Source organism: Corylus avellana, chromosome 3, assembly GCF_965113065.1.
Source record: "Corylus avellana chromosome 3, dhCorAvel1.hap1.2, whole genome shotgun sequence".
Classification (NCBI taxonomy): domain Eukaryota; kingdom Viridiplantae; phylum Streptophyta; class Magnoliopsida; order Fagales; family Betulaceae; genus Corylus; species Corylus avellana.
The window spans coordinates 10466405-10572266 of NC_142492.1; the positions used below are offsets into that span (position 1 = coordinate 10466405).

At 35.1% G+C, this 105862-nt stretch overlaps 10 protein-coding genes, 1 long non-coding RNA gene and 1 pseudogene across 17 annotated transcripts; 9 read left to right on the forward strand and 3 right to left on the reverse strand.

Moving 5' to 3' along the window:
* Nucleotides 1-1078: 1078 nt before the first annotated feature.
* LOC132173756 (short-chain dehydrogenase/reductase 1-like) lies at nucleotides 1079-4151 on the forward strand. The gene is made up of 5 exons (XM_088514554.1): nucleotides 1079-1145; nucleotides 1275-1518; nucleotides 2397-2471; nucleotides 3296-3478; nucleotides 3716-4151. Exons 1-5 carry the CDS (start codon nucleotides 1135-1137, stop codon nucleotides 4091-4093), a joined length of 891 nt encoding a protein of 296 aa, XP_088370680.1. The 5' UTR covers nucleotides 1079-1134; the 3' UTR covers nucleotides 4094-4151.
* An 11127-nt stretch (nucleotides 4152-15278) lies between these two features.
* Nucleotides 15279-18730, forward strand: LOC148586773 (uncharacterized). Its single transcript, XM_088514323.1, has 3 exons — nucleotides 15279-17120; nucleotides 17534-17694; nucleotides 18682-18730. Exons 1-3 carry the CDS (start codon nucleotides 15294-15296, stop codon nucleotides 18728-18730), a joined length of 2037 nt encoding a protein of 678 aa, XP_088370449.1. The 5' UTR covers nucleotides 15279-15293.
* A 674-nt stretch (nucleotides 18731-19404) lies between these two features.
* On the forward strand, nucleotides 19405-19847 carry LOC148586774 (uncharacterized). The gene is made up of 3 exons (XR_015911677.1): nucleotides 19405-19506; nucleotides 19615-19707; nucleotides 19784-19847. It is a non-coding gene; the product is annotated as an uncharacterized LOC148586774 (long non-coding RNA).
* A 7062-nt stretch (nucleotides 19848-26909) lies between these two features.
* LOC132190459 (short-chain dehydrogenase/reductase 1) lies at nucleotides 26910-30000 on the forward strand. Its single transcript, XM_059605448.1, has 5 exons — nucleotides 26910-26978; nucleotides 27108-27351; nucleotides 28228-28302; nucleotides 29145-29327; nucleotides 29565-30000. Exons 1-5 carry the CDS (start codon nucleotides 26968-26970, stop codon nucleotides 29940-29942), a joined length of 891 nt encoding a protein of 296 aa, XP_059461431.1. The 5' UTR covers nucleotides 26910-26967; the 3' UTR covers nucleotides 29943-30000.
* A 3697-nt stretch (nucleotides 30001-33697) lies between these two features.
* On the reverse strand, nucleotides 33698-36830 carry LOC132190939 (uncharacterized). Its single transcript, XM_059605966.2, has 4 exons — nucleotides 36792-36830; nucleotides 34763-35014; nucleotides 34212-34343; nucleotides 33698-34069 (listed from the first exon to the last, which is right to left on the reverse strand). Exons 1-4 carry the CDS (start codon nucleotides 36828-36830, stop codon nucleotides 33806-33808), a joined length of 687 nt encoding a protein of 228 aa, XP_059461949.2. The 3' UTR covers nucleotides 33698-33805.
* Nucleotides 36831-38367: 1537 nt separating this feature from the next.
* On the forward strand, nucleotides 38368-42560 carry LOC132190940 (short-chain dehydrogenase/reductase 1-like). The gene is made up of 5 exons (XM_059605967.1): nucleotides 38368-38378; nucleotides 38515-38758; nucleotides 40856-40930; nucleotides 41765-41947; nucleotides 42183-42560. The coding sequence occupies exons 1-5, from the start codon at nucleotides 38368-38370 to the stop codon at nucleotides 42558-42560; spliced, it is 891 nt and encodes a 296-aa protein (XP_059461950.1).
* Nucleotides 42561-55407: 12847 nt separating this feature from the next.
* On the forward strand, nucleotides 55408-57405 carry LOC148586775 (short-chain dehydrogenase/reductase 1-like; annotated as a pseudogene).
* Nucleotides 57406-61612: 4207 nt separating this feature from the next.
* LOC132174350 (short-chain dehydrogenase/reductase 1-like) lies at nucleotides 61613-64514 on the forward strand. Its single transcript, XM_088514571.1, has 5 exons — nucleotides 61613-61623; nucleotides 61752-61995; nucleotides 62887-62961; nucleotides 63741-63923; nucleotides 64137-64514. The coding sequence occupies exons 1-5, from the start codon at nucleotides 61613-61615 to the stop codon at nucleotides 64512-64514; spliced, it is 891 nt and encodes a 296-aa protein (XP_088370697.1).
* Nucleotides 64515-71076: 6562 nt separating this feature from the next.
* On the forward strand, nucleotides 71077-72910 carry LOC132175268 (short-chain dehydrogenase/reductase 1). The gene is made up of 4 exons (XM_088514634.1): nucleotides 71077-71128; nucleotides 71239-71482; nucleotides 71987-72181; nucleotides 72348-72910. Exons 1-4 carry the CDS (start codon nucleotides 71091-71093, stop codon nucleotides 72723-72725), a joined length of 855 nt encoding a protein of 284 aa, XP_088370760.1. The 5' UTR covers nucleotides 71077-71090; the 3' UTR covers nucleotides 72726-72910.
* A 2498-nt stretch (nucleotides 72911-75408) lies between these two features.
* Nucleotides 75409-79415, reverse strand: TET10 (tetraspanin10). Of its 6 annotated transcripts, none has more exons than XM_059587153.2 (12): nucleotides 79355-79415; nucleotides 79124-79221; nucleotides 78577-78689; nucleotides 78414-78468; nucleotides 78275-78330; nucleotides 76839-76886; nucleotides 76594-76642; nucleotides 76423-76506; nucleotides 76239-76306; nucleotides 75915-76040; nucleotides 75753-75828; nucleotides 75409-75677 (listed from the first exon to the last, which is right to left on the reverse strand). In XM_059587153.2, exons 2-12 carry the CDS (start codon nucleotides 79175-79177, stop codon nucleotides 75594-75596), a joined length of 813 nt encoding a protein of 270 aa, XP_059443136.2. In that variant the 5' UTR covers nucleotides 79178-79221; nucleotides 79355-79415; the 3' UTR covers nucleotides 75409-75593. The 6 variants fall into 6 exon arrangements, 5 of the variants coding, with proteins under 5 accessions (XP_059443136.2, XP_059443135.2, XP_059443133.2 ...); XM_059587152.2 differs by having other exon boundaries at nucleotides 79124-79216; nucleotides 79355-79406; XM_059587150.2 differs by lacking the exon at nucleotides 79355-79415 and having other exon boundaries at nucleotides 79124-79348.
* Nucleotides 79416-82856: 3441 nt separating this feature from the next.
* Nucleotides 82857-89655, reverse strand: LOC132175091 (Nucleic acid-binding, OB-fold-like protein). 2 transcript variants are annotated; one of them, XM_059586908.2, is made up of 14 exons: nucleotides 89308-89655; nucleotides 87976-88740; nucleotides 87725-87852; nucleotides 87523-87643; nucleotides 87335-87433; nucleotides 86903-87202; nucleotides 86719-86826; nucleotides 86188-86259; nucleotides 85849-85935; nucleotides 85599-85670; nucleotides 85414-85503; nucleotides 84968-85075; nucleotides 83507-83575; nucleotides 82857-83363 (listed from the first exon to the last, which is right to left on the reverse strand). In XM_059586908.2, exons 1-14 carry the CDS (start codon nucleotides 89545-89547, stop codon nucleotides 83289-83291), a joined length of 2334 nt encoding a protein of 777 aa, XP_059442891.1. In that variant the 5' UTR covers nucleotides 89548-89655; the 3' UTR covers nucleotides 82857-83288. The 2 variants fall into 2 exon arrangements, with proteins under 2 accessions (XP_059442891.1, XP_059442893.1); XM_059586910.2 differs by lacking the exon at nucleotides 84968-85075.
* A 1117-nt stretch (nucleotides 89656-90772) lies between these two features.
* LOC132175720 (LIM domain-containing protein WLIM2b-like) lies at nucleotides 90773-93725 on the forward strand. Its single transcript, XM_059587743.2, has 5 exons — nucleotides 90773-90994; nucleotides 91944-92043; nucleotides 92164-92186; nucleotides 92362-92451; nucleotides 93187-93725. The coding sequence occupies exons 1-5, from the start codon at nucleotides 90860-90862 to the stop codon at nucleotides 93451-93453; spliced, it is 615 nt and encodes a 204-aa protein (XP_059443726.1). The 5' UTR covers nucleotides 90773-90859; the 3' UTR covers nucleotides 93454-93725.
* The last annotated feature ends 12137 nt before the right edge of the window (nucleotides 93726-105862 follow it).

Sequence of the window (105862 nt, forward strand, 5' to 3'; positions counted from 1 at the left end):
CTGTGCTTCTCGTCGATTAGAGAGAGAGAGATTGGGTATGTGATTTGGGTGGGTAGAGGTGGATTGGGTTGAAAATGAAAACCCAAGCCACTAAATTGTTAATTAATAGACGTCACAGAATACGTAATAAGTCTTAAAGCTAGCTTGCTCAAAAAAAAAAGAAGAAAAGTCTGAAAACAAGCTTTATAGACGTCACAGCATACGTAACATATCGAAAAATCTTGATCAGACCGTCTTGGTTGATACACATGGCAATAATTAGGGTTGATCATTCGTGTTCGCGTATCTCATTAATGCATGCAGAGCTCATAGTCTTCTTTATTATGCTTGCCGAACCATATCCTATTCAAAAAATACAAAAATCAATCCATTTTTTTTTTCCAAATTCAAGCTTCAACCTTGAATTTTAGAGAAAATGTTAGAACTATATCCCATTCCATCAGGGACGGAGTCAGGAAATTTTATGGGAGGGGGCCAACCAAATTTTTTTTTTTTTTTTTTTTTGGTTCTTTAGAATTTTTTTTATCAAAAACAATTATTTTAGTTGTTTTTTTATAAACTAAAGACTACCGTAAGGGCAAAAAAAAAATAAACATTTGAAAGTAAAGGCCAAAAATAAAAAAACTTAGTGAATATGGGCCAACAAAATTAAGCCAATTTTTTTTTTTTTAGGGGGCCAAATAACTAAAATTAAAACTTTAACTTTACTTTTTTTATTAGTTTTTTTTCTTATTTTGGGGAGACCATGGCCCACCCGGGTCCCCCCGTCTCCGCATTCCATGTCTGTTTCTTTGGCTTGCTCACAAAAGTTAATAGACGTCACAGTATACGTAACAAAGCAAGATAGCAAGTGGGAATATGTCACTTCATGCGTAGAAAACACCCCGGTCCCCCCCCCCCCGCCGTCTCTGCATTCCATGTCTGTTTCTTTGGCTTGCTCACAAAAGTTAATAGACGTCACAGTATACGTAACAAAGCAAGATAGCAAGTGGCAATATGTCACTGCATGCGTAGAAAACCCAGAGATGAGCAACTATAAATACCCCACAACCTTACCTTAAACCATCCAAACAACAAAAAAACCATTAACTTCCACAAATAAGCGTCAACGAATTGCAGAAAAAGTCAACAAACATGACGAAGAGGTAATTTCATCTTTAACAACGTGTTTTAATATGAACCTCAGATGTATATAATTATATATCCTAGTAAGTGGTGAAACATCGATCCTCAATTTCTTTGTTTTTGCATTTGTTTCAAACTTTTTTCTTCAGGATTGCAGTTGTTACGGGGGCCAGCAAAGGGATAGGATTTGAAATATGTAAGCAGCTAGCTTCAAATGGGGTGGAGGTGATATTAACTGCTAGAGATGTGAAGAGGGGAAATGAAGCTGTTGAAAAACTCAATGCTGCTGGATACTCCGATGTGATTTTTCATCAACTTGATGTGGGGGACAAGGCTAGCATTTCTTCTTTTGCAAATTTCATCAAAACTCAATTTGGGAAGCTTGACATATTGGTACGTAATCCAACTCTCCGATACTTGTGATCGGGTGTAATTAGTTGTCCGTATTGCATGCATGGGTGGCTAACGTGACCGGATACCGTAGGTAAGCCTTGTACTGATTTGTATAGTCTAGACACCCGCTTATGTAGGTAAGGGAACACCTATCCTCTTATATTAACTGCCCGTATTGTATGTTCTGATCCTCGGTAAGACCCTTGATTTTTATGGAGAATATGACTTTGACTTGTAGATGGGAGTATCAAAATTCATAGGGATGTGTATTTCCTATTGCCTGGCTAGGCTGCTTTCCCAACCTGTTCATAGTATGGAAAAGAAAAACGAAAAAGGACAAGTATGGATGAGCCCTTATCCAATAGTCTAAGGAAGATTAATTATATAGATACCTTTCTAATCAGTCTATACTTTTGAATTAAGATGAAATCATGTAATCTTTTTTAGATGAAAATAAAGTCATTTAGTTTACCATTAATGGTAGTGGTTCAGTGGTCTCAATAAAATTTTTCAAATGGTTTTAGATATGTAGTAAGGTAAGAGTTTAACTCCTGAAATAAGAATCATCAATTCTATTGGTATTAGCTGTTTTGGGTCCTACTGATTTCTTGATGGAATTAAGTCAGGTTATGATTTAGTCGGACTTAAGAGACAGTATGCTGTTCCCATCGTCTTAATCCCTCCCTGTACAGCTCTCAGCGAGTAGAGACTACTATGGTCATAGATAAAATAGCCATAAGTGATCTCTTCTGCGGGCTTTTTTAAATAGAAAAAAAGAGAGTCATTTGCTTGGTGAAAAATAAAGACCAATAACTACACAAAGTCTTGTTCTTATCCCCCATTTAGTAGTCTAATATGGAAATTATTTGAAATTGCAGATAAACAATGCAGGGATTGTTGGATCCATAGTCAACACAGAAGATCAAGAGGGCTTAAAACAAGGGTATGATGAAGTAAGTTTCCCAATGTAATATAATCTCTGTCAGCATTTTAAATTTAGAGTATAATCCAGAAAATATATATGTAGACTATAATATATATATATATATATATATATATATATAGTTTAATGTTTTCCTTCCCACACTGTAGGAAAGAAAGTCTCATAAATGCAAAAAATAAAAATAAATAAAATTACAATTTTTTTACTTCAAACAGGAATGAAGGAAATTCCTCAAATACAATTAATTTATTAAATTAACATATGTCTTTAGAGTATATTATTCTTACATGCATTTTCACATGCACTAAGGACAGATACCACATGCTTGGTTGATTTTATGCGAAAATTACAAAATTGGTCATTGTGGTTTACCTGATTTGCAATTAACTTCTAGTGGTATCAAAATGAATTCAGGGATTCATAATGTGTACCAAAAAGACAATTTACTCCTTACAGCCAAATTTTATCAACTAATTTAACAGATTTTGATAATGTAAATACGTTAGAACCAATAAAATTGTGACACGTGTCATATTTAAGTCAATGTAACACTAACGGAATCTGTTAAGTCAGCGAACGAGTAAATTATTTTTTTAGTATATCTCAGGGACCTCTGAGTTCATTTTGATACCACAAAGAGCTAATTTGCAAATCAGGTAAACTACAAAGACTAAGTTTGCATTTTTCCCTAATTTTATTAAAATTGTGAACAAATCAATTTTAGTTTAGATTGGGTTGATCCGAAAGAAAACTTTGTCCAAAATAAAACAGTATTCAAATGATTTCAAACATATATATATGCTACATCATTTACCACTGCATACGATGATACAGGTTATAGGTGGAAATCGTCGATCCTTGGAGAAAGTTTTCAAGCAAACATTCGAAACTGCCACGGACTGTATAAGAACAAATTATTATGGGATAAAGCTAGTGAGCAAAGAACTAATTCCACTTCTTCAATTATCCAATTCTGCAAGAATAATAAATGTCTCCGCCTCCTTCGGACAGCTAAAGGTACACTATTATTATATCCTTAGGAGTGCATTTAAAAAAATTGCGGTGCGTTTTTGAAATCGTGGGTAAAATGGTTCATTTTTTAGAATGCATTATTTTCAAATTGAACGTTTTCAAATTATTATTTTTTAATTGTACTTTTTGAAGTCGCAAACTCAAACGAACTCTATATATCAGAAAATAGACACTTTTAGCTATGTCATAGGTGCTAAATTGCTAATAACAATGGAATTTCAGCATATCCCAAATGAGAATGCAAGGAAGGAGCTTGGAGATGTACATGGCCTCACAGAAGAGAAAGTGGACAAGGTGGTGGAAGGGTTCCTAGAAGACGTCAAGGAGAATTTGATACAAGTCAAAGGCTGGCCGACAAATTTTTCTGCTTATGCTGTCTCCAAGGCAGCTGTGAATGCTTTTGCAAGGGTTCTTGCTAAGAAGTATCCCAACATTGCCATTAACTCAGTTTGTCCTGGCTATGTCAAGACAGATTTGAATACCAACACTGGGGTCTTGACTGTTGAAGAAGGAGCTAAAAGTCCTGTCATGCTGGCTTTGATGCCTGAAGGTGGACCTTCTGGCCTATTCTTTGATAGGAATGAAGTGTCAACCTTTTAAGTGATAATTGGTGCAATACGATGCATTTGCTCATTTTTATGTAACATTTTGTAGTACTTTTTCCGATACTTGTACTTGTTTATCACTTACATTGAATAAAAGTTTTCTGTATTGCATGTTCAGAAAGGGATCAACATCATTTCCATTTTAAGTGAAATGGGTTATTTATTTTGTGTTATATATATACAAATTAAAACAAAGAGAACGCAAAGTCCATATTTATTTATTATTATTTTTCTTAGCCATATTTCTTTTTTTTGACATGTCCGCATAAGAGGGGGGAGGGGGATTCGAACTAGTGACCTCCACTTCATTAAGTGTGGTCCCAGCCGATTCAAAAAAAAAAAAAAAAAACTAAGAGAACACCAAGCATTTCCATATATATGTTGATAGTCATTAATTTAGGGTGGGCAAAACAAGTACCATTACACCCCAAAAGTTCACAATAATAATGGAATTCATATTCCATTTGAATATGAAGTGGACGCTATTGGGCACCAATTCTTTTATTTTTTAGTTTTTATTTTTTATTTTTCTACATAATCTTTAGGGTCCACTCTAATGTTTTAGTATTAGCGTCCACGTTGTAAGTGGATGCGAATACGCTAATGGGCAGCAATTTTATTTTATTTTTTTTATTTTTCTACCTAATCTTTAGAGTCCAGTAAAGTGGACCCTAATGCTTAAGTATTAGCGTCCACTTTCAAAGTGGACGCGAATAATGGGTCTTCAGCGTGGACGCTATTGGGCAGCAATTTTATTTTATTTATTTATTTATTTTTATTTTTCTACCTAATCTTTAGAGTCCACTAAAGTGGACCATAATGCTTAAGTATTAGCGTCCACTTTGAAACTGGACACTAATAATGGGTCTTCCGCGTCCATTTGGCAGCGTCCAAATGGAACTCCTAACCAAATGACAAATATATACAAATTAAAATCTTTCTTTAATAGGATGGAATTGAAATAGAAGAATTTTTCCTTTTTTTTTAAAAAAAAATACACACACACACACACACACACACACACACATATATATATATATATATATATATTGAAACACCTGTACATATGGAATAAGTGAAAAGGAGAGCTTTTACTTTACTGTTAAAATTTAATTTTGTTATATTTAACGGTGCATATTGTGTCACTTTATTTGAAAATTTTAAATAATGCAGTGATATATACACAAGTGAATGTGTAAAATTTGATTTAGAGTACTATAAAATGAATCCTGATTTAACTGGTCACATTGTTCAAGAAAATCCATAAAAGAAGATTATTGGGAATAGTTATTAATCCAAAGACTTCGGAGTAGCGTGAATGAAAATGCACGTTAAAACTTTCAACTTTTTCGCCATATTTAATTTCGTCCATCATATATATATACACTACAAGAAATTGAGTCATCAGGGGCGACTTATTAGGGGCGCCTCTATAGTCGCCCCTAATACTCAACTATTAGGGGCGACTTTTGAAAGTCGCCCCTAATAGTTATGTATTAGCGTCCACATCCAAGTGGATGCTAATAGCCGACCTAAAAGATGAATAATAGCGTCCACTCTACAGTGGACGCTAATAACTAGACCTTAATATACTCGGGGGAAATATTAAAGAGGCGGAAAAAAGATCATTAGGGTCGACTTTCAAAGTCGACCCTAATGCTTACGTATTAGGGTCGACAAAGTCGACCCTAAAGAGGAATTAAAATTTTTTTAAAAAAAAATAATAAAAATAATTTGAATCACCAATAGCGTCCACTAAAGTGGACGCTGAAGAGTGATCATTAGGGTCGACTCTGAAAGTCAACCCTAATGCCTAGGTATTAGGGTCGACAAAGTTGACCCTAAAGAGTGTGTGGAGGAATTAAAAAAAAATGATAATAATAATATTAATCACCAATAGCGTCCACTAAAAGTGGACGCTGAAGAGTGATCATTAGGGTCGACTCTAAAAGTCGACCCTAATGCCAAAGTCGACCCTAAAGAGTGTGTGGAGGAATTAAAAAATAATAATAATAATAATATTAATCACCAATATCGTCCACTAAAAGTGGACGCTGAAGAGAGATCATTAGGGTCGACTCTGAAAGTCGACCCTAATGCCTAAGTATTAGGGTCGACAAAGTCGACCCTAAAGAGTGTGTAGAGGAATTAAAAAAAATAAAAACAAATAATATCAATCACCAATAGCGTCCACTACAGTGGACGCTGAAGAGTGATCATTAGGGTCGACTTTCAAAGTCGACCCTAATGCTTACGTATTAGGGTCGACTAAAGAGGAATTAAAAAAATTAAAAAAAATAATAAAAATAATTTGAATCACCAATAGCGTCCACTAAAAGTGGACGCTGAAGAGTGATCATTAGGGTCGACTCTGAAAGTCGACCCTAATGCCTAAGTATTAGAAAGTCGACCCTAAAGAGTGTGTGGAGGAATTAAAAAAAATAAAAACAAATAATATTAATCACCAATAGCGTCCACTATAGTGGACGCTGAAGAGTAATCATTAGGGTCGACTTTGGAAGTCGACCCTAATACTTAAGCATTAGGGTCGACTTTGTCGACCCTAAAGAGTAGGCAGGAAAATTAAAAAAAAAATTAAAAAAAAAAAAAAAATGTTGATGCTCAATAGCATCCACTAAAATTTTGTATATATCACTGCATTGTTTAAAATTTTCAAATAAAGTGACACAATATGCACCGTTAAATATAACAAAATAAAATTTTAACCGTAAAAGTAGAGCTCTCCCTTTCACTTAATATTCCATATGTACAGTTGTTTCAATATATATATATATATATATATATATATATATATATATATGTTTTTTTTTAAAAAAAAAAAGGAAAAATTCTTCTATTTCAATTCCATCCTCCTAAAAAAAGATTTTAATTTGTATATATTTGCCATTTGGTTAGGAGTTTCATTTGGAAGATAAAGTTTTCATTCGGACTAATTTGAAGACTTCAGTTTTAAGTGGATTCCCCAAATGATTCCTAACCAAATGGGATTTAATTCCCCGAATGAAAACTTAATTCTTAATTCTTAATTCCCATTTCATAATTCATATTAAATTTTACATATCTAATAGTGTATATATATGATATGATGAATATATTGAAACAAAACTAAAGACAAATAAAAAGAAACAAAACTAAAGACAAATAAAAAGATTAACTTAAAACATACTAAACAAAATAAAAAGGGTAAACTAGGGGGTGCCTCCCATGAGCGTTAAGTTTAAAAACTAAAGACAAATAAAAAGAAACAAAACTAAAGACAAATAAAAAGATTAACTTAAAACATACTAAACAAAATAAAAAGGGTAAACTAGGGGGTGCCTCCCATGAGCGCTAAGTTTAACGTCTTCAGCCAGACGGTGGTCCCTGCTCACTGCTGTCCAGAAGATGATGCTCCTGCAGATGGCGGTGGCAACCGGGTGAGAATGGACTGCATCAATTCTTCTAAGGTGCCTAGGCGTTTGTCCATCAATTTGAAAGTTTTGGATGCCTCCTTTCTTTGGCCAGCCAACTCTCTCCGAAGGCCCGCTATTTCTTCAATAAGTGAGCGGTTTTGTTCCTCCTCCTCAGATGCCTCTGGCTCAACTTCAGGTTCATCTTCGGCCATCGGCTCGGCCTCACTCTCTTCCGCACCAGGTGCTGGTCCCCGGGGCATGTGGGACAAGCTCTTATTCCATTGGCGAATGCCAAATATGGGAGTAGTAGTGACTGGCTCATCAGCTGCGGTACCCTTGATGCCTTTCTTCCGGAGGATGTACGAGATTAAGTATGGGAAAGGCAACCCCCATGAATGTGTGGACTCCGCTCCTCCAACGTGCACCCCATTCCAAAATTTCTGAATTTGCTTCAAAATTATGTCAGGAATTGAGTACCAAGCATCTTTATGGAAGGCGTAGAGTGTTTGAAGAAATTGATCCCGCCTCTGAGATTTGTGCCCCAAGGGAAAAGCATTATGGTGTAATATGGAGTCCACAAACCAAAGCCGTTGAGGTAGCTTCGATCGGCTGCCGGCATTATGATGGGAATCAGCATATTGACCATCGCACATGTCCTCAATGATTTCCGCCACGTAGAATTTGGCCGGTTGCTCAGCAAGTTGTGCGGCTTCTAGAGGGTGCTCATGATTGCATTGAAGGGCAGCAGCAATGTCGGCCCGTGTTACGTCAATAGCTTTGCCTTTCACTTTGGAAGAGAGGGCCGCCACGTTGTTGCAGTCATGCGACAGGTTGGCATAGAACTCGATTACCAATTTTCTGTAGGCAGTGGTGGTGACTGGCTTGAAAAGCTTGTTGAGCCCCCGTCGCTTGAACTCGGCGACCGCCCATTGAGTCGCCTCAAGATTTTGAAAGTCTTCGCGAATGGCGAAGGTGGTCTCAAATAGCAGCTCCTGCTCCTCAAAAGTGGGTGGGGGACAAATGGCTCGGGTATCGGACCCTCGGGAGGACGAAGCTCGAGCTCTTGGCATGATGAGGTTGATTGGGGACTTTTGACAAACACTTGGTGTGCACTAGAGATAGCCAAAATTGAAGAACAAACCAACTCCGCTCAAAACCCCCTGCAAAAACAACAAAATCCAACCACAACAAAGCAATGTGGGTGGATGAACACCCACAATTGTAGAAATATGAGAAAAAAGAAAATGTTGGGGAAGTAATTGGGGTTGGGGTGTTGATGGGAATGGGGAATGGGGTGTAAATTAGAGGTGGTGAAAAATACCTGGAATGGTTGCCGGAGAAGAGAACCGTGAGGTGGCTGTGTGGTAGAGGTGGTGAAAAACGGTGGAGGAGTGGAGGAGTGGTGAAAAACGGTGGAGGAGTGCCGGAGGTGGGTGCTGGTTGGAGAAGAAAAATATGTGGGTGTGGGGGGAAAGTGACCTAAAATAGGTCACGTGATGTGCTGGCCGAGTGCGATCGATTGCACAAATGGTGCGATCGATCGCACTCGGCCAGCATATGGGCGTGTTGTTTCTGTTACGGCGATCGATCGCACCTTGGGTGCGATCGATCGCAGTCACAGAATGTACAAACATGTACATTCTGTGACTGCGATCGATCGCACCCAAGGTGCGATAGATCGCAGTAACAGAATGTATAAACGTGTACTTTTTGTGACTGCGATCGATCGCACCTTGGGTGCGATCGATCTCAGTAACAGAATGTACAAACGTGTACATTCTGTGACTGCGATCGATCGCACCCAAGATGCGATCGATCGTAGTCACAGAATGTTAAAAGAGAGGCAGAATGTAATGTTTTTTATATTTTAATTTTATTTTAATTTTTATTGCATAATGTACAACAACTTTGATAGTGATACAATGAAATGATAGGATCAAGTGACAATCAAAATTGAAACAATTGAAATTAAAGGTTCATTCAAACATCCAGTTGATCATAGTACATTTGTTCAATTGATCATGATAGGATCAAATGATCGATGAAACTTGAAACAATTAAATTGAAGGTTTGATCGAATATCCGATCAATCATAATGAATTAGTTCGATTGATCGTGATAAGATCAAATGATTGAAACAATTGAAATTGAAGGTTTGATCGAATATCCGATCAATCATAATGAATTAGTTCGATTGATTGTGATAAGATCAAATGATTGAAACAATTGAAATTGAAGGTTTGATCGAATATCCGATCAATCATAATGAATTAGTTCGATTGATCGTGATAAGATCAAATGATTGAAAGAATTGAAATTGAAGGTTTGATCAAATATCCGATTGGTCCTACCTAGTGCATTCGATCGATCGATCATGATAAGATCAAATGATCGAACAAAATTCAAACAAATTAAATGTTCGATCGAACATTGAATTGAAGTCTAAGCATTTTATATTATATTAGTGCATTACTTAAATTGATCGGGATACAATCAATACAACTTGACATGATTGAAGGCTCAATCAAACATTTGATAAAATCAATTCTGATCGATACTATTACATATTAGTCTGATAGATCGTAATGGGATCAAATGTTTGATCAAACATCCGATTGATCATAATGAATTAGTTCGATTGATCGTGATATGATTAAATGATCAATCAAACATCCGCTCGATCCTAATAGATTAGTTCGATTGATCGCGATAGGATCAATCGTTCGATCAAATATCTGATCGATCGTAATGAATTAGTTCGATTGATCATAATAGAATCAAATGTCCGATCGATCGTACTGAATTAGTTCGATTGATCGTGATAGGATTAAATGTTCAATTAAACATCTGAGCGATCCTAATGAATTAGTTCCATTGACTGTGGTATGATCAATTGATAGATCAAACTAGATACAATTGAAGGTTCAATCGAACATTCAATTGAAGGTTCAATCCAACATTCAATTGAACTATTAGCTTTTTATATTATCTTAGTGCCTTAGTTATATTGATCTTATATTATCTTTGGATTTTGTATTATTTTATAACTAATTATAAGAGAAATATCAACTTAATGATCTTTATCATAAAAATTTTATGAACGGAAATTTTTAGTTAATATTATAATAGTAAAAACATATTATAAGAGAAAAATTACAAATAAATAAATAAATAAATAAAAATTAAAAAATTGGTAGTATAATTTTTTTTTTGGAAAATTATAAAAAGATACTAAAGTAACCTCCCGAACAACCAAATTGTATAAAAATGCCACTTATTTTTAATATTCATATAATACCCCTATCATTTTAACAAATAAATAATAAAATAATTGAAAAAAAAAACGAAATTTTTTTCAAAAAATAAATTACAACTTGCTTCATGTTTTTTTATATTTTTCTCATTTATTTTGGAGCTTTTTTTTTTTTTTTTTATATTTTTCTCAATTTTTTTTATTTTTAAGAACAATGCCCCAAATAGCCACTAATTGAGCTACACCAAATAATTTGCCGCCATCTGGTAAAAACTGGCGGGTGCTCAAATTTTCGGAGGAAATACATGAGATACCCTAAACGTACATATTGAGCTGCAGCACTCTCACTCTCACTCTCACTCAATTCATATTTTCGGAGGAAATACAGGATTCAACACTCTCACTCTCACTCTCACTCTCTCTCTCTCGATCGCTCTCTCTCACTCAGTTCTCCGACGCAAGGTTCTCTCTCCGGCAGCTCTCTTTCCGGCGCACCTCTCTCTGCCAGCTCTCACTCCGGCGCACTTAACGCTCTCCTGCAGCTTTCTCTCCGGTATGAGTTTTTCCTAACCCTTGAAAACCTTAAATGAGTTTCTCCTCTCTTCTTCTCTTTCTATTGGGCAGCATCAATGTTCATGGGTTGCAGTTTTGCAATTAAAATGGTTGATTTTTGTGGTTTCTATACTGTTTCCTGTGATTTTTAGTATTGGGATATTTTCAAACATAGTAGGAGGCTAATATTTGATCATTTCAAGCTTGTGTTGGGTGTAAATTTATTCAATTTTGCTCTTCATTTTGTTGTCAATACTGTCTCTGGAGAAAATCCAATTGATTTCTTGATGGCAAATTTACTAACCTGTAGAGTATAGCCCTTTATTGGTACAGAATACAAATAAGAGTAAAAAGGCTAACTTAAAATGTGAGATACAGAAAAATAAAGAAAAAAATATTCATATTTATCAATAGTTTAGAGGAATAAGAATTAGCAAAAACTGTCTCAAGCATGCATATACAAAACTCAAAAAAAATTGGAGAGTTTTTTTATTAATTTGTTTTTTTTTTTCTTTTTCACAAACCATTCCATCAAAAGATAGAAACTACACATAACCGAAGCTGAAATGAGAGTAAGGTACTAGGTGAAACACAGAACAATATGATTTTAAATTGTTTCTAAAAGTGCTAACCCCATGCCAAAACAACCCAACTAGTACAACTTATATATCCCATCATTCTTTTCGGCATCAATTCTAATCTATCAAAGGGTCCAAACAGAATTTTTCCTAGTATCATGAATCAATGAACCTGCATCACAATTAAGTCACTATATTAAAGGACAAACAACGTGAACATGCAGTAAATTATGTGGCACCAACGTTTTTTTCTAGTGTAATGGTTGCTATTTATGTGTTGCAAATCAGTGATTTTTGTTCAAGGGATCACACATTAACTAATCTAAACAAGGTAGAGGAGAAACATAAGTATATTTAAGCATGTACTAGATGAAACTTACTCTAAACCAAGAGATAACAATTAAATAGAGGACCATTAATATAACTATGTATTTCATTGAACAAACAGATATACTACAAAACTTTTGTTTTTCTTTTCCTTCTTAGAGATTGTTAAACTTCAAACCCAAAACATTAACAATGTAGGAAGAGAAGAGAGAAATTGATCATTCTTGAACAAAGTGTGTAGTATGCAAGACAAGCAATAAGAAAAATACACATCTAAAACTTTGTTTATTATCCCCATTCATAAAGTTCATTCATTTATGACACGACCTGCAAACCCGACACAAACTCAACATGGATTTAGCGAGTTATAATTAAAAAGTCTAATTCGTTTAATTAAATGTGTAAACTTAGCGTTGATCCGTATAGTCTTATACGCATACCTTGACACAACCCGAACTCGAAACACAAGAAGTTGCCACTCCTAGCTATTCATGGCCAGGGTAATTAATAGTACTGCAAATTGGGGAGGATATATGAAAAATAAAATTTATGACATTACCTATAAATTAACATTCTAGAGCCATGTTGTATTATTTGATTAGTTTGATGTAACATATGGTTAATTAATTGGATGACATATTGACAGAGAGACATTTAAAAGTAGATAAAAAAATTAAAGATTTAATTGTCAAAATTGAAATCGCACGAAAACCCTAATAACTTAATTAGAAAAACAAAAGGGGAAGCTAGTAAGATTTGCTATAGTCATGTTGAGGCCTTAGTCTTTGTGGCTATGGTTTTATTCTCTAGCAAATCATCAGAACTGAAAATGAGAATAAAAACAGGTTATTGGCTGGGATAGCTTTTAAGTTGTGGGCGCTCTTTGGAGTGGGAGTGTGGAAATATATAAGGAGGAGATGATAATTTTTTCTCTAGATTTGAGGTGGAAGATGGGTCCAAGGTGAGGTTTTGGCATGACTTCTAGTGTGGGGGGGAGCAACCCTTGGAGATTTCCTATCCGGATTTGTTTAGTATTGCACATTGTAAGGATGCGTGGGTGGTGGATTATATACAATTCCGAAAAAGAAATGTACATTGGAACATATACTTTTCCGTAACATATGGAACTCAAATACTCTTTCTTTGAGCTGGTGTATTCTAATAGAGTGAGCAAGGAGGAGAGGATGGAATTTGTTGGATCACCACCAAAAGGTGAAAGTTTGAACTGAAGTCATTCTATCATGTGTTATCCATTCTTGTGAGTTCTCATTTCTCTCCGGAAGAGTATTTGAGTATGTTGAGGGTCCTTTAAAAGTGACATTCTTTGTGTGGAGAATGTCACTTCTTTTTGGGGTAGAAAATATAGAGGGTCTTGTAATAAGAGCTATATTACCCTTTGCAGCACTTTTAGCGTAGAAAATATAGAGGGTCTTAATCTCAACAAGTGTTGGCTTCAGATTGTTGGATAGTGGTAGAAGGAAAAATGTATGTATAGAAGTAAATGTTTGATTAGTGGTTTTTACATGTTTTTATGTGTATGTATTCATATGCACGGGTGGGTGGGTGCACACACGGTCATGTATAGCCATGTCATTAATTGTTTACTTGTATAAATGTGGGGTTTGTAGAGATATGTGTTGATTGGAGTAAAGCATAAACTAACTTGTTTGTGGGATAGCTGATAGTGCGATCGATCGCACTCACTACAAGTAAAACCTCTCTGGTGGTGCGATCGATCGCACTACGTGCTGAAGCCCCTGATAGTGCGATCGATCGCACCACCTACAAGTAAAACCTCTCTGGTGGTGCGATCGATCGCACTATCAAGGGCTTCAGCTCGTAGTGCGATCGATCGCACCACCTACAAGTAAAACCTCTCTGGTGGTGCGATCGATCGCACTACGTGCTGAAGCCCCTGATAGTGCGATCGATCACACCACCTACAAGTAAAACCTCTCTGGTTGTGCGATCGATCGCACATGTGATCGTCTGAAAACTTGTATTCCCACTGCATCTCTCCTTTCTTCTCTTATGGTTGCATTAAACCTCTCTTCTTCTCTTGTAACCTATTAAACCTTGCTTCTTCTCTTATTATTACTTGTTTATTAGTATTAAGTCTTATTCTTATATTAGGATTATGTTATTAATTTTCTAGTTCACATCAACTTATGTTATCAAAGTTGGTATAGTACATGATTGTATTGTCTTTTCCATTTAAGTTCAATAAGAAAGCAGCACAGTAAACTTGAAGCAAGACAACATTCTATAATAAATATCAAAGCTAACAACAATGGTAAAAAATGTAAAACTGTCACTGAGCTAAACAAGTAAATAAATTACAAATAGAAATTTGTTCTAAACTACTAACCCACTTCTAGAATATTATGTTAGGTAACATGACATTGAGCTAGCATCAATATTTGAGAACAGACCTCCCATTTAATTCTATTAATTCTTAAGAATCTGATCTTCTAATTCCCTTGTGTGCGTACATGTACGCAACGAATAACCTATAATAGGGACATCAATATGGATAGAAGTTGGATGCGGGAAAGTACTCGATGTTCAGAGCGATTTCAAAAAGGTGTGGAAGAATTCATGGGAATGGCAGTTAAATCAGTTGATTCACGTGATATGACAAAGTGTCCATGCCGTGATTGTGCAAATCGATATTATTCTCATATTAGCGAGGTGAAGGGTCACTTGTATATGAATGGATTTACTCCGGCATACACTCAATGGATATTTCACGGGGAAGAAGATCATTTTAGGGTAAACACTTCTACAAACATGCACACACATACAACTGAAATGATGGAGGAGGTTGATGCAGTTGAAGAATTGTTAGACGATGTATGTATGGGGACATTTGTTGATGCTAACATCGGAGAATCCTCTACTTCACAGGGCCCCACAACTGATGATCACGAACAAACAAGCTCCTTCTACCGATTTTGGGAAGATAGTTTACGAGAACTTTATCCAGGCTGCAAGAAATTTACACAAATTGCTTTTGTACTGAAGATGCTTCATATAAAGGCGTTCTGCAACATGAGTAACAAGGCGTTTGATATGATGATTGACTTGATAAAGATGGCCCTCCCAGATGGAGAGACATTGCCACGCTCGTATAAAGAAGCAATACAGTTTAGGCGACACGTGGGATTCGGTTACGATAAGATACACGCATGCAAGAATGGTTGTGTGCTTTTTTGGAAAGAACATGCAGACAAAGTGGTATGCCCAAAGTGCAACAATTCAAGATGGATTGATGGCAAAGGCAAAAAAAGTAATATTCCTCAAAAGGTCTTACGGTATTTCCCAATAAAATCAAGGTTACAACGGTTGTTTATGACAAAAAAAATGGCCAAGGAAATGCGGTGGCACAAAGAAGGTCGAGAAGATGATGGCAATACTCTCAGACACCTTGCCGATTCTATTGTATGGAAAGAGTTTGATAAAAGACATGAGTGGTTTGCAAGTGATTCCCGCAATGTGCGGCTTGGTTTAGTAAGTGATGGTTTCAACCCATATGGTAATATGAGTACAACATATAGCATATGGGCAGTAATGTTAACGGTGTACAATCTCCCTCCGTGGATGTGTATGAAGAGTCCAAATTTGATGTTGTCCCTTATTATCCCTGGGCCTTCAGATCCCGGAAAGAATCTTGATGTATATTTGCGCCCATTGGTTGATGACTTGAAAGATTTATGGAATGAAGGCATACGCGTGTACGATGCATCAAAGAAAGAGACATTTCAATTGCATGCGACATTACTATGGACTATAAATGATTTTCCCGCATATGAAAAATTATCTGGGTGGTCTACAAATGGAAATCTTGCATGTCCAGTATGTAATAAGGATACATCGTTCAGGTATTTGAAGTATGGGCATAAGGTGTGCTTCATGTGTCATCGTCGGTGGCTTCCTCAAGAGCATCCATGGCGCAAAAGTGGAGATTTGTTCGATGGTACAGAGGAGCATAGATTGGAACTTGAAGAATTGTCTGCAAGTCAATTGTTGAAACAGCTAAGGGATGCTGAGGGTTTACAATTTCGAAAAACAAGCGGGAGAAAGAGAAAGTACACAGATGTTGTGTTGAATTGGAAGAAGAGAAGTATTTTCTTTGAGTTGCCTTACTGGTCAAGTTTGAAAGTACGTCACAATTTAGATGTAATGCATATTGAGAAGAACATATGTGAAAGTATCTTAGGTACGTTGATGAATATTGATGGGAAGACCAAGGACACAGTCAAGGCACGAAGAGATTTACAGTTGATGGGTATACGTAAAGAATTGCATGTGCAGCCAAATGGTGAAACTTATAGGATGCCACTTGCAAAGTACACATTGACAAGAGATGAGAAGAAGAGTTTATGTGAGTGGTTGTCAGGTGTTAAATTTCCTGACGGGTATGCGTCTAACATTGGTCGATGTGTGAACAAGCTTCCTGGTAAAATTTCGGGTATGAAAAGCCACGATTGTCATGTCTTCTTACAGCGCTTGCTTCCCGTTGCAATTCAAAATTTCTCTACGTCTGAAATACGAACAACATTGACCGAGTTGAGTACCTTTTTTACGCAGTTATGTGCACGGACGTTGAAAGTTGATATCTTAAAACAAATGAAAGTCGATATTGTAATAATTTTATGCAAAATGGAAAAAATATTTTCGCCAGCTTTTTTTGATGTTATGATCCATCTAGCACTTCATTTACCTCGGGAGGCCGAGCTTGCCGATCCTGTACAAAACCGTTGGATGTATCCGTTCGAAAGAGAACTTGGAAGATATAAGAAGTGGACGCGTAACAAAGCGCGTCCAGAGGGGTCTATTGCCGAGTGTTACCTAGCTGAGGAGAGCTTGACCTTCTGTTCCAGGTATCTTCGGGGAATTGAGACAAGATGGAACCGTGAACGGAGAAATGTTGACGTTGAGGAAGTAGAAATGAGCCAGCGCTTGGATGTGTTCTCCCAACGAGTTCGGCCGTTAGGAGCAGCTAAATTAGTAATACTGAATGCTAATGATTTTGGTAGGGCACGATGGTATGTGCTTACCAACTGTAACGAAACGGCCTCATATTTAGAGTAAGTTTAGTAATGGTCTTTGTGTTTTACCTGTTACGACATGTTATAATTGTAGCGTTGATGATCATTTACGAATACGTTTATTTTTCATGCAGTGAACATTATAATATGATCAAAAGAGAAGGCGGCCGTGACATTGATAAAAAGCATGAAGCTAACTTTGAATGTTGGTTCCATAAACGTTTATACAATAGTGGGTGTACTGCAGACAATGGCTCAAAACAATTATATGATCTTGCATGCGGACCTGATCGTCATGTTAGATCATACAGAGGTTGCATCGTGAATGGGGTTAGGTACCACACGAAAGAATGTGCAGAAACTCGTACTACCCAGAACAGTGGTGTTTCTGTTTCAGGTGAGGACGAAACCTCAATAACTGAGTATTATGGTGAGTTAAAAAATATTCTAGAGTTACGTTACCCTGGTCAAAATCTCGTGTACTTGTTTGAGTGCGATTGGTGGGACACTGGGAGTGCAACAGGAGTACAAATGGACCAAGGCTTCACGATTGTGAATACTTCTCGTACATGGTGTGAATCCGACCCGTTCATCTTAGCATGTCAAGCTTTGCAAGTGTTTTACTTGGATGATCCCAAATTAGGTGGTAATTGGAAAGTGGCGCAGAAGTGGATCAATAGGGACATCTATGATATTCCAACTGTACAAAAGGGAGATAATACAGAAGATGACGAAAAACTCAGTGATGACGTATACCAGGAAGGTGAATGTGTTGGGGGTAATATGGTCTTTGTTGATGAAGCAAATGTTGAAGCCTCCACTCAATTACGTAGAGATGATGCGAGAATAGTAATTGATGAATTATATATTTAACTTGATGCAAGCATGTTTGCCAACGATAACTTGCCGAACGAGGACTATGATACAAACTTTGATGAGGAAGAGGAGTTATGTAGCGACAACGATATAGACTCTGAACACGAAGAGGACTCTGAACACGAACAATTATCTTCAAGTAACAGTGATACAGATTCTGAATATGAATCTGATGATGATATGTGTTGAACATAAGCTCACATTTGGTGTAAGTACAAAGTGTATTAGCATATTTAATGAAGTTGATGCTCTCTCTCTCTCTCTCTATATATATATACATGTATTGTGGTGTTTTTTTTTTTTTTTACTAGCATAATTATTGTATGTTTGTCAAAAATATTGAACATACTATATGGTTATAATTTGACTAATATAATTTTTTCGTTTTTGAGTTGTTTGCAGATTGATCATAACTATGACAACAACAGGACGTAAACGTGTTCCAGCAGCACGAGGCCGAGGCCAAGGTCAAGGTCGGGGCCTTATTGACGAGCATGAGAGTCCGACTCCCAATTCTGGGTTTGGTGATACAGATATGCAAATGGCGCCCTTGCCCCCCCTCCTCCTCGAGTCAGTGGATAGGCATCCTTCGCACGAGTCTAATGATCCTATTCACTCAGTGGCAGGATTGGATTCACAGGGAGGCGCCCCTACTGCATCTTGTAAGTTCATGAATTATATGTTTATGAAATGTTATTTTTGTATTATTTTGGTTTGTTATAGACATTTGACAATATAACTTACTACGTTACCATGTTTTGCGTAACAGCTACCACGTCTGTCAGAAGTGTAAGGGGTAAGGCCAAGTGTAAGAAGTTGAGTGAGCACGTACTTAAGAATGGTCCCTTAGTGCTAAACATCCCAAATAGACACCGGGCACCTGTAGGCGATAATGCATCATGGTTTGCAAGCAAGATTAGGGAGATTATTCGTAACATGTGCGAACTCCATCACAGTGAATGGAAAAAGGTCCCAGTTGAGGAAAAGAGCAAGTTATTATTTCATGTTCAGGTATGAATATCAATGTAATGTTTATGAATATGTTTTGTATGAAAAAATAATGTGACACATTTTTTACCATTGTTTTCTTATCTATTATGTATCAGTCAAATTTCGCACTGAATATGGAACGATACGAGCACGTCAAAGCTGTTGAAAATAAATTGGGTCGTGCATATGATAGGATTCGTTCGAACTTGTATAGAGACCACTACAAAAAATATTTTGAAGGCATTGATAAAGACGATGATGAGGGGATTGCCAAGGCTAAGGCTATTGGGAGGGAAAACGTGCCAGCAGGATATGGTCCTGAACAGTGGAACCTAATATGCGACTCATTTGATGACGATAAATGGAAGGTAAATATATATTATTATACTAATTAGAAAATTCAGATTGATATAATTTGCATGCACTTGAGGACATTTTATGAATAATTGTGTTTTTTTTTTCTCCAAATTTTATAGAAAAAGTCTGCACGAAATATAAAAAACAGAAGCAAATTGGAAACAAATCACACAGCTGGCACTTGTTCATTTGTTAACGTCATTTACAAAAAGGTAAGTATCTCTTTTTTATAATTTAATTAAAGTAACATTATTTAGTGTAAACTTTGATTATATGTATTATGTGTAGGAACAAGAAACAAAAGTGAAGCCCAATCCTGTTGAACTATATGAGGCTACCCATACAAGAAAAAATGATAAAGAGTTTGTGAACGACAAATGCAAAAGTCTATATGTAAGTAAATGTTTACGCTCCGATCATTAAGTTGATTAGTGAAGTACATGAATAGTAAACTTGCATGAAGTATATATTAAACTAAGGTCAACTATGACTTGTGCAGCTTCAGATGCAAGAATTAACAACCAGTGAGGCCTTAGAGGAAGGCAGTGTGGAGGGGACAAGTGTCGCGGACCGAATGCAAGAAATAGTCACACAAGTGCTAGGGGGCCGACGATCTGCTCACGTTAGAGGAATGGGATGCGGTCTTATTCCTACCCCTTTAAGTACTTCATCTCAAGCGTTCACCCACTTCGACAACCATGACGAGTGTAGGAAAAGACAAGAAGATACTCAAAGCGAGCTTCAACAGACTAGAATCGAACTTCATCAGTATAGGGAGAATTTGCAAGCCAACGTTGAGGAAACCAACAAATTGAAAGCCACTGTTGAGTTCTTAATGTCACATATTGGAGGGTTAGTGAAACTATATCTATGCATTAATTTTACAAAAACACACATACTAAGTAATCGTTAAAAAGCTTATTAATCATTATATGAAATTCTATTCTTCTTAGGTCTGGAGGGAGCTTGCTTGGAGGTGCATCAAGTGAAGCCAACAATTGAGGGAGCTTTGGAATAACCATTTATTTAGGATGTACTTTTTGATACCATCTATTTCAGATATATTTTTTTGATACTATGTATTTGGATAGTTGTTGGTACTTTCTATTTGCTATTGTGTATTTGAGTATTTGTTGATCGTGATTTGTTTGGTAATGTATATTTGTTGGTACTTTTTATTTGGTTTATATTATGTTAAGATATTCGCAAAATTTTTGGTTCACGAACTTTTGAGTTAGTAAATCTCCCTTGACATGTTTATCAAGGTTAAAGAGCTTTGAGTAAACAATGCAAGGGAGTAATAATATCTTTCTAAATTTTATTTTTAAGTGTATGCAGGATGATAAGAGTACAAGAAAGTTAAACCACCCAAGCAGGTTCTTACTTTAATATGTTTCATGAACAAACACATTTTTAGTATTTCTTTCTCTATCATGTTGGGTTTCATTCTTATTGTCTTTGATATCATATATTGGTTCCTTGTGGTAGATTACTCAAATTGCTTATGAGGATGAATTGGCAAGGAAGAGGATGCAGATAAGTATTTTATTTTGGGTTTTGGAATTTTCTTGGCCATAGATTGTAAAACATATATTTAATAGTTTTCTCCCTTGGCAGGTTTGGTTCATGGGGCAGTTCTCACATATTTTTGATGATTTTGATGAGGTTAGTCATTTTGAGTTACGTTGCTTGTGAGCATTTAGATTAGTTTGAAGATTGTTGTCTGATGTGGTGAAGTAGTGTTAATGCATAGTACTCTTCTCTAAAATGTGTTAAACTTTTAAACTTTGCCAATATTTGTGGTTTTCGGCTTCTGTTTCCAATGATAGGTGTCGTTTTGTAGTTTTAAGCCATTATTCATGATATGTTTGCCCTTTATATTATATCATTTTCATAATTATAGGATAAAGAGGTATAAGAAGTGTTAGTTGTGGTGAATGAATGGGAGAGAGTGGTTGATGGGTTTGTTTTGTTTTGGTGATTGATAGCGTCGAGAAGGAACGAAGCGGCGGGGTGGCTGAGGAAGATGGTGGGAGTAGTGGGGGGCGAAGGATTTGCCGGCGGAGCCGTTGGAGCAGGAGTTCAGGCTAGGATTGAGAGGTGGGATCATTCTCTGCAATGTGCTCAACAAGGTTTACTCTGGAGCTGTGCCCAAGGTTAGCCTTTTCCTCATCCTTATCTTCATTTAAATTCTGTGTCTTTTTTGTTTTTTCAATTTGGGATGTTTAAGCAGTAGTTTGATTTCTTTTTAGGTGGTGGAAAGTCCATGTGATTCTGCTTTGGTTCTTGATGGGGCCGCATTGTCCGCATTTCAGTACTTTGAGAATGTGAGGAATTTCCTGGTGGCTGTGCAGGAAATGGGAATTCCTACGTTTGAGGCGTCTGATCTGGAACAAGTATGTATTCAGGGATCAGGATTCTCAAAGAATTAGGGACTTTAGTATCTCTGTTTTTCATTAAAATAGAAATTTCTGTTACTTTTAGCCCATTTTTCACATACATCAGATGCTGAGGATAGAACATATATGGTTTACGGATAGAAATTTGTATAGTAATTCAAAATAAATTTGTTAAATTTCATTTGGAGGGAAATCTGGTTGAATCTGTGCTAAGTAAGGTTGTGGAGGAGTTTGAGCATTGCATTTCAAGCCAATTTGAGCTGGTATGTTAGCTTTGGTTATCCAAAACAATCATTTTTCTTTCATTATTTTTCAGCAGAAGGAAACAATTTGGGCAGAGAGATCCTTTTTCAATATGGATTAGGTGATCAAATATGCTTTGACATTCAACTTAGGACTAGGAATTGATGCACATTCCAAATCAATAAACATGTTTTCTCGGATCCTAAACAAGTTTTTTTTTCCTCTACTTTTCCTATAACTTAATTAATACCTATCTGACTCGTTATTTGTTCATTTATTTGTAACCATTATTCTTCTTTGTTGTGCTTTGACTCTCTATGTCTTGGTTTGGTTACACTTGTTAACCAAGTTTAATAAACCTTTGTTGGTCAGTTTTTATGGAGGGTAGAATGTAGTGTGGGCCTTTTATGAAATTTTGAAGTATCTGATAGGAACTTCAAAATGATGGCCTCTAGCTTGTATTGGACACAGTCAATCTTTGTGTCAATAGAAAGGATAATTTCAGATAGGATAGAACAACAAAATATATAGGATCATCAATTGAGCCTCTTGTTTGCATGGGAATGTATTTATGTGGGCAAACATAATTTGTTATTGAGGTCCATAAACCAACCCAGTATACAGAGATTAAGGCTTAGTTGAGTTGACTTTAAAGCTTCAAAGTGTGGATATTTTTTTTAAAAAATATTTTGGCTGCTGTATTTTATGCACAGAAAAGGAAATATTCTGATAAGTTAGGACCTCAATGGAGCAAGGAGGAGCTTGAGCATTTTTATCAAGCCTATCGGAAATATGGAAAAGACTGGAAGAAGGTATGCCTTTATTTGACGTTGTGTTTTATTTACTCTTTTGGGATTTACTTAATTAGCCATAATTGGTTGTCTTTCATTATATAAGCAGCTTCTAATTTTTGTGGTGTAACTTGATATCTAATTTGGTTATGCATACATATGCAAACATTTTTCATGCTTTCTCCCTGTAATACTGTTTACAATAAAATTTTCTGTTCTAATGAGACAATTTATAACGTGCTCCAGTTTTGTTTTTGGTCTCTTTTCTATTGTTGACTTCTGTGCATATCCAGGTGGCTGCTGTAGTACATAACGGATCCGTTGAGATGGTGGAGGCTCTCTACATTACAAACTGGGTTGGTAGCGTCCATTACTGTTAGATTGATTTATAACTAGAATCCGTAAAAAACAAAGCTTTCTGCAATTTCGGAGTATTATGGCAATTATACCAACAGTTCTGGATGTGACTCTACCTTTTCCTTTCCTTGCATAAGCAGTGAATATTCTTCTTTTCATGCAAGCTAATTTTTAAAATTAAGCACTATTTTCACCTTTCTTGTATAATCTATTGCGCTTTATTTTAATGTAATTGATTTGCATGAACTAATGATCAGGGTATGACCTGGTTTAATATTTCTTTTGTGTTTTTTCTTAATACTTGTCACTTCTTTGTCTTGAACGCGTTCTTGTAGATTTGAATAAGGGTCATAGTGCTCATTTACTTCTATTAATTGCAAGCTGGAGGATTGAATCTACTAAACCTCTTGGCAGAAAATAGTTTCTTTTGCATCCCAGTTATTAGATAGTTTGGAGCGGGTTTGTCATTCAGTTAATAATTTCTTCTAGTTTCAGTAGTTAGTTATGGTGAGATTCTTGATAACTAAAGTTAATAAATTTGTATGAAATTTGATCTTAAATTCAAAAATGAAACTGGTTTGCATATGTAAGTAATTTGGTTCCCTGGGTCTGGGTCTGCGATCGATCGCACACGATTGTGCGATCGATCGCAACATCTCAAACACCTTCTGGTACTGCGATCGATCGCAGATTATTTTTTTTTAAAATTTTTTAGGACCATTAGGGTCCACTTTGTGGACGCTAATGGTTAACTATTAGCGTCCACTTTAAGTCGACGCTAATGGTTAACCATTACCGTCGACTATGGCTTCCTTTTACATCACCTTTAGGGTCAAAAAATTGTGACTTTTAGGGTCCATAAAGTGGACGCTAAAAGTTATCAATAGGGTCGACCCTAAGCCGACGCTGATAGATAATTTTTTATTTTTATTTTTTTAGGACCATTAGGGTCCACTTTGTGGACGCTAATGGTTAACTAATCAGCGTCCACTTTTATTTGGACGCTGATAGTTAATTTTTTTTTAATTTTTTTTTAGGACCATTAGGGTCCACTTTGTGGACGCTAATAGTTAACTATTAGGGTCCACTTTGTGGACGCTAATAGTTAACTATTAGCGTCCACTTTAAGTCGACGCTAATGGTTAACCATTAGCGTCGACTATGACTTTCTTTTACATCACTTTTAGGGTCAAAAAATGTGACTTTTAGGGTCGATAAAGTGGACGCTAAAAGTCATCATTAGGGTCGACTTGAAGTGGACGCTGATGATCACACGTATGAGCATTAGGGTCGGACTATTAGCGTCGACACCTTTAGGGTCCAAAAGTCGACGATGTTGGCAACAGCGTCCACTTTAGGACTTTTAGGGTCGACTTAGAGTCGCCCCTAAAGACATAAATTCTTGTAGTGATATCTATATACGTAAAAGTCAATAACCTGAAAAAGATGATCAAAATAAAGGAGATTTGCTCACATACAAAAAATATCTTGTAATTAAAGGTAGGTAATGTCAATATTAATCAACATTGTAATGCTGTCAATCATGGGGACATATTTGAAGTCCCCAGTTTTCTAATTTCAAGCTAAATTATTATGTACGAAGACTACTCTGAGTTTCATTTTCGTCGAGATAAATAGTACCTCTATTACAAACAAATTGTTGTTTAAGAAAAGTTATCTGATACCATAATAATAAATTATTAATTATTTTGAAAGTTTAAATTAGGGGAAACTTCACTTACCCCCCCTATACTTTCGCGCTTTTTGCAGACACCCCCCTATTGTTCAAAACCTCTCACTTTGGTGTATCAAACTTTCGTTTCCTTTCAAATACCGCCCTACCGTTAACTTTTGACCTTTCTACCCCTAATTTTTTTTTTAAAAAAAATTATTTTTTAATAAAAAATAAGGGCACGATTGTAATTTTCCACCATTTCCGTTAGGATTTAACAGAAAATCCTAACGGAATGGGCAAAGTGAATGGAAACGAAAGTTTGATACACCAAAGTGAGAGGTTTTGAACAATGGGGGGGTGTCTGCAAAAAGCGCGAAAGTATAGGGGGGGTAAGTGAAGTTCCCCCTTTAAATTAATAAAAAAAAAGTATTGATTTTACATGAGAATTCCAGCAATTTTTTCTGAAGGGAAGCCAAACTCCATTTTTTTAATTTTTTTTTAAAATTTTTTTTTATAGTTTTTCTACCTAATCTTTAGGGTCCACTCTAATACTTAAGTATTAGAAAGTGGACGCTAATAATGGGTCTTCAGCGTCCACTTTTAGTGGACGCTATTGGGCATCAATTTTATTTTTTTATTTTTCTACCTAATCTTTAGGGTCTACTTTGCCCAAGTATTAGAAAGTGGACGCTAATAATGGGTCTTCAGAAGTGGACGCTATTGGGCATCAATTTTTTTATTTTTTATTTTTTATTTTTCTATATAATCTTTAGGGTCCACTCTAATGCTTAAGTATTAGCGTCCAGTTTGAAAGTGGACGCGAATACGCTATTGGGCAGCAATTTTATTTTATTTTTTTATTTTAATACCTAATCTTTAGAGTCTAGTAAAGTGGACCCTAATGCTTAAGTATTAGCGTCCACTAAAAGTGGACGCTATTGGGCAACAATTTTATTTTTTTTATTTATTTTTTTTAGTTTTCTACCTAATCTTTAGAGTCCACTACAGTGGACTATAATGCTTAAGTTTTAGATCCGAAGCGAACTTACCTCGGTGTCTCTGAGAGCTGTGTTTCTCGTCGATTGGAGAGAGAGAGATTGGGTATGTGATTTGGGTGGGTAGAGGTGGATTGGGTTGAAAATGAAAACCCAAGCCACTAAATTGTTAATTAATAGACGTCACAGAATACGTAATAAGTCTTAAAGCTAGCTTGCTCAAAAAACAAAAGAAAAGTCTGAAAACAAGCCTTATAGACGTCACAGTATACGTAACATATCGAAAAATCTTGATCAGACCGTCTTGGTTGATACACATGGCAATAATTAGGGTTGATCATTCGTGTTGGCGTATCTCATTAATGCATGTAGAGCTCATAGTCTTCTTTATTAATTATTATGCTTGCAGGACCATATCCTGTTCAAAAAAAAACAAAAATCAATCCATTTTTTTTCCAAATTCAAGCTTCAACCTTGTTAATTAATAGACGTCACAGAATACGTAATAAGTCTTAAAGCTAGCTTGCTCAAAAAACAAAAGAAAAGTCTGAAAACAAGCTTTATAGACGTCACAGTATACGTAACATATCGAAAAATCTTGATCAGACCGTCTTGGTTGATCATTCGTGTTCGCGTATCTCATTAATGCATGTAGAGCTCATAGTCTTCTTTATTAATTATTATGCTTGCCTAACCATATCCTGTTCAAAAAAAACAAAAATCAATCCATTTTTTTTCCAAATTCAAGCTTCAACCTTGAATTTGAGAGAAAATGTTAGAACTATATCCCATTCCATGTCTGTTTCTTTGGCTTGCTCACAAAAGCTAATAGACGTCACAGTATACGTAAGCAAGCAAGATAGCAAGTAGGAATATGTCACTGCATGCGTAGAAAACCCAGAGATGAGCAACTATAAATACCCCACAACCTTACCTTAAACCATCCAAACAACAGAAAAACCATACAGTTCCACAAATAAGCGTCAACGAATTGCAGAAAAAGTAAACAAACATGACGAAGAGGTAATTTCATCTTTAACAACGTGTTTTAATATGAACCTCAGATGTATATAATTATATATCCTAGTAAGTAGTGAAACATCGATCCTCAATTTCTTTGTTTTTGCATGTGTTTCAAACTTTTTTCTTCAGGATTGCAGTTGTTACGGGGGCCAGCAAAGGGATAGGATTTGAAATATGTAAGCAGCTAGCTTCAAATGGGGTGGAGGTGATATTAACTGCTAGAGATGTGAAGAGGGGAAATGAAGCTGTTGAAAAACTCAATGCTGCTGGATACTCCGATGTGATTTTTCATCAACTTGATGTGGGGGACAAGGCTAGCATTTCTTCTTTTGCAAATTTCATCAAAACTCAATTTGGGAAGCTTGACATATTGGTACGTAATCCAACTCTCCGATACTTGTGATCGGGTGTAATTAGTTGTCCGTATTGCATGCATGGGTGGCTAACGTGACCGGATTCCGTAGGTAAGCCTTGTATTGATTTGTATAGTCTAGACACCCGCTTATGTAGGTAAGGGAACACCTATCCTCTTATATTAACTGCCCGTATTGTATGTTCTGATCCTCGGTAAGACCCTTGATTTTTATGGAGAATATGACTTTGACTTGTAGATGGGAGTATCAAAATTCATAGGGATGTGTATTTCCTATTGCCTGGCTAGGCTGCTTTCCCAACCTGTTCATAGTATGGAAAAGAAAAACGAAAAAGGACAAGTATGGATGAGCCCTTATCCAATAGTCTAAGGAAGATTAATTATATAGATACCTTTCTAATCAGTCTATACTTTTGAATTAAGATGAAATCATGTAATCTTTTTTAGATGAAAATAAAGTCATTTAGTTTACCATTAATGGTAGTGGTTCAGTGGTCTCAATAAAATTTTTCAAATGGTTTTAGATATGTAGTAAGGTAAGAGTTTAACTCCTGAAATAAGAATCATCAATTCTATTGGTATTAGCTGTTTTGGGTCCTACTGATTTCTTGATGGAATTAAGTCAGGTTATGATTTAGTCGGACTTAAGAGACAGTATGCGGTTCCCATCGTCTTAATCCCTCCCTGTACAGCTCTCAGCGAGTAGAGACTACTATGGTCAATGATAAAATAGCCATAAGTGATCTCTTTTGCGGGCTTTTTTGAATAGAAAAAAAGAGTCATTTGCTTGGTGAAAAATAAAGACCAATAACTACACAAAGTCTTGTTCTTATCCCCCATTTAGTAGTCTAATATGGAAATTATTTGAAATTGCAGATAAACAATGCAGGGATTGTTGGATCCATAGTCAACACAGAAGATCAAGAGGGCTTAAAACAAGGGTATGATGAAGTAAGTTTCCCAATGTAATATAATCTCTGTCAGCATTTTAAATTTAGAGTATAATCCAGAAAATATATATATATGTAGACTATAATATATATATATATATATATATATATATATATATATATATATATAGTTTAATGTTTTCCTTCCCACACTGTAGGAAAGAAAGTCTCATAAATGCAAAAAATAAAAATAAATAAAATTACAATTTTTTTACTTCAAACAGGAATGAAGGAAATTCCTCAAATACAATTAATTTATTAAATTAACATATGTCTTTAGAGTATATTATTCTTACATGCATTTTCACATGCACTAAGGACAGATACCACATGCTTGGTTAATTTTATGCGAAAATTACAAAATTGGTCATTGTGGTTTACCTGATTTGCAATTAACTTCTAGTGGTATCAAAATGAATTCAGGGATTCATAATGTGTACCAAAAAGACAATTTACTCCTTACAGCCAAATTTTATCAACTAATTTAACAGATTTTGATAATGTAAATACGTTAGAACCAATAAAATTGTGACACGTGTCATATTTAAGTCAATGTTACACTAACGGAATCTGTTAAGTCAGCGAACGAGTAAATTATTCTTTTAGTATATCTCAGGGACCTCTGAGTTCATTTTGATACCACAAAGAGCTAATTTGCAAATCAGGTAAACTACAAAGACTAAGTTTGCATTTTTCCCTAATTTTATTAAAATTGTGAACAAATCAATTTTAGTTTAGATTGGGTTGATCCGAAAGAAAACTTTGTCCAAAATAAAACAGTATTCAAATGATTTCAAACATATATATATGCTACATCATTTACCACTGCATACGATGATACAGGTTATAGGTGGAAATCGTCGATCCTTGGAGAAAGTTTTCAAGCAAACATTCGAAACTGCCACGGACTGTATAAGAACAAATTATTATGGGATAAAGCTAGTGAGCAAAGAACTAATTCCACTTCTTCAATTATCCAATTCTGCAAGAATAATAAATGTCTCCTCCTCCTTCGGACAGCTAAAGGTACACTATTATTATATCCTTAGGAGTGCATTTAAAAAAATTGCGGTGCGTTTTTGAAATCGTGGGTAAAATGGTTCATTTTTTAGAATGCATTATTTTCAAATTGAACGTTTTCAAATTATTATTTTTTAATTGTACTTTTTGAAGTCGCAAACTCAAACGAACTCTATATATCAGAAAATAGACACTTTTAGCTATGTCATAGGTGCTAAATTGCTAATAACAATGGAATTTCAGCATATCCCAAATGAGAATGCAAGGAAGGAGCTTGGAGATGTACATGGCCTCACAGAAGAGAAAGTGGACAAGGTGGTGGAAGGGTTCCTAGAAGACGTCAAGGAGAATTTGATACAAGTCAAAGGCTGGCCGACAAATTTTTCTGCTTATGTTGTCTCCAAGGCAGCTGTGAATGCTTTTGCAAGGGTTCTTGCTAAGAAGTATCCCAACATTGCCATTAACTCAGTTTGTCCTGGCTATGTCAAGACAGATTTGAATCACAACACTGGGGTCTTGACTGTTGAAGAAGGAGCTAAAAGTCCTGTCATGCTGGCTTTGATGCCTGAAGGTGGACCTTCTGGCCTATTCTTTGATAGGAATGAAGTGTCAACCTTTTAAGTGATAATTGGTGCAATACGATGCATTTGCTCATTTTTATGTAACATTTTGTAGTACTTTTTCCGATTCTTGTACTTGTTTAATTATCACTTACATTGAATAAAAGTTTTCTGTATTGCATGTTCAGAAAGGGATCAACATCATTTCCATTTTAAGTGAAATGGGTTATTTATTTTGTGTTATATATATACAAATTAAAACAAAGAGAACGCAAAGTCCATATTTATTTATTATTATTTTTCTTAGCCATATTTTTTTTTTTTGACATGTCCGCATAAGAGGGGGGAGGGGGATTCGAACTAGTGACCTCCACTTCATTAAGTGTGGTCCCAGCCGATTCAAAAAAAAAAAAAAAAAAAAAAAAACTAAGAGAACACCAAGCATTTCCATATATATGTTGATAGTCATTAATTTAGGGCGGGCAAAACAAGTACCTGCCATGACCTATTTACGACCCATTTATCCTATGCATATTTTTTTATAATAAGGTTCATTTAGGCATTATAAAGAATAGTTACATGCATAGGATAAACAGGTACTTGTTTATTTGCTAGGTACTTGTTTTGCCAGCCCTAGTCATTATAATGACTATCACATATATTTTGAATTTTTGTAGTGCCAATATATATATATTTTAAAATATATATGTTGATTAATATTTTGTGTGAAACACATAATAATTAATATACATTGACATATTCTTTTGACAAATACTTAATAAGTAATAATATACATTGACTATATGTTAATGTTAATTTGGTGTAATATTCTTATTGTGCTATCATTTCCAAATTTGGTGTAATATTCTTATTGTTCATATATATTAAACTATTCCTTTTACATTTGTAAAAAACTTAGGGCCAAGCTATTACGTAGTTGGGAATTCCTAGGGTTGTAATAAACGTGTTCTATAAACGTGTTCTATACGTTGTAATTTGTAAACCTTAGGGGCACCCTAAGCAAGTTGATGTTTTAGCCGGCCGTATAGCTTTCTAATTTTTTAGAATGTCATAAGAAGATGATGATGATCTAGGGTTGAGCTCGTAGGTAATATATATATATATATATATATATATATATATAAGCTATTCTAATTTTCTTTTTTATTACAAAAATAAAAAAATATTGTCGCACGTTAAACAAGCTTTTGCCGAGTTTTATTAGGGTATGTATCGATCGAGAATAAGTATTACATGAACCAATTTATATTAAATTTAGTATATAAATATATGGAATGGATCCATATATATAACTACTATATAATTATTTATTAAGTATATATTTGGAATTTGGATTTACTAATTAAGTAACAGTAAGCACATGGTACTTATTGTTACTTAATTATAATTAAGTAAATACTTAAAAAATTATTAATCAGATTCTTAATAATGGGTAAACATATCATAAGTTCCTGAGTCAACGCGCCAAAATTAAATAGTCACTAAGTTTTTTTTTTTTTTTTTTTTTTTTTTCAAAAATTTTTCTCTTGGGTCAATCAAAATGCAAGAAAAATCTCTGTCATCAGAATTTTGTAAATGCCGTTAGTCCCTTCTAAACGTTGCGTTTTTGGAATGCTCGATTAGGCAAAAATATTGATCCTACGTGTCCAAGTGTACTCGTAGGATCAAAACTCACCGTTTTGGGTGTTCCCAAAACGGTGAGTTTTGGAAACTTGGTGGTTTTATTTTGAAACCCCCAAGTCATATTTCTTCTCCGACGAAAAAAAACGGACAAGAGAATCCCAGCCATACCCACCGATCGACGCAGAGGTTGAACGGAGACTCATTGACGCACCCATCGACAGCTGAACGGACACCCACCAACGCACCCATCGATAGCTAAACGGAGACCCACTGGCGCGACAGAACCACCGTCGAGCCTAGCGGTTCGGCGTCCAACCTGAATTGCGCGTCCACCCATTTCTGCCCTAGAACCGAGACCCATCGACCAGCAACCCATCCAAGGTATTTCTCATAATTTTTTTGTGGTTTGTGTTGGTCTAACAAACCTTACCACCCCTTAGGGTTGTAATTACTCTCAACCCTCTCTATGACCCACAATCAAATGTCAAAGGACAAAACACGACAAACATAAGTTATTATGGACAAAGCCATTACACCCCAAAAGTTTACAAAAATAATGGAATTCATATTCCATTTGAACCACAACCAATATGGACCACACCCGCTGCCAACAATGCAATAAAGTATGTTTTGTAAGATTCCAACACAGATTATATTGTATATATAAATCCAACATAGATTCGACAAAAATTTTGGGGATGGGGGTTTCGACAAAAATCTTCCAATACAGCAAAAGCTTCCTAAAACTATAAGAAAATGCTTCCACACTGTTAGACCAACACAAACCACAAAACCATTATGGGAAATTACCTTGGATGGGTTGCTGATCGATGGGTCTAAGCTCTAGGGCAGAAATGGGTGGACGCCAAATTCAGGTTGGACGCCGGACCGCTAGGCTCGGCGGTGGATTCGGTCGCGCCGGTGGGTCTCCGTTTAGCCGCTCCATGGGTCAATGGGTATGCCTGGGATTCTCTCGTCCGTTTGTTTCATCAGGATGAAATATGACTTGGGGGTTTCAAAATAAAACCCCCAACTTTCCAAAACTCACCGTTTTGGATGTTCCCAAAACGGTGAGTTTTAATCCCACGTGTACACTTCGACACATAGAACCAACATTTTCGCCTGATCTGACATTACAAAACTGCACTGTTTAGAAGGGACTAACGGCAGTTACAAAATTCTAACGATAGGAATTTTACTCGCATTTTGATTGACCTAGAGAGTAAATTTTTGAAAAAGAAAACTTATGGACTATTTAATTTTAGCACGTTGACTCAGAGACTTATGATATATTTACCCCTTAATAAATAATATAGAATACCAAAATTATTAATGTATAGTACTTAATTATAAGTATGTATATATATTACTAGAACTTGTTATTATGTGTATATACAGTAAATTATATATATTAGTCGCGCTAATATTATTTGCGAACGTTAAACGATCGAGTGTAGTTTTATACTGGTATGTTAAACGAATGTTCAACTTGTTCTATTGCATGAATGCAATACATATGCAAGCTTTAATAATTTCTAATTTTCGTAATTTTGTTCTTAGCTCGTGTTAGTATTCGCACGAACGTTAAACGAGCGAGCGGAGTTTTATTAAACGATCATTTTATGTATTGATCGTTCAATAATTGAGTTAATTAATTAAATATTTACAAAATGGTGACGTGTCGATGCATATTACATGCCATTCTTTAGTAATGTGTCAATTTGACACCTTACCATTTGGTAACGTGTTAAGGTAACATGTTACACTTTTGGTAACGTGTCATAATGAAAATCAACTTTTTGAAAAAGCTAATCAATGCATCCAAAGCCAGAAAAACTTTAGCAGATACAACTATATCACACAATTTGCTCCTTTTAATGATAACTATTCAAAACCTTGGATCTTTTTGTTTATCATTCTGAGAAAAGAAGTTCCCACCCGACACCAAAAGGTCAAGGGAAGGCAGGCTTCCAGGCCTTTCCAAGTCCCACCAACACACAGTCACCCGTCACCTCTGAACTATGCTCGGCAAGTTGTACACAGAGAGATAATCAAATCCATAGAATTCAAAGGTTCGTCCAGTTTTCTTACCAAATGCTTTTAGTTATCAAAAAAAAAAAAAAACAGTTCGTTCAGTGGCCTTCAATGCAAGATGAACTTTTTCTAGCAACCTTTTGTTTTTTTTTTGGTCAATCAGTTTTTTTATAGGCCACGTGATAATGGATAATCTTTGCCCTCCCCAATCCAACTGCACCCATGGATTAAACCCAAGACTACACCTTACAGAAAGAGGGAGGCATGCACAAGGCCAAAAGGCCTAGCAGTTTTTTCCAGAGACTTCTCTGAACAAAATTCTGGTTCTATTATGAAATCATGAATATCATGATGTAAAAGTTCATCAAACAAAATGGGGAAATCAAATATTACATGTACCTGCAAGTCATCCATCACAGTTGGGTATGCATCCTTAAGATCAATGACAGCAATGCCCTCTGGTTTTTTCCTTATTAAGTAAAGAAGCTGACTCTTTCCCTTTAGATCATGCTTAGACAGTAGACCAAGTGACAAGTCAAAATGTTACCCACCATGAAAGAGGTATAAGGAAAAAACTAAATACAACTTAATTACTAAATCGAAAAAGTTTATTAGTCCATGAAGTTCTGCGGCTACGTAAGTTTAATGTTACCTTGTAAGAGAAACGCTTCCCATCATAGTGCACTTTCGGGTTATTCCTCAAACTGTCAAAGACAGCTTTGTTGGCATTCGCGTCAACATAACATGATTCATTTATTTGCTCCAGTGTGAAGGCTTGCCTTGTCTGCAAATACAAACAACATTCAACTGGTGATAATTAACATTAACCTGGTCCAACCAGGGCAATGTAACTCATGTTGACTTCTATTGATTTGATATACCCCGTTATTACAGTAAATAAAACTACAATACAAATTGCCCACAAACATCTATAATTTATAATTACCTTCAATTCAAAGTACAGCTGTCTATCAAGTATTATCAGTTTCCCCTTAAAATCATGCCATATAAACAAGGTTTTGAGTTTCCCCAATTAATTGCATAAAAAAAAAGGTCCCAGTTTGATGAATGTGGATAACTATAACTATTTCTTTTGCAGTAAACACACAACTTTTAAATCATTTCAGCAATGAGCATTGCGAATAACTAGAGCATTAGGCAATACGTATGTATAGATAAAGGCAGGAAGAATTCGGTTTAAACCTCCAGTAGCAGATCTACAACACGCTTGATCTGAGCTCCTACAGGGCTTTCCAAATGCTGTTGATGTGTTGGAAGTCTCTCTGTATCATTTGAAAATTTAACGGCAGGAGCAGGGGTTCTTGCATTGGCTGAGAGTGCTGCAGCTACAGGTGTGGATTTCTGAATTGTGGACTTATTAGCTGCTGCAATGCTCGTTGACTGGCACTTCTCTTGCTGCTTCTTGAATTTATCTAGGGGAAACCCATGAACTATCTATCAATTTGCACTTTTAATCCCAATGTTTAAAAAGTGACACTTAATTTATCCCCCCAAACTTCCAAATTGTTGCAATTTGACAATTCTGACTTTTTTTTTTCCCTCCCAAAATGCCCCCATCCCAAGTTAATAATACTAATAATAATAATAATAAACTAAAAATAAATAAAACTTAAAAAAAAAAAAAAAAAAAATTAAGGGGTGGTGCCACCCCAGACCGGCCACCCCTTAATTTTAATTTTTTAATTTTTTAATTTTTTTAAACTTTGGATGGGGGCATTTTGGGAAAAAAAAAAGTTAAAATGGTCGAATTGCAACAATTTGAAAGTTTGGGAGGGTAAAGTGTCACTTTTTAAACATTGGGGTTAAAAGTGCAAATAAGTGGATAGTTCAAAGGGGTAAAGTATATTTTTTTCCATTTATCTAACTTTTCTTGTAATGCCATCTAGACAAGAAAATGTTAGCTTTTTTAGTAAGAGCTACTCATACCCACCATTAATATTTAAGAATATAACAAAATATGGGATTTCAAGTACAAGATGGTAAAAGATAAGAATTAAATTGAAATCACTGAATGGCCAAAATTGACTACAAAACATAAATACTCATGTCATAATTCAGGAAGAATTAACAGCTAATAATCAAGAGATTACCATAATTTACTACGAAAACTGCATGCTCACACAAGCATATGTCTACTAGACACACAAGTAACTCTGAAAACTCTCAATTTGTGCGTAACATAAATTTCATGAAAGAAGTAGAAATAACAAGCCCACTGAAAATCTATACGCAATAAACATTCCAATAGTTCTCCCTACATTAATCTCTAGCCTGTAAACGGCTTACTGCAGAACATGTGCAATAATTTCACCACCATGTACAGTGCACAAAGGACAAAATGTAACTAAGAGAATGAGTATCCAATTTCGATTATACAGAGCAATTAGTGATCAGACAAAACGCTTTACTCATTGATCAATCCTTAATCTAGTATGAAGAAAAAAAAAATTCAAATCTTTCCTAAAATTCATCACTAATGTCAAAAATCAATCCGAATTATTTGTTACAGTTGGGGCTAAACCGTTCTCTTTGATAACATTTTACATAATTGCAAGTCTGCTAACACTAGCCTGAATATTATTCAAATATAACAAACCAGTCCACATTGATATTTAGAGTCTCCTACACAGGTTCCCAATTCTAATGACTCAGCAGAGCCCCATAAACAATAGACATACTTTATTTATTTATTTTTTATTTTTATGTTTTATTATTAATTTTTTTTATAAGTAATGAAGAATTGAAGATATCATTAAAAGCCTAAGGTTGCCCAAGTACACTAGAAGTATACATTTGAAAATACCTAACTAGAAGCAACGGACGTACTTGAAGACACCTAAAAGAACTTCCAAGAATTGACCAAAAAGGAAACAAAATAGATGATAGTTCCAGTTAAAAGAAGTTCACTTAAAATTCAACATCCCAAAATAGACATTGAAAGAATTTACATGATATCAGTTTGAGTGAGCCAACTTCAACCATTTTTCACCAACGAAGCACAAAAATCTTACATAACATTCAAACCCAAGTTTTTCAAACAAAGAAAAACGCATTTGATTCCCTCTGAATCTTGAATTAAACCTAATTTAAACGGACAAAAACCTTAGCTTCACTAGTAATGCAAGTAATAAGTCATTGGGCTGCGAGTCATCCATAGCACCTGTCCCACCAGTCATGTCTTCCGAGGGCTGTGTCTCACTGTCATCCGTACCTGCTCTAGGTTAGCCGTATAGCCGCTCCACATGGCCATGAGAACTCAGCCCTAACTCACTGCACGTCAGCCAGCGAGTTGGATGAAAAGATGCATCTATGTCATAATACTTTAGTGCGTCACCTTTAGCGGCTTCTTGGTTCACAATTTCTTCACCCCCTTGAACTACGACCTGAGGCAATTGTCTTCCCTGATTTCGTGCATGCCGAATAAATCACACAACATTGCGTGCATGTCTCCATCCTGATTTGCGCTTGCACCGGCATCTGCGGCCGGGCGATTCGAATTAGAGCCTATACCAGGACCCTGTACATGCTTTTCACCGTGATAGTACTAGAGTGTGTATTCCGACATTATTCCTTTACCCCCTGTCAAGTGGTTGAATACGAAACCTGGTGGGTAGCGCTGGTTATTTCGACAAATCTTATAAGGGCAATAGACGAATCCATTAGGGGGCTCTATAGTTACTAACTGCAAACTCCACGAACAATCTACACCCGTCTCTGTATTTCCTTGTACCCCTAGACTTTGTCATCCAACTCTTGTCCATTTTTTCTCTACGTACATTAGGAACAAATATATAAGACTTAAAAAATATAAACATAATTTCAAGCACATGCATATATATAAACCTAATTTCAACCACATAAAAAATATAAACCTATACAATTAATTAACAAATATAATAAATATTCATGGATATTTATGCATTTGTTATATATGGGGAGCCTAAATAAAATAAAAGTAGGTTAGTTATTTAATTAACAAATATATCCAGTATTCATGGATATGCATTTGTTATATATGGGGATAGTACCAAAGTGTGTATTTTTAACATTTACCTAATCTAATTAATCTAGAAAAACCAAAAATAAAATAAAATAAAATAAAATACTCAATCCAAATTTAAATGCATTTTTGGTGGAGACCCTAAACAAAATAATTCTAACTAGCTGTAGTAGTGTGAGGATCATCTTTCAATAAACCCTCCTCCAATTAGTATTAATTGTAGTTTTAATTAATTTCATATATATATAGTCAATTCACATAAGTTTGTGTCTCTGAATATTTTATTGTGTTGCCAACTCATATTTCTACTTAAAAAACACTTAAGAAAAGAGTATCTCTAAAGCATATTAGAATTGTCCTAAACCTTTTCTACTCCCTTGTCTGACAAAAGGGTGTATGCACATCTACAGAAGAAGCTTTAACATGAGACAACCAAATAGATTACTTTGAGCATAGAGATTAATCTTGGCATGTGGAGGTAACAACTACCATATGTTGACTTTAGCAAATATTATGTATATCATTAATGATTTTGTTGATAGGTGCAGGAATTATTAATTATCCGATCCAACTTGTGTATATATGCACCAATATGGAATTAGTCTGTCTACATAACATCCAGTGCAAATATATATATATATATATAAGATGTCACTGCATGCGTAGAAAACCCAGAGATGAGCAACTATAAATACCCCACAACCTTACCTTAAACCATCCAAACAACAGAAAAACCACAAACTTCCATAAATAAGCATCAACGAATTGCAGAAACAAGTCAACAAACATGACGAAGAGGTAATTTCATCTTTAACAACATGTTTTAATATGAACCTCAGAAGTCAGATGTATATGATTATATATCGTAGTAAGTAGTGAAACATCGATCCTTAATTTCTTTGTTTTTGCATTTGTTTCAAACTTTTTTCTTTAGGATTGCAGTTGTTACGGGGGCCAACAAAGGGATAGGATTTGAAATATGTAAGCAGCTAGCTTCAAATGGGGTGGAGGTGATATTAACTGCTAGAGATGTGAAGAGGGGAAATGAAGCTGTTGAAAAACTCAAGGCTGCTGGATACTCCGATGTGATTTTTCATCAACTTGATGTGGGGGACAAGGCTAGCATTTCTTCTTTTGCAAATTTCATCAAAACTCAATTTGGGAAGCTTGACATATTGGTACGTAATCCAACTCTCCGATACTTGTGATCAGGTGTACATGTAATTAGTTGTCTGTATTGCATGCATGGGTGGCTAACGTGACCGGATACCGTAGATAAGCCTTGTACTGATTTGTATACAGGGCCGGCCCAACCGCTAGGCGAGTTAGGCCGGCGCCTAGAGCCCCAATTTCATAAGCTCAAAAAAAAAAAATTTCTAAGGCCCAAAAAAAAAAAAAAAAAAAAAAAAAAATTGCATAAAAATTTAAGACCCTCAACATGCTTAAAAAAAATATTATTACTTGTTTATAATATCAAGGCCCTCAACATGCTTTCTTAAGGCCTTCAACGTGCTTTAAAAAAAATAATATTATTTTTTTTATAATATGGAGGTCCTAGCATGCTTTCTGCAGAACGGCCACAAGGCCCTCAACATGTTTAAAAAAATATATATGTTATTTGTTTATAATAATGAGGCCCTCAACATGCTTTAAAAAAATAATTTTATTTTTTTTATAATATTGAGGCCCTCAGCATGCTTTTGCTGCACAACGACCACAACTCACAAGGCCCACAACATGCTTCCTTAGCTGTACAGTAAAAAATAGAACAATAAAACCACAGCTCAGTTTTATTGTTATATATACATATATATCGTGTTTGTTTAATTTTTTTTAATATTTTTAATCAAATATTTCTACCAAAAAATATGTATCTGGATATGAAAAACTTAAAAAAAAAAAAAAAAAAAAGTAGTAGAAAAGCTGACAAAGAGGAGCTCTAAATAAATTTGTTATTAGCAATAAACAAAATATAGATGATAATTTAGGTGAAAAACTTGTAAATAAACAAGAAATTCATCAAAAAGAACTAGAAGATAATGAAAATACTATTGACATATCTAAGTCTATTGGTACAAATATTTGAATAGTATCTAACTCTATCCCTTTCCTCATTTGAATAGGGAAAAAAAACTCTATTGATACAAATATTTATGACCCAGGCCAATAGAAAAATATTGATGCAAAATTAAGGGATTTATTAGTAGAAAATGCCAATAAGATAGTAATATAGATTTTCCTTAAGATGAGAACTCTAAGCATTTTTTTAGTACATATTATATACGGAAATTATCAAATGGGGAGATGCATAATAGAAAATGACTAGTTTATTCAAAAGATTTAGATAGAGTATTTTGGGGAGAATAATCATTTTTAAATAAAAATATAATAACAATAATATTAAAATAAATATTATTTAATTAATATTTAAATATTTTAAAAATAAAGCTTCATTTAAAAGTTTCGCCTAAGGCCCAAAAAATCATTGGGCCGGCCCTGTTTGTATAGTCTAGACACCTTCTTAAGTAGGTAAGGGAACACCTATCCTCTTATATTAACTTCCCGTATTGTATGTTCTGATCCTTGGTAAGACACTTGATTTTTATGGAGAATATGACTTTGACTTGTAGATGGGAATATTAAAATTCATTGGGATGTGTATTTCCTATTGCTTGACTAGGCTGCTTTTCCAAACTGTTCATAGTATGGAAAAGAAAAAACGAAAAAGGATAAGTATGGATGAGCCCTTATATATCCAATAGTCTAAGGAAGATTAATTATATAGATACCTTTCTAATCAGTCTATACTTTTGAATTAAGATGAAATCATGTAATCTTTTTTAGATGAAAATAAAGTCATGTAGTTTACCATTAATGGTAGTGGTTCAGTGGTCTCAATAAGATTCTCCAAATGGTTTTAGATATGTACTAAGGTAAGACTAACTCCTGAAAAAAGAATCATCAATCCTATTAGTATTAGCTGCTTTTGGTCCCACTAATTTTTTGATGGAACTGAGTCAGGTTATGATTCAGTCGGACTTAAGAGATAATATGCGGTTCCCATTGTCTTGGTCCCTCCATGTACGGCTCTCAGCGAGTAGCGACTACTATAGTCATACTTAGATAGAATAGCCATAAGTGATCTCCTCCACCGGCTTTTCTGAAAAGGAAAAAAAAGTCATTTGCTTGGTGAAAAATACAGACCAATAACTATGCGAAGTCTTGTTCTTATCCCCCATTTAGTACTCTAATATTGAAATTATTTTAAATTGCAGATAAACAATGCAGGGATTGCTGGATCCGTAATCAACGCAGAAGATCAAGAGGGCTTAATACAAGGGTATTATGAAGTAAGTTTCCCAATGTAATATAATCTCTATCAGCATTTTAAATTTAGAGTATAATCCAGAAATTTGAAATACTTAATTACTGCAAGATAATGTGTTTAAGTGGAAATGTAGACTATAATATATAGTTTAATGGTTTCCTTCCCACACTGTAGGAAAGAAAGTCTCATTAATGCAAAAAATAAAAATAAATAAAAGGACAAAGTTTTACTTCAAAACAAGAATGAAGGAAATTCCTCAAATACAATTTATTAAATTAACATATGTCTCTTAGATCGAGTACAATATTCTTATATGCGTTTTCACATGCACTAAGGACAAATACCACATACTTGGTTAATTTTTTGAGAAAATTACAAAATTAGTCATTGTGGTTTACCTGATTTGCAATTAACCTCCAGTGGTATCAAAATGAATTTAGGGATCCCTAAGGCGTACCAAAAAGACAATTTACTCATTACAGTCAAATTTCATCAACTAATTTAACAGATTTTGATAATGTAAATACGTCAGAACCAATAAAATTGTGACACGTGTTATATTTAAGTTAATGTCACACTAACGAAATCTGTTAAGTCAGTGAACGAGTAAATTATTTTTTTGGCATATGTCAGGGATCTCTGAGTTCATTTTGATACCAAAGAGAGCTAATTTGCAAATCAGGTAAACTACAAAGACTAAGTTTGCATTTTTCCCTAATTTTATTAAAAATGTGAACAAATCAATTTTAGTTTAGATTGGGTTAATCCGAAAGAAAACTTTGTCCAAAATAAAATAGTATTCAAATGATTTCAAACATATATGCTACATCATTTACCACTGCATACGATGATACAGGTTGCAGGTGGAAATCGTGGATCCTTGGAGAAAGTTTTCAAGCAAACATTCGAAACTGCCACGGATTGTATAAGAACAAATTATTATGGGATGAAGCTAGTGAGCAAAGAACTAATTCCACTTCTTCAATCATCCAATTCTGCAAGAATAATAAATGTCTCCTCCTCCTTGGGACAGTTAAAGGTACAACATTATTATATCGTTAGAGAGCGCGTTTTAAAAAATTGCGGTGTGTTTTCAAATCGTGGGTAAAATGGTGCATTTTTTTTTGAACGCATTATTTTCAAATTGAACATTTTAAAATCATTATTTTTTAATTGTACCTTTTGAAATTGCAAACTCAAACGAACTTTATATATCAGAAAGTAGAGACTTTTAGTTATGTCATAGGTGCTAATTAACAACAATGGAATTGCAGCATATCCCAAATGAGAATACAAGGAAGGAGCTAGGAGATGTAGATGGCCTCACAGAAGGAAAAGTGGACAAGGTGGTGGAAGGGTTCCTAGAAGACGTCAAGGAGAATTTGATACAAGTCAAAGGCTGGCCGACAAATTTGTCTGCTTATCTTGTCTCCAAGGCAGCTGTGAATGCTTTTACAAGGGTTCTTGCTATGAAGTATCCCAACATTGCCATTAACTCAGTTTGTCCGGGCTATGTCAAGACAGATATTAATCACAACACCGGAGTCTTGACTGTTGAAGAAGGAGCTAAAAGTCCTGTCACACTAGCTTTGATGCCTGAAGGTGGACCTTCCGGCCTATTCTTTTCTCAGACGGAAGTGTCAACCTTTTAAGTGATAATTGGTGCAATACGATGCAGTTGTTCATTTTCATGTCACATTTTATAGTCGTAGTTTCTCCGGTTCTTGCAGTTGTTTTACTTTTCAGTACTTACATTGATTAAGAGTTTTCTATATATGTTACGTCCAGTGAATGAGCATTGAATAAAAGTTTTCTGGTTCTTGCAGTTGCTGTATCCTTCTCTTGCATGCACGCACCACGTACAGCTCCCGCTGTAAAAATAAATTAAAGGGAAACAAAATAGTGATGATAATTAAGTAGATGCTTCATATTCATTAATTTATTCAAAAAGTTTGATATTTTTGTTTGGTTCATCTGCAACTTTGTTCAATCGGAGTTTGTGGACAATTGCTTCTACTTGCAAAATTAGTCCAAACTGAAAGACTCATCTACAACCTCATTCGAATGGGGTTTACAGAAACGGGGTTCTGTCTGTTTGTTTGCAACCTCATTTGAATGAGCTTTGCAGACAAGTGGTCCTATACAAGAAAGAGAAGGAAAAATATTTCATTTTATACTTCCATTACTTGAACCCCAAATTAATTGGGGTTTGCTGTCCTACATCACCCTTATTGGTTTCCAACTTGTTAGCAATCCGAGCACCTAAGTGCATGAAATCCTCATTCTATAATAAACAAATATGCCAATCGATTCTTAACTGACATATCTTCTCATTTGAGCTTAAACTGCAATCATAAAATTAACATTGACCTGAAATAAATATATTAGCTAGGGAAGTGGCTAGGTAGAGCATATAGATATTAACATATTTGTTAACTAATTACTATTTATCCCGAAAAATTAAATTAATAACAAAAATAATAAATTTAATTATTTAACTAATATTTAACACTCCCATGAAGTGTGGGCCTTAACACCTCCTTAATACATTTATGGTACACACCCATCTTCTCCCTCGATCAAGGGATGACCCCTCTCTCTCTCTCTGTCTATCGCCCCTCAAGCCAAAGTCGACACTGACTTAAGCTTTAGAGTATCTTCGATATCTTAAATGAAAGCTTAATTACTGAAATTGACGCCTTGGATCCCAGCTTTGCAGGTGATCATCATCAACCCAGTCCGTAAGTGCATAATTTGGGATCTAACAGATTTCTTTGTACAGATTCAAATTCCTCTGTTATGAGGATTACCATATCTAGTAATTGTATAAATATATGATGTCTACAACAAAGGCTGGTTTTTGTTACTTTAAACATCACGGACAAGTCTCCGATTTCAGCCACTTCCTCTTCTCCATACATTAGAGAGATGAGTGGAAATAAGGGACAAAAACATCAAACCCACTAACACAATTTATAATACATTTATGATCTGAAAAGGAACGTGCCTTGACATTGGCCACAAAACTTTGGGTTATTTTAAATAATATAAATTATTAATTAGTTTAATCATGATATCAACTTGTGCTGGAAAATATTTTGTAGCGATATCCTATAAAATTCTAACTCTAATTTGATTAACTTTGTACTAAACACATTATTAAATTACAAAATTACTTAAAATTTTGAGTCACGCCCATTATTAACTTACAAATAAAATTGATAACCTAAATCAAACTACTAATCTAAATCAAACTAACAGACTCAATTCTTTATTCTTTACAAATAAAATTGAATAAAAGTTTTCTATGCTATGTATTGTGAATGAATAATGCTACATATTGCATCTTTATCCAGCTATGTATCTCACTAAGCTGATGTGGCTTGAAACACTAGTGTACCCTATGCTCATTTCTCGTTTTTCATTTGACAATTCATATGTCATATTGAACTCCAAAGAGAGGGAGTAGCAGATGAACCTCACAGCCCCGACTCTACGAGCGTGTCTAATTTGCTAGTAATTCGAGCACCTAAATGCAAGATATGCTCATTATATAATGAAAATTCTATATACGACTCCAAATGACACCTATTCTTAATGTATAGGTGTTTCACACAATATTATGCGGAAATAGATCTGACCTAACAAAATAATAATTAATCAAAAACATATATGCAATGAACAGTAAAGAACACAGATATTTTGGTTACGAAGAGGAATCCAATTAGAGAACTCTCTAATTGTAAAACCTCTCTGGGGCAGCCATACCCAGGAAATCAACTAACTCAATAAAAGAATAAAGGATTACAAGACGTTCACACTTACAAAACCTTTGCAATTAACACGATCTTGTATAAGACAAGCGACCCACTTGCCTTCTACCGCAATAGCCCTTTCCAGCTGGCACAATCCTTCTACGTGATCTCCCTTCACCGGAACTCCGGTTGACTTCACTTCCACAATCAACAAGTAAACACAAACGATCACTCTAAGAGAGAGAATAGACTCTACTCTCTTAGCACATAAAGGCGAATTCTAGATGCAGAAATTCGTCCCTCTTTCTTCCTATAGAGGTGTATTTATAATAGTCCCATCATCCCTAGACCTAGGAAAGAGTTTATATTCATTTAAAATTGTTACAGGTACGCAGCGTCCGGACGGGAACATGTGCCGTCCGGACAGGACAACAAAACACAGCCAGAAAGTGTTTTTAACACATGGCCGTCTGCAATCTCGTCCGGACGAGATTGCAGACGAGCCATTCTGCCCAGCTTCGTAGTCTTCTCTTTATGACCCGTTTTAACCTAGTAAAAATTGGAATTAGCTAAACCTCGTGAAACATGACTTTGTAGATCCTTGAGTTAGCTTTCCAACGCCGCAAAGATTGATCCAATCAGAGGTCTAAAACTCAGCATATGACATTTTTTGTAAAAGTCATCTGGACGGGGTCCAGACGAGACTGCAGACGAGGCTCTCGGGAATTCTTGTTTATCGAGCTCGTCCGGACGGGATTGCAAACGAGATTGCAGACAAGGCTCTCGGGAAAAATAGAATTCTTCGAGCGTCCGAACGACACTTCTTCTTGTCCGAACGGTAATTGAATGGATGATGAATCTTGGCACTTTTGGTCACCATTTTGCTTACCGAATTAAGCCAACAAGAACTTACATGTAACAAACAATAAAATTGACTAGAAGTGTTTATGCACCAAAACTCAACGAATTTATGATTTATAATTGAAGGCAGTCAAAGATGCCAATACATTTTACCCCACTGAACTATTCATTTCTTTGCACTTTGACCTCTAATGTTTTAAAAGTGACACTTGACCCCTCCCCCCCAAACTTCCAAATTGTTGCAATTCGACCATTCTGGCTTTTTTTTTCTTCCCAAAATGCCCCAATCCGAAGTTTAAAAAAAAATTAAAATTAAAATTAAAAATTAAGGTGTGGGAGGCCACCCCAGGCCTAACTAGGGTGGCCGGCCACCCCTTAATTTTTATTTTTAATTTTATTTATTATTATTATTATTATTTTTAACTTAGGATGAGGACATATTGGGAAAAAAAAGTCAGAATGGTCAAATTGTAACAATTTGGAAGTTTTGGGGGGTTCAAGTGTCATTTTTTAAATATTGAAGGTCAAACTACAAATTGATGGATAGTTCAGGCGAGTAAAATGTATTTTCCCCAAATTATTAACATCGAGCAGAAATAAATATATTAGCAAATTAATATATTAGCAGAGAATATATATATATATATATATATATATATATATATATATATATAGAGCAAGATAGCAAGCGGGAAGATGTCACTGAATGCGTAGAAAACCCCCATAGATGAGCAACTATAATTAATACCCGACAACCTTACCTTAAAACGATTTCTTTCTTTTTTTGAAACGGAATTTTTTATTTAAAAAAAAAAAAAAAAAAAAAAACGATTTCTTTTTTAAAATTATTTTTTTAAAAAAGAAAACTTTTAATTTTTTTAAACACAAATTTATATTTTAAACACAAATTCTAAAACAAATTTTTTTAAAAAAAAAAAAAAAAAAAAACCGAAAATTTTCAATTTTTATAAAAAAAATTCTTATAAAAAGAATTTTTTTATTTTTAAATTTGGCCATATTTTATATTTTCTTTTTTAGTTTTAAATTTTTTATTTTACTAAGGGTAGTTTCGTCATTGGGGAGGGGGGGGGGGGGCGGGACATTGACAAGTTTTGATAGGTTGAGGGAGGGACATTGTCAATTGGGTGGTAGTTTGAGGGAAGTAGGTAGACTTTACCTTTTTTTTTTCTTTTTTTCTTTTTTTTTTCTTTTTCGGGGTAGGTGAACTTATAGTCCATTTAAAAAAAAAATGAAATTATATATAAAATCCTTAGGTAAACGCGCTTTTATTAAAAACTCTCTGGGTATTTTTTTTCGAAAATTTAGTCCCTAGGTCACTCGAAACTATTAGAAAACTCCCTACCGTTAATTTTTGTTAACTACCGTTATTTGAGTTAAACGAACCGTTTCACTTAAGTCTACCTCAGTGAAATTTTGTATCCTACGTGCTCATATTGGACACGTAGGATATAAAACTCACCGTTTTGGACTATCCAAAACGGTGAGTTTGGCTTAAACTTGAGGGCTTCTTTTTTGAAACCACAAGTTTCATATGGTCAAAAAAACAAACCACCCGATACACCTCAAGCGGCAACCCACCGACGCAGACCCCGCCGGCGACAGAACCCACCGGTAAATCACTCATTCCGGCGTCACTTTTTCGGCTAGGTTTCCGTCAAATCACAGTATTTTGAATCGGAAAAATTTGGTTTCGATGAAGGTATTTTCCGAAATTTATTTGTGGGTTTTGTTGATTGACTGAAATGGAAGCCTTTAATAGTTGTTTTTTGAATTTTTTTGTTGTGTTGGAACCTTTTGGTCGAAACCCCATCCCCAACCTTTTTTTTGTCCTACATCTGTCGAATATTGCACTTTTGAGCCAATATTATTGTTGATTGGCAGTGGGTGTGGTCCACCTTGGTTGTGGTCCTGGAATGAGACAGTTGTTTTTTCGTGTGCACTGGCAAGTTGGTCTATTATTGTTTTGTCGTGTTAGGCAGAAGGCATTCTATCAATTTTTTTTTTTGTGGGGCTTAATTTCCTTCATTTAATGTACAACTCAACTTGCTCAATATACTGTTAAAAAAAAAAAAAAACTTGCTCAATATACAACTCACCGTCCTCATTCTAGAAGGGTATGGATGTTCTGAATTTGGAGAACAAATTTGGTGTTTAATTTATCTGTTATTTTAATTTGAGTGTGGCTTTCCCTATATAATACCAGTGTATAATAAACACAAAATGAGATCCCCATTTGGTGTTAATTAAATGTATCCATCTCAACACAAAATGAGATCCCCATAATCCAAAATAATAAATCTATCCCAAATGAACGACTTGGGTTGATGCTTGTGTAATGTCTATACAAAGATCCATAGAATGTTTTGACTATAAACATACTCTCTTTTGGAAATGTAATTTTTGTGTAATAATTTCATTGGACATATTTATTAGTGTATTGTATGCATTTGTTGATCTTTCCACATATAACAATGGGCGAAAAGTGCACTTTGCACCTATAACATGCATGTGCAAAAGTATATGTTTATTATTACTATTATGTTTTGTCCTTTTTTCCCAAATGAATGGTTGTCAACTATGTCAACCTAACATCCAAAATCAGCTTAAGTTGGACATCTTGAGTCCAAAACATGCACGTATAATTCTTAGTCTGAATATATATATATATATATATATATATATATATATATATATAATATATATATATATATTAAATCATTTCATTTCATGCAATAGATAGATATTATTGTTTTTTGTGTTTTCTTGTATGGACAAATATTTTTTTCTTACACTCTTTTATATGTTTACAGATATGGTTGTCAATATAATCATGCACCACAGTGGGACAATGACCCATACCCCATTTAAATACGTTGGTGGCGACGTCCATGAAGTGAAAGCCTATGATGTTGACTATTTTAGTATGTGGGAAGTCAAAGAGTTGGTTCGTGACTTAGGATACATGAGCGACGTTAGATGTTGGTATAACGTCGGTGATAGTCCACATAATAAAGTGATATCTTTAAATAGTGATGCAGACGTTGTAGATTTTGTAAATATTATGGCTGATTACAGATCACAAGATGTTCATTTATATGTTGAACATATGGTCCACAGTGCTATAGTGGTAGAGGAGCATTTATTTCTTGAAGCTGTTGAAGGACAACATGGAGAAGGTGGTGGCGGGGTGGGTGAGATGCCTAGTACTACCCGGCATGATGGAGATGGAGAAGGTGGTGGCGGGGTGGGTGAGATACCTAGGGCTCCCCGTCATGATGGAGATGGAGAAGGTGGTGGCGGGGTGGGTGAGATACCTAGGGCTCCCTGTCATGATGGAGATCCAGAAGGTGGTGGCGGGGTGGGTGAGATACCTAGGGCTCCCCTTCATGATGGAGATGGAGAAGGTGACGAGGTGGATGAAATACCTAGAGCTGAAGGTAATATACTTATTTCTTACTTGTTAACTTAATTTTTTTTTTTTCAAATAATATACCATGAGAGCACTTAGCCTTCTCTCCCCGAATGACTAACAACAAATTTGATTGTTTATTTTAGGGATGGAGGACATACCTAATGCTGCACGTGAAGATGGAGATGTACAAGGACAAGGTGGAGAAGGTCGAAATTCTCAATCAAAACATTTCAAAAGCCCACGAGTTAAAACTAAGGCTGCCCGTTCTGTTACGCCATCCAAGAAAGCAAGCGGGCAACCGACCACCAGCCGAGGAGGTACGTACAAATTGCAATTGAGTTGGACTCTTATTAGTTTTTTTTTTTTTTTTTAGAAATAATATTCACCAGCAACTAACTTTATGTTGTCACAATTATTTATGGTTTTTTATTAGTTGATCCTTTTGTTTTTGGTTTTTTATTTTAATTTTTGTATATATTTTTTTCAGTACGCAGAAGAAGAAGAAGACGGGTTGCTCAACCGGTTTTGCAAGACGAGAAAGACACTCTTAATGTTGGTGCGCACACCGTGCCCAAAACTGGTACAAAAAAAAATGGACATGGTGGTAGGCCAGGGAAGAAGAAAGTGGAAGAGGATATTGATGAAGTTATCAAAGAGCTGTTGACTGACTTCGAAGCAACTGATGGCGAGGATGAGGACCTTTTCTATGGTGCTGCTGAGGTCAATAAAGAGAAGGATGGGACGTCCAAATGGTGGGAAAAAGTTGACATTAACATAGGTGATAAAGGAGCCGATTTTGGGGATGAGGAATCTGATGATGAAAGTGATGGTCTTGCAAGTTTGCAAGAAAGTGATGCTGGCGAGGTTGGAAAAAAAAGGAAGCGGTATAGACAGTTCAATCTGAAACATGACTTGAAGATTCCAGTGACGTTTGAGCTTGGGGATCAATTTGCAGATTCACATTCCTTCAAGATGGCACTGAAGACTCATGTTGTGCAGAAAGGGTTTGATTACAACTACAAGCACAATGACATGAGTAGGGTGAGTGCAGTCTGTAAATTAGAGCATTGCTCATGGAGGATTCATGCCTCTACTGATGCTACCAGGACTTGTTTTCAAATTAAGACGTACTACCCGGTTCATATTTGTGGTAATCAGTACGAAAACTCCAGATGCGATGTTGAGTATCTTGTTCGTACTTATAAGAGGGACTTCAAGGATGATCCCACATGGACACCATATGCATTGAAACAGAGGGTGGAGAGAGACCTTAACGTCGATGTTCCTATTGATCGTTGCTATAGAGTGAAGAGGGAGGCATTGCATCAACTTTTTGGTAGGCACTCTAAGCAATATCGCCTCACACGGAGATACGCAATGGCAATACTCAGCACTAACCCTGGTAGTAGTGCTTTTGTACATAGAGATAGAGCATTCTTTCAGATGATGTATATTTGTCTTGATGCATGCAAGAAGGGGTTCAGACATGGTTGTCGGCCCATAATTTGTTTAGATGCTTGTCATCTGAAGGGGGAATATGGGGGACAATTGTTGTGTGCCATAGGCAAGGATGGCAACGACGACATGTTCCCCATTGCAATTGCTGTGGCCGAGGCAGAGACAAGAGATTCATGGCAGTGGTTTATTGCCATTTTATTGGAGGACTTATGCGGGCCAGAAGGCGGACTTGGTTGGACTATAATGTCTGACAGACAGAAGGTATTTGATGTAATATACTATTTATGTTCTTATTGTGTTATTTTATTTCTTTATGTTATTACATATAATTTAACATAAATTTATGTGTGTAGGGGCTTGAAATTGCAGTTGAGGCTGTGTTGCCACATGCTGAGCATTGCTTTTGTGTTCGACACCTACATGCGAACCTCAAAGCGAAAGGCTACACATGGAAAGCTATGAAGGATGAGTTGTGGGGGGTTGCACGTGCAGCCAATGTTTATGCGTTTGACCATCACATGCAGAATATATTGTCAATAGAGAAAGGTGCACACGATTACCTTAGTGGTGTACCTAAGGCATCATGGTCCAGACATGCTTTCAACTGCCAAACCAAAAGTGATATGTTATTAAACAACTTGGCTGAGAGCTTTAACGCGTGGATTAGGGAAGCTAGGATTAAGCCTATACTGACTATGCTTGAAGAAATTCGTCTGCAAATAATGGCACGCTTCCAGCAAAAAATGAATGGAATCCAGTCGAAGCACTATACAATATGCCCAAAGATCCAGAAAAAATTGGAGGGTCAAAAAGTGATGCAAGGAATTGTATTAGTCGGTGGCAGAATGAGTTGGAGTTTGAGATCGAGCACATATACGAGCCACAGCGTTTAGTCCGGTTAGATCATCGGACATGCACATGTGGAAGATGGCAGGTGAGTGGGATCCATTGCTCACATGCTTGTGCTGCAATTTACATGCATAAACAAAAACCAGAAGATTATTTGGATGATTATTACAAGATGGACAAGGATATGCAAGGATATGCAGCTCGAGTTTATGGCATGGAAGGTCCACAGACATGGCCAGCTGATGATCCATGCGATGAAATCATGCCACCTATCATTAGAAGGGCTCATGGTCGACCAAAGATTAGTAGGCAAAAAGTTGTAGATGAGCCGACTAACCCCTACAAGCTAACCCGTAGTGGATATATCGTTAAATGTGGAAATTGTGGGGATTTAGGGCATAATTATAAAGGTTGTCATTTACCTTTGAACTCAGACCGGAAGAGGTAGAAACCGAAGAAATATAAGCCGAAAAAAGATGCTGCTCAAGCACAGGTAAAACAAAGACATTTTACAACATAAGGTTCATATTCCAAAATTTGTTAACTTAATTATTATTGTACAAGTAATATAATAATTATTGTTGGTATTTGTCTTAATGTTTGGTTAAATTATTGTAGGGATCACAAGCTCAACCCCACCCAGAAGCAGAAGCCCACGGGTCATCACAGCCAAGTGTACGTACACGTAGCCTACTCAGTCACAGGTAAAATTCAAGTTTTTTTTTTATTAAGAAAACTCTTATTTCCCGATGATTCCATAGCTGCCCACTAATATCTTAAAGCTTGGTGAAATTGGTGTTGTAATTTAGTAAATTAGTCTGCGGTTTAGCATTACTGCTTGCTGACTTGTCATCTAGATACTTTAAGGAGCTACTAAAAATACTGTGGACCTTGTTGAATCTTCATATTTATGCTAAAAAAGTTACACTGAAAGTAGTGGAATTTTAATTACTCTTGGAAGGGTATGTTGCGACATTTAATTTGAAAATATTTATTGAGATGTGATTTTGTCTTTGCTTATGTAATGGATGAACTCAGTAGATCTATTTAGGATAAGGTCCGATGGTGTATGCATTTTTGCAGAAAACATTGATGATACTATAATGGAAGCTAACTCTACGTATCAAACAAATAAAATCAATAAATAATGGGAGCTAACTCTAAGCTGGAAGTTTGGGAGGGTGTTTTAAGTTTAAGGTTAAGGAGGATTAAAATCTAGTATATGCAATGCAAGTTCAGTGTTGCACAGGTTATTTGGAAATACTTCATAATCTTTGTCCTCTATTAGAAAATTTTCTATTTATAGAAGTGTTTGTACAACTAATATAATAATTATTTAGAAATGCTTTATAATCTTTCCCCTTTTTTTTTTCTTTTTTTTTTAATGCATTTTTTGGATCCCAACATGAACCACAGGCAGAGGCAGAAGCCCACAGGTCATCACAGCCAAGTGTACGTACACGTAGGGCTACTAAGTCACAGGTAAAATCCAAGTTTTTTTGTGATTAAGAAAACTCTTATTTCACGATGATTCCCTTTTTCTTTTTCTTTTTTTTTTACCGCATTTTTTGGATCCCAACATAAACCACAAGCAGAGGCAAAAGCCCACAGGTCATCACAGCCAAGTGTACGTACACGTAGGGCTACTCAATCACAGGTAAAATTCAAGTTTTTTTGTACTTAAAAAAACTCATATACATGTGCTTAATTCGTAATATTCACAATGATTTCCGGTTTTTTTTTTTTTTTTTTTTGGTATTTGTCGTAATTATTATTTTTGTTAACGCATTCTTTGGATCCCAACATGAACCACAGGCGGAAGCAGCAGCGGAATCATCACATCATGGTAGTACACGTAGGGCTACACGTGTACTAAGAAGCCGAGGAAGTGGTGCCACGCAATGATCACATTTATCACTTACCAGATCTCTTCATTTTGCCTTTTTCCCGCATACCCATTTCATAATCAAGTGATATGTCGGCTTTTTTTGTTTTATGTTTGTAATATAAAAACAATTTGGGGATTCATTTTGGGACTTTATGTGCTTGTTAGCTTGAATGTTGTTCATGAAGCATTAAACGTGCACTGTTAGTTATTGAATTACATTTTGGAATTTCGTCATGGCAATTACCAATTCCAGATCGTATTAGTGGACAGATAAAATTAATTCTGCCTGCAAATTCTACTGTACGGTTCAATATTTCAGACTTAAGAGCAACATACAAATAATCATAAATTGCCGCATACGAATAAAACTAATGCATGGAAATAGTTGTTCCATAAAAGTAATCAGCCAACCTTCAATGCATGAAAATAATTGCTACATATAAGCCATAACCATATATCCACGTGGACAACATAACTCATTAAACAATATCCTTGACAACAACAAAATAGATAGTTTATTCCACTCATAATAATCTAATTGCCTCCTTCCCATGCCTCAATGCCCCATCAACTTTAGACAAATCAACATTACACAAATCACCAACAAAAAAACCAACAAATATGTTTGGATCTTTAGTTTGCCCCTAAGTAATGACACTTCACCTTTCAGGGAATGAACTTGTTTATACAGCCCAGGTAGGACCTCCCTTCCGCGAGCACAGGTTTGTTCGCCATACCATTGGAAAAAACGACATTGGCCAACTTTCTGTAATTACGCAAAAAAATCTGATAATTACGAACAAGCACGAAGTAATAACTATTTCTTAAAACCAAATTCTCCAAATTCAAATACTTTTTTACGGTCATACATAGCACACCCATAGAATCGCCTCCCAGGATTTTTTATAGTAGTGGATGTTATAATTGGGCTTGTAAGTCCGCACCTACACTACACAGGTTCCATATCCTCTTTGACCGATGATATTATAGATGCTGATGACATAGACTGTTCATTCTACAGTGAAACCCATAATTATTATAAGTAATCACAGTTCCCTAATTGGTTTCACTAAATAAAATTCACAAACCTTTTTCATCTTCCCATCGTAGAATTCGCTTTCATTGTCTCCTATCCCAAAATCTTTCTTCCTCCGGTTCATCTTATAATATGAACCTAACAATATATAACTGACATGTGAGAGAATAATCAAGCTCATAAAAGAAAAATAAAATCAAGCTTGCCAAAAAATTATTCTCACTTCAATTTGTAATCTAAACAATACTGGGAAAAAAAATGTACCATAAACCCTAAACAAAAGATAATCACATTGTTTAAAATGTGATTCCCCTGCAGAAATAGTACTGCTCAATTTGTAATCTAAACAATACTAAGTTGTTAGTGTAGTAGCTAGAGATGGTATATGAGCATAGGCGGCTCCCTACAAACATGCAAATATGCAGTGTAATCAAACATGCAATAAGAAGAAATTAGCCGTAACATCCAACCACGTATATAATACTGCTCAATTGTAGAATGATGAAACTTCCCTAAAAAAATTTACAAAGTTATCAAAACCCAACCAACCACAATCTATCATATCCCAACAATAATACCACTTTTTCCTCCATTGAAAAATACTTTTCTTTCAAATGTTAATACTAATATGATTAACATTTCTTTCAGTAATTGAACTTTCTTCTCATCAACTAAAAAGGTGGCAAAAATATTGGAGGACCTAAAAACAAAGACATGCATAGAAAAGTATGGCATGAACTATGACGTAAAAAAAAAAAAAAAAAAAAAAATTAAAAAAAATACTGCTCAATTCTAGAATGATGAAACTGGCGTAAACTATGCACAAAGAATTCCTATTTTCATGTCCTCGGCAATCCACCATTTGAGTAGAGAAGCAAAAAAATAAAATAAATAGTTATACAGATGAAAAAATCCCCCTTGACCAACTTGCCAGTGCACACGAAAAAACAACTGTCTCATTCGAGGACCACAACCAAGGTGGACCACACTTATTGCCAATCAACAATAATGTTGGACAAAAAAAAGGTTGGGGATGGGGTTTCGACCAAAAGGTTCCAAGACAACAAAAAAATTCAAAAAACAACTATTAAAGGCTTCCATTTCAGTCAATCAACAAAACCCACAAAGAAATTCCGGAAAATACCTTCGTCGAAACCAGATTTTTCCGATTCAAAATATTGTGATTTGACGGAAACCTAGCCGAAAAAGTCACGCCGGAATGAGTGATTTAACCGGTGGGTACTGTCACCGGTGGCCTCTGTCGCCGGTGGGTTCGGTCTCTGGTGGTTCTGTCGCTGGCGGGGTCTGCGTCGGTGGGTTGCCGCTTGAGGTGTATCGGGTGGTTTGTTTTTTTGACCATATGAAACTTGAGGGTTTCAAAAAAGATGCCCTCAAGTTTAAGCCAAACTCACCGTTTTGGATAGTCCAAAACGGTGAGTTTTATATCCTACGTGTCTAATGTGAACACGTAGGATACGAAAATTCCACTGAGGTGGACTTAAGTGAAACGGTTCGTTTAACTCCAATAACGGCAGTTAACAAAAATTAACGGTAGGGAGTTTCTAGTAGTTTCGAGTGACACAGGGACTAAATTTCAAAAAAAAAAAAATACCCAAGGAGTTTTTAATAAAAGTGCGTTGACCTAAGGATTTTATATATGATTTCCCTTAAAAAAATAATGACCAATTTGATAAAGTAGATGAAGTCATGCATGCATGTTCTTAATTATATTGAAATTGTTCAAATTGCAGGTAAATAATGCAGGAGTTAGTGGATCCACAATTGACATGGAGGGTCAAAAGGACTTAAACTAGGACTTAATGCAGTAAGTCTCTCAATGTAACATAATCTCTCTGTCTCTGTTTCAAATTGAGGTCATAATCCAGGAATTTTAAGCAGTTACTACAAGATAAAGCGTTAAATTAAATGAAAAGGTAAACCTAATATATAGTTTAATGTTTTCTTTCCCACATTGTAGAAAAGGAAGTTTCATAATATATAGTAAAATAGTCTTCAAATGATTTATATATATATATATATATATATATATATATATATATATATATATGCTACATCATTAACCAAGGCATACCGTGTTAAAGATAACAGGTGCAAATGCTGGATCCTCGAAGAAATTTTTGAAGCAAACTTATGAAACTGCAGCAAATTGTCTAAGAACAAATTATTATGGGATCAAGCTAGCTAGTGAGCAAAGAATTTATTCCTCTTCGTCAATTATCCAATTCAGCTAGATTAATAAATGTCTCCTCCACTTTGGGACAGCTGAAGGTACAAAACTATTAATCCAAAAGCAGGCACATTTAGTTATGCCACACATTTAGTTATGCACAATTCCTCTCAACAATAATTAATCAAATCACCTTGTGACATTTCAAAACACTTGGGAACTTTATGGTCTTTTGTCGACGATATAGATCAAGTGCAACTTGGGTTCGTTTGTGTTTGCAATTTAAATTAAATAGCAATTTTTAAAAACACAGTTACACGTTTATTAAAATTGCATTTTAGTATTTAAAATCGTACTTCTATAAAAAGGCACCTTTTTGCATTTGATTTGAAGACTAGATTTTTCTACATTTTCAAATCGCAATTTTTTTTAAAAAAAAACACACACACCCAAATGATATATTTTCTGAAATTTTATTTAAAATCCCACTTTTGGTCTGGGAAATCACAGTGCCAAACTTACTCTTAGTTTCAAGAATTGCCATCTGCATGTTGGGATTTGTGCCTTGACAATTGCACTAAATTTTTGGTGCTAGAAATTGTTTGACCATGTTGGAAAGATTTATAGGTTGTCAATTGTCAATGTATTCCAGTTTATTTCAAATGAGAATGCAAGGAAGGAGCTAGGAAATGTAGATGGCCTAAAAGAAGAGAAAGTGGACAAGGTGATGGAAGGGTTCTTAGAAGATGTGAAGGCGAATTTGATAGAAGACAAGGGCTGGCCTACAATTTTTCTGCTTATTTTGTCTCCAAGGCAGCTCTGAATGCTTACACGAGGATTCTGGCTAACAAATATTCCAACATTGCCATTAACGCAGTTAATCCTGGCTATACCAATACAGAATTGAATGGAAACACTGGAGTCTTGACTGTTGAAGAAGGAGCTATAGGCCCTGTCATGGTGGCTTTGATGCCTGAAGGTGGACCTTCCGGCCTCTTCTTTGATCAAACAAAAGTCTCAACCTTTTAACCGATAATTAATGTAATACAATGCAGTTGCTGATCATTGTTCATGTCAAACGTTTTGTAGAAACTTCCTTGCTTCTTGTAGTTGGCTTATTTTATAGTTATATTGAATAAAAGCTTTCTATGTTATATGTTGTGAAACGTTCTTTTAGCTTTGACTATTTGCAAATTTCTATTTTTACATGGGATTCCTCTTTTTTATTATTAAGGCAGTTGCCCGATGTAATAACCTGAAAATTAATATAATTAACTTTCATATAATTAACCGTCGCGATTTATGAATCACTTATTTTTCAGTAAAATATAAAAGGGATTCCAACAAATGTTATAGATTAAATTTCCTTAAAACTCCCGGCACTTTGCATTTTCGGGACAATGATATTGTACTACAAGTCTTTTGGGACAATGCCAACTTTACTAAGAAAGACTTAAAGACTTGAATAGACTATTTGGAGAAAAGTTATAATTAATGTTAATTAATTATATATATTGTGCACGATTTCTTTTTTCTTTTTTGAAAAATCAATCTTGATATTCTTTCATAAAATGGATCATTGACAGAGCAACTGCTTTGTCAATATAATATCTCTGATACAAGATGGACACTCCTCATTCCATTCAGTATCATTGACCTGTTGAAGGGCCAGTCGTGCTAAGCCATGAGCCACCCTATTCCCCTCACGATGTACATGCTTAACTTGCCACCTAGAAAATTTATTTAAATTTAGCTTGACATCATCAATCAGGTCTCCCACCTTACTAGTGTTCAGCCCCTTCTCGTGGATAGCATCAGTAATTTGCTTTGCATCACCTTTGATAATAATATGCTGCACTCCTTTCTCTCTCCCAAATACAGTCCCATGGTAGAATGCCAAAGCCTCAGCCACAACTGGATCCCATAAGCCCCTTTTTCTGATGCATTTTGCAGCTAAGAATATTCCTTCTTGATCACGCATGGCTAGACCGAAGCCCATCACTCCTTCTTTTTTATTCAAAGCTGCATCCACATTTACTTTAATCCACCCTGTTTCCGGTTTGGTCCACCGAACTTGACTTTGCGTATTGGGCACATTTTGCTGGTGTTCAAGCTGATTTGCTTGCTCAGAATCATGCACTGCCTGTTCAGCGTTTCTAACCACAGAATCTGGGTGGAGGAAAGTGCCCTAAAAAATCATAGCATTTCGTCTTTGCCAAATGCTTCTCGATATCACTGAGAACAAACACAGAATTTCTATCCCCCCCTTTGCATACAAATCCCCTGCTACCTGGAGAAAATCTGGCCCTGTAGAGCTACTCTTCTGGAAGACCTTGTGGCTAGCTCCCCATACATCTCTCGACGCCGGACATTCCCACAAAGCATGGGACGTAGTTTCAGCCTCCAAACTGCAAATGGGACATATGGGGTCCTCAATAACCCTTTTCCACAATAGATTATCTTTAGTCGGTAAAAGGTTTTGACATGCCCGCCACATAAAATTTTTAACCACATTTGGAGCCTGCATTTTCTAGATTCCCTGCCATAAATCTTTTTGCCCCTTTCTACTTGAGCTCTCAGGTTGTAGTCCACTCTCTTGCTCTTTTAACATATGATAAGCACTTCTTACCGAGAATTTTCCATTTTGAGTCCCTCTCCATACCAACTTATCCGGCTTATTTAGGCAACTAAATGGGACCACTTGTATGGCCAACTGATCCTCTACATTGAATAATTCTCTTAGCAAAATTAAATTCCAGATCTGTCCCTCATAGTCAATAAGCTCTTTCACTTTTGCTTCCGAATCCAACAATTTTGGCGGTGACTTCACCATAAAAGTGGATGGATTGCGAATCCATTTATCACCCCATATCCGAACTTTGGAACCGTCCCCAATTCTCCATATCAACCCATCATTTATTACTTTGCATGCCCCTTGTATGCTTCGCCAAGCGAAGGAAGGTTTATGCCCCAATTGCGCCTCCAATATTGTACAATCGGAATAGTACTTTGCTTTTAATATTTGTGCCGTCAAGCTATCTGGATTTATCCATAGCCGCCAACATTGCTTTGCCAAGAGAGCTTGATTGAAAAAAATGAGATCCCGGAACCCCATACCACCGTGTGATTTAGCCACTCCTAGCTTCTCCCAACTCATCCAATGGATGCGTTTCTCATTTGATTTGTTACCCCACCAAAACTTCTTCATCATAGAATTTATATGATTTCTCTGCTATAACAAATTCAATAATTCGTGGCAGTCAAATATGCCGATCGATTCTTGATTGACATATCATCTCATTTGAGCTTAAACTGCCATCATAAAACTAAAATCAAGCCGAAATAAATATATTAGCATATTAATAAATATTTAATTTCCATGGGAAGTAGCTAGGTAGGGAATAGGGATAGTAGGATAACGATAGATGTTACTTTTGTGTCCACTCAAAATGAATATGTGTTCAGCGATGGGAGATGTAGTATGTTCCAAGGGAACTCAACCAGGGGGCCCACGTTCTTGCAAGAATGGCTACGGCTAAGGAGATGAATAATGTTTGGTTCAATGAACCACTAGAGTGTATTAGATTGATAGTAATGGCAGAGCAATCTGTTCTGATTCCATCGAATTGATTTAATGAGAATGAAAGCTTTTGAGCCAAAAAAAAAATTAATGTGTCTTTTTTTATATCAAAATTTAATAATGATTTATCACAAATTCAATGGTAATTTTAAAAGTCACACTAACTTTAAGTAGATATAAAAGAGACGCAAAGATAACGTTTATCATAACTTAGAGATAGTAATATATTAATATCGTGCCCAATTTAATATATTATTAGCAGGTTTCGTGTCCATTGTATATAGATGAAATTAAGATTGTTAATAATATATTATTCACAAATAGTTATGAACAGGTTGTTTTCTTATTTTATATGCGGAAAATTAAGTTTTCCAAATTAAAGTCAAGAGATAGATCACCTTCTATAGGCTGCATGTTGTTATATATTACCTATTAAAAGGGAGTTTGAGCACACGTAAGGAGAGTATTAAATTAATGATTAAGTGATTAAATTTACCTCTTCTTATTAGTTTAAGCTTTAAGATAACTGGTAATTTAACATGATATCAGAGCCGATGGTCATAGGATTGAACCTTAACTCCGTCAAATCACTTCCATTTCAATTAAATATTCAAAGTCTAAGCTTTTGGTAAAAGTGGTGATTTAGCTTGGTTATCAGGGTCAAAGGTCCTAGAATCGAACCTTGACTCCATCAATTCACCTCCCATTTAAATTAAATATTCTACGTGTTAGGCCTCACTTATTAAGGAGTTTGAGCTCACATATAAAGAGAAATGTTAAAGTAATGATTAAGTCTCCCATTTCAGCTAAAACATCAAACCCTCTAACTTAATTTATAATACATTTATGGACTGAAAAGGCCACGTGACTTGACTTTGGCCACAAAACTACTTCAAGTTATACTAAATTATCTACTTTTCTCCATAGGGGGGGCTCCACAGCCTTTCCCACTATAATGCTCGACAAAATAGAACACAACAACACATTAAGTGTTATTAAGACAAAAATAACATAAAAAAAAAAAAAAAAAAAAAAAAAAAAAAAAAAAGACAAAAATAACATGAATAAGATATTCCTTAAAATACTTTAAGAGTACGAGAGTACTACTCGGGGAAGGTAGGAAAAGAAAAGGAAAGGAACAAGAAAATGGGATCTAAAGAGACCTCGAAAAATCTTGATCAGACCGTCTTGGCTGATACACATATGGCAATAATTAAGGTTGGTAACTCGTGTTCGCATATCTCATTGATGGTTGTAGAACTCATAGTCTTCTTTATTATGCTTGTGGAACCATATCCTGTTAAAAAAAAACAAAAATTAATCCTTTTTTTTTTTTTTCCAAATTCAAGCTTCAACCTTGAATTTGAGAGAAAATGTTAAAACTATATCCCATTCCATGTCTGTTTCTTTGTCTTGCTCACAAAAGTTAATAGACGTCACAGTATACGTAACAAGTCTTAAACTTAGCTTTATAGACGTCACAGTATACGTAGCCAAGCAAGATAGCAACTGGGAAGATGTCACTGCATGCGTAGAAAACCCAGAGATGAGCAACTATTAATACGCCACAACCTTACCTTAAACCATCCAAACAACAGAAAAACCACAAACTTCCATAAATAATCGTCAACGAATTGCAGAAACAAGTCAACAAACATGACGAAGAGGTAATTTCATCTTTAACAACATGTTTTAATATGAACCTCAGATGTATATTATAATATATCGTAGTAAGTAGTGAAACATCGATCTTAATTTCTTTGTTTTTGCATTTGTTTCAAACTCTTTTTTTCAGGATTGCAGTTGTTACGGGGGCAAACAAAGGGATAGGATTTGAAATATGTAAGCAGCTAGCTTCAAATGGGGTGGAGGTGATATTAACTGCTAGAGATGTGAGGAGGGGAAATGAAGCTGTTGAAAAACTCAAGGCTGCTGGATACTCCGATGTGATTTTTCATCAACTTGATGTGGGGGACAAGGCTAGCATTTCTTCTTTTGCAAATTTCATCAAAACTCAATTTGGGATGCTTGACATATTGGTACATAATCCAACTCTCCGATACTTGTGATCGGGTGTAATTAGTTGCCTGTATTGCATGCATGGGTGGCTAACGTGACCGGATACCGTAGATAATTAAGCCTTTTACTGATTTGTATAGTCTAGACACCTGCTTAAGTAGGTAAGGGAACACCTATCCTCTTATATTAACTGCCCGCATTGTATGTTCTGATCCTTGGTAAGACACTTGATTTTTATGGAGAATATGACTTCGATTTGTAGATGGGAATATCAAAATTCATAGGGATGTGTATTTCCTATTGCTTGACTAGGCTGCTTTTCCAACCTGTTCATAGTATGGAAAAGAGAAACGAAAAAGGATAAGTATGGATGAGCCCTTATCCAATAGTCTAGCTAAGGAAGATTAATTATATAGATACCTTTCTAATCGGTCTATACTTTTGAATTAAGATGAAATCATGTGATCTTTTTTTTGATGAAAATAAAGTCATTTAGTTTACCATTAATGGTAGTGGTTCAGTGGTCTCAATAAAATTCTCCAAATGATTTTAGATATGTACTAAGGTGAGAGTTTAACTTCTGAAATAAGAATCATCAATCCTATTAGTATTAGCTGTTTTAGGTCCCACTGATTTCTTGATGGAATTGACTCAGGTTATGATTTAGTTGGACTTAAGAAACAGTATGCGGTTCCCATCGTCTTGGTCCCTCCATGTACGGGTCTTAGCGAGTAGGGACTACTATGGTCATACTTAGATAAAATAGCCATAAGTGATCTCCTCCGCCGGCTTTTTTGAATAGGAAAAAAAAGAGTCATTTGCTTGGTGAAAAATAACGACCAATAACCATACGAAGTCTTGTTCTTATCCCCCATTTAGTACTCTAATATTGAAATTATTTTAAATTGTAGATAAACAATGCAGGGATTGCTGGATCCATAATCAACGCAGAAGATCAAGAGGGCTTAAAACAAGGGTATGATGAAGTAAGTTTCCCAATGTAATATAATCTCTATCAGCATTTTAAATTTAGAGTATAATCCAGACAATATATAGTTTAATATTTTCCTTCCCACACTGTAGGAAAGAAAGTCTCATAAATGCAAAAAATAAAAATAAATAAAAGGACGAAGTTTTACTTCAAACATGAATGAAGGAAATTCCTCAAATACAATTTATTAAATTAACATATGTCTTTAGAGTATATTATTCTTATATGCATTTTCACATGCACTAAGGACAGATGCCACGTACATGCTTGGTTAATTTTATGAGAAAATTACAAAATTAGTCATTGTGATTTACCTTATTTGCAATTAACTTTCAGTGGTATCAAAATGAATTCAAGGATCCCTAAGGTGTACCAAAAAGACAATTTACTCCTTATAGTTCATCAACTGATTTAACAGATTTTAATAATGTAAATACGTTAGAACCATTAAAATTGTGACACGTGTCATATTTAAGTCAATGTCACACTAACGGAATTTGTTAAGTTAATGAACGAGTATATTGTTTTTTTGGCATATCTCAGAGACCTCTGAATTCATTTTGATATCACAGAGAGCTAACTAATTTGCAAATCAGGTAAACCACAAATATTAAGTTTGCATTTTTCCCTAATTTTATTAAAAATGTGAACAAATCAATTTTAGTTTAGATTGGGTTGATCTGAAAGAAAACTTTGTCCAAAATAAAATAGTATTCAAATGATTTCAAACATATATGCTACATCATTTACCACTGCATTCGATGATGTACACAGGTTGTAGCTGGAAATCGTGGATCCTTGGAGAAAGTTTTCAAGCAAACATTCGAAACTGCCACGGATTGTATAAGAACAAATTATTATGGGATGAAGCTAGTGAGCAAAGAACTAATTCCACTTCTTCAATTATCCAATTCTGCAAGAATAATAAATGTCTCCTCCACCTTGGGACAGCTAAAGGTACAATATTATTATATCGTTAGAGAGTGCGTTTTCAAATCGTGGGTAAAATGGTGCATTTCTTTGAACGCATTATTTTCAAATTGAACGTTTTAAAATCATTATTTTTCAGTTGTACATTTTGAAATTACGAACTCAAATGAACTCAATATATCAGAATGTAGACACTTTTTGTTATGTCATAGGTGCTAATTAACAACAATGGAATTTCAGCATATCCCAAATGAGAATACAAGGAAGGAGCTAGGAGAAGTAGATGGCCTCACAGAAGAGAAAGTGGACAAGGTGGTGGAAGGGTTCCTAGAAGACGTCAAGGAGAATTTGATACAAGTCAAAGGCTGGCCGACAAACTTTTCTGCTTATTTTGTCTCCAAGGCAGCTGTGAATGCTTTTACAAGGGTTCTTGCTAAGAAGTATCCCAACATTGCCATTAACTCAGTTGGTCCGGGCTATGTCAAGACAGATATTAATCACAACACTGGGGTCTTGACCGTTGAAGAAGGAGCTAAAAGTCCTGTCATGCTGGCTTTGATGCCTGATGGTGGACTTTCTGGCCTATTCTTTGATAAGACTGAAGTGTCAACCTTTTAAGTGATAATTAGTGCAAAACGATGCAGTTGTTCATTTTCATGTCACATTTTATAGTAGTAGTTTCTCTGGTTCTTGTAGTTGTTATACTTTTCACTTACATTGATCAATAAAAGTTATTTATTTTGTGTTATATATATATTAGATTTTATATATCAATCGGAATTTCCTATAAATAGTTGCCTAAAGTTGCACTTGCACACAATTTAGGCAACCTTATAGAGAACGGATCCGGATCCTCTTTAGTCCTGTTAGACTGGAGAGGTCTCCTATTAATGGCCAGGAGACCCGGCTTGCATGCGGTAGTGAAAACTACCGCATGCCTGCGGTTAGTGGAAAACGGTATCATTTTCCACTTTAAAAAACTATGTTTAAAATACAAATAATATAAAATTCATTAAAATTTAAAAATTATAAAACAATAATAATTAAAAAACTAAAAAATATTAAAAAAAACTAAAAAAAGAACAAAGAAGGGAGAACTAGAAACAGATTTGAGGTCCCTAAGAGGTAGTTCAATCGGCTGTAGACCACCCCTAATGAAGCGGAGGTCACTAGTTCGAATCCCCCCTCCCCCTTCCCTTGTGTGGACATGTCAAAAAAAAAAAAAAAAAAAAAAAAAAAGAGAAACAGATTTGAGGGAGAGAGGAGGCGGAGAGAGAGAGAGTGAACCGAGAGGCAGAGAGAGAGGAAGAGGTGGCGCCGTGGGCAGTGCAGGCGTGCTCCGGTGAACCATTGCCGGAGCCCGGAGGCCTCTAAACTCAAAACTCAATTTCAATTGGTATAAATTATGGGTCCTATTTCATATGGGTATTGAATTTGAGGGTTTCTTTTCTATTAATTTTCTGGATTTAGCTTGAGTTTGTGGATATTCTGTTTGGTTACTGAGAAAAGTTGGGGAATGGAAAGAAAATGTCGGTTTTAGAATGATTGTGAGTTTTATTGGGTCCTGCTCTTGTTTGATTTCTGGGTAACTGGCCCGGGGTAGTTTTATATGCTTTTGTATCAAAGCAAAAAGCTTTCCCTAAAGCTTCGTGTCAGAGCAAAAAACTTCTCCGTCTTCACCTCCTCTTCTTCTTCTTCTTCATCTCCCCCAACTCTCACACTTTTTCCTTTAAGGATTAAAAAAAAAATGGTCCATCCCTGGCTGTTTTATATAAAAATGAATTTTATATGCTTTTGTCATTTTCCATGGATAAAGCATGGAAAATTATGCTTGCCTTAAAAAAAGGTCAATGGCAGTGAAAAAAAAAAAAAAAAAAAAACTTTATGCAAATTGGGGGAGATGAAGAAGAAGAAGAAAAGAAGAAAAGAAATGAACGAGCCGAAGAAGAAGAAGAGGAGCAACAAGAAGATGAAGATGATGTGCAGTTGAGTTTTTTAGTTTTTTAATATTTTTATTTTTTAAATTATTGAATTTTTTTATATTAAATTAATTTTATATTATTTCTTTTAAAAAAAAATTTTTATTACCCCAAATGACCCCAAACTAGGTCGTTTTTGGCTACCGCATGGTGCGGTAGTTTTTCACTACCGCACCTAAGCCGCATCCAATGCATCCAATGGCCAGGATAGCCCTAGACAAATCCTAAGGCCATCAAGATGCCACGTATCCCACTCAGTAAAAAATAAAAAAATATAATAATATAATAATAATTTTTTTATTTGTTTTTTGATTTGGTGATTAGGGGTGGATCTGCCACTCCCAAGGGCCGCAAGAGGAACAGAAAATCGCCGGAGATCACCTGAAAGTGTGACTTGTTCGATGCCTTGCCCAGCAATCATGTCATTTCTATTCTCTGCAAACTCAACTCCTCCGCCGGATGCCCCTCAAATTTCATCAACGTTTTGATAACATAAGTGGCTAGCCAATTGGATGGGGGTGATTGGGATTGCTACTGGGTTTTCTAAAAGGGTTGGATTTTCTGATTGGGTTTCTTATTCTGTTTGGATATTAGATTGATTTGTTTTTATTGGGGATGGTGGAACAATTGGAAGATCAAGAGTTTGGTTGCTCTTCGGTGATGGCTTGGGTATGGGCGACGATTGCAGCTTGGTTCCTTTTTCTAGTATTTGTGGTGTGATGGGTTGAGACGGTGGCCCTTGGGGGTGGATCGGCCACCCCCAAGGGCCAAACAAAAACACAAACCCCAGAATGAAAATGCAAACATCTAACCCCAAAGTCTTCAAATTCTGCGAAATCCCAGCTACCCATAACAAATTACGCCACCAGAAGTAAAACCCAAGTCTGAAAAACGTCCACCAAAACAAAGAGGTTGAAAAAACCACCATACACGCTTAGACTGAAGTGATTTTTGTTCATCTTCCTCCAACATACTCCTCGTTTAGAACTGAAATATGAATATGGAGAGAGTAAAGAGAGAGAAAATGTATAGTGTGATGGCATAAGGGGATTGTTTTCTTGTGAGAAATCTAGCATTAGAAGAAGTCATGTTGTGTGAAGAGCCGATCCAGCCCAAGGGCAATGGGGTGGCTTCAGGCACCTCCAACCGGTCCTTGGGGGTGGCTTCAGGCCAAATGGTGGCCCTTGGGGTGGCCGGGGGTGGTCCGGCCACCCCCAAGGGCCATATCAAAAAACCAAAAAAAAAAAATATTATATTATTTTATTTTTGATTTATTTTTAAAACAGTAAATGATATTTTGGATACGTGGTAGCATGATAGCCCTAGAATATTTCCTAGGCCATCTTGGCCATTAACTGGAGACCTCTCCAATCTTGATCCTTTTCCATATAGAAGGGATTGCAAGGCCCATTTGCCCTAAGCAGCTGATGCAGCATGACTTGGTGGGCTGTAAAGAAGAATATCAACAAAGAATAAATATATATTTCTAGATCTTGAATCTATCAAAACTCTAAGAAATCTTCTCAAAACGATAGAGTCTATCTAAGGTTTGAAGGAAAATAAGGAAGAAACTCAACTCTGAGACTTTTTATTGATAAAAACTTACATATAATCAAAAGCTACGTTCTTGGGTCTATAAAACATATATTTATAGGCTCCCAAACCCTAAACCTAAAAGTAATACGAAATAAAGTCTGTTTGTAATTCTACGAGGTCCGTTCGGACGGGATATACCCCTGTCCAAATAGGCACTAGATAAAAGTGCATAAATTAAATATAGAGACGTGTCCAGACAGCCATAAGCCATGTCCGAACGAGCTTTCTAGAGACTTCACTTTCGACAACATGGCCAAACATGCTGGATCAGCGCCTGGACACAAATTTCAGAAACTTCAATTTAGGCCCCATGTCCGTTTTGACCTAGCAAACATTGAAATTAGCTAAACCTCGTGAAACATGACTTTGTAGATATTTGAATTAGCTTCCAACACCACCAAGATTGCTCCAATTTGATGTCCGCAACTCGAGTTATGATCTTTCTAATAAAGCTGGTCAAGTATCCGTTCCACCGTACATCAGCAGCTTAGTGTATAGAAATCACTTGCACAAGATATGTGGGCCCTATAGCCTCCTTTTATTGGGGTTGCCCAAATTGCATACATCTAATGGTGTATATATTGTCATGCTATTTAAAAATTTTAAATGATTTAGCTCCATATATACTATTAAATACAATAAAATAAAATTTAGAGCATGAAATGGTTTCATTTTCATTGTACTGGAAAAGTCTCTCAACCTTGACTTTTAGCAGTAAATTTTTATTTGTTATGATGAGCTTTTTTATTTGGTTTTGCGTTGCACCAGATTGTTGTCGCTTAAAGCTCATAATAGGCTTGTCTTTCCTGTCCCGCGGGATCTCATCCGCTTTGTCAACAGTTTTGCACGCCAATCTTATAGTCTTCTTTTGATGCTTGCCGCACCATATCCGGTTTAAAAAATAAATAATCAATCCATACCAAACTTATATCCATTGACGGAAATGATCCATGAGAAATTTATTATCAAAACACAATCTCAATGGTGTATCTCTGATACAACGTAACTTAGTGGGCTGCAGCGAATAACAACAATAATAAATGGATATGTATTTATAGATCTTGATTCTATTAAAGGATCTAAAAAATATTATTTAAAACGCTATATACTTTTTAGGTTTTGAAAGAAAAACAGAAGAACGCTCAACTCTGAGGCCTTTTATTGAACAAAACTCAATCATAAATAACAACTGCGTTTCTAGGATCTATAAAATATGCATTTATAAGCCCCCAAACCTTAAACCTAATAAAATAACAAAACTAACTCGTATTGAAATTCTATGGAGCTCGTCCGGATGGAACTTAAGGCAGTCCGGACGGCCACAGACATAAAACATTAAAAACAACAAAATTAACATAGGCGTCTGGACGGTCTCCGAACAAGCTTGCAGACGAAGCTCTTGGGTTGAGGCTCATCCAGACAGTTGCAGACCAGGCTCTCTGATTTGTAGGGGTGTCAATGCGGGCGGTTAAAAACCGCCCGCTAACCGCTAACCGTTATAACCGTTAACCGCTTAACCGCATTAACCGCTAACCGCCTAACCACTATAACCGCCTAGCGGTTTGCGGTTTGCGATTATTGGGTCTACCGCCTTTTTATATAATATATTTTTACAATTATAATTATAAAAATATTTATACATATAACATAATCACTTGATCATTAAATCACAATTTTTTTAAAAAAATAATTAAATCACAATTTGAGTATTAATATAATATCACTATAATTTATATGATTATATCATATAATCACTTGATCATTAAATCACAATTTTTTTAAAAAAATAATTAAATCACAATTTGAGTATTAATATAATATCACTATAATTTATATGATTATATCATATAATCACTTGATCATTAAATCACAATTTTTTTTTAAAATAATTAAATCACAATTTGAGTATTAATATATTATCACTATAATTTATATGATTATATCACATGATCAATTGATCATTAAATCATTTGATTATATAATAATAAATTATACATATATAATATGACATAACTCATAAGTATACCAATTCATACTAATACAATAATTAAATATCTAGAGACTTATTTCCAATGTATGTTATAAACTTATAAGTCTATATATGTTATAAATCTATATAAGTCTACATATGCATATGAATAATATCAATGTATAATATCAATACTTAATCATATGATTCAATGACAATTCAAATACTTTATTCAAGACTTCAAGTGAATCATATTATTAATGTAAAATGATGATATGATTCGTATAATATCAAATTAAGTAATTGACATTGGATTAAACAATAACCAAGGTGTTACTTATAAACAAAATTTAAGTATTAATGTATTATCATTATAATTTTAGTAATTTATATATTATCACTATAATTGATATGATTATATCACATGATGACTTGATCATTAAATCATATGATTATATAATAATAAATAATACATATATAATATGACATAACTCATAAGTCATAAGTTTACAAGTTAATCATATGATTCATGTACAATGATAATCACAATTGATAGAGGATTTGCAAGAGGACCAAATGAGAGGATTGATGAAGTTTTAATGTTTTATTTGTATCATTTAATGTTTTATTTGAACTTATTTTATATGCTTTGTATTAAACCTTTTTTATATGTTTTTTTTATATGTTGTGACAGTTGTCTGAATTCTGAATTTTTTTTTATATGTTGTGTTGAATTTTTTTTTTTATATGTTGCTTTTTTTTTTAAAAAAAAAAAAAGTTAACCGGTTATGATTTAATATTTAAGGAAATTTTTTTAAAGTACAAGTAAATGTAAATTTTGGGTCAAATATTTTTTATTTTTCAATATGGGCTCTTTTTATAGCAATTGGGCTCAAGAAGACACTAAAAAGAAAAGAAAAAAAGAGGGTTAAAAAAAGCCCAAAAAGGCTCAAAAAACCCAAAAAAGGAAGCGCAAAAAGCCCTAAAAAAAGCCCAAAAAGGCCCAAAAAAAGCCAAATTTTGAAAAAGCGGTTAGCGGGCGGTTATCTACTTCATTAACCGCTAACCAACGGTTAACCGCTAACCGCTAAGGCGGTTAAGTATTGATATTATACTTAACCGCTAACCGCCTTAGCGGTTAGCGGCTAAGGCGGTTAACCGCAAACCAGTGGTTAGTGAAATTTACTAACCCAACGGTTAGCGGTTATTGCCAATAACCGCTAACCGTAACCGCCTTGACACCCCTACTGATTTGCATCAATCTCTCTCAAATTGCTCTTCTTTTTCGGCAATTTCAGCTTATTTCTTCTTCTTGACAAAATGACCGAATGGCGCCGTATATGGTTGAGAAGAAAAGTGTCGGTCAAAATAATTAAGCTTCTCAAGGAAGGAGCCAAATTAAGCAATAATAAATGAGAGACAACAAAAGGTGTGGGAGGGAAAAATAAGTCAAAGACTTGATGAGAAAATCAAGTCACCTACTGAACACTATACGTATACGTAATAACTAACATGGAAGATAGCAATTAGTAGAAAGATGTCACTGCGTGCGTAGAAAACCCAGAGATGACCAACTATAAATACCCCATAACCTTACCTTAAACCATAAAACCAACAGCAAAACCATAAACTTCCCATAAACAGGCGTCAATGAATAGCGGAAACAAGTCAACAAACATGACGAAGAGGTAATTAATTGCATCTTTACCAACAACGTTTTAATATGAGTAGTGAAACATCCTTAATACTCTCCCTTAAGTTCTTTGCTTTTGCATTTGTTTCAAACTTTTTGCTTCAGGATTGCAGTTGTTACGGGGGCCAACAAAGGGATAGGATTTGAAATATGTAAGCAGCTAGCTTCAAATGGGGTGAAGGTGATATTAACTGCTAGAGATGTGAAGAGGGGCAGTGAAGCTATTGAAAAACTCAAGGCGGCTGGATATTCCGATGTGATTTTTCATCAACTTGATGTGGTGGACAAGGCTAGCATTTCATCTTTTGCAAATTTCATCAGAACCCAATTTGGGAAGCTTGACATATTGGTATGTAATCCAACTCGATCTCTGCTACTTGTGATCGCGTATAATTAGTTGTTTGTATTGCACGGGCAGTTAATGCGATTGGATAGGAAAGCCCTGAACTGGTTTGGACTACCCTATAGGTGCGCGACCCACCTACCCTCTCATATTAACTGCCTGTATTGCATGTCTAGATCCTTGGTAGGATACTTTGATTTTAATGGAAGATATGACTTTGACTTGTATAGATGTGAAATTCATATGGATGTTTGAAAAAGAAAAAATGATGAATATGGATGAACCCTTATTCAATGGTCTAAGGAGGATAAATAATCATATACAGATACCTTTCTAATCAGTCTATAGTTTTGAATTAAGATGAAATCATGTAGCGTTTTTTAGATCATGATGAACAAAAAGTCATTTGCTTGGTGAAAAACAAAGACCAATTTAAGTAGATGAAATCGTGTTCTTAATTATCCCCTCTTTTAGTACTCTGATATATATTGAAATTGTTTCAAATTGCAGATAAATAATGCAGGGATTACTTCAATTATCGGAAGCTTGGAGACAGATTATGAGCAAACTTATGAAACAGCCTCGGATTGTATAAGAACAAATTATTATGGGATGAAGCAAGTAAGCAAAGAACTAATTCCACTTCTTCAATTATCCAATTCGGCAAGAATAATAAATGTCTCCTCCTCCCTCGGATGGCTAAAGGTACAAATATATATACAATATTATATAAAAGTTAGATGCTACTAACAATGGAAAAAGGCACGATTCCTCAACAAATTAACACAGGGTTAATCAAATCATGACAATTCAAAACACTTGGAAACTTCACGGTAATTTCTGATTTTTAATTTTTCTGTTTGTATTTCAGAATATCTCAAATGAGAATGCAAGAAAGGAGCTAGGAGATGTAGATGGCCTCACAGAAGAGAAAGTGGACAATGTGGTGGAAGGGTTCTTAGAAGACATCAAGGAGAATCTGATACAAGTCAAAGTCTGGCCTTCAAATTATCCTGCTTATATTGTCTCCAAGGCAGCTCTAAATGCTTACACAAGGGTTCTGGCTAAGAAGTACCTCAATATTTTCATTAACGCAGTTACTCCAGGCCTAGTCAAAACGGATTTGAATCGAAAAACCGGGGGCGTGTCTGTTGAAGAAGGAGCTCAAGGTCCTGTCATGCTGGCTTTGATGCCAGAAGGTGGACCTTCCGGTCTATTCTTTTATAAGACGGAATTGTCAACCTTTTAACTCATATATAACTGGTACACTACAATGTAGTTGCTCATTTCCATGTCTCATTTTGTAACAATTCCTACGGTTCTTGTAGTTGTTTTACTTTTTCACTTAGAAAGTTTTATATGTTATGTATTTTGAAAGGTGTTCGTTCTTGTGTTGGCTAATTCGGTGATCAAAATGGAAGTTCCAACGCTCCAAGATTCATTCACAAGACAAGGCAATCCAAGAGCTCAAATACATGATAGCGTCCGGACACGAAGATAGAGCTGTCCGGACACAATTTCCAGCAAGCAGATTTTCACCCCCATGCAGTGGCCGTCCGGACAGCAAGCTCCCCTGTTTGGACGGGATATGTTAAACGAAAAGAGATGGATCTGAGCTCAAACATCTGCATTCTGATTGAAAAAACTACAGTTTGAAAGTTTCAATCGCAGATGGCATTAAAAGTAAGCATTGATGAATAAAACACCCTTATACACAACCTTATATACATACGGGTACACACCAAAACTGCGTCAGCATACATCTTTGGTTCCAAAACCAAAGAAGACATTGATAAATCTTTGGTTCCAAACAAAAAAAACCATCACAAGAAGACATTAATGGATACATTTCCACTAGTCAGTAAAAATCATACTCAAAAATTAAAATCTAAAAGCTTATGTATGAAACAGAGTGGTGCATAAGGGAAGTAGCATATACTGATATAAGAAAGAAGACCTTTTTAGAATTCACAGTTCAAGAAGTTCTTTCAAACATCGAACTTAAGTCACACAACCAATACACTGTAACATAAAAATAAAAGCAGAGAACAAGTTCAGAAATCACAAAAATGTAAAGGATTTATCAAAAAAAAAATCACTAAAATTTTCCCATAATCTACCTAAGGGTCTGTTTGGAATTGCGTTTGAAGGGCCTAAAATTACTTTTAATACTCAGAAAGCCCGTTTGAAGAAAAACGTACTCGTTTGATAGAAAAATTAAAAGCACTTTTAAATGTTCAAAAAGCTAAAAGATGGCCAAAAAATACTTTTAGTAAAAGCTTAAAAATGAAACTTTTGCCTAAAAACTCTTTTTTACTTAAAAGCTTTATTTTTCAAACTCAATCCCAAACAGGTTAGCTATCAAATGGGTATAAAGAAAATCATCAATTTAATCTCAACCCAAAAGACCCAATCAACTTTCCCTCAACAACAAACACCATCACCAATCAACGAGAGGTAAGAAAATTGGACGGCTGTTCGAGTGAGATTACCTCAAGTAGAATTCTGAATCCTCTTGGTTCACTGATCGGATGGCTAGAGGAGAAGAGGGAATGCGTTTGATTTACGGAGGGGCAAGGAAGAATTCGGTTTGGTGAAACTGAAAAGCCTTTCGTTTCTTGGTCGGAAAGAAGAAAAAAAGGAGCGGGAATATATACTTTAATAGTCCGAAGTATCTTTCATTTCCTAACTATACGTATATGACTTTAAACTTTAAAAATTCACCTCGACTATTATGGGTCAAATTAAAAAATTTTACATTTTTTTAAGTTATTAATAAATAAAATTAGAAAATATATTAATTGGACTAATATGAAAAGGGTCACCCCTTTTTAATGTTTTTTTAATTTTCTTTCAAATGATTTTTTTTTAATGAATTTAAGGGTATTTTGGGAAGAAAAATGAGAAAGTGTCTAATTTGATACGCGGTGGTAATATGGGAGGTCATACTGTCACTTTTTAAATTTTTAGGTGTAAGTACAAAATGAATAACTGTACAAGAAGTAAAAAGTGTATTTCTCAAAAAAAAAAAAAAAAAAAACCGAAAGATTAATTAGTAAAAAGTGTATTTTATCCCATATTTTTATGTGTTAGTCTTAATTAACCTTTGAATAACCTTTATTAAACAAATATATATAATAATTGGTTAAAACTGCCTAAAATACAAGTATATTATGAGATAGTTGTAAGATAAAAATGTGGTATATATCGTTACTCAAAATAAAATGTTGCTTCCTTTTTCGAATGGACCCTCGATTTCAAAAATTATCATAGATGGTTTCTGTATTAATTGAAGGACCCAAATGGTACTTCCATCAAATATTTTTAAAGTCATCGCCTTTCACAAATGCAACAGGTTCCATACACCACATCATATTAAGTAAAAATTTAAAAAGAAAAAATAAAATTGAAGTTAAAAAAATAAAATTAGAAAGGAAAAAAAATTTTAAAATGGTTCAGTTACCCTAAGCTGACCATAGGGGGTGGCCAAAACCACCCCTAACCCGCAATAGGAGTGGCAAGAGCAACCCCCTTCTTTTTTTTTTTTAATTTTAAATAATAAAACATAATAAGACATGTGACAATTGCTAATTGGTTTGAAGTGTCTCTCCGCTGGGCTTGCGAGTATCTCTATGCCACTTTTTTTAATCCAATAAATCCATTTAATAAAACAGCCTTACCACGTGTCGTAATAAAGTTAATCTAATTTGACTCCCACAACCAAACCTTTTTTTTTTTTTTTTCTTTAAACAAAAACGACACTATCATTAAATGGCTAGCATTAGTTGTTATTACGTACAACAAAATTAGGTGGCGAGCGTGGATTTGAAGCCAGACAGAGAGACAGAACACTCACATGCTTCATAACCTAATATTCACATTCCCCACCTTCCTAGTATTCCTTTTTCCTTTTTACATTGGAGTGGAAAATCAGATTTGGAATTGTGATTCATTACTCATAGGAATCGGATGGAAGAATATTGCTCACCAAGTACATAAATTACACAATTTGTTTCCATTTCATCAGAAATTAAAAATTTGTACACTATTGAATTCAAAGTTTCTTGTAAAAGGCCTCCCAAACTTCCCAACCCACAGCATGAATAATAGGTCCTCCTCAAGCTTTCGAACGGCTCCGGCTCCGGCTCTGGCTCTGGGCAGCGTTTCGTCGTGCGCAGCATCCGACAAAGTATATCATCGACTGCATTGCACAACAAATGAAACATAAGTGTCAAGTAAAAGGACAACATATATAGACAGGTCATTTGTGTCTTACCAAGACAAGAAACAAAACAATATTGAAGATTGCAACCACTCTCCACTCGATTTTCATGTATTGTGCAACACCAGCCCTGGTGAGAGATTGGGAAAAGGCAAAATGTAGGAAGATTTATTCAAGAAAAAGAGGAAAAGACAATGAGGTAATGATGATGCTTACTTGCAGGAATCACAATTATAGCACTTGATGGCCCGGGAGTTCTTGTAAAGTTTGCAGTCATGGTTGGAACTAACTGGATGAAAGCTCAAGTCATAGTATGATGCATTCACAGCAGGATAACCACACCTATATTTGAGTTGAATAATAGCAAATATTGATGTCAGTAACTTGGATCATCACCATTTTGAATTATTGTCTGAAATAAACTGCATATATAATCACATATGTGTGAAAAACATTGTTGGAATCTATGTACTTTTTACTTGAAGAGGATTTTAGCTTCAGAATGGAGAAAACTTTACAAAACAACGGCAAGGCACCTACTCAGATGGCGGTCGACAGCACCCAGCCTCAATGGGGCTCAGTTTTGCCAATTTATATTGTTTAAGGGTCTGCAATCAACAAGTGAAGAAATCTTAAACCAAATGGTGGGGAGAAGTGAAAACATCCCCATTCATGTCACAGGAGAAAAGATCAACAAATTCGATATAAAAGTTCAAAACCAGACCTTATACTTCTTCGATAAGTTATTGCAATCTTCAGATTTCACAAGACAGCTCTTCAAGCGCTTCCATTTTTCGGTATCATTCAGCTAAATTAAGAGACCAACATCAAGCATTATTACATAACAAAGCTGACACTGATATTCTTCGCATTGCTAATAATATAATATTCTCACCTGTTTTAGAAACCATGAGTGATAGTCTTGAAGTTGATACTCTTTATACCTAACCAAACAAGAAGACAGATATTAATTGCAGACATCATGTCAACCCTAGTTGACTCTTGCATAAGAGAATCAAAACAAGAAAGAAGTAATGACAGAATATTACCATTTAAAAAGGAATTGAGCATTTTACCAACCAAAAGCAAAGTGAGAGGCAACAATGATGATGCTATCAGATGAATTACAAGTATTCTCACCTCAAACCAACAACGCTATGACCAGATCCATTATTTGTTACAATAAACCTACAAGGAAAGGAAGAAAGTTACATAAGATTAGAACAAGCACCAAGAAGAAGTGAGTGTGTTACTTGTTAAAAAACACTTCTTAGAAAGAAGGCAAAATAAAGATTAAACTATTGGCGAAGAGAATATGTCAGATAATATTATTGTTTTGAATCAAACTCATGTTTTTTCTCACAGCATTCACATAAAAATAATTGAATATTAACATTCATACTTTAAATGAAGAATGACCACAGTAAATCCTTTAAGTGGATTCAAAAATGAGTCACCTCTAGCAGTAAAATTGAGTGCTTTGTATGAGATTTGCAAGTAGAAAACGTAAAAATTATATTATTTACTAACTAAAAAAAAAAAGTAACATTAAAGACAATAGTGACAAAAGCACCAGAGTGATTTGGGAAGATCATGTTTTACTTATTTAACCAACACTATCTTCAGAGAAATTACTTCCATTGGAGCTGCATTGAACACAAATGAATACCACACCTGGAAACCCACTCTGGCAATTTAGGAAATGGTGACAAAAGCACCAGATTGATTTGGCAATATACCCTCAACATATATCATTAGTTGTCAATAGATTTAGTGTCTTCTCCTTGTTCTGTTTGTCATAAAATTAGCCACACAATCATATTCCAGTCATCCGCTCAACTCAAAACCACATCTTCATCGCTTTTTGAGGTTTGCATTTAATGTCCAGTTCCCATATAAACTCATGCCACAACCATGCAATTTCGTTTTCTTCTAAAATGTACAAATTTTACTAAAATGAACCAAAGGGTAGCTACACGTATACAAGGGAAGCATACAATAACTCAAGTCTGGAATAAACTAGAATGAGCTAGCACCAACACCAGCTAAAAACAAAATCTAGAAAGAAAGTAGTAGAGAGATCCACTCTCAAGGGGAGGTATTTAAGCTTCTGAGAAATGCGAGCTTAATGTCCTTCAACACTCCAAAAGCTTGAGAGTTCCTCACCAAAGATTGCACATCAAGCAAAAAGGTATAAAACTCCAAAACAATCTTCTATTTTTGTAGCCAAAAGCCCCATAACAACTTGTCAAAAGTCTCACAGAATTTGAAAACACTCAACTAATACCAAAAGACCAAAAATTAAAACCAGAACACTTAAGCGGTAGCATGATGTGACAAGTAATGATCCACTTATTCTCCATCATTTTAGACATATAAGACCAATTGACTAGATTTTCTGTTTAATATGATTATTTCTATAAGAATTTTCAGATGGATAGCTCAGGAAACAAAAATGGCAATAACATAGCACTTGCAGAAAAAGTATGAAGTCCATGGCAAAAAGAGTTATCTACAACCCCAATCATAAGCTTTACTTTAGACAACAAATTAACTTCAGCTTCACATATACTTACGCCAATACAGTGAATACTAGAATTCCCACCAGAATGAAGCACAGCATGATCAGATACTGCAAGTGAAACACGTCAAGGCGCACCCAGAAAAGAAATAATGTTGTACACAACACAAATAAACTCATTTTGAAAAGGATACAATCCACAAGAGTATGGAGCTGTTTTTGAGTGCGCCAAAGAACCCGATTATAGATCTACAGTTCAAAGGAAAACAGAAACGAATATGTGAATGTTAAGGGAAGGGAAAATATTAGAAGTATAAGAAGGCTTCAAAGTCCACTGACACAGCAAGAAAAACTTACACCACAAAGATAACAGCACCAAGGCCTAAAACAGGGAGAGTGAGGGACTTTCGACAGAAATCTTGATGGGTGCTCATCCATATCCCAAAAATTATGACAGTTACAGCTAAAAGCTGCACAATGAGGTAAGAAGTAAACATAAAGCGTCTATAAAAATAAAAAAAAATAAAAAAAAAAAGAGGCACATGATTTACTTCGTTGCTTCAATTTTTCATGTTCTCATTCCAATTAACCATCCAGAACAATTTGCAGAATCAACTACAGGAGCAATAACAGATAAAGCCAAAATCTTGCAAATGAAACAGACCCAATAGACACTAAAAGAATGTTAAAAAGAACCCACAAAACAAGGCAGACATTGAAACCCAGCAGCAGAAACAAACCCATGTATGACCTGATCGATAACACCAAGAGAGCAAACTAAGAAATGGAGAACACAAAAAGAAGGGCCTTTTCAAACTGTACAAAAGGAATCAACTTCAAAAGTGAAAAATAATCAACTAGAATCTAAACAAACAAGAAGGGAGATAAACAGCACAAAGCATACCATGGTGAGAAAGTTGATCCATCTGATTACAAAAGTGCTCGTTCCCGCACCCATTTTCCCTTTCCTCCTCCTTTGTCTGAGTTGTCTCTCTATCTAACCTTCAACATAAAGCAAGCAACAAAGCAACACAGAGACAGAGAGATGTCAGAATTGCTGGGTGTGAGAATAATTGTTTCCAATATAAAAAGGAAGAGTCTCTTCTGAGTTCTGAGCTCTTGAAGTGGCACTTACACTTCAAGAAAAGAGAAGGGGCAAGTAGGAGCGGCTTGTCTTGACTGGGGATCAAAGATAAGCGGCAAGGGGCAATGTGGTCAATCACAAAACAAATGCACATGGTTCATGTTACTCACTCACTGCTTACCACCACACACGACACGACACCCGTTACTTAACAGAAAGCGGTGACTCTTGGTCTAAACATCCAAGTCAAAGACAAAGGTACAACGTTGAAGGTTGTGAAGTTAATAATGTTCCCCCGTAGGACATGGGTGTATCACTGTATCCGTAACAAGGAACAATTCCCTCCACTCTATTTGAAGTTGGGATAATTTTTTTTTTTTTTATGCTAAAATTTTTATTTTATAGATTTAATATATACACAATGAATGTATTGTTGCACCATCTGAAAATTAAAATAATGTAAAATCAAATACTTTATTTCTCTAATTAAATGGCCGTATGTTTTGTTTCCTTTTCTTTTATCGGGCAATCTATTAAATGACTATAATTTTTTTTTTTTTTTTTTTTTTTTAAGAATATGATTTCTTTTAATTATTATGATTTTTTTTGTTCTGAGCAAATGACTGGCTATATTACTACATAAGAAGATAATTTTAGTATAAAGTAATGTTAAAGGCACTCATGGGTGGGTCAATAGGTAAAGGAGCAAGGGTAAGGTATTGATTACTTGCCTGCGTCCAAAGACTATATAATTTCATACAATATTCTATAGAGAGTTCGGACACCAACGAGTGGAGTTGGAAGGTGACGTTATTCAGGTGGTGCAAGTTCTGCGAAAAGAAGATTGAAATTAAAATAAATATAGTCATTTGATTGAGAAAACTCAAGGGGTCTTAATTAAGCTGTTTATAATAATGGAAAGTCACCCATGTCAGGCAACTCGTAAATGAGATGACCCACTGTCTTGCAAAGGCAGTGCTATCTCTTAGTGAATAACAGGTTTTTATCCAGAAAGTTTTCTACTGTATTTGTGCTGTTATTTCCATTGAGTGATGTATAGATTCATATCATATTTCTTAAACTCACATGCATTGAGCTACAGTGCCATCTTATCTATTATTTTAATGCAGAAATGATCTATTTCCTCTCTTTGTCTGTTTTTAGAAATATTATTATTATTATTCACAAAATCTTTCGTTTGCAATCTATTGCCTTTCACACGACACCCCCAGTAAATTGTTCTTCCCGTTTATTCAGTATAGCTTTGATTCAAAGTTTCTCTCCAACGAAACAATAGCAACATCCTTTTTCTTTCAGTTGGGACTTCATCTGTGCAAACACAAGTAGTGCATATACAGTTGTAATCTAACAACCAGTCAAAATATATTTTTCCAATAAAATGAAAGTAATTTCGCAGTCGCAGTTTCAACCAATCATAAATCAGTCCTTTAATATATATATAAAAGTTGTTAGACTGAGTGGATTGGTGCACTTGCACCGCAATCTTTGCTAAAGGAAATCAATTTGTCATGTCGACTCTTTTAGCTTAATTATCTATTTAATATTTTACTTTTTATTTTTCCTTTTTGAAGATGTAGGTGATGGCAAATCACTTTAGGAAAAGCATTTTATTAACAACAAGATAATGAATAAAATAGCAGAAATCAATTATGAATTGAACATGTTCAACAAAATTGAAATTTATATTCCCTATGTTTTTCGGTTAAAAAAAATATAGTCTTCAAGGGGTAACTCAATCGGTTGAAGATCATGCCTTATGAAATGGAGATCACTAGTTCGAATCTCCCCTTAGTCTCCTCCCCTTCTTATATGGATAAATCAAATAAAAAAAATAAAAAAAAGTTAAAGAGAATATAATCATCAAGCAAATATATGAACATATATTAAATTTTATTTGTTTTAGTAAAAATATTTCCATTTTGTCACTTCCCCCTGTTGTTATTGTTAGGCTCCTTTTTCTGGTCAATTCCCTTTATTTATTTCCTCCTATTTTCCTTTGTTTATATTTGCTGGGATTGTATTTGAAAAATAAAGCTTTTAAGTCAAAATAAGCTTTTGAACAAACGCTTCATTTTTAAGCTTTTGTCAAAAGTGCGTTTTTGTCATTTTTAGGCTTTTTTATCCTTAAAAGCGCTTTTAATTTTTTTACCAAACGAGTACTTTTTTTTCAAACGGACTTTTTTAGTGTTAAAAGTACTTTTAAACCCATCACACGCAATTCCAAACAGGCCCTCAGACAAATAAATATGAACCTTTTTTTTTTTTTTTTTTTTTTTTTGAGCTCAACATGTTTTTTCTTTATTCTAGAAAAATATCAAACTTCTGAGTTATATTTTAATATAAATACTAGCAATTTACCATGTGTGTAGAAAAATAATGGAGTTCGTGCTACTGCTATATTATGCGTGGCAGCTATTAGAAGACAGTCACAATCATCACAGGGATTGCCAAGGGACCCTCCTCTTTTGCCAAATCCAATCAAACATTTGTTTAATTATCTATTAACGTAACCTGTTTTTGCGGCGCTCAATTAGGAGTCAGGACCCGACCTTTGAACATGCTTAATTTAAGCCTGACAGAATCCAACCTTATTTTCTTAAATCATAACTAAGTGAAAAGCCAACTTGTACAGATTAAGATCTTTAACAATTTGTTATTCGGATTGCTAAAATTTTAGATATGAGAGAACTTTTATAGAGCCTATCTATCCGACCATAAGATGGGTTACCCGAGATTTGTTTAGACAGATAAGCCTCATAAAATTTTTCTCACATCACATGCCGGAATTGAACAGTAAAAATGTTGACAATTTCTATCAAACTTGCACGGCAGATTGGCTACATGCAAACAAGGAAATGCTCTGTTTTAACCTAAATGGTCATTCTCTCTTTCTTTTTTTCTTTTTTTTCGTTAACGCAAAACGAGAGGGCAGGGCTACAAGGAGCGAAAGGGAAACGTCCTTTTCACTCTTGATCTTAATCGAAGTTACAGAAAATAAAAATAAAAATAAAAATAAAAATAAAAAGTATGCAAGAAGGGTTCGGAAACTAAGGTGGGAAGCGGCCCATCTTACAATGTTTTGGCACTTCTACACTAGCTTTTGAAGGATTGAAGCTGCTTATCCATATTGGTTATGATTGGTTTTATGTGCCAGTTTGCAGAGACTCTTTGGTGGTTCAAGGCTACGATAACAATCTGTGAGTCTCTTTCTAACAAAAGTGGCTAATTATCCAAAGAGGCTACTAACTTGACTGTAAGAAGGGGTCCAACATTCTCCAGTTGCTGGTCATTCAGATCGATGCCAATTTAACATTCTGGCATTTAACCGGATAATTGGTCATTTATTCGACCTCATTAACCGCTTAAAATCCACTATAAGTATGATCTAGCTCAGTGTAATCCAAGCATGATCCTAATAATGATACATCTTGGATTAACTTCTAATGGTGGCTAATTGAAGCTTCTGGTCTTTGGAGCTCTATGAAACCCTAAAACCTAAAGCATAAAGAAAATCACAACACATATATCTGGCTGATCATTAACAAAGACACTCCCATCTTATGATTAATGATGATAGCATATTAAACTGCTTGTGTCAAAACCAGCCAATTGTCACTGTATATAATTATGATCCAACTGCCAGAAATAAACAGATTATGTCCACAGATTCCATATGTCTTAACAATTTCGGCAAGTATGAAATTGGTAGCTCATCAACTGCAATCTTCCCTCCCATTCACACAGAATAGAATAGAATTAAATCACTATAATTGGTGATTATAACCTATTAACCTGAAAGAATTTACCGAAACTTGCCTCTATAAATGAAACAAGAAAATTCTGACCCTCCCCACCTTGTAAAAGATTTGTGTGTATCTTTTTCCTCTAAATTTCTCAAGATGCCTCCCAGCATCATATCTGCAATCCCCAAGGAAATTTACAAACACCAGAGAAGAACAAAGAACTATTCCACTCTGTTGGTACATGTTAGGATTGCAGATTTCATCTCTTCTTTACCCAACGATGTTTGAACTATCACCTGCCCAAAATAGTGTCATCAAAAGGATGAGATTCTTAACTTTGGCAAGTTTAAATCTCCGGATCACGGAGGAAAGTGATGGAGTTTGAGTGTTCTAGTTCTGTTGGTAACCAGCCAACCAAGCAAAATTCTGAAACATTTACCTCTTGTACTTTGTTTCCAGATCGAGCAAGTAACTTATACTCGTTCTCAAACATGGATGCCATATACACCTGCACCAGAAGATAATTGAAAGCACATATTTTATGAACTGGAGTCTGACACAAAAATAAGTTAAAAATATTTGGAAGAACTATGGATGGAGACAAATCATTAATAACTGATAAAGGAGAGTTTTTGAACCAAAACTAGAGGTATTTTGTTTTGATGTTAACTAGTGAACGTTTTGATAAAAAATAAATAAATAAAAAAAAAAAAAAATACATTGAAGAAAAAAGCATTAAAAGACAGGAGAGTCTCAATGGCCACAAATCTGGCATTCGAGGAAATCAAGTTTCACAACTAGAATTGACATGAAGGGTTATGTTGGTGATGTACTTGTGTGACAACACAAGAAGTTACTTTGGGTATTGCCAACACAGTAAAAAGAACCAGAACATTTGAAAAAAGGAGAATGCTAATATGATTATCTGATTCATTTTTTTTTCAAACACACAGCTTTTTCAAATTAGGACTTGTCATATAGTACGAAACATCATCTTCTTTGCACCATACATAGTGGAGTGCCCATATACCAACAGTTATCGGCAGGCCCTAGAGAAAACTGCTAACAAGCCCAAGGACACTCACCTCAAATTCGCAAGGATTGATTCATGCATTAATCATCGAAGGAAATCTGGGGTGCTACTGGGCCTAGATACCGATGGACCAACCCTTGAAAGGCCTAGCTGACTCCCAACAAGGCAAAGGACAGCTGACCCTTGGGCTCGGTCCGCCGGATCACCCATACCGACGGCCCATGAACCTAGCTAATCATCAAAATCCGGGCACATCCTCACTAAAAGGACACCATCAGATTAACAATCCCCCCCTTTGCCAGCCCAGCTAACTGAATGTCCACGCCATGATGACCCCTCTAACGAATTGAAGGGGCGAATCTCCACGTCAAGAAACTAACTTTTGGCGGGAGCTCCTCCCTCAAAACCCTAGAGGGGCGCCGGCTTGTATAAGGAGCCCAAGAGCGCCTATCAGGTATGCAATCCAACCCTTAGCCAAACACTATTAGAGTTCCCTCTTTCATACCTTTGCTAACTCAGGCGTGGGAGTGGCCTCACCGGAGTCCACCGGTGAGTCCTTCTAACCCCCTTTCTTGTAGAGCTCCTTCCTGGAAGGCAGTTTTGAGGTCAATGTGGGTCCTTGCACCAACACATAGGATGCCTATTTATGGTCTATTAAATGAGTTCCTTAGACCCTCACTTCAATAAATTCCAAGAAAGATTGATACAAACTCAGATTTACTTAACATATTGCAAAAAATTCATTACCCCATAATGAAAAAAAAAAAATTGTGAACTTGCACTCCTTGAACCAATAATTCTATTCAATTTTCACCAACTCTTAAATATTTACCACTGCATTCTATTTGGGGATCTTGGTCTTCATACCTGAAATGTTGGAGCTAAACCTGGGCTCAAGAAAAAACGGCCTTTTGATACAGACTGGATCCCTTTAATCTGTTGCAGTTCTTTGATAAGAGATTCCATATCAGCCCACTGTCCGAAATGGAAAATAAAAATCACATAATGACGACAAGACATTGCAAAACCATGTACAGAATATTTCAAATATTTTATAGAGGTACTATATAAAATATACTCAGACTAGTTTAGTAGTTTTGTAACACTGATAACAATCCTAAATATAAATTCCAATTGTCATGCAGTCATTCAAAGTAGTGCAACCGTAAGTGAATGTCAATAAAAAAGTTGTTCATTTAGTGCAGTAATGCAAGAAGACAATATGCTACTACTCACAGGTCACTTATCAATCAAAAAAAAGAACAAAAAAGAAAACAAAAAAACAAATCTACTCAAAGGCTGAAAACATTAACCTCAGTTTCTGCTTGGGCTGCTTGTAATCTCCCATCCAGGGGATTACGACCACCAACCACAGATTCCAATGTCTCCATCAATGGATCTGGCTGCAACAGGAAAGCATTACTTTCAGTATATACTTTTTATATTTTCTTAATCTCAAATAGCAATTCGAGTATAGAGAAGCCATCAGATACAGTACCGTAATCTCCTTTAATGACAAAAAAATGCGTTCAAGTGCAAAATCCAATTGGTGAACTTTTGCTTCCACAATCTGAGACCAGAAAGATTGAAACAAGAATGCAAGTAAGAAAGACACGGATGATTGACCATAAAGATATACAGATTTTACGCAGCCAAGGTTCATCAAATTAACCAAAAATACCCAAATTAGTCTCAGCGTCTAGAGTGAGATAAACAATAGTTAATTTAGCTTGATCCTTGTGCAATACCTGACCAATTTTATAGTATGATGCAGGGTCCAAAGTGGCATCCCAAGATACTTCTGTCTGATGAATTAGCGCAGGCACTCCTTCAACCTACACCGGTACAGTAAAGTCAATATCTGAAGAAAGAGAAAGCGGCAGGAAATCTATGTCTCAAGGTCACTGTTCCATGTTTAGGAGGGGCTGTCAGCCATTGAAAAAAGTATCAAAAAGAATGAAGCTCAAAACCACACAACAAACTATGGCAATATGCCAACCAATCATCCCATTTACGTGTTTAAAAAAGCTCCTTACTGTAAAATCAATTATTCTAAAAACAAAATGAGCAGCAAATATTTCACTTACCTCAACAAAAATACCGAAATAAGTAATCTTCTTGATGCAACATTTCACAACATCCCCTACTTGAAGTTTAGCCTGTTACAAGAAATGGCACAAGCGTGTGAAGCCTGCATACTTCTAAATCAAATTCACAACAAGATTTTGAATAATAAAACCCAGCTACTTTAAGTATATAATGGTACCATTGATGCCGTTTTAGAACAAACCCAAAGGATATTTTTATGTGGAACTTCAAGTACAAATTCCTATCAATCTTCTATCCAGAAAATAAACCTCTTAGCATGCTTTTAGGCACTAAAAGATACTATCAACTTCCTGCCAACACCATCCATATCCATCTGTTCATAATATGCTACCTTTTTCCAACCACCCTTTGCGTGCATAATATAAAAAGAAAGACCATGAAATACTGAAAATGAAACTCTAGCTTCTACAGTGTGACAGTTGTTTTCAAGCACATCAAGAGGAAGCATAAGAAGCGAAAGGACACACAAAAGAATCCAAGAAATGTCACAACTGGATGTATCCCCTAACCATGAGACTTTTCTTTTTCTCAACCAGCTCTTCCTTTTCTTTTGGCCTCACAGAAAGTATAAGCTTTCTAGATCTTCTGTCTGCCAACACCACATTTACTTTGATTTTCTGCAAGCATTAAAGTTTGTCAACATCCGAAATAAAAAATAGTTAAGTCTTAACATTAAATTCAGTCTTTCCAAACCTGGCCCACAAAAGATGACAAGAATTTGATTTTCTCTTGGTCATAAGTTCTAAGAAGATCTTCCAATGTCATATCTGCTGATATTTCTCCCTCAATTTTTTGATCAACTTCTGGATCAAGATTCGATTTAAGAGGAGAATTCTTGTATGCTACATCATAACTTCCAATAACTCCTAAATTTTGTCTATACGTTGATGGGTCTAAGCCCTTCTGTCTCAACCATGACTCAAAAGCCAAGAACTTCCACTTGGCGGCAAGATTACGATATGGCAAAAACCCTATCAAAGAGCGAAAAGATACCTGTAAAATGGTCCAATCAAGTTCAGAAAGGCAATATAGATGGAAACTCTTAACTTGCAAATGAGTCTCGAAAAGGAGAAGCAAAGCACTGAATGCTTAAGCTTATTCGAATGCTGCATAAAGAGTACTTACAACAAAACCTCTGGTGCTAGAGCTTATTAATTCCACTTCTCCCCTATTTCTTGTCTTAACCAGATCTTCTGCCTTGGTCCAATCAGCATCTTCGCTTACCTAAAAAGGTAATACATACAGTAAACACCAAGGATTATCACACAACAGTGCCTAAATAAAAGAAAATTGTAAGGTGCATAAAATCTTACCTCTAAAGGTGATGTAGTAGCGAGATTGCTGAACTCAAAGGCAGTACCATAACCTTCAGAATTCATGTGTGTTGTCTCTTCTCTAGTAGACTTTGGTGTCGTTTTCACAGATTGGTCTAATCTATAGCAAAGAAACTCACTAATCAAACAAAACTAGCAACAGAAGAACTGCAACACAATTTTCATGAATGACTATGAGCACCTTCTTGGTTTTCCTTGTAGTGCAGCTTCCATGGTCAACTTGACTCCAGAATCAACTGAATTTGTATCAGACAGTTCTCTCAAAGCAGCAAGCTCCTGACTGGACTCCATATCACTCTGCTCCAGTGGCTGTAATCCTTAAAAGGCCAAGCACGATGTTAATGTTGACAACTTTAACTGATTAGTCAAGCACAATGTTAATGTTGACAACTTCAACTGATAAAAATTAATGCACTATAGAGCAATGCCTACATTTGAGTCATTGTCTTGCTCAATTTCATTAGAAAATAAGCCATCCTCAATCTCCTCAAAACTGTCCGCTGTTGCATTGGAAGTTGCAGTAAATTCTGAAAAACCTTCAAAAACATTCTGTTCGATATCATTGAGGACTTCAGCTTCTGCATCCCCAAGCTGCTCGCATTTATCCTCAATTTTAGCATTGGCACTCATGGGTTCAGGCTTTTTTAACAGCATGAAAGCATCAACTTCATCATTTGCTTCTTCTCTCCTAATTTTCAAGTCAATACCATCAACAACTTTGGCATCTACATTACCATAAGGCTCTGGTTTCTTCTCAGTAACTTTATTGATACTCACTGGCTCTGGCTTCCTTAAAAGTGTCATATCACTGAATTTATCCTTCCCTTGCCCATTTCCCATTTTCAACAATAAATTCGGTTTAATCCTCAACCTTGACTGCTTTTCTCCAAGATCATCCTCATTAAACACGGTTGGTTTTCTCAAGATAACGTTAGGAACACTACCTTTAGTACTACTACCCACTGACTTCCTAACCCTTTGGCTTGGATTCTTCATCTCCGGCAGATTATCATCAGCTTTTGATGTGAACCCTTTTTTCGGCACAGGTCGAACCAAATTCAAACCATCCAACGAACTCGATTCCTTCGACCCATCAAATGGAACCTCCTTTATTTCCACTAACTTTCCCTTTCTCTTAGTAAAATTCTTCTCAATTTCAAGATACGAAGCATCTGGATTTGCTTTTCTACCCATTATCTGAATCACCAAAACATATAGTCCTCAGACAGAGGAACTAAGACTACAATCAAACACTAAACACGCACAATTACACTAAACATAAATCCAAAAAGAACAAGGACGCAAGAAATCCGCATCGACCTACGGCTATGCTCTATTCAATGCCAAAGATATTGTCCAAAATTTTTCGAAAAGAAAAATAAAAATTCTCTCCATTTTGAGCCTTAACAAACTAATTTGACCGTTTTCTGTGAGCGAAAATAGAAACGCAGAAGCAAAAGACAAAAACACTACACATACACTTGAACTACAAAAAAAAAAAAAAAAAAAAACAAACAAGAACAAAAATTCTCTCCATTTTGAGCCTTAACAAACTAATTTCCCCGTTTTCTGTTAGCAAAAATAAAACCCAGAAGCAAAACACACACTTCAACTAAAAAAAAATCAGGAACAAAAATTATCTCCATTTGGAGCCTAAAAACACTAATTGGACCGTTTTCTGCAAGTAAAAATAGAAACCCAGAAGCAGAACACACACACACACACACATGTTTATGTGAGTAAATAGTAGAGAAGGAGGGAGACCTTGGCAAGGGTTAGTTTGGGGTCCTCGCCCATCATGTTGCCGAACTTGAGCTCCATTTGGTCCCATTGGTCGAGCTTGGGAGGGTCTCCTTCTTTAGAAGCTAAGACCACCAATCTATTACGCTTGTTCTGGGTGATCACAGAAAGGATTCTGCTTCTTCTTCTGAATATATGAGCCCGGGTTCCGCTGGTAAAGAAGGAGCTGGTGTTCGCAATGGTGAGGGCAATCGGACCGTCCATTCCTTCTGATCAACCGGACTTGCTATGCTCATCTGACGGCGGTGAAGGACATCCTCAGTTGTGAGTGTTTGTAATTGTGTGCCTGTGTGTGTGAGAAAGAGAGCTGTCTGAAATATATGGAGTTTGGGAATTATGGGATAGAACGGCTAGCCGTGAGAGAGTTTATCTGGACGAGAGTGCCACGTGGCATTATATCATTGCACACAGAATTAAGCCTCATGGTTATCTTCCTCTTTTGGAAGAAGTAACTAATAAATTGCAATATACCTTACGTACAAAACATAATGAAACTACCCTTGATAATGATTTTTTTAAAAAAAAATTACAAGTTTTTTTTTTTTTTTTTTTTCATTTATAGAAGTATTTTTGCCTTTTTAAAATTTTTTAAGATTTTTTGGTTTGTTTTTTCTCCTCTCTTTTTTCCCTTATATATTTTTAGGTATAATTAATTAGTGGAATATAGGCAGAAAAAAGTACTTTTGTATTTAAGAAATGGAAAACTCTTGTAAAAAAAAAAAAATGGAAAACTCAGAAAGCTTTTAAATGATAAGTGAAAACACATGTTATGATTTTAATACATTTTTCTTAATTCTATATGATTCATAACACTTCATTGATCTATAGAGTCTAAATAGTAATGATAAGGAAATGATCTACATGATATTAGTCACCAAAGTCAACACCGTAAACACAAAAATAGGGTTACAACATGGAATTTATACTCTGATATATACTATATTAAATCATTACTTATTCTAAAAGTTTAAACGGATAAAAAATGATAAATTTAGTTATTTAAATCAATATTTTAATTAACATATGCATTGAACCCTATATATATAATGATATGTATATGTATAGTAAACACATTTTATTGGAGACAAGCAGCTTATAATTAGGTAACCACATGGACAAAGGTTGTTACATTGCTTCCTTAATTGTCTGATAAATCCAAGCCTGGAAGACTTGGTCATCTCTCCTACAGCAATTATGTGGAGAATCAAAACCCTATAATTAGTAAAAGAAAATCTGTGATGTTGCAAAAGGATTGGACCTTCTATGATCAGCCATGTCCTCCACACATGCACCATGGAATCCACCTTCTCCATCCATTTCATCTCATTTAAAAGGAAAAGCTGGAAGGTTATAGACAGACAGATGTGCCATTGAGTTCTTCTATCTTATCTCAAATATTACTGAGATAGATTTAGAACTTGTGGTTTTCTCATTCAACGATATATCATCTTAATTCTTCTCAAATATTTGACATATATAATTAAAAATATATATCAAAACTTCCATCTGTTGAAAAATGGCCTTCAGTGGGACTCAGCAGAAATGCAAGGCTTGCGACAAGACTGTTCATTTCATTGAAATGTTGACAGCTGATGGTGTTTCTTATCATAAAACCTGCTTCAAATGCAGTCACTGCAATGGAACTCTTGTGGTATATATATATACCTTTTTTTTTTTTTTTCTTCATCTTTTCGCTTTTTTTTTGTTCTTAGAATATTGATCAAATGATTACTTTACCGTTATTTATTTATTTTTTAAGCTTTTTTTTTTTAATAAATTGTGATTTAACATTTATATCATATATTAGAGATTCTAAGCTTGAACTATAGGATGAGTTTGTTAAAAGATTTTGGTATGATACAGTAAGAAAAATTGATTGATGTAAACAAAATGTAAGAATGTTTTTTTTTTTTTTTTTTTTTTTTGAAAAAGTGAAAAAGTAAGAATGTTTGGTATGAAAAAATTAAAAAATTTTGTTTTGTAATATTTTTTTTATTTAAATAGTTATAAAAAGTGATTGATGTGATGTAAAATGTAAGAAAATATTGAAAAAATGAAAAAAAAAAAAAATGAGATGAATAGACAAACGCAGTACTATAATTCAGTTCTTATTTTAATTAAATATTTCATGTGTTGGATCTTATTTATTTAAAGAAAGTTTGAGCCTACACGTGAGGAAGAGTATTATAACATTAATTAAATTATCAAATTCATAATTTTCTATGGGCTTAAGCATCTGGGATATGTGGTAATTAAATCGTTAAATGGAAATTGTACCTAGAGTACGTATGTAATCTCCTAGGAACCAGACATGGCCGGTTCGATAAATTTTAAGTGAGTTTTTTTAAATATTTATTTTAATTTTATAAATACTTTGATATATTTAAATTACACTATGAATTGATTTTCATCTTTCTTTATTGATAAATGTTAGGTATTCTCCTAGTGTTTTTCTAGTATTCTTCTGATTCTAGATGGCCTTAAACGACCAACCCAGCGTTTAAGCCACCCCTTGAACGGAGGAGTCTAAAACTGGTCAATACAAATATGAGTTGAATAGAATTTGAAGCATTTGTGTTGGTAACATCTCTGTTTTACAGATTAGTAGCTACTCCTCCATGGATGGTGTCTTGTACTGCAAGACTCACTACGACCAACTCTTCAAGGAGACTGGCAGTTTGACCAAGAAATTCCAAACAAGTAAGAGCTCCCTTTTTTTATTTATTTATTTTTATTATTTCAGGTACTTTTGGCATTAGATTCCTCTCATTTTCCAGTTTTGTGCTGATAATGTGTTGTTTTGACATCATGGTTTATCAGCTCCAAGGTCACAAAATGAGATGGTATGTACACAATCTACCTGATTTGTGATCTATTCTCATTAATTTGCTTGATTTTCTTCTTCTTAAATATGTTTCTTCATGATTTATATGTCAATTATTCTCTCTTTTCTACAGAATATTACTCCCATCTAATGACTTATGCACTTTTTTTTCCTCCACTTTTCACTTTTAACAGAATAGGACACCTAGCAAACTCTCCTTCAAGTTTTCTGGGACACAAGAAAAATGTGCTGTCTGCAAAAAAACAGTATACCCTCTGGAAAGGGTATGTAATCTCCTCTTTTTTCTTTTTATTTTCTCTCTCTCTCTCTCTTACTAGCTTTATGTAGAGGCATATTCTGCAACATTGAATAAAGAAAAATAGCTAGTCAAGTCTCCCCTAGAATTACTTACAAAATTTAGGGTCCATTTGTTTTGGCATAAAATAATTCTTGAATTTTTTATTTTTTATTTTTTATTTTATTTTCTGATGTTTGGTACAACAGAAAATAATAATCGAACCGAAAACGACCAAAAAAGATTATTTAATTTATATAAAATGGTTTTCCTTTTATAAAATCGTAAATCATTTTTTGATTATCAGCTTCTCATTCTCAAATCACCGGACCACCGCCAAAGGTTGCCGGGAGTCGCCTGCCGTTTTCCCCCATAGCTCATTTTTCGTATGAGCTAACCAACAAAAATATTTTCAGGAATTTTGTTAAAAATATTTTTCAATAGAAAACATTTTACGTCGAAACAAAGAGAGCCTTTAGTCTCACTTAAATCTATGTTATCACTCCAAAAGAACTAATCAAGTTGCAATTGAAGTTCCATACTTAAAACCAATTATAAAGCCCACTAATATAAGACTTAGCACTCATAAGCATATTTGTAATTCACCCACTAATGAAGGGTACACAATTCATCTTTTTGATGTATGACTAACTTTCTGGAGTGTCAGAAAAGTTGCTTCTAAGAAAAGAATCAAAATGTTGAGCAAGAATATTATTTGTGACAGGTGAATGTGGAGGGGGAATTTTTCCACAAGAAATGCTTCAGGTGTTCCCACGGTGGGTGCTTCCTGACACCCTCATCCTATGCTGCTTTGAATGGAATTCTCTACTGCAAGCACCACTTTTCTCAGTTGTTCAAGGAGAAGGGAAGCTACAATCATCTCATCCACACTGCTTCAATGAAGAAGAATGGAGCAATTGTCCCTCAAGGAAACCTTGAATCAGAATCAAAGCCAATACCAGAACCTGAAGATCAGGACGCAGCCCAGTAGGAAGAGCATGCATGCAATAGTAAAAACGTACGTGCACCATCCATTAGTGTAAAACAATTTTCGCGGTTCTTCTTCTTCTTGTCGATTTCTTCTCAGGACACTGGGCTACTTCCATGTTCCATTTTGCTCGTGTGAAGAGGAATATATGGGGGTATTTCAATTTGCAAGCATCTGCAAGGTCTTCTCTCTCTGTAACAAATGCCAGCGGAAAGAACTGTTCTTCTATTGTGATGTTAAAGTATTAATTAAATAATCAAACTCATCATTATTTATGTTGCTCTTTGTTGTAGAAGACTGAAATTCTTTCAATCGATTCAAATGTGCTAACTATTATAAAGTTTGTTAAATAAATATTACATGAACAACACCTCAAAAAGGAAACTAGAATCACTTTAAAAAAAAAAAAAAAAAAAAAAAAACTTTCTAAGGTAAGGATCACTGCCAATTTGCAACCTCGTTTGAACAAGTTTTACAGACGAGTATTGATTCTACTTGCAAAAATCATTCTAGACAAAATGTTATCTGAAAGCCTCGTTCGAACGGACTTTGCAAACGAGAGAGGACATAAAAGGGACATAGCTTTGATGATATGTTCATTTTAATAAATAAGGCATAACACGTAAAATATTTAATTAAAATATGAGATGAATGACAAAGACAATGTTCAAATTCAGGACTTTTGCTTTGATATCATGATAAATTACTACTTATCTCAAAAGCGTTATTAAGTTAATAAGAAATGGTAAATTTAATCGTTTAATTTATATTCTAACACAACTTTCATAACTTGCATGATTCTTTTTCATATCTAGGAGCAGCTACGTACCAGTAATGATAAAGTGGAGAATTTCTCCATTCATTACAAGAAATTAAGTCTTTAGGGGCGATATTATTTGGACGCTAAAAGTCCTCAAGTGGACGCTGTTGACAACAACGTCGACTTTTGGACGCTAATCATTCGACCCTAATGATCAACTATTGATCATTAGTGTCGACTTAGAAGTGGACGCTAATGATAACTTTTAGCGTCCACTTTGTTGACGCTAAAAGTCATGTATTTTTGTCGCTAATGCTAGAGTCAACTGAAGCCAAAGTGGACGCTAGTGCTCCACTATCAGCGTCCACTCAAAGCGGACGCTAATGGTGGACTATTGCTAATGGGCAACTATTAGCGTCCACTCCTAAAAAAACTTTAAAATATAGCAACTATCAGCGTCCAAAGGAAAGTGGACGCTGATAGTTGAATTATTAATCCCAAAAAAATAAAAAATAAAGCAATCATCAGTGTCCAAACTAAAGTGGATGCTGATGGTAACTTTAGTGGAAGCTAATTATCCCAACAAAAGAAAAAAGCAACCATCAGCATCCAAACTAAAGTGGACACTGATGGTGAACTATTAGTGGACGCTAATGATCCCAAAAAATTATATATATAAAGCAACCATTAGCGTCCAAACTAAAGTGGACGCTGATGGCTGTACTATTAGCGTCCACTAAAGTGGACACTAATGGGTCTGACATTCTAAAAAAAAATAAAACATTATTAGGGTCAATTCGACCCAATAATGTTTTATTATTATTTTATTTTATTTAAAAAAAAAAAAAAACAATTTTAAAAGATGAGGTCATATTCAAAATATATATAAATGATCCTAATGAAAATAAACAATAAAAATGTCATGACAAAAGAATACCAAAAAGGCAACCAAAAAATTCTAGCCATGCATATTGCTTATCAAATTGAAAAATCTAAAGTGAAATGATTACAAGTACAAAAATTCAGTCTGCCAATAAGAGAAATATGACGATTGCAATTCACAATGTCCAAAAGAACATGCTCAAAACACCAAAAAGAAGATTTTCTAATTTGTAAAGGATAAATATGAAGATTCACGCAATAACGCCATTACCAAGCAGCTTTTCCACTAATCAAGGATAACTCTTTCAAATCAACCATGTCAAAGCTGCAACAGTACATATAAAAGTGAACAAATGCAAGAGAAATAAGCAAAAGAACAAATACAGTTAGCAATACAATAATGCAATTGTCCAAATGGTGAATCTATGGCCACATAATATTTACATAGGATAATTAGTTTGTCAACTGAAATGTTACTCAATTTTTATATCATGGTGAACAACTTTGGGTTACATTGCCTCATGAAAGTAAGCTAGCCTACATGATTAGTCCAGTTATAAACATGCTTTATTCAAGTGGCCAATACAATGCCATGGATGAGATGCAAGGAAAGGGGTAAATATATAAAATAAGGTTCAAATGTGAGTGACCATGATATACATTCATACATAATATGTTGGAGATGACCACAATATTTCAAACATAAATCAGTAATAGTCCCACCAATACATGTTATGAGCAGAAGGAGAGGTAAATAATACCTTCAATGAATCAGCCATGGCGCCAAACGTTGCCAATGTCAATTACAGGAAGAACTAACAAGCACTTTGTTCCATCAAAAGATTAATTTTATTGAAAATTAGCCCCCCTAATCCAATTGAAAACTCCACTGTCCCTGAGATGAACAATATTCTTAATGTTACTATTAGCCCATAATCCAATTGATCAAAACCATATATACTTATCCATGAGATGCACAAACTTTTTAATGTTTGAAGGGCTCTAAGAGCTGGAAGCTTATTTAGTCGATTTCCAGTAAAGGCACATACCAGAAAACACTAAGATAAGAAGATTGTACCAAGAACATGTTAATACAAATTTCACACGTTCTTGCACATATATACCAGATGTAACATGTGGCTACAATAACTAAATCAGATCAATATATTACAATTTTTAAGAGATGGGAAAAGTAATATATCTGTCTCCATCGTTAGAATTCAAAATGGGACAGAGTTTGTTTAAAACAAATGTTTTTTTTTTTTTCCTGGAGACAAAAGAAATGTTTTTTTTATTTAAATAAAAAAATGAATTTTACCTGTCGCTAACCAGCTTATACATTCTATGGATGAGATCTTCTTCTTGTTCCGACATCTTAATGAACTCCCACTCTATGCTGCTCACCTCTGCCAAAACAAGAGAGAAAGAGAGAGAGAGAGAGAGAGAGAAGCGTTAGATATTTAACTTTGAAATAAAAATGGTGAGGCGAGAAAATAAAATGAAGGAAAAAAAAGACAAAGAATGAAGGAACCCATATTGAAATATGCAGAAGAAAAAAGGAAGGGAATGAAGTCCATAAAGAGATTTAACCAAAAAGAGAAGAAACCGGACTGTATTTTTGTGTAACATAAATGGAAATGACAGAAAATTGAAGACAGGAAAAAGAAGAGGATTTGGTACAGAAAATGAAAAGGAAAAATGGAACTCACCCTCAAAGTAACAACTACTGGTCTTGACTTGCTTTCTGCGACGCTTATCCATAGCTTTCAAGCAATGGAAAAATGGGGACAAAAGAGAGATCGATAAACAGAGAGGGAGAGAAAGAGAGAGAGAGAGAGAGAGAGTTGGTGACAATTCTCTCTATAAGGAGGGAAAAGACACCACATCTTCAAATTTGTCACCAACATACAAATTTCTAAGAGATGGGAGATTATGCAACCCCATTCCATCCCCACAACCGCATCCCAAAACCTTCATATCAAAATCTTTAAGTAAATTAAATCTTGAGACTTGCCAACATATCATGAATAATGGCTTAAAACTACAAAACAACACCTATCATTGCAAACACAAGCCGAAAACCATAAATACTGGCAAAGTTTAAAAGTTTAACACCTCTTGGAGAAGACTACTATGCATTAACACTACTTCACCACATTAGACAACAGTCTTCAAACTATTCTAAATGCCCACAAGAAAAGTAACTCAAAATGACTAACCTCATCAAAATCATCAAAAATATGTGAGAACTGTCCCATGAACCAAACCTGCCAAGGGAGAAAAATATTAAATATATGTTTTACAATCCATGGCCAGCAAAATCCCAGAACCCATAATAAAATACTTATTTGCATCCTCTTCCTTGCCAATTTATCCTCATAAGCAATTTGAGTAATCTACCACAATGAACCAATATATAGTTTCAGAGACAATGAGAATGAAACCCAACATGATAGAGAAAGAAATACTAAAAATGTATTTCTTCTTGAAACATATCAAAGTGAGAACCTGTTTGGGTAGTTTAACTTTCTTGTACTCTTGTCATCCAGTGCATACACTTAAAAAGAAAATTTTAAAAGATATTATTACTCCCTTGCATTGTTTACTCAAAGTTTTTTAACCTTGATAAACATGTCAAGGGGGATTTACTAACTCAAAGTTCTTGAACCAAAAATTTTGCGAATATCTTAACATAATATAAATCAAATAAAAATTACCAACAAATATACATTACCAAACAAAAAGTACCAACAAATACTCAAATACAGAATAGCAAATAGAAAGTACCAACAACTACCCAAATACACAGTATCAAAAAATATATCCCAAATAGATGGTATCAAAAAGTACATCCTAAATAGATGGTTATTCCAAAGCTCCCTCAATTGTTGGCTTGACTTGATTCACCTCCAATCAAGCTCCCTCCAGACCTAAGAAGAATAGAATTTCATATAATGATCAATAAGCTTTCTAACTATTACTTAATATGTGTGTTGTTGTAAAATTAATGCATAGATAAAATTTCACTAACCCTCCAATACGTGACATTAAGAAATCAACAGTAGTTTGCAATTTTTTCGTTTGATCAACAATGGCTTGCAGAGTGTCCTTTGTCTCTTGAAGTTTGATTTGAAGCTCGCTTTGAGTATTTTCTTGTCTTTTCCTGGACTCGTCATGGTTATCAGATTTCATGAACGATTGCACTTGAGATGAACTTAAAGGGGTAGGTATAAGATCGCATCCCATTCCTCTGACGTGCCTAGATCGTCGGCCCCCTAGCACTTTTGTGACTATTTCTTCGATTCGGTCCTCCACACTGCCTTCCTCCATGACCTCGCTGCTTGTTAATTCTCGCATCTCAAGCTACATAAGTCGTAGTTGGCCTTAGTTTAATACATACTTCATGCAAGTAAGTTTTTTATTCATGTTCTTCACTAATCAAATTAATGATCGGAGCGTAAACATTTACTTACATATAGACTTTTACATTTGGTGGTCACAAAGTCTCCGTCCTTTTTTTCTATGGGTACACTCATATAGTTCAACAAGATTGGGCTTGACTTTTGTTTCTTGTTCCTACACATAATACATATAATCAAATTTTACACTAAATAATATTACTTTCATTTAATTATGCTACGAGATACTTACCTTTTTGTAAATGACATTGACAAATGAACAAGTCCCAAATGTATGATTTGTTTCCAAGAAGCTTCTATTTTTTGTATTTCGTTCAGACTTTTTCTATGAAATTTGAAAAAAAAAAAAAGAAAAAAAAAAGCACAATTATTCATAAATGTCTTACAGCTGTATGCAAATTATATCAATCTGAATTTTCTAATCAGTATAATAATATATATTTACCTTCCATGATTCCTCATCAAATAAGTCATATATTTGTTTCCACTATTTAGGACCTTACCCTTTCGGCACTGTTTCCCTCCCAACAGCCTTAGACTTGGCAATCTTCTCAGCATCGCGTGCATCAACGCCTTCAAAATATTTCTTCTAATGGACCCTATACAAGTTCGAATTAAGCCTAGCATATGCACGACCCATTTTATTTTCAACAGCTTTGATGTGCTCGTATCATCCCATATTCAGTACAAAGTTTAACTGATACATAATAGATATGAAAACAATGGTAAAAAATGTGTCACATTATTTTTTCATACGAAACATATTCTTAAACATTACATTGATATTCATACCTGAATATGGTATAATAGCTTGCTCTTTTCCTCAGTTGGGACCTTTCTCCATTCACTGTGATGGAGTTCGCACATGTTATGAACAATCTCCCCAATCTTGCTCGCAAACCATGCTACATTCTCTCCTATAGGTGCTCGGTGTCTATTTGGGATGTTTAGCACTAAGGGACCATTATTAAATACGTGGTCACTCAACTTCTTACTCTTGGCCTTACTCCTTACATTTTTTATAGACGTGCTAGCTGTTACACAAAACATGGTAACGTAGTATGTTATATTTTGAGAAGTATATTGTCAAATGTCTATAACAAACCAAAATAATACAAAAATAACATTTAATAACATATAATTCATATGAACTTACAAGATGCAGTAAGGGCGGCTCCCTGTGAATCCAATCTTGCCACTGAGTGAATGGGATTATAAGACTCGTGCGAAGGATGCCCATCCGTCGACTCGGGGGGGCGGGGGAGGGGGGGCGAGGGTGACATTTGCAAATCTGTATCACTAAACCTAGAATTGGGAGTCGGGCTCTCACGCTCGTCAATTAAGGCCCCGGCCATGACCTTGGCCTTAGCCTCGTATTGCTCGAACAAGTTTATGTCGTATTGTTGTCATTGTTATGATCAATCTGCTAACAACTCAAAAACCAAAAACTTATATTAATCAAATTATAACCATATAGCATGTTCAATATTTTTTACAAAGATACAATAATCATGCTAGTAAAAAAACCACAATATATATATATATATATATATATATATATATAGAGAGAGAGAGAGAGAGAGAGAGAGATAAAGAGCATCAACTTCATTAAATATGTTAATACACTTTGTACTTACACCAAATGTGAGCTTACATTCAACACATTTCACCATCAGATTCATATTCAGAATTTGTATCACCGTTACTTGAAAATGATTGTTCGTGTTTAGAGTGCTCTTCGTGTTCAAAGTCTATATCGTTGTGGCTAGATAACTCCTCTTCCTCATCGAAGTTTGTATCATGGCCCTCATCCGGCAAGTTATCGTTGGCAAACATGCTTCAATCAAGTTGAATATATAATTCAGGAAAAATTACAGTTTACTCCCTCAAAGTTGACAGTGTTTTTCAATTCGAACACCAAAGTTTTAATTTTTGCAATCCACCCTCCAAAGTTTCAATTATTTGCAATTTGACCAATTTTATCCAAAACTTCCCGTATTGCCCATATTTTTTTTTTTTTTTTTTTTTTATTAAAAAAAATTCGAGGTGGCCATAGCCACCCCTTTGGTCATCTGGTCATTTTTACACTCCCAAATTTGTTTTTGTTTTCATAAAAAATAAAATAATAAAAATAAAAATCAAGGGCAATATGGAAATTTTGGGATGATATTGGTCGAATTAAAGAAAATTGAAACAATGTTCGAATTGAAAAACGCTGTCAACTTTTGGGGGGTAAATTGTAATTTTCCCTATAATTCATCAGTTGCAATTGTCACATCATCTCTACGTAATCGAGTTGAGGCTTCAACATTTGCTTTGTCAACAAGGACCATATTACCCCCAATACATTCACCTTCCTGGTATACGTCATCATTGAGTCCTTGGTCATCTTCTGTATTATCTCCCTTTGTATTGTTGGAATATCATAGGTGTCTCTATTGATCCACTTCTGCACCAATTTCCAATTACCACCCAATTTAGGATCATCCAAGTAAAACACTTGCGAAGCTTGACATGCTAAGATAAACGGGTCAGATTCACACCATTTACGAGAAGTATTCACAATCATGAAGCCTTGGTCCATTCGTATTCCTGTTACACTCTTAGTGTCCCACCAATCACACTCAAACAAGTACATGAGATTTCGTCGAGGGTAACGAAACTCTAGAATATTCTTTAACTCACCATAGTACTCCGTTATTGAGTTGCCGTCATCACCTGAAACAAAAATACCATTGTTCTGGCTAGTACGAGTTTTTGCACATTCTTTCGTGTGGTACCTAACCCCATTCACGATGCAACCTGTATACGATCTAACATGATGATCAGGCCTACATGCAAGATCAAATAATTGTTTTGAGCCATTGTGTGCAATATGCCCACTATTGTATAAACGTTTATGGAACCAATATTCAAAGTTAGCCTCATGCTTTTTTTCAATGTCAAGGCCGCCTTCTCTTTCGATCATATTATAATGTTCACTCCATGAAAAATAAACATATTAGTAAATGATCATTAACGCTAAAATTATAACATATCGTAACAGGTAAAACACAAAGACCATTACTAAACTTACTTCAAATATAAGGCTGTTTCGTTATAGTTGGTAAGCACATACCATTGTGCCCTATCAAAATTATTAGCATCCAGTGTTACCAATTTAGCTGCTCCTAACGGCCAAACTCGTTGAGAGAACACTTCTAAGCGCTGGCCCGTTCCTATAATATCAACGTCAATATTTCTCCATTCACGGTTCCATCTTGTCTGAATCCTTCGAAGATACTTGGAGCAGAAGGTCAAGCTCTCCTCAGCTAGGTAACACACGACAATGGACCCCTCTAAACGCTCTTTGTTACGCGTCCACTTCTTATATCTTTTGAGATTTAACGGATATATCCAACGGTTTTTTACAGGACTGGCAAGCTCAATCTCCCAAGGTAAATGAAGTACTAGATATATCATAACATCCAAAAAAGCTAGTGAAAATATTTTTTCCATTTTGCATAAAATTATTACAATGTCAACTTTCATTTGTTTCAAGCTATCAACTTTCAACGTCCATGCACATAACTGCGTAAAAAAGGTACTGAACTCGATCAATGTTGTTCGTATTTCCAACGTAGAGAAATTTTGAATTGTAACAGGAAGCAAGCGCTGTAAGAAGACATGACAATCGTGTCTTTTTATATTTGAAATTTTACCAAAAAGCTTGTTCACACATCAACCAATGTTAGATGCATATACGTTAGGAAATTTAACACTTTTCAACCACCCACATAAACTCTTCGTCTCATCTCTTGTCAAGGTGTACTTTGCAAGTGGCATTCCACTACAAAAAACCTGCCCTTTATTGACGTGTCTATTTAGACACGTCAAAAAAAAAAAAAAATTGACGTGTTAGATTTTAATATGTCAAAAAATTTTGACGTGTCATTTCTAACATGTCAAAAAGTTTTGATGTGTTAAAATGGCACGTCAAAAATTACAATTATGTATTAATTGGTATAAAAAATATGTATTAAAAAAAATAATGTAGTGAATTAATTTTAATTGGATAGAAAAATTAATTTTATCATATTAGTATAAATTAATTGGTATATACGTATATATCACATGCATGCCAATTAGCTAGTATCATAATCATACTATTGTACAATTAATATTATCACATGAATATGAATCAAACATTTCATTAATATGATATGATATTATATTATCATGCATAAATTATTTTAGTAATATTAATGTGATAGCCATATTAATTTTTACAAAATATATAGGACATACATAATACATTTATTTTATAAGACCCGCAAACCCCACATGAACTCGGCCAACACAAAATACAATGTTGGGTGAGTGGATTATTGAGCCCTCACGAAAAAATTAATTTTATTATCTATACATCGAGAATATTAATTTATTTATTCTCTAATTAGTTTTAAGTATATTGTATGGATAATGTGTGCCAAAACCAGCACGTCAGAAATTATTTCTGCTGAATAATTTTTTTTTTTTTAATCTAAATAGTTTTTGATGTGCTGGTTTTGGCACGTCAGAAATTATTTCTACTCAATAATTTTTTTTTAAATCTGGTTTATTTTGCCATGCAAGTTGTAGCACGTCAGAAATTATTTTTGCTCAAAAATTCTTTTATTCTCCATGCAGTAGTATAGGGAAAAAAAAAAATTAGACGTGCTAAAACTAGCACGTCAGAAATTTCTGACGTGTTAAATGTTGTCACGTCACTAAAAAAAAATGAGCGGGATTTTTAACTTTTTCCCTATCTTCTTTCCCTCTTCTTTTCCCTTTAAAATTCTTTTCTTTGGTCCTTTTTCTTTTATTTCCAGACTCAGCTCTCTCTCTCTCCCCTCTCTCAATCTCCCTAGCATCTTCTCTCTGCAGCAGATGCAGCCGGCCAGCTCCCTCTAGAGGGAAGAAGAAAAAGGAGAAAAAGAAGAAAAAGAAAAGGAGAAGAGAAGCAGATCTGCAAAAAAAAAAAAAAAAAAAAAAAAAAGGGAGAAGAGAAGAAGAAGAAGAATAGAAGATATATAAGAAGATAAGAATATTTTTTGGGTTTTTGAAAATTTGTTGAGTTTCACGTTTGGGTTTTTGATTTTTCAGGTTGATTTTTTTATTTGGTTTTTTTTTTTTGAAGATTTTTTGGGTTTGGGTTTTTGAAAAAATGGAGGAAAGAAGAGAGAGAGTGAGAAAATGGAGAAAAGACGAAAGGGAGAGAGCTGGGGGAGAAACACGGTGGGGTGAAAATAATTAAAATATATATATATTTTTGACGTGTCAAATGGAGTGACACGTCAAAAAGGATTGCAAAAATTTTTGACGTGGCTGTTTTGCCACGTCAAATTTTTTTTGACGTGGCTATGTTGCCACGTCAAAAACTTTTGACGTGGTGATACTGCCACGTCAAAAAAATTCTTTTTGACGTGTTCTCTCCAACACGTCAAAATTTTTTGACGTGGCATTGTAGACACGTCAAAAATCTGAAATTTTTGACACCCCCGTTTTAACCGTTGAGAAACGTCAAAAGGCGCACGTCAAAAACTCCTAGTTAAAAATTTTCAGCATTTTTGTAGTGTTCTATAAGTTGCATCATTTGGCTGCACATGCAATTTTTTTTGTATACCCATCAACTGTAAATCTCTTCCTACCTTGACTGTGTCCTTGGTCTTCCCATCAATATTCATCAACATACCTAAGATACTTTCACATATGTTCTTCTCGATGTGCATTACATCTAAATTGTGACATAGTTTCAAGCTTGACCATTAAGGTAACTCAAAGAAAATACTTCTCTTCTTCCAATTCAAAACAACATCTGTGTACTTTCTCTTTGTCTCGCTTGTTTTTCCAAATTGTAAACCCTCAGCATCCCTTAGCTGTTGCAACAATTCACTTGTAGACAATTCTTTAGGTTCCAATCTATGCTCCTCTGTACCATCGAACAAATCTCCTCTTTTGCGCCATGGATGCTCTTGAGGAAGCCACCGACGATGATGCATGAAGCACATCTTATGCCCATACATCAAATACTTAAACGATGTATCCTTATTAGATATTAAACATACAAGATTTCCATATGTAGACCACCCAAATAATTTTTCATATGCGGAAAAATTGTTTATAGTCCATAGTAATGTTGCATACAATTGAAATGTCTCTTTCTTTGATGCATCGTACACGCATATGCCTTCATTCCATGAATCTTTCAAGCCATCAACTAACAGCCGCAAATACACATCAATATTCTTTCCGGGATCTGAAGGCCCAAGAATAATTAGGGACAACATCAAATTTGGACTCTTCATACACATCCACGGAGGGAGATTGTGCATCGTTAACATTACTGCCTATATGCTATATGTTGTACTCATATTACCATGTAGGTTGAAACCATCACTTGCTAAACCAAGCCGCATGTTGCGGGAATCACTTGCAAACCACTCATGCCTTTTATCAAACTCTTTCCACACAATAGAATCGGCTGGGTGGCTGAGTGTATTGTCATCATCTTCTCGACCGTCTTTGTGCCACCGCATTTCCTTGGCCATTTCTTTGGTCATAAACAACTGTTGTAACCTTGATTTTATTAAGAAATACCTTAAGACCTTTTAAGGAATATTACTTTTTCTACCTTTGCCATCAGTCCATCTTGAAGTGTTGCACTTTGGGCATATCACTTTGTATGCATGTTCCTTTCAAAAAAGCACACAACCATTTTTGCATGCATGTATCTTATCGTAACCGAATCTCAAGTGTCGCCTAAACTGTATTGCTTGTCTATACAAGCGTGGCAATGTCTCTCTATCTGAGAGGGCTGTCTTTATCAAGTCAATCTTCATATCAAATGCCGTTTTACTCATGTTGCAGAACACCTTTATATGAATCATCTTTAGTACAAAAGCAACTTGTATAAATTTCTTGTAGCCTGGATAAAGTTCTCATAAACCATCTTCCCATAATCGATAGAATGAGCTTGTTTGTTCGTGATCATCAGTTGTGGGACCCTGTGAAGTAGAGGATTCTCCGATGTTAGCATCAAGAAATGTCCCCATACATACATCGTGTAACAATTCTTCAACTGCATCAACCTCCTCCATCATTTCACTTGTATATGTGTGCATGTTTATATAAGTGTTTACCCTAAAATGATCTTCTTCTCCGTGAAATATCCATCAAATGTAGAAACTATCAAATGCAGGCAAACTTTTATATGTTAAATTTAAAGCAATACCTTATCAGAAAAATCTGGAAGGTTCAAGTGAGGATGCTCAGCAAAGGTCCTCGGTCACTCCACCACCTCAAGAAAGGGTCCCAAGCCTGAATTGTATAA

Coding starts and splice junctions, on each gene's coding strand:
- LOC132190940 (XM_059605967.1), top strand. Junction 40,931..41,764: donor TAATACAAGGGTATTATGAA/GTAAGTTTCCCA, acceptor ACGATGATACAG/GTTGCAGGTGGAAATCGTGG. Junction 41,948..42,182: donor CCTCCTTGGGACAGTTAAAG/GTACAACATTAT, acceptor ATGGAATTGCAG/CATATCCCAAATGAGAATAC.
- LOC148586773 (XM_088514323.1), top strand. CDS start 15,294: ATGATGATTGACTTGATAAAGATGGCCCTCCCAGATGGAGAGACATTG. Junction 17,121..17,533: donor CCAGGTATCTTCGGGGAATT/GAGACAAGATGG, acceptor AATGGCTCAAAA/CAATTATATGATCTTGCATG. Junction 17,695..18,681: donor GACGAAACCTCAATAACTGA/GTATTATGGTGA, acceptor TTGGTGATACAG/ATATGCAAATGGCGCCCTTG.
- LOC132173756 (XM_088514554.1), top strand. Junction 1,519..2,396: donor TTGGGAAGCTTGACATATTG/GTACGTAATCCA, acceptor TTGAAATTGCAG/ATAAACAATGCAGGGATTGT. Junction 3,479..3,715: donor CCTCCTTCGGACAGCTAAAG/GTACACTATTAT, acceptor ATGGAATTTCAG/CATATCCCAAATGAGAATGC.
- LOC132175091 (XM_059586908.2), bottom strand. CDS start 89,547: ATGGACGGTCCGATTGCCCTCACCATTGCGAACACCAGCTCCTTCTTT. Junction 87,853..87,975: donor AGCAAGACAATGACTCAAAT/GTAGGCATTGCT, acceptor TAAGGATTACAG/CCACTGGAGCAGAGTGATAT. Junction 83,576..84,967: donor GTTTAGCTCCAACATTTCAG/GTATGAAGACCA, acceptor CTTCTGGTGCAG/GTGTATATGGCATCCATGTT.
- LOC132175720 (XM_059587743.2), top strand. CDS start 90,860: ATGGCCTTCAGTGGGACTCAGCAGAAATGCAAGGCTTGCGACAAGACT. Junction 92,044..92,163: donor GACCAAGAAATTCCAAACAA/GTAAGAGCTCCC, acceptor ATGGTTTATCAG/CTCCAAGGTCACAAAATGAG. Junction 92,187..92,361: donor CAAGGTCACAAAATGAGATG/GTATGTACACAA, acceptor CACTTTTAACAG/AATAGGACACCTAGCAAACT.
- LOC132190459 (XM_059605448.1), top strand. Junction 28,303..29,144: donor TAAAACAAGGGTATGATGAA/GTAAGTTTCCCA, acceptor ACGATGATACAG/GTTATAGGTGGAAATCGTCG. Junction 29,328..29,564: donor CCTCCTTCGGACAGCTAAAG/GTACACTATTAT, acceptor ATGGAATTTCAG/CATATCCCAAATGAGAATGC.
- LOC132175268 (XM_088514634.1), top strand. CDS start 71,091: ATGAATAGCGGAAACAAGTCAACAAACATGACGAAGAG. Junction 71,129..71,238: donor TCAACAAACATGACGAAGAG/GTAATTAATTGC, acceptor TTTTTGCTTCAG/GATTGCAGTTGTTACGGGGG. Junction 72,182..72,347: donor CCTCCCTCGGATGGCTAAAG/GTACAAATATAT, acceptor TTTGTATTTCAG/AATATCTCAAATGAGAATGC.
- TET10 (XM_059587149.2), bottom strand. CDS start 79,145: ATGGATCAACTTTCTCACCATG. Junction 76,887..78,274: donor CTAGTATTCACTGTATTGGC/GTAAGTATATGT, acceptor CTTTCCTTGTAG/GTTTATTGTAACAAATAATG. Junction 75,678..75,752: donor TTGTTTTGTTTCTTGTCTTG/GTAAGACACAAA, acceptor TGTGCAATGCAG/TCGATGATATACTTTGTCGG.
- LOC132190939 (XM_059605966.2), bottom strand. CDS start 36,830: ATGGCCATGTGGAGCGGCTATACGGCTAACCTAGAGCAG. Junction 35,015..36,791: donor ATACGGCTAACCTAGAGCAG/GTACGGATGACA, acceptor GCAAATTGATAG/ATAGTTCATGGGTTTCCCCT. Junction 34,344..34,762: donor TTGTAGATCTGCTACTGGAG/GTTTAAACCGAA, acceptor TTGTATTTGCAG/ACAAGGCAAGCCTTCACACT.
- LOC132174350 (XM_088514571.1), top strand. Junction 62,962..63,740: donor TAAAACAAGGGTATGATGAA/GTAAGTTTCCCA, acceptor TGATGTACACAG/GTTGTAGCTGGAAATCGTGG. Junction 63,924..64,136: donor CCACCTTGGGACAGCTAAAG/GTACAATATTAT, acceptor ATGGAATTTCAG/CATATCCCAAATGAGAATAC.